General features: G+C 43.2%; 4 protein-coding genes across 18 annotated transcripts; 3 read left to right on the forward strand and 1 right to left on the reverse strand.

Annotated features, from left to right (window-relative positions):
* Window positions 1-10,532: 10,532 nt before the first annotated feature.
* On the forward strand, window positions 10,533-30,608 carry LOC139368183 (pleckstrin homology domain containing A4). Of its 12 annotated transcripts, none has more exons than XM_071106810.1 (24): window positions 10,589-10,884; window positions 13,632-13,704; window positions 13,862-13,960; window positions 14,135-14,207; window positions 14,324-14,424; window positions 14,555-14,673; window positions 14,862-15,059; window positions 15,213-15,528; window positions 15,773-15,832; window positions 17,446-17,595; window positions 18,709-18,780; window positions 19,074-19,154; window positions 19,460-19,612; window positions 19,780-19,878; window positions 21,187-21,295; window positions 21,480-21,565; window positions 21,784-21,888; window positions 22,019-22,109; window positions 22,554-22,600; window positions 23,578-23,712; window positions 25,966-26,547; window positions 27,059-27,171; window positions 27,809-27,928; window positions 28,194-30,608. In XM_071106810.1, the coding sequence occupies exons 1-23, from the start codon at window positions 10,844-10,846 to the stop codon at window positions 27,897-27,899; spliced, it is 2,994 nt and encodes a 997-aa protein (XP_070962911.1). In that variant the 5' UTR covers window positions 10,589-10,843; the 3' UTR covers window positions 27,900-27,928; window positions 28,194-30,608. The 12 variants fall into 12 exon arrangements, with proteins under 12 accessions (XP_070962914.1, XP_070962908.1, XP_070962911.1 ...); XM_071106803.1 differs by having other exon boundaries at window positions 10,610-10,884; window positions 27,804-27,928; XM_071106804.1 differs by having other exon boundaries at window positions 10,657-10,884; window positions 25,966-26,475; window positions 27,804-27,928.
* Window positions 30,609-38,572: 7,964 nt separating this feature from the next.
* LOC139368184 (liprin-alpha-3-like) lies at window positions 38,573-78,199 on the forward strand. Of its 2 annotated transcripts, XM_071106816.1 has the most exons (30): window positions 38,573-39,474; window positions 41,752-41,853; window positions 42,307-42,471; window positions 42,638-42,712; window positions 42,824-42,883; window positions 43,093-43,221; window positions 43,711-43,803; window positions 44,697-44,749; window positions 45,147-45,240; window positions 45,566-45,700; window positions 46,089-46,172; window positions 46,447-46,578; window positions 46,722-46,784; window positions 49,605-49,708; window positions 50,175-50,319; window positions 50,840-51,033; window positions 53,831-54,077; window positions 62,256-62,395; window positions 63,655-63,776; window positions 67,499-67,677; window positions 67,886-68,086; window positions 68,265-68,327; window positions 68,844-68,870; window positions 74,863-75,038; window positions 75,410-75,507; window positions 75,977-76,152; window positions 76,404-76,472; window positions 76,946-77,108; window positions 77,257-77,324; window positions 77,992-78,199. In XM_071106816.1, exons 1-29 carry the CDS (start codon window positions 39,142-39,144, stop codon window positions 77,307-77,309), a joined length of 3,675 nt encoding a protein of 1,224 aa, XP_070962917.1. In that variant the 5' UTR covers window positions 38,573-39,141; the 3' UTR covers window positions 77,310-77,324; window positions 77,992-78,199. The 2 variants fall into 2 exon arrangements, with proteins under 2 accessions (XP_070962917.1, XP_070962918.1); XM_071106817.1 differs by lacking the exons at window positions 74,863-75,038; window positions 75,410-75,507; window positions 75,977-76,152; ... (2 more) ...; window positions 77,257-77,324; window positions 77,992-78,199 and having other exon boundaries at window positions 68,600-68,864.
* A 2,888-nt stretch (window positions 78,200-81,087) lies between these two features.
* On the forward strand, window positions 81,088-83,717 carry LOC139368185 (fibroblast growth factor 21). The gene is made up of 4 exons (XM_071106818.1): window positions 81,088-81,226; window positions 81,423-81,500; window positions 83,207-83,310; window positions 83,418-83,717. The coding sequence occupies exons 1-4, from the start codon at window positions 81,088-81,090 to the stop codon at window positions 83,715-83,717; spliced, it is 621 nt and encodes a 206-aa protein (XP_070962919.1).
* A 10,325-nt stretch (window positions 83,718-94,042) lies between these two features.
* On the reverse strand, window positions 94,043-99,722 carry LOC139367518 (potassium voltage-gated channel subfamily A member 2-like). 3 transcript variants are annotated; one of them, XM_071105759.1, is made up of 3 exons: window positions 99,420-99,722; window positions 98,224-99,000; window positions 94,043-95,914 (listed from the first exon to the last, which is right to left on the reverse strand). In XM_071105759.1, the coding sequence occupies exons 2-3, from the start codon at window positions 98,911-98,913 to the stop codon at window positions 95,009-95,011; spliced, it is 1,596 nt and encodes a 531-aa protein (XP_070961860.1). In that variant the 5' UTR covers window positions 98,914-99,000; window positions 99,420-99,722; the 3' UTR covers window positions 94,043-95,008. The 3 variants fall into 3 exon arrangements, with proteins under 3 accessions (XP_070961860.1, XP_070961861.1, XP_070961862.1); XM_071105760.1 differs by having other exon boundaries at window positions 94,048-95,914; window positions 99,665-99,700; XM_071105761.1 differs by having other exon boundaries at window positions 94,088-95,914; window positions 99,470-99,684.
* Window positions 99,723-112,522: the final 12,800 nt, after the last annotated feature.

Here is a 112,522-nt window from a genome sequence, read left to right on the forward strand (position 1 = left end):
TACATTGAAGAAGGAAACAGAAAAGGAATTCAGTTGTGTAACATTTTGGCTGCTAATGGTCAATGATAATCCAAATCAAACAGCCATTTTGAATAATTGATCCATTTTCTTGATGTTACATGTAGTTGTAAATTGGCACAATGTCAATGTTTGCACCTTTCGTGCACTTGTTTTTTATGCAAACGAAGGCCTGTTTTTCAGTTAATACTGCTGGTTTGTTAGCCTTCTAGTTTTATGAGCTTGATATAGTGTTCAATGGTTGCCCCACATACTAGCATGCATGACCAAAAGTATGTGGACACCCGCCCGTTGAATATCTCATTCCAAAATCATGGGCATTAATATGGAGTTGGTCCCCCCTTTGCGGCTATAACAGCTTCCACTCTTCTGGGAAGGCTTTCCACTAAATGTAGGAACATTGCTGCAGGGACATGCTTCCATTCAGCCACAGTCTGCATTCCAATTCATCCCAAAGGTGTCTGAGGGGGTTGAGGTCAGGGCTCTGTGCAGGCCAGTCAAGTTCTTCCACACCGACCTAGACAAACCATATCTGTATGGACCTCACTTTGTGCACAGGGGTATTATCATGCTGAAACAGGGCCTTACCCAAACTGTTGCCACAAAGTTGGAAGCACAGACTCGTCAATTTTTTCATTGCATGCTGTACCGTTAAGATTTCCCTTCACTGGAACTAAGGGGCCTAGCCTGAACCATGAAACGCTACCTGCCCCAATGCACTATGCAGCGTTCTCCTGGCATCCGCCAAACCCAGATTCGTCCGTCGGACTGCCAGATGGTGAAGTGTGATTCATCACCCAAGAGAACATGTTTCTACTGCTCCAGAGTCCAATGGTGGTGAGCTTTACACCACTCCAGCTGACGCTTGGCATTACACATGGTGATATTAGGCTTGTGTGCAGCTGCTCGGCCATGGAAACTAATTTAATGATGCAAACAGTTCTTGTGCTGACGTTGCTTCCAGAGGCAGTTTGGAACTCGATAGTGAGTGTTGCAACTGAGGACAGACAGTGTTTACACGCTGCGTGCTTCAGCACTCGACGGTTCCATTCTGTGAGCTTGTTTTGCCTATCACTTCGTGTCTGAGCCGTTGTTGCTCCTAGACGTTTCCACTTCACAATAACAGCACTTACAGTTGACCGGGGCATCTCTAGCAGGGCTTTTTCCACATTTTGTGGATTCAATGGATTCAATAAAAATGTTTCCTCATCTCCACACAATACCCCATAATGACAAAGCAAAAACAGTTTTTTTTAGAAATACCTTATTTACATAAGTATTCAGACCCTTTGCTCTGAGACTCGAAATTGAGCTCAGATGCATCCTGTTTCCATTGACCATCCTTGAGATGTTTCTACAACTTGATTGGAGTCCACCTGTGGTAAATTAAATTGATTGGACATGATTTGGAAAGGCACACACCTGTCTATAGAAGGTCCCACAGTTGACACTGCATGTCAGAGCAAAAACCATTCCATCAGGTCAAAGGAATTGTCCGTAGAGCTCCGACAGAATTGTGACGAGGCACAGATCTGGGGAAGGGTCATTGAAGGTCCCCAAGAACACAGTGGCCTCCATCATACTTAAATGGGAAAATGTTGGAACCACCAAGACTCTTCTTAGTCCTTTGACTCATACGATCACGTATTTGTGATCATTGTTGAGTGGTCCCTGCAGCGTATGATCTCAAATACGTGATTGGAACAGTATCAACAGAACGTACGACGCAACAAACGGGTCTAAACACCATCGTTTTCTGAACAGCATCTAAATATTTTTGGGGTACTGATGGAAAATAAAGGTCTTAAACTTTATTCCTCAATTTGACCTTTTATTGTAAAAGATAAATGCAAACTTCATCATCCAAGCTTCACACGGAACACAGCCAAACTCATTCCATAAACCAGTCTAAATAATAGGTTGCGCTGACAACAAACAAAACATAAGTTAGCAATGTAACAGCTACACTAGTTCACAATGTACCACATCTGGTGAGCACAAGAGACTAATGTAATGCTGTTTAGAAAATAAACGAGTGTCAGCTAAGCTAACAGCAGCTAAATTCTTTATAACGGCAGCCATGGTGGTTTACATTTGACAAGCAAAAACTCCCTAATCCCAGAATGCAATTCACTATAAAAACAGATGACTGCGCTCATTGCCTGAAAAATATTAACTTAGTTTAGCCACTTTCCAGCATATTACAAATCATTGATGTACTTGTTACAGTGTATACAAAAACCGGAGCACATGACTTGACAAGTCGTTTACCGTTTTTGACAATCACAAAGCAAATAAAATGTTTTCACCTCACAGATCATCATATCAAATACAAGCCTTCTCTTGTTCTTTTGTATTTTGAATTCATTAAATAATTATGGATACATACCACGCTGCATTTTGGGCCGATCCTTGCTACTCCTCGTCAGAAGAGGAGGACGAAAACCCTTACAGAAACACCCAACACCAAAGGACCAAGCAGCGTGGTAACGGGCAGCAGCAGCGATCTCAGGGCTCCTGGTCATGGGAGGCGATTCTGGACGGCAAGGGACCCTGGGCACAGGCTGGGGAATATCGCCGCCCCAAGGCAGAGCTGGAGGCAGCGAAAGCTAAGAGGCGGCGGTATGAGGAGGCAGCGCGGCTGGAAGCCCGAGAGGCAGCCCCAAAAATGTATTGGGGGGTGGCACACGGGGAGTGTTGGGAAGTCATGTAGGAGACCTGCGCCAACTCCCCATGCTTACCGTGGAGAGAGAGGGACCGGGCAGGCACCGTGTTATGCCGTGAGGCGCACGGTGTCCCCGGTGCGCGTACATAGCTCGGTGCGGTACATTGCAGTGCCTCGTATTGACCGGGCTAGAGTGGGCATCGAGCAAGGTGCCATGAAGCCGGCTCAGCGCATCTGGTCTCCAGTGCGTCTCCTCGGGCCGGGGTACATGGCACCAGCCTTAGGCATGGTGTCCCCGGTTCGCCAGCACAGCCCAGTGCGGGCTATTCCAACTCGCCGCACTGGCCTGGCTACGGGGAGCATTCAACCAGGTAAGGTTGGGCAGGCTCGGTGCTCGAGACCTCCAGTGCGCCTTCACCGTCCGGTCTATCCGGTGCCACCTCCACGCACCAGCCCTCCGGTGGCAGCCTCCTGCACCAGGGTGTCTCCGTCTCCTCCCTACAGGTGCTCCCGCATGTCCAGTGCTGCCAAGCATTGCCGGAGTCTCCCGCCTGTCCGGCGCTGCCGTAATCTCCCACCTGTCCCGCGCTGCCGGAGTCTCCCGCCACTCTGGCGCTGAAGGAGTCTCCCTCCACTCTGGCGCTGAAGGAGTCTCCCTCCACTCCGGCACAGCTGGAGTCTCCCTCCACTCCGGCACAGCCGTAGTCTCCCGCCTGTCCGGTGCTGCCGGAATCTCCTGTTCATTCAGGACCCATTACTAGGGTCCCCAGTCTGAGGTCTGCGGCGAGGGTTGCCGCTCGAAGGAGGCCACGGAGGCGGTTGAGGAGGCGGAAAAAGACTATGGTGGAGTGGGGTCCACGCATGGTCTGGTATGGTTCTCAATCAGAGGCAGGTGTCGTTAGTTGTCTCTGATTGAGAATCATACTTAGGTAGCCTTTTCCCACTTGTGTTTCCTGGGTGTTTATTTTTCCGTTTCACTGTTTGCACCATTCGGGATTGTTTCGGTTTTCATTTTTGATTCTCTTGTTCTTTTGTATTTTGCATTCATTAAATCATTAAATCATTATGGATACATACCAAGCTGCATTCTTGTCCAATCCTTGCTACTCCTCGTCAGAAGAGGAGGACGAAAACCCTTACAAACGCGAATATACAGAAAATAAGCCACTTACTTTGACGCACACATGTCCAAAGTCCAATTTGCAAGTCAAAAAACCACGAAGGCAATGCGAGCGCCAGCCAGAAAATGTGCTGTCAGAAAACGTTTGTGCAAGGCCTGTTCTGACCAGAGATGCACAATGTCTTCATCCTTGATCTGGGGAAACACTTGGGAAGTGCTTGGGCTCACATTGAAGAGAGAAGTTTGTCCGCTCAGTAAAGCCCCAAACATAAATTGTCCACGAGTGAAATGGGCTACGTCATATGCGAATTAACGAGGAGATGGAACACACCTCAATCCAAACTGTTGTTAGAAAATACAACTTGTTAGAAAATAATTAGAATTTGACAGGTTTGAAACAGCCTATTGATAATTTGCAGGCAGCGCACCTTGGTTTGAGGGCTGCGCGGGTAACTGTCGTGTTAAGTAACAATCACATTTTGGAACAGTGAGAGCGTTCCGACGTCATGCGCATGAGAAAACTCACGCAGGGGCAACGGTTAGAGATATTTGAAACTCGCACGTGAAAAGGCTAGAGCTGGCCGCCTGGCCAAACTGAGCAATCGGGGGAGTAGGGCCTTGGTAGAGAGAATAATGGGAGAAACTCTCCAAATACAGGTGTGCCAAGCTTGTAGCGTCATACCCAAAAAGATTCTAGGCTGTATTCGCTGCCAAAGGTGCTTCATCAAAGTACTGAGTAAAGGGTCTGAATACTTCCACGTATGTAAATGTGATATTTCAGTTTTACATCTAAAAAAAGTTTTTTTTGCGTTGTCATTATGGGGTATGGTGTGTAGATTGACGAGGGGAAAAAACTATTTAATCCATTTTAGAATGTCCTCCGATGGGGCCACAGTGTCTCCTGACCCCTCCTGTCTCAGCCTCCAGTATTTATGCTGCAGTAGTTTGTGTCGGGGGGCTAGGGTCAGTTTGTTATATCTGGAGTACTTCTCCTGTCCTATTCGGTGTCCTGTGTGAATTTAAGTGTGCTCTCTCTAATTCTCTCTTTCTCTCTTTCTTTCTCTCTCTCGGAGGACCTGAGCCCTAGGACCATGCCTCAGGACTACCTGACATGATGACTCCTTGCTGTCCCCAGTCCACCTGGCCGTGCTGCTGCTCCAGTTTCAACTGTTCTGCCTTATTATTATTGGACCATGCTGGTCATTTATGAACATTTGAACATCTTGGCCATGTTCTGTTATAATCTCCCACCCGGCACAGCCAGAAGAGGACTGGCCACCCCACATAGCCTGGTTCCTCTCTAGGTTTCTTCCTAGGTTTAGGCCTTTCTAGGGAGTTTTTCCTAGCCACCGTGCTTCTACACCTGCATTGCTTGCTGTTTGGGGTTTTAGGCTGGGTTTCTGTACAGCACTTTGAGATATCAGCTGATGTACGAAGGGCTATACAGTGCCTTGCGAAAGTATTCGGCCCCCTTGAACTTTGCGACCTTTTGCCACATTTCAGGCTTCAAACATAAAGATATAAAACTGTATTTTTTTGTGAAGAATCAACAACAAGTGGGACACAATCATGAAGTGGAACGACATTTATTGGATATTTCAAACTTTTTTAACAAATCAAAAACTGAAAAATTGGGCGTGCAAAATTATTCAGCCCCCTTAAGTTAATACTTTGTAGCGCCACCTTTTGCTGCGATTACAGCTGTAAGTTGCTTGGGGTATGTCTCTATCAGTTTTGCACATCGAGAGACTGACATTTTTTCCCATTCCTCCTTGCAAAACAGCTCGAGCTCAGTGGGGTTGGATGGAGAGCATTTGTGAACAGCAGTTTTCAGTTCTTTCCACAGATTCTCGATTGGATTCAGGTCTGGACTTTGACTTGGCCATTCTAACACCTGGATATGTTTATTTTTGAACTATTCCATTGTAGATTTTGCTTTATGTTTTGGATCATTGTCTTGTTGGAAGACAAATCTCCGTCGCAGTCTCAGGTCTTTTGCAGACTCCATCAGGTTTTCTTCCAGAATGGTCCTGTATTTGGCTCCATCCATCTTCCCATCAATTTTAACCATCTTCCCTGTCCCTGCTGAAGAAAAGCAGGCCCAAACCATGATGCTGCCACCACCATGTTTGACAGTGGGTATCGTGTGTTCAGCTGTGTTGCTTTTACGCCAAACATAACGTTTTGCATTGTTGCCAAAAAGTTCAATTTTGGTTTCATCTGACCAGAGCACCTTCTTCCACATGTTTGGTGTGTCTCCCAGGTGGCTTGTGGCAAACTTTAAACAACACTTTTTATGGATATCTTTAAGAAATGGCTTTCTTCTTGCCACTCTTCCATAAAGGCCAGATTTGTGCAATATACGACTGATTGTTGTCCTATGGACAGAGTCTCCCACCTCAGCTGTAGATCTCTGCAGTTCATCCAGAGTGATCATGGGCCTCTTGGCTGCATCTCTGATCAGTCTTCTCCTTGTATGAGCTGAAAGTTTAGAGGGACGGCCAGGTCTTGGTAGATTTGCAGTGGTCTGATACTCCTTCCATTTCAATATTATCGCTTGCACAGTGCTCCTTTGGATGTTTAAAGCTTGGGAAATCTTTTTGTATCCAAATCCGGCTTTAAACTTCTTCACAACAGTATCTCGGACCTGCCTGGTGTGTTCCTTGTTCTTCATGATGCTCTCTGCGCTTTTGACGGACCTCTGAGACTATCACAGTGCAGGTGCATTTATACGGAGACTTGATTACACACAGGTGGATTGTATTTATCATCATTAGTCATTTAGGTCAACATTGGATCATTCAGAGATCCTCACTGAACTTCTGGAGAGAGTTTGCTGCAATGAAAGTAAAGGGGCTGAATAATTTTGCACGCCCAATTTTTCAGTTTTTGATTTGTTAAAAACGTTTGAAATATCCAATAAATGTCGTTCCACTTCATGATTGTGTCCCACTTGTTGTTGATTCTTCACAAAAAATACAGTTTTATATCTTTATGTTTGAAGCCTGAAATGTGGCAAAAGGTCGCAAAGTTCAAGGGGGCCGAATACTTTCGCAAGGCACTGTATAAATACATTTGATTTGATTTGAATAAGGCTGTAATGTAACAAAATGTGGAAAAAGACAAGGGGTCTGAATACTTTCTGAATGCACTGTATAGTGTATATGTTACAGCAAATAGCCACTGCCAATTTAGTTTGCTCTAGCCTACCACACCACATGTTATTGAATTGCACTTTTGACATTCATGCATATGCATTTGTCATACTTCTATTGATATATTTAATTATTGTACATATATTCATATGGCAATTTATTAATATTAAAGCAGCTCATAACTTAGTGATATAATAATAGTCATTTTTGTCTCCCTTCAGAAAAACATACATGCTAATTAACCCACATGCTGGCCAATCCTAACCAAAGATAATCAAGACAAGGATGACAGGCCAACTGAACTGTCAACTGTCAATCATATCATTGAACTGTACTGTGATTCAATCAATCAACAGTCAATCAAATGTATTTATTTATACAGCCCTTTTTACACCAGCCGATGTCACAAAGTGCTGTACAGAAACCCAGCCTAAAACCCCAAACAGCAAGCAAAGCAGAAGTAGAAGCACAGTGGCTAGGAAAAACTCCCTAGAAAGGTAGGAACCTAGGAAGAAACCTAGAGAGGAACCAGGCTCTGAGGGGTGGCCAGTGTAACCAGGAGGAGAGGCCTCATTTTGGGCTCCTGAGTGGCGCAGCGGTCTAAGGCACTGCATCTCAGTACTAGAGGCATCACTACATACCGTGGTTCAATTCTAGGCTGTATCGCAACAGGCTGTGATTGGGAGTCCCATACGGCGGCGCACAATTGGCCCAGCGTCGTCTGGGTTAGGGTTTGGCCGGTGTAGGCCATCATTGTAAATAAGAATTTATTCTTAACTGACTTGCCTAGTTAAATAAAAGTTTAGAAAATAAAATGTAAAGCAGTAAATTCATCAGGCTTAAGCCATGTTTCAGTCAGGCCAATCACATCAAGATTATGATCAGTTCATTGACTATAACTGCCTTGGAAGTGAGCGATCTAACATTAAGTAGCCCTATTTTGAGATGTGAGATATCACAATCTCTTTCAATAATGACAGGAACGGAGTAGGTCTTTATTCCAGTGAGATTGCTAAAGCGAGCGCCGCCATGTTTAGTTTTGCCCAACCTAGATCGAGGCACAGACAATGTCTCAATGGGGGATAGCTGAGCTGACTCCACTAAACTGGCAGAACAGCCTGCTGCCTGGCCTGCACCCTATCTCATTGTGGAGCTAGAGGAGTAAGAGCCCTGTCTATGTTCATAGATAAGATGAGAGCACCCCTCCAGCTAGGAATTAGTCCGTCACTCATCAGCAGGCCAGGCTGGGTCCTGTTTGTGGGTGAGTCTCAGAAAGCGGGCCAGTTATCTACAAATTCTATCTTTGGGATGGACAGAAAACAGTTTTCAACCAGCGATTGAGTTGTGAGACTGCTGTATAGCTCATCACTCCCCCTAACTGGGAGGGGGTCAGAGACAATTACTCGATGCCGACACATCTTTGTAGCTGATTTATACGCAGAAGCTATGTTGCGCTTGGTGACCTCTGACTGTTTCATCCTAACATCGTTGGTGCCGACGTGGATAACAATATCCCTATACTCTCTACACTCGTCAGTTTTAGCCTCAGCCAGCAGCATCTTCAGATTAGCCTTTATGTAGGTAGCCCTGACCCTGGTAAACAGTGTATGATCGCTGGATGATTCGTTTTAAGTCTAATACTGCAGGTAATGGAGTCGCCAATGACTAGGGTTTTCAATTTGTCAGAGCTAATGGTGGAAGGCTTCGGCGCTCAGACCCCGTAATGGGAGGAACGGGAGGAGTAGAGACAAGAGAAGACTTGGCTTCTAACTACGACTCGTTGCTTAATGGGGAGAACCTGTTGAAAGTTTCTATCGGTTGAATGAGCGACACCGGTTGAGCATTCCTACAGCATTTCCCTCCCGAAGCCATGAGAAAGTTGTCCGGCTGCTGGGACGATGCGAGGGGATATATACTACTATCCGTACTTACTGGTGGCACAGACGCTGTTCCATCCTTTCCTACACTTACATTACCCTTGCCTAACGATTGCGTCTGAAGCTGGGCTTGCAGCGCGGCTGTCCTCACCATTAGGCGATAGTCCTGTATATTATGAGTACAGCGACGGCAATTAGAAGGCATCATGTTCATGTTACTACTTTGCTTTGGCTGGTGGAGGTCCTTTGGAACCACGTCCAGATAAAGCGCCAAGGGTGAAAAAGTTGAATGAAAAAAAGTAGAGTGAGGGAAAAATTAAAATATAAAACGACTATTAAAAATGTAAAGTAAAAAAACGTCAAGTTGGCAGGTAGTAAAGTAGCAACAAACCGCACGGAAACAAGTCCGGAAGTTGTGCATCTGAACAACATCTGAACAACATCTGAACAACCTTCCGTGTACCAACGCATCGCATTGAACTCCGGGCTGAATGTTTGTACACGTTTTTTAAGAGTGCTACTGCTAACATTAGCAGTCATTGCCTGTATTTTGTTCCCCCAATGAATGTGAAATGTAATGCCATATTAAGGGTGGCAGGTAGCCTAGCAGTTAGGAGCCGGCTAGGTGAAACATCTGTGTATGTGCCCTTTAGCAAGGCACGCAACCCTAATTTCTCCAGGGTCGCTGTCAATAATGGTTGATCCCTGGCCATGAACCCACTCTCCGGGGGTGTCTCAGGGGGAAGTGGGATATGCAACAACAAAAAAGTCAAATTCACGCTTGTACATGTGTGAAATAGGACAAATGTAAGCACCCACCTAATTATTATTATGTGCCTAGATTTTGAATAATATGAATATGATAAATGCCTTACAGATTTTTGAACCGTCTGACTTTATCAATATAAAAATGGGAAAGCCCAGTTAATGTTTTGTTGTCATTTGATCATTTGCAAAGAAAATATAAAGTATTTGAAAAAGTGACTTTGTATTCATTCATTATTATGCTGGACAAAAGTATAATTTGTGTTTTTACAAAACTATATTTTCTCGTATCCTTTGTTTGAACATAATATTGTACATTTGAGCTTCTGTAATGACCAATGAGAAGTTTAACAGCACACAATATAAGAGCTTACAGTATTTACAGTATTTGCTTACAGTATTACTATACTTACAGTATTTACAGTATTTGCTTACAGTATTACTATACTTACAGTATTTACAGTATTTGCTTACAGTATTACAATACTTACAGTATTTGCAAACTCCAGAAGAAGGAGGTAAAAGGTAAAAATCTGTCCTTCTGCCCCTGAACAAGGCTCTTAACCCACTGTTCCCTGGTAGGCCATCATTGTAAATAAGAATGTGTTCTTTACTAACTTGCCTAGTTAAAATAAAGGTTAAATAAAATGTTTCAAAAAAATAGTGGTGTTACAACACACCATGTCATGTTTCAGAACACCTTGGTGGCAGCTCAGTTGCCACTAGTTTTACTGTTACAAAACACTTCATTGTAACAGTGTGCACATCAGTGTCCCCAGTTCCTTAGCACAAACCTAGATTCTGATCAACTGGGGAATAGCAATAAAATGTCACTGAGGGCAGAGAGGAAGAAAGAGAGAGAACAGCTGTTTAAAAAAAATGCCTAAGTCACAATCCCACACTCAGCGAAAGAGAGAGACTGCCAAGGGCAGGGAGGGAGGGAGGAAAGGAAGGAGGGAGGGAGGAAGAGGGAGCACACAGAGAGCCCACTGTTAGAAGGAAGAAAGGCAGATTGAGTGTCAATGGACAGCGTAGGTAGATTGCCGAACAAATTGTGCAGATAAACCCAGCACAGAAGAACATTTGGGATAGAGATAGAAAGAGAGATTACCACATTAGGATATTGAAGTACAGTAGAGTAGGATAGTGTTGTGACTGAAGGGGCAACAGGCGATTGTGATAGCCAGGACAGAGCAGCCAACCCTGGGAAGATGCTGTGAGGACTCAGGACTAGAGCCAAGTAATGGAGGTTGAGACAGCCAGCAGGCAGACACGATTGGTCAGGTACAGCAATATGGCATCTTTATGATTCATTGAGAAATTAATATGAGATGGTATGTTGAGAACTCTTTTGAGTCTTAATTTGACCAACAATCAAAAAAAACAGACTGGTCATATTTAATTCAGTTCAATTTCAAAAGCAGTTGTACGGTGCTTCTTTACTATAAAAAAAACAACTAAATTACAAACTTAAAATGTACCCAAATGAACTTTTATTATTATGAATTAACATATTGATATTTTGATCAAAAGTCACAGTGCACAATTCATTGTGGGAAATGAGTAGTTGTAATATCAATAGATAAATGACAAACAGTCGATTTAGACAGATAACACCTGTCCTTATTTATAGTGTTGACGAAACAGGTCCTCGGGATTTTTACCATTTTCTCAGTAAATCAAGTGATTCACTGGTTGATCTACAATGCCCTTATTGTATTGATATTGTGTTACAATACGTCTCCTACTTGTATTTTCATAAAGTAACTCATACTCTGTATGAATTCCAAGTAAGGTCATCTACGTTTTGAAACGTTATATTCTGTTTATGACCCATTGTTTGTGGTTGAAATTTGTGACCATGGTACCAAACTTATTTTGAGCTAAGCTGAAAAACACTTTATATGTAACAATTGTGTTTAGCCATAAACTAGTTTGTTTGATAGGCTTCAGAGTCATACTACGTTATGCTGCCGTCCAAAGCCATTTGTCCCCCCCCCCCCCCCCCCCCCTCTCATTACCGGTAATAAGGTCATTATAAGATCTTCATAAGTCAAGAGGGTCATCACTAGTGTGTTGAGTGTTGAAGGTCACGATTTTCAGACTTTGGTGAACACTGTCAGCATACAAGTGTCTCCGTTAGTGAGATATTGTGTTTAGATGGGAAAGAGATGATTTCCTTGTGTGATTTATTCAACATAATCGTTGTCGGCATTCTCATGATGCTCCCGGCTCCTTGAGCGCAAGGCCCACAAAGCCCACTCTGTGTGGCACACAAACACTCTGTTTGTCTTCGCTAGCGCTCTTTAGCATTTTCCGTTTCTGTTCCCCAAGCTAGCAAGCGACCCCCACCAGGTCAGAAGGAGATTCTCCAAATATTTCACCACACCCACATAAACCCTGGTTGGCAAGGGCCAACATCCCCTGACAATGGCTTCTTGTTGTCTTCTCTCACTCTACGTCTCGCTTATTTTCCAGTTTGTTGATAGTCGCGTAGATGAATAATGTTACCGTTCGGAATAACTGGGGTCTCCCACGACTGCGGCTATGGAGCTTTCTAGCCAGGAACAGGATTCAGTAACAGTGACATCACAAAACGCACACAGAACGGACGGATTTCCAATGACTTCCTGCTTCCTTGCCTTCAACATGTTACCCCATCCCCCATGTCCACCCTTTTCTTATATTCCCCTTTCCTGTCCTCCTCAGCAGTGCAGTCTAGTGCTGCCGTCTTGCGCTCCCCCGGCATGTCTCGCATACCATCTTTGCTTTCTGCGCCATATTGATTTTCACACACTACCCAGAACCCCACCTGCTACCATGGCTAAGCAGCTGTCACCTGTCAGTTTCGCCATGGGGCGGCAGGGCCTGTGAGGGCTCAGAATAGAACCCTGTGAGAGAGAGTTGGGGGAAAGGGTTGGGCAAGTACACTACGGTACCCCCCCCCCCCCCCTCTCATAAGGAACGGATAGCGGATAACAGTTCGGGTATGGATATGTGCTTGTTACATGTCACATTTTGTACTTGGTAGCAAATTACATTGTTTTTTTGATGGGAATTCATTTGTGGGAGTAACACACTGTTTGGTTTGTATAGTTGTTTAGTTGTATGCAGTAGTGTGTTGATAATGTTGGTTGTGTCTGGTGAGGCAAGGCCTGTTGAGTGCACTCGTTGTTATTGAGAATCAAGTTTAGGCCTACTTATCGCCATTGACTGTTGCTGTTGATTTGATACTTACCAGTGTTTGTGCTTGCTTTGTGTCTTCTGGTTGGTATTGCCACTGTCAGTTCTTCATAGAAAAGCTGTGTAGTACAAACCATTATGGGCCTGTTATGATCACAGTTTGCCTTTTTTTAGGTAGTGAAGAGAACCACATGTACATGTATTGACTATGTAAAATTAGGCATCAACCATATCATTCTTTCATGGCAAATCTTTCATACGGACACTGAAGTGCATAAAATTGTTAATCAATGTTTACCTTCCTAATCTCCTCTCCTGTCCCTCATCTCCTATTCCTCTTTTCTTCTCCTTCTCTCTCTCTCTCTCTCTCTCTCTCTCTCTCTCTCTGTCTCTCTCTCTCTATCTGTCTTTCTCTCTTTGTCTCTCACTCTCTCTCTCTCTCTCTCTCTCTCTCTCTCTCTCTCTCTCTCTCTCTCTGTGTCTCTCTCTCTGTCTCTCTGTCTCTGTCTCTCTTTCTCTATCTCTCTGTCTCTATCTATCTCTCTGTCTCTATCTGTCTCTGTCTCTCTCATTCTCTGTCTCTGGCTCTCTTTGTCTCTCTGTCTGTCCCTGGGTCTCTCTCTGTCGCTCTCTCTCTCTCTGTCTCTCTCATTCTCTGTCTCTGGCTCTCTTTGTCTCTCTGTCTGTCCCTGGCTCTCTCTGTCGCTCTCTCTCTCTCTGTCTCTCTCTCTGTCTCTGTCTCTCTCTCTCTCTCTCTCTCTGTCTCTCTCTCTCTCTCTCTCTCTCTCTCTCTCTCTCTCTGTATCTCTCTCTCTCTGTATCTCTCTCTCTCTGTATCTCTCTCACAGAATGGAGGACCAGGACAGAATGAGCCATGCCTCAAGTGTGGTCACAATCTCCTCTTTTCCTGTCAGAAGCAAGGTTTGTCTCTCCTGTCCTGAACCACCTCTACCTTTGCTTAGTTTTTGTTTCAACAAGCTCAACGCTCATTGACGCCACCGAACGCCACGAAGATCAACATTTACTGAGGTTATTTCATCAGCACAGTTATCACTGGTTCTCTCTCAAACTCTTACAGGACGGCGATGACAGGGTGCAAACGTTTGGGAAGAGATGTCGGGCGGCAAAGAGAGACCCCAACTGCCCCGTGGTGATAAGAGGTTGGCTCAATAAGAAGGTACTGTTCAGTAAACAGAACATCCATGATCATGTGTTGATCACTGCAAGGTAGCAATTAAACAGGCATTGTATTGAATTGTTAATGTTTAGTCACGCTCATAGCTGCGTCAGAATGTGTTTCTGCTTGTCATTGTAAATCGTATAATTCTTATAAATGTTTTGTCCCATGTAGGACAGCTCTGGGCTGAAACTGTGGAAGAGAAGATGGTTTGTCCTGTCTAACTACTGTTTATTCTACTACAAAGGCAAGCAAAGAATACCGTTGTCGTGTGTGTACCTGACATAAATAGTGCCGTTTTCGTCCAGCTTTTTTCTCCAGCTTCTCTCATCTCTTTTTCTCTCTCAACTCGTTCTCTTCCAGACAGCAGAGAAGAATCTGTTTTGGGTAGCATCCCACTACCCAGCTACAACATTCTCTTCTGCACACCGCGAGAATGCAAGAACAGAAAAAACACTTTCAAAGTAAGTAACCCCGTATACATTCCACTTTTCACTATGTCGACTGTAGGTTCAGTATCTGTGTGTGCTTATACTGTATACACAGTATATGTGTGTGTGTACACTGTAAAATAATATATTAATATGACATTAGGTGGTGCACCAGGGAATGCGCTCCTACTTCTTCAGTGCAGACACTCAGGAGGACATGCTGGGCTGGGTCAGAGCACTCAGTCAGTCCGCCTGTATGGAAGCAGACAGCTCCATCAACAGGTACCTGTATAGAGCTCTATTGGACACTTCTTCATCTTTGGATTTCCTTAAATAAAACTTTTATGTAATAATAACACAGGACTCAGTTAGAACTGTATTGTATTTCATTATAAAGAGGATATAATCCGATCATTATTTTTTTTTATTTTTTATAAATGTATTATCCTTCCTTTTCTGCGTTCTCTCAGGCGTTGCTCGAGTTATCAGGACTTCACGCAGATAGGTGGCAGCAGTGAGTCTGTGGATCTCCCTCATTCCCCCTCTCTCAGTGGTCCCCGTAATGCTGCGCACACCAACACATCACAGAGGAATCCAAGTCAGGTCACCAGGGGGAGAATAGGGGCACCCCATTCGGAGCCAAGAGGGAGGCGGAGCGTGCGACGAAGGTAGAACGGGAGGATTTGCAAGCAGCCTCAGTGTCTAGACACCTGTCACCTGCCACTGTCTCTGTCACCAAGCACATTTAGAAAGTCGCACGGTTATTCTGGGGGAATTGTCTGAGGGGGGGTGGTGACTTCTGTGCTATTTTGTGTACTTAGCCCATCGCCCAGAACACCCAGTCCAACAGAGTTTAGCAGCAGAAGGAGAGACCGGACAGATGAGGATTCCCTCCCCTTCCATTCTGGTCCTAACACACCACCCAAGCCCACAGAATTCATGGGGACAGGTTCTTTGACCCCCAGAGGTCAATTGGGATCGCGACCCCACACACCAGTCGGGCGAGTTGACATTCGACCCCAGGAGGATCCTCCCATGACGCCACAGACCCTGTGTTACACCCCTGCGTCTCCCAAGATGGAGTTTAAATCCGCCCCCCACACTCCAGGGACTGACAGATGGCACACAATCAACAGGGTGAGGAGGACATGATTCGTTGATTTGTGGTGTTATTCTACACCTGTAAAGGTTTAGATGCCGGGCAGAGACTCAAATAATAGAAGGATTCAATGAGCACGTGGCGTGTTATTGTGACAAGGTAAAGCTAAAGCGTAGACAAGACTACATAATTAAAGAAGAAGTTAGTTAAGGTTGGGATTAAGGTTGGGTTTTTCATTATTTAATTATCTCATTCTCCATGTTGACTTTTTTTCCCCCCTAGCCCACGCCTGTATATTCCTCCCTCCACCACACTCCAAGCGGACGAAGAGCTTTCGGAAAGGTACAAAACAGTGTGAATATACACAGAGCGTGCACAACAGATCTCCTTATGTACAGTTCACAGTGCATTTGAGAACGTATTCAAACCCCTTGACTTTTCCCACATGTTGTTACGTTACAGCCTTATTCTAAAATGGATTGAATCAAAAAATAAAATCCTCACCAGTCTACACACAATACCCCATAATGGCAAAGCGAAAACAGATTTTTAGAAATGTTTGCAAATGTAATTAAAAATTTTAAACAGAAATACCTAAGGAAGTCTTCAGACCCTTTGCTATGAGACTCGAAATTGAGCCCAGGTGCATCCTGCTTCCATTGATCATCCTTGAGATGTTGCTACAACTTGATTGAAGTCCACCTGTAGTAAATTCAATTGATTGGACATGATGTGAAAAGGCACACACTTGTCTATATTACGTCCCACAGTTGACTACCATGAGGTTGAAGGAATTGTCTGTAGAGCACCGAGACAGGATTGTGTTGAGGCACAGATCTGGGGAAGTGTACCAAAACATTTCTGCACCATTGAAGGTCCCCAAGAACCCAGTGGCCTCAATCATTCTTAAATGGAAGAAGTTTGGAACCACCAAGACTCTTCCTAGAGCGGGCCGCCCAGCCAAACTGAGAAATCAGGGGAGAAGGGCCTTGGTCAGGGAGGTGACCAAGAACCCGATGGTCACTCTGACAGAGCTCCAGAGTTCCACTGTGGAGATGGGATAATCTTTCAGAAGGACAACCATCTCTGCAGCACTCCACCAATCAGACCTTTGTGGTAGAGTGGCCAGACGGAAGCCAATCCTCAGTAAAAGGCACATGACAGCCCGCTTGGAAACAAGATTCTCTAGTCTGATGAAACCAAGATCGAACTCTTTGGCCTGAATGCCAAGCATCACGTCTGGCACCATCCCTATGGTGAAGCATGGTGGTGGCAGTGTCATGCTGTGGGGATGTTTTTCGGGGGCAGGGACTGGGAGACTAGTCAGGGTCGAGGGAAAGATGAATTGGAACAAAGTACTGAGAGATCCTTAATGAAAACCTGCTCCAGGGCGCTCAGGACCTCATACTGGAGAGAAGGTTCACCTTCCAACAGGACAATGACCCTAAGCACACAGTCAAGACAATGCAGGAGTGACTTCGGGAATACTTATGTAAATGTTGTATTTCAGTTTTTTACATTTTGAATACACTTGCAAAAATGTCTAAAACATGTTTTTCCTTTGTCATTATGGCGTATTGTGTGTACATTGATGAGAAATCAATTGTATTTCATCCATTTTAGAATAAGGCTGTAACGTAACAAAATTTGGAAAAAGTCAAGGGGTCAGAATACTTTCCCGAATGCGCTGTACATCAACAAAGAATATACACTGTCTGTACACAGAGAGTTAATACATACCTACAGTATGTAATTGTAATAACGTTATAATTCATCGTACTGCATTTATAGGTAAATAATTGTATAACTTGATTGTAAAACTTATTTTGTATAACCATCCATATTAGCATGTAGACATGGTATAATAAGCCATGTTGTTGTATATTGCCTGTATACCTCTATATTCTTAATTACGTATTGTATTCTATATATTTTTGCCCTGTTTCTCTATTCAGAGCTACTCCACAGGGGGGGAAACAGACTTATTGCCCCCTTTGCCCCCATCTTCAAGAGTTCCCCATGCTCCTCACCCCCCACACCACCACCATCACCACCACCATCACCATCGCAGCCATATGTCTGTCTGTCTGCTACCGCCACCTATGGTACAACCCGTCTGTCTGTGGTCTGTTTGTCTGTGGTCTGTGTTTGACTAGCTTTTTATGTTGTTACTTGTTAATGTTGTGTTTTGTCTGTAACACTTTAGATGACAATATACCATAGACTTGTAATTTAGTACCTGCACTGCTGATAAGTTATACCAATAATGACACTTGGCTTGCACACATTTAGGGGAACACTTTCATGTTCAGTACTATTCAAGAGATAGTTATATATCCTCCTAGAGTCAGATGAACTAGTGGATACCATTTCTGCGCAGTTGCTAGTTTACGTGAAATGACTGGAGGTCTATGGAACAGCCAGCGTCCTAGAGAGATGTTTGCCGTCTGTCCGCCCTGTCGTTGTCTAGCTACTGGCGAGTGAGTCCAATAACCGTAAAACTGTCTTGTCTAGTGATATCCTTTGTGTTCGGTATTTGTCTTTTTTTTTTCAATCTCTGTTCGTCACATACGTTATTTTGACAATTATGTGTTTTCTGTTCGTGCTAGCTGCAGTTTTGGCAAAACGAGGCTGTCATAGCTTCAGTGTGTTCAGATCAATGTGCTGTTGGTGATTGTGAAATGAATTGCCTACTACACTCTGTTGAGGTCAAACGTTATGTTTCAACACCATTGCATTTCTGCAAAGGAGAATAATGGCAGTAGCCATACAGCCTGTTTTGTCATGCACTATAAAGCATGTGTCAACGACTGTAGAGTTCATGGGCAAACTCATTTCATAATAATTGAACTTAGAGACATACTATATCTGAGCGTATATCTTGTCTCAAAAAATATTTCGATGTTTTGTGTAGCATTACGAGACGATGGCTCTACAAAACACAAAAAGAAAACACTCACTCAAGCAAACTTGATTCAAACCCAAACATGTCCACACAAACAAGGATATTCTTTACCCAAGGTTCCCTTTTATTCAAGCTGGGAGTAAGGGCATTTAGGGGTACACTTTCTAATGGTACACACATACATTCCATTATTCACAAGGAAGTCATACGTGATACCTTGTGTGATTTGGGATTTCATTCGAGTTATAGGAGGAAGTGTGTCAAAATCAGTCTGAAAAACGAATTGGTTAGGTCATGAACTCTCTGCTTACAGTCTTCCAAGTCCGAGCTGTTCAAAGAGAAAGAGACGCCGCCGCCCGTCAGGCCTCTTGAGAGTGAAACAGACGTAAGAATATTTGTATTTGTGCCCTTTAATGAAATGGAGTCAATATATCCTTCTTATTGTTTCAATGATTTCTATATTGTAGTTTTTCACTAATTGAACCATGGCCTCAGGGAGTAGAGGTGCCGACAAATCTTTAAACAATTATTTTTTTTTAATGGATGTCCGCAAAATGTGTAAACTAGGCCTTTATTACTCCTGTATTAGTGGAGAAAAATACTCCTCAGCACTCCCCCCCTCCATATTGAACTGTGTTTGATTGATGAACTGTTTTTTATTTTTTTTGATTGTGTTAGGCTGTGCTGACTAGACTGTGTGGGTGTGACAAGCTTCTCCAGTCTCTCTCTCTAGAGCTGGCCCATCTACAAGTTGACAAGGTCAGTACCTTCAGCTTACAGTTTCCTTTTCATGGCCCACACAATTGTTCTCGCTTTCCTACGATATGACAATAGTGCATATTGTTGTTATTCACTCGACACTTCACACACACTCTGTCTTGACTTGACTTTGACTTGACTGTGTAGTCGATGGTTTCATCTAGTGACATTTTCCATTGTAGCGCCTGTTGTCGCGCCGCAAACTTCGACCTTTGGAAGCTTCTACAATCCTTTCCTGCATTGCGGCGATGTAGCATGTATTGCGCAAACTTTTTCCACCCTTCCCATCTCTCCCTCTCTTCTAGGACAGTGTCCAGTGCGCCTTAGAGATGACCAGGCTGCAACTGGACGAGTGGAGGAACCAAGGACTCCGAGGACAGGAAGGAGCACTCACCCAGAAGGCTTTGCTCCAGGAAGAACTGGTCACTATCCGAGCAAGGATGTGCGACGTCTCATTGGTGATAGAACTGATACCTTTAAAAAAATAGGAATTGTTTATGATTTTTATAATGTGCCAGCGTTGAAGAAAAATGTTCATTGATCCACATCAGCAAGATCATATTATGAACCTAAACTTGATTTCTTAACCCCGAATTGAAGTACATTTGTTTACTTTTTGGTACAGGAAATGGATAGAGTGTGGAGCCAGTATGAGAGGATGGAGAGCGAGCTGTCTGTGTTCCGATCACACCTGCAGCACGTCTGTAATTTCGGGATGCCACAAGTATAGACTCCTCAGTTTTGTCACACTTTACAGATTCTCTCGTTCTCTTATAACATTCATATTATTGCAATGTTCTTGAATTGGACTTACAGTATGTACACTGCAACTCATAAAATGTTTCCCATACCCACAATGGTCGGTTTCACCCACATAAGGTCCCCACGACATTCTGAAATTCTATTTTTGTCCCCGTCCAGTTTTATTATTTCACAGTAATACAAAAAGCACCGCCAGCATGCTTTTTAAACCAAACATTTTGGGAAAGATGAAATACACAATGATTGCCTGAGGATTCCCCCCCCCCCCCCCCCCCCCTCCCCGATGTGTCCTAAAATAGACAATAGTGTGACGGTCCATGTTATCACCATCATAAAAACAAATATGTGCTAATAGGGTACTAACATAATACAGAAAATGCGTAGTATTCAGAGGAATGTACTGTACTGCAGCATTGGAAAGATCTGCCACATCTGGCTCTCACCATCCCTTAAAGGTTGTTATCAATCAAAGCCCTAATAAAGGTGCTCGTTGAACCTGATAGACTGACGTCATCACAAAATGCAGGCTAAATCACACGAATCAGCCAAGAACTCCTCCTTCTGAGCACATTATTTGATGATATGCTGAGGGTATGAAACTAGCCTAAAATGTTGTTCCAGGGATAAGGCGTTTCAATGGGTGTTTTTTATTTATTTGACCTTTATTTAACTAGGCAAGTCAGTTAAGAACAAATTCTTATTTTCAATGACGGCCTAGGAACAATGGGTGTTTTTGAAGGGACCAAATAAAATGTCATCGTCACTTTTTTGTTGTTGAAACTTCTAATTTTCCATGTACCCTGAAAGAAGTCTATGGGGCCAGAAAATAAGTCTATGGGGCCATCCACCAAAGACTTGGTTTGAAGTTACTTAGAATTGAGTTGGCCTTTGAATGACCTTTGACCTAGTTCGGTCTTTCGTCGATCAACAACATTGTTAATATTATCAAATTTCAATCAATCAAATGTATTTATGAAGCCCTTACATCAGCCAATGTCACAAAGTGCTGTACAGAAACCCAGCCTAAAACCCCAAACAGCAAGCAATGCAGGTGTAGAAGCACAGGGGCTAGGAAAAACTCCCTAGAAAGGCCAAAACCTAGGAAGAAATCTTAATTATTATAAACATGTTTAATAATTATATCTTACCCTGCTTGATGAATGTGGCCATGTTTGTTTATTTATGTTGTTCTAAAAAGAACTGGTTAGAAAGGCCATGGGTCATGTTAAATTTTGTAGAAAAACCTAAAGTTGTTCTCACCCCTCCTCAGGAGCAGTCCCAGGCCCAGAGAGAGCTGTGGATGATGGACGACATCCTCTCTGGACTCAGGGTCAACAGGGATAACTTCCGGGTCCTGCTGGGCTTCCAGAGGCACACAGGTAACTGTCAGAAACACTCCTACTTTGTCTGAACATTTCCTCATATTGCTCATGCTTAGGAACGAATAGGGTATGTACACATTGGAAGAGGGAGCAATCAGATGCAGGTATGTAGAGATACAGTGTACAGTATGGCTCTTGATTCAACTTATTCTCTTCACATTGTGTGTGTGTCTTTTCTCAGTTCCCACAGGAGTATTCCAGAAGTCATCCTCCCACCCGGGGACTCCTGGATCTCCAACAGAGAGGATGCCGAGTGGACTGCCAACGGTACAGTACGACTACCATACCACAATACCAGTGCCCTAGTAGGTTACTATAGTGCTGTGGAATGATATCAAGTCAGAGTGGGGTCTCTGCACTCTGTCAATATATCCAAAGGAATATTGGATAAGGCATATGATTCAATGTTCTTATAAGGGCGCTGTTGGTGTAATGATACCAAACAATGAGCTTTGATTGGTTAATGATGTTTATGATTTTGTCAGGGGGTGGAATCAGAGCCTCCGGCCCGCCCCCCTTTACCCCAGGAGCTCCAAGACACCAATCAGGGAAGAGACCAGGGGCATGTGTGGGTGAATCCGAACTACGAGGTGAGTATAGAGAGAGACATAGGTTGCATCCTGATTTTCTACCCTTGTCCCAAATTGGGAACTTGCACTCCATTTTGTAGATCTAGCAATAGTGGAAACTCCCTCCGTGATCTCTGTGTATGTACTCCAGGGCATTTACGGTGGCCCAGGAGATCCATTGGACAGAAGAGGAAACAGCCAATCTGATCTCCATGGTGACAGGACACAGAGAGAGACATCAGGTAGCTAGTATGATATGGGGTTTATGACTATGTCTATGACTATCAAGTACTTGAACTACCTATCTACACTCTTAGGGGAAAAACGGGTGCCATCTTGAACCTAAAAAGGGTTCTTCGGCTGTCCCCAATAGGAGAACACCTTTGAAGAACCCTTTTTTGATTCCACGTAGAACCCTTTTCGGTTCTATGTAGAACCATTTCCACAGAGGGGTGCTACCTGGAACCAAAAAGGACTAGCCGAAGAACACTTTTTTTATCGTTATGGTATAACTATGGCAAACAGCAGCATAGACTTAATGGTTATTTAATTGCCTTGGAGACAATCGTCCCTTCTGATGGTGGTACATTGTACTGTACTTTCTTGGTCAGGTTTTCTTCATGTTATCAATGACTATTTCTTATACACTCCTTTTCCCTCACTCCCTCGATCTCTGTCACCCACAGAATCTCAGTCTAGTTCAAGATGGTCCACACCAGACACCACAAATAAAGTAAGATGGTCTAATTAATCTACGTCTCCACCATCTGCACCTTTTTCAAATGCAAATCACTTGATGGAATACGAATACAGTAACTGACAGGTTAAAAAATATATATATTCAAAGCCAAATTCCAAAACAAGGTTGACTCTTATTGTCATGAGTTTTGCCCTGGGGGTAGGACTGGGTGGTTTACGCTTGATGGGCCAGCTGCAAAGTCAAAATGGGCTACATCGACAAATTCACGAAAACAAAAATGATCTTTTTAGTCGTAATATAAGGTTAGACATTATGGTTAGCAATGTGGTTAAGGTTTACATTTACATGTTTAGTCATTTAGCAGACGCTTTTATCCAGAACGACTTACAGTAGCGAGTGCATACATTTTTCATACTATTTCATGCTGGTCCCCTGTTGGATTCAAACCCTCAATCCTGGCGTTGCATGCGCCATGATTTTAAACCTTGTGGTTAGGGTTAGGTTTAAACTAGGATTGTATGACTTTGCGGCTGTGCCAGCTAGTGACAACTCTGCAGAGCTTCCTTCAGTACGTGAGTCATCTCAGTAAATGCCAAACTGCATTTTTTTATTGTCTTGATCAGGTTCCTTACAATTAGGGCATGTTGCAATACCCCTGACAGTCAACAGAGGGAAGCAGAGACACGTGGCTCTGTGGTTCTCGCTGTAGTTTTCTTCTCTTGCTCTCTCTCTCTCTCTCTCCCTCTCTCTCTCTCTCTCTCTCTCCCTCTCTCTCTCTCTCCCTCTCTCTCTCTCCCTCTCTCCCTCTCTCTCTCTCTCCCTCTCTCTCTCCCTCCCTCTCTCCCTCTCTCCCCCTCTCCCTCACACAAACACACAGTATCACAGATTTTCTATTAGCACTATTACCAATGCATGCTCGGGCATTCTCAGTCGTTCGCGACAACCAGTCATGACTTCTGTGTATTGGAGTCGTACACGTTGTGCTAGAGCCTCCTTTTTTTTCCCCTCAGAAGGGAAGGATGAGTGAAGAGGAGCAGATTGAGAGGATGAGGAGACATCAGGAAAGGGTAGCCAGTCGGAGGAAACCGCCTATGTCCGGTCCCACCAGCCAAACCCAGTATCAAAGTTCAGAACCGAAAGAAGAGGTTGGTTCTATGAGGATTAGTGTGTAATGGATTTATGTATGATCCAATATGTATGTGAACCTATGATCCAACATTGTATGGATATATACAGTGCGCTGAGTATACCAAACATTAAGGAACACCTTCCTAATATTGAGTTGTACCCCCCCTCCCCCATTTTGTCCTCAAAACAGCCTCAATTCACTCTACAAGGTGTCGAAAGTGTTCCACAGGGATGCTGGCCCATGTTGACTCCAATACTTCCCACAGTTGTGTGAAGTTGGCTGGATGTCCTTTGAGTGGCGGACCATTCTTGACACACACAGGAAAACTGTTGAGTGGGGGAAAACCCAGCAGCGTTGTAGTTCTTGACACAAACCGGTGTGCCATCCTATCAGACGTCCTTTTCAAAGGCACTACCGTTTTGTCGTGCCCATTCTCCCTCTGAATGGCGCATATACACAGTCCATGTCTTTATTGTCTCAACGCTTAAAATCCTTCTTTAACCTGCCCCCCCCCCCCCCCCCCCCTTCATTTACACTGACTGAGGTGGATTTAACAAGGGACATCAATAAGGGATCATAGCTTTCACCTGAATTCACCTGGTCAGTCTGTCATGGAAAGAGTGTTCTTAATGTTTTGTATACTCAGTGTACACACTACTGTATGTTAATATGAAGTTTCATTCCAAGACACTATATATCCATAGAATTCAAATCAAATCAAATGATCAATAATATGAGATCTGTGTGTAAAACATTTGACATTTTTGTTATTTTGCAAGACTCTCTCTATCCGAAGCGACTTACAGATAGTGCATTGATTTTGAGATAGCTAGGTGAGACAACCACATACAGTGCCTTCAGAAAGTATTCACACCCCTTGACTTTTTTTCTTCACATTTTGTCGTGTCATTTACAACTGCGACCTGGCCAAGATAAAGCATAGCAGTGTAAACAGACAACAACACAGAGTTACACATGGAGTAAACAATGTGGCAAGCCTAAATAAATTCAGGAGTAAAAATGTGCTTAATTAACAAGTCACATACGTTGCATGGACTGCATTATCCCTCAGTCAAGCAGTGAATTTCAAACACAGATTCAACCACAAAGACCAGGGAGGTTTTCCAATGCCTCGCAAAGAAGGGCACCTATTGGTAGATGGGTAAAAATTTAAAAAAGCAGACATTTGATATCTCTTTGAGCATGGTGAAGTTATTAATTACACTTTGGATGGTGTATCAACACACCCAGTCACTAAAAATATACAGGCGTCCTTCCTAACTCAGTTGCCGGAGAGGAAGGAAACCCCTCTACGATTTCACCATGAGGCCAATGGTGACGTTTAAAACAGTTACAGAGTTTAATTGTTGTGATAGGAGAACTGAGGATGGATCAACAACACTGTAGTTACTCCACAATACCAACCTAAATGACTGAGTGAAAAGAAGGATGCCTGTACAGAATAATACTACTCCAAAACATGCATCCTGTTTGCAATAAGGCACTAATGGAAAACTGCAAAAAATGTGGCAAAGAAATTGGCTTTATTTCCTGAATATAAAGCGTTATGTTTGGGGCAAATCCAACACAACACATCACTGAGTACCACTCTCCATATTTTCAAGCATGGTGGTGGCTGCATCCTGTTATGGGTATGCTTGTCATCGGCTTGGACTAGGGATTTTTGGGGGGGGTATATAAAAAAAAAAAGAATGGCCTCCCGAGTGGCGCAGCGGTCTACCAATTTGACAGAGGTTGAACAATATTGTACAATCCTGGTATGCAAAGCTTTTAGAGACTTACCTAAAAAGAGTCACAGCTGTAATCGCTGCCAAAGATGATTCTAACACGTATTGACTCAGTGATGTGAATGCTTATGTAAATGAGATATTTCATTTTCAATTCAATTTAAAACAATTCAAAAAATATGTTTTCCCTTTGTCGTTATGGGGTGTTGTGTATAGATTGGGGCGGGAAAAGATGGATTCAATCAATGTTGAATTCAGGCTGTAATAAGTCCAGGTGTATGAACACTTTCTGAAGGCACCGTGTCCAATATACAGTATACAAACATTCCATTCCAGCTAAACAATGGATGTGTAGAGTTTTGCAAAAAAAAATAATGTTTTAATCTAAGAATAAAAAAATCTTAGAACAGTAATATTTTACACACACATGAAGAAAAACTTGTGAATATTATTTGGAAATAAACTTCATATATGCATATATGCAGGCCTAAACATGTGAATGAGTAATTTTTTTGTTTTAGGCCCCCTTTCCTCTGAGGGTGACTAGAGTCCTCACAGCCGTCTTGCCGTCCTCTCTGGTTGCCCGACGCGTTTCTGTCGAGGACCCCCCTCCCGAGTTGGCCACTCCGCTGCCTGAGCAGATTCCTCCAGGAAGATTGACAGAGCAAAGCAAGCAAATACCCCAGAAAGCACCTAGAAGGCAGTTATTTGAGATGCCTGATAAAAATTCCAATTGGTCCCAGACAGAGATGAGAGAGATGAGCCAGGAGCAGCCGCCGGCCAAACGGTTGGCTAGGGCTCTACAGGAGCTAGCTTCAGCGAGGCAAGAGCAGAACTCCTATGGGCTCAATGCAACTAGGGCCCAGCAGAGCCACAATGTCACCACCAGATCCTCCAGAGAGGACCCCTGGAAAGAGGCGTCCAACACAGAGTCTGCTGTGGAGGCCCTGAGGCCCCAGCAGGGTCAAGACTGGGCCGTTGTGGGCAATGGGGGTGTGGCCTCTAATGGAGGCGGGGCATCTGATCCCAGGGTAAGAAAGGAGGATAAGGGTCATGACACTACAAGAGAAGTGTTGGGAGGATGTCAGAGGGAGGAAGAGAAGGTGAGATGAGTACAGTTCATTTCATCTCATCTCTTATTTCGGTTATGAAACACGAGTCACATTCTAATAAAGGCTTTTTACAAACTAATTAGCCAGTGATCGCCAAACAACTGTGACACCACAGGAGGCTGGTGGCACCTTAATTGGAGAGGACGGGCTCGTGGTAATGGCTGGAGCAGAATGGTATCAAATACATCAAACACATGGTTTCCATGGTTTCCAGGTGTTTGATGCCATCCCATTCGCTCCGTTCCGGGTCGTTATTATGAGCCGTCCTCCCCTCAGCAGCCTCCTGTGTGTGACATTAGGTCATCCCTAATGACAGTTTCACCTTTTACTATTGTACAGCTAAGCATGCCACAAAGCTCAAAGTCACAATTTGGAAGATTTCCTTCTGTTCAACTGCAATTTCAAGTAATGATATACACCCATTGATTCCCGAAAGAATATAACTTATGAATGCCACATGAAATACAGACTAAGACTCAGGATTGTGGCTTTCATGTCACAGGTTGAGGGACACGCCACTCTCCTAACATCTGCCCCGGACCCTGACCTCACCCCTGAGCAGAGAGAGGCCAAACTGAGACGTGTGGAGAGGATCAGGGAGAGAGTCATCCGGAGGTGGGGTTCATTGTGTGTGTGTGTGTGTGTGTGTGTGTGTGTGTGTGTGTGTGTGTGTGTGTGTGTGTGTGTGTGTGTGCGTGTGTGTTTATGCTAGGTCATGATGAATCCCTTCTGTGACAGCTCAGTGTGTTTCACTATGTAGAGAGACACTAATTAGAAGGGATATCAATTACTCTATATATTATACTGTACATAGATAGATTGCAGTGGAGGCTGGTGGGGGGAGCTATGGGAGGACGGGGGTCATTGATGACTGGCTGGAATTGAATAAATGTAACGGTATTAAACACATTAAACACATGGAAGCCGCGTTTGACTCTGTTCCATTTACTCCAATCCAGCCATTACAGTGAGCCGGTCCTCCTATAGCTCCTCCCACCAGCCTCCACCGATAGATTGTGTATACCTGTCTCTGTGTTGCTATACGTTCTTGTCATGTGTTTTCTTTATGAGTTTGCATGCATCTACGAATCTAGCTTTAATCTCAGGGGCTTTCCTTCCACCTCCTATTTTTGTCCCTCCGCCTCCCTGTGCCTCTCTCTCTCTCTTCCCCCCCCCCCCCCCCTCTCTCTCTCTCTCTCTCTCTCTCTCTCTCTCTCCCTCTGAATCTCCTCCCCTCTCTCACTTAGTGCAGTCAGAGAGAGTGCCGTGGTGCCCGGACACCCACTGACCAGGATGGAGAGACAGGAGCTCCACAACACCCCTTCTACACAGAAGACCTATGACAAGGCCAGAAAGAGCCGGGAGATGCCAGGTAAGAGAAAGGGGGATAGGTAGTCAGTTGTACAACTGAATGCATTCAGCTGAAATGTGTCTTCAGCATTCAACCCAACCCCTCTGAATCACTCATAATGCCTAAGTACAAACACTCACGCTGGCTTGATGTGATAAGAGTTATTTTGATAAATGTATGCTGAAAGTTTGCGCTTTCTGCTTTCGTTGCTCTCTGTAATTATACAGTCTACGTTCTTCTACTATCAGAGAATCACACCAATTCCAGAAATGTTTGTACTTTTCAGTTTCTGGGCCTTATGAGGATGTCTGCGGAGGCTGGTGTCATAGTGACGGGAGGGCTCTACGTAGTAACAGGACAGTAGAACCTCCGACCCCTGGAGAGAAACCTCTTTATGAAGATGAGGGGAAGGGGCACATTAAAGGTCATGAGGGTCATATTGGGAACAAAACACTGCACAAAGGTCACGGTGACAGAAAGGGTATCATGAAATGTAAAAAAGAAAAGGAACCATCCACTTCCTCCAATAAGATCTCCTCGATGACTGTATACCAAACTGATGGAGGCCTGCAATTCAAGAGGTGTGAAGACAAAGAACAGGAAGAAGACCAAAAGGAACTCTCATCCTATCACGTTGAAAGCAGTTCTCTGTCCACCAATCTGAAAGCAGAATGGTTCCTCTCAACCAATCAGTGGCGAGAGTTCATACCTTTACGAGACCACGGAATAGAGTCATTGTGCCAAAAGGAAACCTTGAATGTGGACAATGATCCAACATCTCATGATGCAGGAACTGATTCCAATGGTGACACATTTTCTGTAAGTGAAAGTTTTGAGAAAATGTTGGAAAATCATTCACTCTTCTATAAAATCACAAGTGACATCAATCTGTCAGACACGGACATTACAATGACTGATGGACAATCAGTATCCAATCAGGGAGAAGAGATTGAAGGGACAACCAATGACATTTCAACAGCAGATGAAGTGACCTATAGGGTGGCGAGACCAACAGACCAACAAATCGAAAGTTGCCACCATTCAGAATCGTCCACAAGTCATAGTATAGCCACAGACGATAGTGGAGACATCACTACAACCAATGAGCAGCCAGATTTAACATCTGAGGACCGGAACGCACCACTATATGCTAATCAAACATTGTGCGTCTCATCCAAACCAGGACATGACCTATGCATCTATGAAGAGATATCGGACAATGACGCTTTGCCCAAAGCAACAGAGGAACCCGCTCAGGAGAGTCAAGGGGAAATCATGCAAAGTCAGGAATGGAAGAGACCTAATCCCGAATCGTGGAATCATCCTGAATCAGAACAGGACCCCTTTATGTATATGTGTGGAAGGGCAGAAACAGGACAAGAGAATTGTGGAACAGTGGATATGAAGGTAGAACAGGAGGGAACTGGAGAGTTGAAGGTGGCCAATAGCAGTGTAAGTGGAGAGAGAAACCACGCGGTCCAAAATAGACGGAGCCCATCCAAAACCAACTCGCTAGGCCTGTACGAGGAGGAAAGGGCGGATCGAAGTGCCTCCTTTGGAAGAGGCAGAGTAACAGTACTGCGGACAAGTTTATAGAGGGACTACAAAAATGGAGGATGACAAGGAAGATGTAGTACAATAGAGACTGGAGTGAGCTAGATGGGGGGGGGGGGTGAAAGTGATAGAGAGAAATAGTGTATTGAGGAGAAGAGAAGGGAGATATCTGGGAAAGGAGAATGATGATGATGTTTCCCAATGAAAACAGTTCAACATCTAAAGTTATTTTAAAGGTTATGTCCGGGAAAAGTGTGTGATCGGAAAAGAAATCGATAATCAGGATATGCTACCAACAGAAAATGGAATTCACCACAAGACCTGCATGTGCGTATATACTGTGATCATATGCCGTGTGAATACAATGTAGGGTACAGTACTAGCAATAAACGCATGCACAGTACATGTCAAACAGCCGAGGTTACACAATTATTCCACCCGGTTTACATATCTAACACTGAGCAAATACACCCCTATGTATCACAGTTGGATGGTTGTTCATTGTTCACCAATAACACGTATTATTGTTCTCACTATATAACATGAATTGTGCTCGCGTTTTGTATCTCAAATGTCCTAATTAATAAACATATGTCTGGCATTACCATATGTTGCACTAAGGCTGTGTTATTATAACATTACGAATATATATGACATATTTCCTCTCGTTTCATCAATAGCGCTTTCTTTCCTCAACACTGGTCCTTTAGACTGCTACTCCTCTGATTAACTCTTCTCTGACCAGGCCTAACGCAGAATGGAACTGGGTTTTTAATAACGCCTTTGTCACTTTAAATCCTTGCTGTGTCTCAGTCGATGACATCATTGTCTGAGAACACATTACATCACCTCTTGCCGGGCTTCCTCGCTCTTAAAGACAGCCCTACCTTCTGTTTTCCGACTCAACCCGGCTCATCTGTTTACCTGAGATATGCTATCAATGTCTTCATAAACCTACATATCAAACAATGTCTTGTTTGTTTATTTATTTTACAGGAACATGCAATGAAATTGAACATAGGCTAGTATACTGTATACACATGGTATATGGTTCTACTCACACGTCAACATATCCATAAAATAACATGGTAACTAAATGTACAAACTGCTCACTTGATGTAATAAACATATAATAGCATTCTTGTCATATTGTATTGTCTGTATTGGTTTTCTTACCATGCTCAGCACGGAATGGATAGTTTCACATACTTTTGTGTCGTGTATGTCTTCAAATGAAAAAAAACTCTTACTCCTGCATAATATTAGCAACATAAATACGTGTCATCTAATTTCATTGCTATGCAAAGAACTGGCCGGGTCAGATCAAGGCACAAACAACTATTTAGAAATGTACATTCTGTTTATATATTCACTCTTGATTGGTGTCGTGAGTGAAAATACAAATATCATGGCCTATGTTCAAAACTAAAAGTGTTGTTTGGACAAGTAGCGTGTAGCTTTTGATGTTTGCACCGCATCTCCTCATTCCTGCGGCCTAATTCTGATGTGGTTACACCATCACAAAAATGACTTATCTGGTGCAGTCAAATCGCGCACATTTGTGACACCAGAACATAGGTGATATGTGTCTAAGAAGGGCTATAAACTATGTGCCAACTGGCCTAATGCACACCTTGTTCACTTTCATTCGTTCCGTTCGTATCATATTGAGGATGTCACAAGTCTCCATTATGCATGGTGTGGTCCATGTACGATGGTTAAGTTTGTCTGTCTGTCAACATGGCCTAGCTGTCTCTCATAGCCATTTACTGTAGACTATAATTAATCAGGTGTTTGTTTGGCCTGTGTGTGTGTGTGTACGTGCGTGTGCGCGCGCGCGCGCGTAAATCACAGAGAGATGCGGAGAATGCTGAGAGAATGTTTCTTTAAGACCCATTACCTTCCAATCCGACAGAGGGGGATGCTATGGTAAGGTGGTGTAGTGTTGCTCCCCGCTCCCTTATGCCGTTTGTGGAAAGGAGAGAGACGGGGGGAACCATATATCCGGGTTTTTGAAAGAGGCAAAATCAGCGGAGATGGATCCGAAGAATATTTAACGTCAGATTTGAACAATATGGATGTCGCGTGATGAATGTGGTAAGGATGGAACTTCCACCACTCCTCGCAACCCAATTTTTTTATGGCATGAATTGAGAAAATATGCACGCGTTATTGTAACGGTCCAAATGAGTCCGTGAAAATGTGTGCGCGTTTGTGTGTAGCCGATAACCAGTTATGTTTATTTTATTGTCGGAAGGGAGGGGGAAAGCGTTTTGGAGGGAGGGAAATAAATCAAATAAATGATTCAATGCTCGGAATGTCAGGCATTGACAGGTGCGTTAGCAACACACACCGCGATTTATTTAGGGCGCGCGCGCTCGCTCCCTTTTGCGTTTGCATACAGTTAGGTGAGGTGATACCTAGAGAGAGAGAGATAAATATAATGTTGTCTACATTTAACAGCATATGTAGCCGTTATATGCATTACCTAGTTTATTATAAGCCTATAATAAACGAAAAATCGTAGCCTATATGCTACCTTTAGGAAGCAACCAATTCCAAGAATATTCTTATCACCATTCTTGTCTCTTGTTTGTCTCTGGACTAAATTGTATCCAAAATGTGTGACATGCAATTTTCGAACCCGTTCTGTGTATTTCTGTTGTCCATACACCGAGTAGCCTATATCATATGCCATGATGAGAGTTAACCATCGAGATATCTTAATGCAAACTGCGGATGTTTTTATGAACATAGGCATGTCTCAAAATCATGGACAAATACAGGTAGTGCGTCGAGGCTATTCGTTTATACGAATGTAGTAGTAGTTGTCTGGGGCTGTTTGTGTTTTATCAAATCGTCTTTTTTCTTCCATACATTCAGAAATTGAGGTATATCTATGCCTAGCATGTCCAAACGCGTCATTTTCAGCACTGAAACACCGTCGGGGATGCGATTAAAGGCATGTTTGATTGGTTTCCGTTTCTTTCATTCTGTCTGCCTAGCTGCCAAAAATCAGTTATTGATTCCAATGATGCGTTTCGTGGTATGAGATGGATGGAAAGCGGCTATGTTGTATTCGCTCTTGTGGATAATGTGACACAGGACAAACAACTGCCATATCAGTCATCATTAATGCGTAAAAATGTAAAATATATCATTGTTCTGTGTGTGTGTAATTGCTGTGTATATAGACTAAAATGTATGTTGAACAGATCATGCCCCTCTTTCTTCCATTGTCGGCAATAGTGAAAGCCAGGAGCCACACTCCTCCCCGCCCCAATGTCTGGTGAACAGTGCTGTTTTTGCTGCCTTGCTCTTTCCTTCCTTCCTCATCTCACTCTCTCTCTCGATCATTTTATATTTCCCTTAACCCCCCATTGGTATACAGCTTATGTTTTAGTAACCTAATGCGGTTCAAGATTGGGGCCTGCTCCTAATTGGCCATATAGAGAGCAACCATGAGATACCTCACTATTCTCGACTGGGAACAACCACAACCAGCAACGTGAGAGCTGTGGGTTGTTGACAGAGATTATGAGGATGATGAGGATGATGACAATAATGATGATAAATAGTATACAGAGATAATTTAGTAACTCTTTGATGATATTAGTCCACGTGACATATTAGTCAGTGTGTCAGGCGCATAAAAGACAATGGTGCTAGATGACCAACTAGCTTTCATAAGCCGAGTATGCCTGAAAGCAGTTGGCCCTATTGTCCTTCTCTTGCTATACAAAATGATGGAAATATTATCAGAAGCCCAACTGTCTTTGACTCTATATAATAACGTGAGCTGGTTTGTCGCCTTTGTATCCTCGTGTCAGCTATTTGTATTGCCATTAGCATGTTTGAATAGCCTACCGCACAAATATAAGGAAAGTACCTCTACATTATTATTGGGATGATGTTTTGCGGAGGAGCCTGGCTTGGGACATGTCTAGTACTGGTCCTGAAGTGCAGAGGCTAAAGGGCAAAGGGCAATATGCCTGGTTGTCCAGTCTGTTTGTGCTTTGAGCTTATGGTAGTGTTCTACATTGCTTATCAATGTGTCACCGTAAATATCCATCTCTATAGTCTGTCTCTCTAGTCCCTTTTACAGGCAGTGCACTGGGCATCACTACGTTCCTCTACCTCAGAGCTGAATCATTGCTGGGCTGGAACAAAAGCCTGCACATCCAGTAGCTCTCCGGGACCAGGGTTGGAGACTACTGCATGACAGAGGGCCTTGGTGGTCCTCCTCAGCACTCCCGGATGAGATGGAAGAGGCTGATATAGCAGCAGCAGTAACTCAGGTGCAATAGGTGCTGGGTGGGTTACAGTTAGCCAGACATCACCCTCCTGGCAGGTCATGGAGGGAATGCTGGCTAAAGTGGATACCCAGACTGACTCATGGTTCTGATGGCCTGACTTGCCCTATCTCCAACTGGACAGGTGTGAGAAATAAGCTTGAAGTTGTAGTCTGGGAGTTGTAGTCTTCCCGGACAGCCCATTGTTGTTACTGTACCAGTACTAGTTTCTCTCAAAAAGGCTACTGAACCAGCATGTGCCGGCGTGCTCCCCGGTCTGGAGAGGCGAGGTTCTGGAACTGCCTTTAGATTACGTTACATACAGTGCATGCATGTCGGCCCCCTTGAACTTTGCGACCTTTTGCCACATTTCAGGCTTCAAACATAAAGATATAAAACTGTATTTTTTTGTGAAGAATCAACAACAAGTGGGACACAATCGTGAAGTGGGGTGACATTTATTGGATATTTCAAACTTTTTTAACAAATCAAAAACTGAAAAATTGGGCGTGCAAAATTATTCAGCCCCCTTAAGTTAATACTTTGTAGCGCCACCTTTTGCTGCGATTACAGCTGTAAGTCGCTTGGGGTATGTCTCTATCAGTTTTGCACATTGAGAGACTGAATTTTTTTCCCATTCCTCCTTGCAAAACAGCTCGAGCTCAGTGAGGTTGGATGGAGAGCATTTGTGAACAGCAGTTTTCAGTTCTTTCCACAGATTCTCGATTGGATTCAGGTCTGGACTTTGACTTGGCCATTCTAACACCTGGATATGTTTATTTTTGAACCATTCCATTGTAGATTTTGCTTTATGTTTTGGATCATTGTCTTGTTGGAAGACAAATCTCCGTCCCAGTCTCAGGTCTTTTGCAGACTCCATCAGGTTTTCTTCCAGAATGGTCCTGTATTTGGCTCCATCCATCTTCCCATCAATTTTAACCATCTTCCCTGTCCCTGCTGAAGAAAAGCAGGCCCAAACCATGATGCTGCCACCACCATGTTTGACAGTGGGGGTGGTGTGTTCAGAGTGATGAGCTGTGTTGCTTTTACGCCAAACGTAATGTTTTGCATTGTTGCCAAAAAGTTCAATTTTGGTTTCATCTGACCAGAGCACCTTCTTCCACATGTTTGGTGTGTCTCCCAGGTGGCTTGTGGCAAACTTTAAACAACACTTTTTATGGATATCTTTAAGAAATGGCTTTCTTCTTGCCACTCTTCCATAAAGGCCAGATTTGTGCAATATACGACTGATTGTTGTCCTATGGACAGAGTCTCCCACTTCAGCTGTAGATCTCTGCAGTTCATCCAGAGTGATCATGGGCCTCTTGGCTGCATCTCTGATCAGTCTTCTCCTTGTATGAGCTGAAAGTTTAGAGGGACGGCCAGGTCTTGGTAGATTTGCAGTGGTCTGATACTCCTTCCATTTCAATATTATCGCTTGCACAGTGCTCCTTGGGATGTTTAAAGCTTGTGAAATCTTTTTGTATCCAAATCCGGCTTTAAACTTCTTCACAACAGTATCTCGGACCTGCCTGGTGTGTTCCTTGTTCTTCATGATGCTCTCTGCGCTTTTAACGGACCTCTGAGACTATCACAGTGCAGATGCATTTATACGGAGACTTGATTACACACAGGTGGATTGTATTTATCATCATTAGTCATTTAGGTCAACATTGGATCATTCAGAGATCCTCACTGAACATCTGGAGAGAGTTTGCTGCACTGAAAGTAAAGGGGCTGAATAATTTTGCACGCCCAATTGTTCAGTTTTTGATTTGTTAAAAAAGTTTGACATATCCAATAAATGTCGTTCCACTTCATGATTGTGTCCCACTTGTTGTTGATTCTTCACAAAAAATACAGTTTTATATCTTTATGTTTGAAGCCTGAAATGTGGCAAAAGGTCGCAAAGTTCAAGGGGGCCGAATACTTTCGCAAGGCACAGTTCGTGTGGTCACAAAAAGCCTGAACACTCATTTATTTCATATTTAATGGACTATATTTGATTATTTATTTATTTAAAATCTTAATTTAGATCATTTTGGGATAAAAAAAACGGTGGATTAACATCAATACAATACCTTACATCACATTTACATTTCATAATACAGAAAGATTGAGAATAAATTTAAGGGAATCAAAAGTCAAGAACGTTCAACGGTTCACCCCCTACCACATTTAGTTTCAATGGCTCTTCTCCCTTTCAGTTCCATTCAAATTTGTTGAAAGACTATCTCGCTGGAAACCAAAATATTTTTCATTGTCATTTGGCACCTGGTTTTCCATACTTGTGTGTTTATTATATATACGATGAAACAGAGAAAAAAAACTTTGCAGCTTTCCAGGACCAGGCTTGGTGACTTCCGGTCTTGTTTTGGCTCAGTTCATCACAGAGAATACACTAACACGTATAACACGCACTTCCTTGAGCCTGAGGTGTTTGGGCCATTCCTGCATGTTGTCAATAACAGGGCCATGTTCAGTAGGAAGAAAACATTTTGAAATGGGGAGGTGCCACCTGAACTTGTCCAATAAGAACACCGTTTGTTTTGTTTTCCATTGCAAATCATTTAAAACATTTGCCCTTGTCACGTCCTGACCTTAGTTCCTTTTTTATGTCTCTGTTTTAGTTTGGTCAGGGCGTGAGCTGGGGTTGGCATTCTATCTTGTATTTTCTATGTTTGTATCTCTGTGTTTGGCCTGGTATGGTTCCCAATCAGAGGCAGCTGTCGATCGTTGTCTCTGATTGAGAACCATACTTAGGTAGCCTGTTTTTCCCATTTTGAGTTGTGGGTGATTGTTTTCTGTTTAGTGTATGTCACCTTACAGAACTGTTTAGTTTCTTCCATTTCACTTTGTTATTTTGTTTTGTGCGTTCAGTCAAATAAATTATGAGGAACACTTACCACGCTGCATATTGGTCCGATATTTCCTACTCCTCCTCAGACCACGAAGAGATTCGTTACAGACTCACCCACCAAAAAGGACCAAGCAGCGTGGTAACCTGGAGCAGAGGGTTCTGGACTCCTGGATTTGGGAGGAGATTTTGGACGGTACGGGACCCTGGGCACAGGCTGGGGAATATCGCCGCCCCAGGGAAGAGCTGGAGGCAGCTAAAGCCGAGCGGCGGCGATATGAGAAGTTAGCATGGCAGCGCAACAGGCACGAGGGGCACACGGGGAGTGTGGTAGAGTCAGGTTGGACACCTGAGCCAACTCCCCGTGCTTACCGTGGCGGGCGTAGTACTGGTCAGGCACCGTGTTATGCGGTCAAGCGCACAGTGTCTCCAGTGCGCGTTCTTAGCCCGGTGCGCTACATCCCAGCCCCTCGCAAGTGCCATGCGAGAGTGGGCATCCAGCCAGGGAGTATTGTGCCGGCCCAGCGTGTTTGTTCTCCGGTACGCCATTTCGGCCCAGGGTATCCTGCGCCGGCGCTGCGTGCTGTGTCCCCGGGGCGCTGGGAGGGTGCAGTGCGCCCTATGCCTGACCTCCGCCCGTGCCGGGCGAATGTGGGCATTGAGCCTAAGGGAGAGGTGCAAGTGGTAAGCACCAGATCTCCAGTGCTCACCCACAGCCCGGTTCAACCTGTGCCTGCACTCTGGAGGGTCCGGGCTAAAGTGGTCATCCAGCCTGGAGGAGTGGTGCCAAGGCTGCGCACCAGATCTCCAGTGCTCCTCCCCAGCCCGGTCCATCCGGTGCCTCCTCCACGCACCAGGCCTCCTGTAGGTCTCCCCAGCCTGGTGGGTCCTGTGGCAGCCCCACGCACCAGGCTGTCTCTCCGTCTCCTCCCTCCAGGTTCTCCAGTCTGTCAGGAGCTGCCAGAGCCGCCCGTCAGTCAGGAGCTGCCAGAGCCGCCCTTCACTCCGGAGCTGCCAAAGCCGCCCTTCAGTCAGGAGCTGCCAGAGCCGCCCTTCACTCCAGAGCTGCCAAAGCCGCCCTTCACTCCGGCACCGCCAGAGTCGCCCTTCACTCCGGCACAGCCGGAGTCTCCCGCCTGTCCGGCACTGCCGGAGTCTCCCGTCTATTCGGGGCCCGCTGCAAGGGTCCCCCGTCCGAGGTCGAGGGTCGCCGCTCCAAAGGCGCCACTTCAGTGGGCCAAGACTATGGTGGAGTGCGGTCCACGTCCCGCGCAAGAGCCGCCCCCGCGGACAGATGCCCACCCAGACCCTCCCCTATGGGTTTAGGTTTTGCGGCCGGAGTCCGCACCTTTGGGGGGAGGGTACTGTCACGTCCTGACCTTAGTACCTTTTTTATGTCTCTGTTTTAGTTTGGTCAGAGCGTGAGTTGGGGTGGGCATTCTATGTTGTGATTTCTATGTTTGTATCTCTGTGTTTGGCCTGGTATGGTTCCCAATCAGAGGCAGCTGTCAATCGTTGTCTCGGATTGAGAACCATACTTAGGTAGCCTGTTTTTCCCATTTTGAGTTGTGGGTGATTGTTTTCTGTTTAGTGTATGTCACCTTACAGAACTGTTTAGTTTCTTCCATTTCACTTTGTTATTTTGTTTTGTGCGTTCAGTCAAATAAATGATGAGGAACACTTACCACGCTGCATATTGGTCCGATATTTCCTACTCCTCCTCAGACCACGAAGAGATTTGTTACAGCCCTGCTGAACACGACCCATGCCCTGTACATTAAATTGCATATTTCGGGTTATTATCTGTCTACACTTACAAAGAGTTGCAGTACAATGTTTCTGTTTGTGCCATTGTCTTACAGTAGTAGTATTGGCCTAACTTCTATGTTGTTGTATACAGTGTGTTAACTAAGGTGGGCCTAGTGTGACACTTCGTCTATCTTCATTTCTTTCAGCTATCTCTCCCGGTGCTGTGAAGACCCAACCAGTGGACCGAGTCGGAAGGTGGGCCTTCCTCTCCTGTGGCCCCTCCCCTTCCTCACCTTCAGCCAATCCTAGATTCAAACCACAGCCCAGTTTCCCATAGATACTTTCTTACTGCTTTGGTCCTTCAAGATCACATAGTTCCATCATGGTAAACAAAACTCAGATTGTTGCATAGTAAGAAAAAGCTGTGAGAAAGAAAAATCCACTAGGCCTATTTGTTGGTGTTGTTTTGGAGAAAATAAGTAAGGCAATAGATAAAATTAGAGAGAGTGAAGAGGAAGCGTTGAACACGACTGGTTGAAAGCTATTTTTGACGAAGAAAAAAAGCAACGATTTCTCTTTTTAACACTGTCATCTCAGTGATGAGATTAACAGGCTCAAACAGAAGCTCGCATGCAAGTGAGGTAACAGATTGACATTCTGTCCACGAATCACACGTACACGCACTTTGACCTACGGAACCCCTGCACACAGGGCTTTTGCGTAAACAAGCACTCCTAACATAGACGTTTTCTCCTGGAGCCCACCACACTCTCTCCAGTCTCATGATGATGTGTGAGGTGATGCCCACCATTTCGGAGGACGGGCGAGGAGGAGGCCCCTCCTCTCCTGGGGTTGGGGCTGGGATTGGAGGCCCTGGTGGGGCCATGGGGGGAGGGGGCTACGGTGGCCGAGGGGAATCCAGGGGCGGGGGTGACGAGGGAGGCAGCACAGGGAACCTGGAATCCCTGATGGTCAACATGCTGACCGAGAGGGAGAGGCTGTTGGAGAGCCTGAGGGAGACCCAAGACAGCCTTGGGACGGCCCAGCTACGCCTCAGAGAGCTGGGCCACGAGAAGGACTCCCTCTCGAGACAGCTGTCCATCGCCCTGCCACAGGTACAGTATAGTGTGTGTGCTTGTGTGTGTGTGTGGTGCAGTTGTGTTTGGGTGTGTATGGGGTACAGTTGGGCGATATCCAGATTTTCATACCGTCATATCGTTTCTGTACCATGTATTACCGAATTTGCACACAAGGGGCGCTTTAAAAAAATAAAAAATAAAAAAAACATTAGGGATCTTGATCTAGGAGGAGATTGAATGTATCTGCTGTAACCAAGAAGCTTGATCTTGACATCTAGCCACTTAGCTAGCAAGTTAGCAAACCGAATGCATAGCTGGAGGCCTGAGCTGGATATCATTTATTACATCTTCGATTGCTTATAGGTATACTTAACTTATGGTTAGAAGCAGTGGCGTAGCACGCACCCACCAACCCCGTCAGTATTTTGAAATATCCCGGTATACGGTATAAACGGTATATCACCCAGGCCTAGTACAGGGGGTTGTGTATAGTACATCGGTGTATGAGTGTGGGTACTGTCAGTATATGTTCATGTGACAATGTGGGTGTGATGGGCATGTCTAGGTGTGATGGGCATGTCTAAGTGTGTGTGTGTGTGTGTGTGTGTGTGTGTGTGTGTGTGTGTGTGTTCTTATGTGTGTGTGTGTGTGCGCTGTGTGTGCGCGTGTGTGTGGTGCGTGCGTGTGTGCGACCGCATGTGTGTGTGAGTGTGTTCGTACGTGCGTGTGTATGTGTCAGTTGCAGAGCCAAGCTGGCTCGAAAGAAGTCCCTGTAGTGACAGATCAGTGTGCTACATCCACCACGTAGAGAAATAACTATAGGCTGTAGACAGGGACATCAATTCATTCTACTACTGCCTTTTTAGAATAGCCACACTAGTATTGTGCTTTCACATGGAGAGGATTTGTGCTTGTGTTCCCTTTTTGTCTTTTTGCTCCCTTGGTTGTTTCAGCATTTTCTTTTAGCAATTGTTCATCTCAGAGTGAGGGATTTTTTAGTTTTTTGTTTTTAGCACGGTCATAACCATACAGTTATTGGCAATAGCTTAATAGGGAATTAGACAGTAGTACTATATTCATATTTTCCATTAGATTGACCTTCATGGCCACCGTAGGTGGAGGGCTAATCTTCATCAGTGGGTATATGCTCCCTCAAAAAGATCAGATTTAAATCAGGTTCGATGAAACGTATCTTTGTTAACCCATCCCCTACCTGGGCACACACACAGCTGATTGTGAAAACTAGATTGTGGAACAGTACCCCAACACCGTTCTGTGATTTGAGATTGGAGCTAATACGTTTCATATATAAGTACACAGCACACATTCCGTACAATAAACAAACAAACGTATGTGAACTGTACAGTATACATGGCACACGACCAACCTACTTGGACCATGTGATAAAGGGTAAGTTTGTATGTTTACTCTTTCAATAGGAGTGCTAATGAATGGAGCCCATGGCCTATCCAATGACCATACAGTCAGAGAGCGAGAATAAGAGAGAGATGGAATGAAAAAAGAAATGAGAAGAGATGCCAAGTGAAATTCAGAGCTTTAACCCAAACAAGGACCAATCCCAGAAGGCCGAGCGCCAACGGTCCTACTGTGTCACCATCTGTATACTCCCCCTTCTCTTATCTCCGATTTGCATTTCGAATGCAACTGTTACTGTGGCTTTGCGTTGCAGTCCTCTAGTCTAAAGGTAGTCAAGTGGTTCTTGTGCCTCAACAACAAAGGTTCTAAACCTCGTGCCTACAAAATGAAGCTGAAGTTGTTGGTGTTTTTCTCCCCCTCCAAGTAATTGAGATCATGTTTTTTTACCGGGAAGGCTTGTGATCATAAGGAATAATTAAACAATGGTTGCATGTTATATTACCTTGTGATGGCAATGCTGTTGTTGACAGTGTGTTTCCAGTTTTGCACTGTAAGTGACACGTCAATGCTGTGAGTGTCTCTCGCCTCTCCATTGCATTTCAGTGCAGTATCATTGTGTAACACAGTGACATAATCCTTGAAGGCCAGTTCACAGAGGAGGTTACGAGCCTGAGACTGATTGTGCGCGCGCGTGTGTGTGTGCGTGTGTGTGTGTGTGTGTGTGTGTGTGTGTGTGTGTGTGTGTGTGTGTGTGTGTGTGTGTGTGTGTGTGTGTGTGTGTGTGTGTGTGAGTGAGTGTTAACAGAGTTGGTTGCACACCTTGCAAGTCAAAGTATATTTCCTGTCATTTTGCATCTACTTTGATTGTGTGCATGTGAGCATGTTACAGGTCACCCATATTGTTCATGAATGTTATGTTGCTTGGGGGCTGTGCAGGAGTTTGCTGTGCTGACTAAGGAGCTGAATGTTTGCCGGGAGCAGCTACTGGAGAGGGAAGAGGAGATTGCTGAGCTCAAGGCGGAGAGAAACAACACACGTGTAAGATGTTTATCGGCCATTTTACTGACTAGCACTCTCACAGCAGTTGTGTTTGTTCTTTCTCACACATCATAGTTGTGGCATCGACTTCGACATACTCGTTCTTCTCCTCCCTAGTACTCACCTTCACATTTTCTCCTTCCCTCCTTTTTTCTCCACATGTTTCTCCCCCTTCTCTTTCTGCTACCTTATGCTCTTCCAACCCTCTCTGCTTCCTCTAAACAATCTTACTCGGTCTTTCTGCCACCTTTCCTTGTCTCTCTCCCTCTCCTCCCCCACCTCTCTTACCTTCTCTCTCCTCCCTTTTCTTTCTTTTTCCTCTCCTTTCTCTTTCTCCCCTTTTACTTTGCCTCTCTCTCCATCTCCATCCTTGCATCTCTTACTCCTCTGCCTCTCTCTCTCTTTCTCTCTCTTCTTCTACCTCAATCACTTTATCTCTCTCTCCTCCCGCAGTTGCTACTAGAGCACCTGGAGTGTCTTGTGTCTCGTCACGAGCGCAGTCTGAGGATGACGGTGGTGAAAAGGCAGGCCCAGTCCCCGGCGGGGGTCTCCAGTGAAGTGGAGGTCCTCAAGGCCCTCAAGTCCCTGTTTGAGCACCACAAGGCTTTGGATGAGAAGGTGGGCGACCAGGCTGCCATTTTGGGGTCTCCATCCCAACTCATAAGCAGCTACTGTAGCTTTCTCTCAACAGTCGCTTTTTTTTGTTTGTTGCTTTGATGGAAAAGATCCATACAAACACGTTTCTCAGCGTTTCTCAGTCATTTCTTATTTTTCGGCCCATAAGGTTCGAGAGCGACTCCGTGTGGCCCTTGAGAGAGTGACCCTTTTGGAGGATCAACTACAAGCGTCTGCTCAAGAGGTAAAAGCCATACGGGATACACATGTTTTAGTAGAGCACGTTAATGCTCCATATCACGATAATAAGAAAATGCATTCAATATATTTTGCTCACCATTTACCTCTCTTGCAGGTGATCTCTTTAAGAGACCAAATTAAAAGACGACAACAAGGGTTGGACGGCGGGAAAGACGTAAGGGGGGGATTCATGCACGTCGTTTCCAGTGTTTGTGTTTGTTAGTGTCCTAAAGTTAACAGCAGCACGTTAGCAGATAATTGGCGTTATGATGCCGTTTTCTTCTTTAGTCTGTCTCTTTGATCGTCAACCGTCTGATGATGGGTCTAATTCATCTTGTTCCCCATCGCTCTCCTTTCTCGATGCCATCTCCCCGGCGACAACAGCGCCTACCCAATGGACCCTCCTCTGGATTGGACGACGGTGAGATCGACAGACAGAGAGAAACGGAGATAGAGCGGCAGAGAGCCGAGCTCTCCCAGCTGAAAGAAAGATTGGCCCTTATGTGTCGACAGGTTGGTTTGAGAGAGAGAGAGAGAGAGAGAGAGAGAGAGAGAGAGAGAGAGAGAGAGAGAGAGAGAGAGAGAGAGAGTAGCCTGCCCTACATGTAACGGTATATGTATGCATTGCCTAGTTTATAATGAACCATAATCTAGCCTATACCGTTATGAACCATTCCCAAGAATAGTGTGTGTGTGAGAGAGAGTGAGATAGAGAACAAGGGTGAAAGAGAGAGAAGAGCGATAAAGAAAAATAGATTTGGGTTGGGGGTTGTATGAAGATTGTTAAAACCAGTTCTCCTCTTCCCTCTTGTGGACAGTCATAGCATTGCATCTGTTCTGCAAAAACCACACAGTGCATGACAGTCTTTTTCTATGTAGCTAACATAAACCTGCCTCTGCCCAAACCAGTGCTTCACGTCTTCACTCATGAAGGCCCTCTGTTCTGTTACGGTCCCTTATTGTCCCTTAACCATCGTATTGCTCTTCCTCGTGTCACGTCAGGTTGGGGAAATAGAGGAACAGCTTGCAGCCGCCAGGAGGGAAGTGACGAAGTCGGAGGAGGCCAATCAGAAGCTCCAGAGGGATGTGAAGGAGGTATGTCAGGCCAATCTGTTCTTGGCCAAGGCCTTAGATCAGGGGTGGGCAAACCTTTTGGCTAGAGGGCCACATCGGGATTATGAAATTCTACTAAGGGAGGGAGGGGGCAGGTTTCTTTGTCAAAATTGATTTACAGGCCAGAAATAAGGAAGTTATTTACAAAGTAAATATGCCCATTATCATGTCTACATACTCTCTACTTAGTTTGTTTGTTGTACTTAGATGTTCAAATGTAGCCTGGAGCATTTATTTCACACAAAATAATCATTTCCCCCCCAAAAAACAAAATAACAAAAATTGGCTGGCGGGCCAGATGCGATCCGCGGGCAGTAGTTTGCCCACACCTGACTTAGATTCTATCAGCTCCCGGGCCTCTCTGTTCCAGCGACTGTTCCATCCCACTATGTTCATCCAAAGCAAATATCTCAAAGCACAGAGCATTGGAATGCCTCGTATGAATTTGGGGAAATAAGGCATTTATGAGTCTATTCATGGCTATTCATTTCAGTCCAAACAAATGGCTGTACCAATCCCAGATTGCTACTTTAATAGTAAATGGTTTATAATACATAATAAAGGCCTATTTAGCTACTTATATTACACATGCGTGCCTATATTGTGATCTATACTAAAGTTGTACCTCTTGGATAGAAAACCAAAGAAGAACCGTAAGTGACAAGATAGACAAGAGGACCTGTGCACGTATACAATGACGGAACACATGTGATAATGAATAGTCAATCAGTAGTCAATTCTGAATGTGCACATTCCCCTGTTAGATGTTTAGGTTGCCATTTGATGCTGTTCGGAGTGGTACAGTGTGCCATGTATAATTGATGTGTTTCTTTGGATGTTTTAAACATGCTTCGCTATGTCTCTGCATCATTCAGGCTCTGTGCCAAAGGGAGGATATGGAGGAGAGGATCACTACATTAGAGCGCAGGTAACCCTCTTTTTAACACGATTTCTAACACCCGGGACTATGGTGCCAAACCACCAGGTGTTTTCCTCGTTATCGGAAAAGTTGTCACCAAGGTGTCACCAACACCTGTACCTCGCAGCTTACCTCTTTATCTCGCCGTTTCATCTCACTTGTTTGGGTATTTTCAATTGTCACAGCGCACTGCAAGAGTTGGCTTGTGTCTCTCCATGCTGTGAGGAGTGGAAGTTCATAACTAATGGTCAGGGATGTAGTGGAGCATAAATGCACTTAAACATCATTTAGGTGCCTTTATATTGGTGAAAAGCGTTTACGTTCCTTTCGTGCCAAATAGCTTTTGCGTTTACAATGCTGCATTACCCCCCCCCCCCTGCTAACAATGTGTCCATGTCGTTTGCAGGTACCTCAGTGCTCAGAGGGAAGCAACCTCTCTACATGACGTCAAAGACAAGCTGGAGAATGAGCTGGCCAGCAAGGAGTCACTGCACAGACAGGTAATTGGTTAACGAACGACTACGAGCGTGGCTTACATAGATGTACAGTAACCCTGTACAAATGGATAGGTTATATCCAGAGTAACGTCTTTTAATACTTAGAGCCTGATTCGTATGGCCAATTTCCTGGATCTAGATGTATCTTGGACAGGTAAATCATTCTGAAAGGAGAATCTCCATTGAAAGCGTGTGTTAGTCCAGGGCAAGGCTTAATCCGGGTGCCGAAAAATGGCCCTCGGACTCAGACTTGGATTTTAGTACAGCGTATCAGAATATCTCAGACTTCATCCGCTCTCTTCCCTCCTCTCTTCCTGTGTGTTGTCAGAGTGAGGAGAAGAACAGGCAGCTCCAGGAGCGTCTGGATGACGCCAAGCAGAAGCTCCAGCAGACCCTGCAGAGGGCCGAGACACTGCCCGAGATCGAGGCCCAGCTCGCCCAGAGAGTGGCTGCCCTCAACAAGGTACTGTCGTGTGCGTTCGCGGTCTCGATCCTGTTTTCAAGTGTGGATCGGAACTGTCTGTTTGATTTGTCCATCCGTCTCTTTTCCACATTCTACCTGAACGCGTCCGTCTCTGTTTCAGTTTCTGTCGGTCTCCCGTGTTTCTCCCGTGTTTCTCCCGTGTTTCTCCCGTGTTTCTCCCGTGTTTCTCCCGTGTTTCTCCCGTGTTTCTCCCGTGTTTCTCCCGTGTTTCTCCCGTGTTTCTCCCGTGTTTCTCCCGTGTTTCCGTCTCTCCGTCTGTATGACCTGAGTTGTCCTCTTATTGGCAGCCAATCTATCTTTCAATGTGTTAGTCTGAGTTTATGTTTGATCCCATGTACAGACACTTCCTCTCGCTTCTCTTTTATAGGCAGAGGAGCGCCATGGGAACTTTGAGGAGCGACTACGACAGATGGAGGCACAACTTGAAGAGAAAAATCAGGCATTGCAGAGGGTAATAATGCTCTGTTTGTTTGTACACTTGCCTTTTACTAAGTCTCATGCGGGATTCTGACAAGTTGCGACGCATTATGCCGGCTATAAGTGGTGAAGTGTTACATTGTGTTCTGTACCCTCCGTTTTGGCCAGTTGAAACCAAATCCTGTCTTTGTCAACTGTTTGAACTCTTATTGCTACCCGAAACCAAACAGTTGGTTCTGCTTTTTTTATTATTTTTCTCCTTCACATCTGTTTTCTACCTTGACTGTGTCCTTTTGTCTATGTTTCAGGCAAGGCAGAGAGAGAAAATGAACGACGAACACAACAAACGCCTCTCGGACACGGTGGACAAGCTACTGTCCGAGTCCAACGAGAGACTGCAGCTTCACCTCAAAGAGAGAATGGCTGCCCTCGAGGAGAAGGTGCTCTAAAAGCTTTGTTAACCATACGCTAAGTTAAGCTAAAATTACCATTAATGCTCAGTAAGTCTTTTTTTTCATTTAAATCAACGTAATCAACAGCAAACATGAGTCAACTTGGCACAATCACTCCTCCCCTCATTTAGAATTCCCTGTCAGAGGAGCTCGCAAACATGAAGAAAATCCAAGATGATCTGCTAGCGAACAAGGTACATGTCTTCCCCTTATTGTATCCAGTCGGGTCAGGTTTCATTATGTATGTTTTTTCTGTACTTTACATCTGTGTATACATGTGATGAGCACATCAGCTGTACTTTATACCGACTTAAAACTGTCAGGAAGACTTTGGACTGCCTTTTTTACGGCTATACACTGACTTTTGCAAACCCTTTTTGGAATAATAGGGTAGGTAGTTTATGCTCACTCTAAAAAGAAAACGGTTCCTGGAGTATCCTTTGGGAGTTGTTCAAATTGAAACTGTGGGGGGGACCCCTATAAGTTCTTCCTTTTAATGGATACTCAATGAACCTTTTGAGGAATCTTTTTGGGGTTAATATTTGAACTACCCCTTTGAACTATTATAAATAATAACAATACGCACAACAATAACACAATGTTTTAGTTCTCAGCGTTTATTTTGATTTTAGTGGCAAAGCGGAATTCAAATATGAAATATGAGGTAAACTCCCAGCAGAGCCCCAAGTCCAATGGGTATTTAATCTGGCGTGTTGACGCTAATGTGTTGATGTTCTCCGTATCCATAGCCAGAATGAATTTGCAGTGCATGTTGATCGAACAGGTTTCCTGTTATATTCATCGGAGGTTTAGGGAGGGTGAAGTCTGTGAATCCAAAAATGTTGTAATTATACAGATTAACCAAAACATGCACTCGACAGCGTTCGTAACTTGGTGTTTGTGGTGAATGTGAACGATGAAAACTGTTCTGATAATGGGTTTTCATACCCACACCGTGTCCATAATGTAAAGGCCGATGGGATATTCATTGAAGAGGCAAGGGAGGAGGATGGTAAAGGGGATCTACATGACGTACCAATACCAATTGACATACCTATGTATGCCGCCTCTTCTACCTGCAGACACAGACACAAAAGTGAGCAGTTAGCCACCCAACACAGCTAGCCTTCAACATATTGTTATAGCCTACATATTCATACCTTTTTGCTTGATTGATATCCACTGGATTCTGTCCATTTTAGAAAGATTTGCACAAATATGAAAAGATAAATGGTATCATAAAACAGTATGAATTTAGATCATACAAGGGACAAAACGTACCTTAAATTGAGGCGATCTTTAACATTTTTTAGTTGAGTGTCTGCACCTGCTGTCTTTCAAATCCAAATGTTTCAGTTGGGCAGTTACAGTGCCTTGCGAAAGTATTCGGCCCCCTTGAACTTTGCGACCTTTTGCCACATTTCAGGCTTCAAACATAAAGATGTAAAACTGTATTTTTTGTGAAGAATCAACAACAAGTGGGACACAATCATGAAGTGGAACGACATTTATTGGATATTTCAAACTTTTTTAACAAATCAAAAACTGAAAAATTGGGCGTGCAAAATTATTCAGCCCCCTTAAGTTAATACTTTGTAGCGCAACCTTTTGCTGCGATTACAGCTGTAAGTCGCTTGGGGTATGTCTCTATCAGTTTTGCACATCGAGAGACTGACATTTTTTCCCATTCCTCCTTGCAAAACAGCTCGAGCTCAGTGAGGTTGGATGGAGAGCATTTGTGAACAGCAGTTTTCAGTTCTTTCCACAGATTCTCGATTGGATTCAGGTCTGGACTTTGACTTGGCCATTCTAACACCTGGATATGTTTATTTTTGAACCATTCCATTGTAGATTTTGCTTTATGTTTTGGATCATTGTCTTGTTGGAAGACAAATCTCCGTCCCAGTCTCAGGTCTTTTGCAGACTCCATCAGGTTTTCTTCCAGAATGGTCCTGTATTTGGCTCCATCCATCTTCCCATCAATTTTAACCATCTTCCCTGTCCCTGCTGAAGAAAAGCAGGCCCAAACCATGATGCTGCCACCACCATGTTTGACAGTGGGGATGATGTGTTCAGGGTGATGAGCTGTGTTGCTTTTACGCCAAACATAACGTTTTGCATTGTTGCCAAAAAGTTCAATTTTGGTTTCATCTGACCAGAGCACCTTCTTCCACATGTTTTGTGTGTCTCCCAGGTGGCTTGTGGCAAATTTTAAACGACACTTTTTATGGATATCTTTAAGAAATGGCTTTCTTCTTGCCACTCTTCCATAAAGGCCAGATTTGTGCAATATGCGACTGATTGTTGTCCTATGGACAGAGTCTCCCACCTCAGCTGTAGATCTCTGCAGTTCATCCAGAGTGATCATGGGCCTCTTGGCTGCATCTCTGATCAGTCTTCTCCTTGTATGAGCTGAAAGTTTAGAGGGACGGCCAGGTCTTGGTAGATTTGCAGTGGTCTGATACTCCTTCCATTTCAATATTATTGCTTGCACAGTGCTGCTTGGGATGTTTAAAGCTTGGGAAAGCTTGTAGTTTCCTGCAAGAACCCCCACCAACTAAGGAGGTCCCTCGAGGAACCCCGCCTCCTATGGGGTTCATGGAAGAACCTTTTGGGGGCAATCGTCAGTGCCAAAAACCCTAAGGTTGAGTGGAAATGGAGTAAGAACGTTGAGGATCTTCGAAGAACCCTTGTTGAACCACCTCATTTTTCTGAGTACTCCCTAGTCTCGATATGCAACTTCCTCTTTATCATCGCAAGGGTTTATGTGTTTCGCTGCAAGAACCGGAGACCAGTCACACTGCTCTGCACTGACAACAGTGTTTTGAGACCTAGACTTTTGTGATCAATTAGTTCTGTCTGTTCTTTTAGTTATTCTTGCCTGCTTCTGTATCCGGGCTTTGTTGTGTTCTTTTAATAGGGCAATTGATGCATGTAAAAAAAAGTTGAAACTTTTCTTTACTGTGATATTATGTAATCCTGTACTGTACTCTGCTCCTGTCTCTCTCTCCTAGGACCAGCTCATAGCTGAGCTGGAGAGGATTCAGCTGGAGCTGGATCAACTGAGGGGCAGGCCTGGCTCTTCCTATTCCAGGTTAGCCACAATGGAGCTTCAAGGGTATTTATAAATACATAATTTTTTTTATAAACGCATCTAATTAACACATTTGTTCTATCTTTCGAGGGAAAACTAACACTTTACTCTTCGTAAAATAGACTTTCTAAATGTTTTTTCAAAAATATTTAGCAAAGAGACGAACAGGACAAAGAGTTGATTTTAAGTTTACGTTGTTATTCTCACTTTCTGCCAGTTGATGTAGAATTAGATTTTTTTCTAATGTAGTGAATGTAACGAATAAACCATTGTTGTGATTAAGGATCAAATGTCACAATAACTCAATTTGTTTGAATATTTGAAATATTTTTTCATTCAAAAAGTTAATTTTATTCAGGAAATGGCGGCAATACATTTTAAAAAAAAGTGCTATAACGAATAAAGCAATTTTATTTTCTCATCTCATAAAATCTCACAAACTCTGTAGGACGAGCAACGTGAGCTCACTTCCCTCCACCCTTTTTCGAAGATCTCTTCCAGGGAGTGCCTCAGAGCTCCGTTACCCCCAGGGTGGTGGCTCCCTCCCAGCCGGCTACGGCAGCTCCTCCAGTGGCGTGGTGGTCCGGAGGGCACACCGCGGCCGATGGGCTCCCCCCAGGGATGACAACAACAAGGTGAGGATCTCATTGACTACCTACAGGACTGTAGCTCCCTGGTGGCCTGGTTCCATACTGTAAGGGCTATAGCCAACCTGCGAAAAGAAAACAAAAGAAATGGTGCACACTTATGGCTCCAATGCAAAAAATATATATAAATACCAACGTTTCGACAGCTATGCTGTCTTCATCAGGGTTTCAACTCCTAACTCCTGTCCCACAACGTACAGTATAGAACCAGGCTAGCTCCCTGGGTGGTGCCTAATGTGTTTTCATTATTTGTGATTGACTGAGTGACCTGTCACTCCTACACATGGGGGCCATTTTGTTTGTGCTGTGACTTTATACGCGAGGATTAAAGTAGCTAACAGCATTCCAAGTCATGTTGGACTGCCTGTAGGAAAAACAAGACGAGGCAACCTTTCATTTAATCATCTCTACTTTTTCCCCTTTCCCTTAATTCTTTCATACTTCCTTTCTTTCTGTCTCCCTCCTCTCTCTTGTTTCTCTCTCTCTCTCCTCCCCGGTCTCTCGACAGTATGGAGAGTGGGACAGTGGCAACATGCTGGGTCCCGGGTTCGAGGGGGGAGTCGACGGGGGCTGCTCAGATGACGAGGACGACAGGGAGACCCTGTTTGGCTCGGAGCTGCTCTCGCCCAGCGGACAGACGGACGTGCAGACTCTTGCCATCATGCTGCAAGAGCAACTGGAGGCCATCAACAAGGAGATCAAGTAAGTATTCAGCTACACCGCGAACAGGAATAATGGGTTTTTGAGGTCTTAACACACCTACAAATGCCTCAGAAATACCAAAGAAGATTTGTGAGGCGGTAAAGAAAAGTAGTGTACGCCACTCCAGGTTCAAACCAGAGCCTGGGGAGCTCTGCCTAACCAGTCAATCACACTACTCTCTCACTTGAGTATCTTAACAAGTTATTTTCTGATGATCTCATTTTGTAGCTTTGGCAAGGATGTGTGTGTTTCCCATCCCAGTTCACTCCTCACCCTGCAGGTTTTTACAGACGTCTCCCCACCCTATTCCTGCAACCCTTCTAGTTTAGTGTACCTGCACGCACAACCCATATGGAATTCTGGGTCGCTGGTAGCGTCTGGAACTGCCGATCTACGGCCAATAAGGCTGAGTTCATCTCGGCCCACGTTGCCCTTCAGTCCCGACACTTTTTGTCCCCGACTGTGACATGGGTTTCCCCAGAGAACACTGCGACTCCAGCTGCTCTCTCGTCGTTAACGTGTTCTCTCATAGTTCGAGGGCATCTGGTCGTCAGGGTGGTGGCACAGGGCTACTCATTTCTCCTAAGTGGAGATTTTCTCTTCCTCTCTCATCTGTCCATCCTCTCATTTGAATTCCATGCTGTCACTGTCACTTGTCCACTCAAGCTTAACATTGTTGTCATCTATCGCCCACCAGGTGCCCTTGGAGAGTTCCTCAATGAGATTGACACCTTGATAAGCTCCTTTCCCGATGATGGCTCACAACTCATTGTAATGGGTGACATTAACCTCCCGACGCCTCACTTCAGTTTATTTCTTTCCACTCCTGTCCTCTTTTGACCTCACCCTTTCCAGCCACCTCTCACTCACAAGGCAGGCAATACGCTTGACCTCATCTTCACTAGAAGCTGTTCTCTTACTGATCTCGCTGTAACCCCCCCCCCCCCCCATATCTCTGATCACGACTTTATTTCCTCCAACCCTACCCACTCAGCCCTTACCCAGATGGTCATCACTGCGTGCTTACAGAACAGGGCTTCGGGCAGCTGAGTGGAAATGGAGTAAAATTAAACTTCCGAAGGACCTATCATCCTCCCAACTCCCTCCTCTCTACCTTCTCTTCCTCTGTATCCGCTGCTAAAGCCACTTTCTAACACTCTACATTTCAAGCATCTGCACCCAAGCCTGGGAAACTCTTCTCCACTTTCTCCTCCCTCCTCAATCTTCCACCTCCTTGCCCTCCACTTTCTCCCCACTCCTTCATCTTCCACCTCCTTGCCCACCCTCCTGCTTCTCTGCGAACGACTTTGAAAAATAGGCTGACGACATCCGTTCTCATAAGAACTGCAAGACATAACTGGCGACAGTTTGACGTCTGAATCACTGAATAACTCTGTCTGTCAGTCTATGTTAAATCATCAGGAACAATAGCGAAGTGAAGGACTAAACCAAATCAAAATAGGGGGTGCCAAAACGACGGGACATAATTACAATAATAACTCAATCTAGAGCCCAAACTCGATCCACTAGTCAAGAACACACAAGCACACACACACCAGTAATTCCACCACCATCTACTAGTAAGCTACCACAGCAATTCCTGGCCTCGTCTTCCTCAATTATGTTCGCCTCCACACTTCAACACACACAATGTTTGGACAAGCTCACCAGATTCCCAGTAGTCGATGGACCCTGTCGAACTCCCAGTGAGCGTGGTACACGTGCCCACCATCTGCTTCTTTCCATCTGCTTCTTTCCGTCTGCCTCTCGTCCGTGCTTGCTTCGTCACTGGTTCTGTTAGACTGGTAGCTAACAGGCTGTGGCTGTTGCGGTAGCGTTTGATGCTGTAACGAGTGCGGGAGGAGAGAGAGAGAAAGGTGTATCCTTCCCTCGTTACAAGGGGATCCAAGCAGGTGCGCCCGTTCAGATAATCAGAGGCAACCTAACATGAGTTAGGTTCACACAGCAAAGGGGCCGGTTAACAGCAAATCACAATAAAAACCCTTTTGCCACATATGAAATATCTTCTGTTCCCATTCAATGGGTGATCCTGAGGTCAATTCCACATACAAAAACACATATCTAAAATTTACCTCTGCCTTTGCTTTGTCCAAACCAGGAGTGAATACCGCAGATACAGAAAGAAAGACTCACACCTCCTATGCTTTACTCAATCCAGAGGTTTATTCCACAAGCACATTATTAAGGTGTCCACATCACCAACGAACTATCATGGTCCAAACACACCAAGACAGTTGTGAAGAGGGCACGACAAAACTTTACAAATGACCTCAACTAACCCTGCACATTGACTCGGTACCGGTACCCCCTGTATGTATATAGCCTCGTTATTGTTATGTAATTTTTATTGTGTTACATTTTGGTTAGATTATTATACATTTTTTCACTTGGTTTATTTAGTAAATATTTTCTTACCTCTATATATTGAACTGCATTATTGGTTAAGGGCTTGTAAGTAAGCATTTCACAGTAAGGTCTACACATGTTGTATTCGGCGCATGTGACAAATACAATTTGATTTGATTTGATTTTGATACCACAAACATTTATTCCTCATCTCATTGCGGCTATCCTCAGTTTAGGAGTAAAATGATAAACGTGAGTTATGTTCACTCTTTTTGTACCCTCTCCTCTCCTTAACTCCTCTCGCTCTGTTTTCTCCCTCTCTCTTCTCCTTTCCTTACTTTTCCACTGACCTCCACTTGCTTCCTCCGTCTCATCTCTCTTCCTCTCCTCCCCTTTCTCTTTTACTCTCTCTTTCCCCATCTCCTCTCAGGCTGATCCAGGAGGAGAAGGAGAGCACTGAGCTGAGGGCGGAGGAGATCGAGAGCCGGGTGAGCAGCGTGGCCCTGGACTCCTCTCTTCTCCCCCCCTCCTCACTGGGTGGGGGCAGGGACAGCGTGGGGAGGGGCTACATGACCCCCTCCCTCACCTCCTCCACCCTGGCCTCCCCTTCACCCCCCAGCTCTGGACATTCCACCCCCCGACTGCCACATTCCCCTGCCAGAGAATCAGACAGACAGGTACAGTACCTTACGGCTGTGGCTATCTGTGATTAGAAGCATCTTGCATTTCAATGTATGTCTTCGTGGTTGTGGCAACCCAACGGGTAAGGCTAATTGAAATTACATCATAATGTCAGTTTACAATAAGAACTGGTTGAGATGGTGCTGACGGAGATGGTCGACTTGAGAACAAGATGGATGAGCTTCGTTTTTTGAGTTTCCTACCAATGGGACGTGAATAGTTGCAATATTCTATCCTTTTCAGAAATTTGGCTGACGGGTGATATGGACATAAAATTCAAGTGTTTCTCCATGCCTCGTTGCGCCTAGACAGCAGACTCAGGCAAAACCAAAGGGGGAGGGGTGTTCCTCCTTGTAAACAACAACTGTTGTGCTGCTTCAAGCTTTTGCTCACCTGAATTAGAATACCTTATGGTAAATTGCGTACCTTTTTATCTACCAAGAGAGTTTTCATCTCTAATCATCACTGCTGTCGACATTCCACCACAAAATGAGAATGGCACTAAGCAGGCACTCAACGAGCATACAAGACCCTCCCTTGCCCTCTCTTTGGAGGCTCCATCCTCCTGCTTCCTGTTTACAAGCAAAAACTCAAACAGGAAGTACCAGTGACATGCTCAGTACAGAAGTGGTTCGACGAATCAAATGCTAAGCTACAAGACGGCTTCACTAGCACAGACTGGAATATGTTCAGTGATTCATCCGATAGCATTGAGGAGTTTACCACATCAGTCAAGGGCTTCATCAATAAGTGCATCAACGACATCGTCCCCACAGCAACCGTACATACATATCCTAACCAGAATCCATGAATTACAGGCAGTATCCTCGCCGGGCTAAATGCTAGAGCAATACATTTTCAAAGGAACAGTATACAGACATGAACACTCTCTCTCAAACATGGAAAAAAAATCAATATAGGACTAAGATAGAATCCTACTACACCGGCTAAGATGCTTGTCGGATCTGGAAGGGTTTGCGGACTATTGTGGACAACAAAGGGAATTCCAGCCGTGAGTTGCCCAGTGACGCAAACCTCCCATTCGAGCTGAATGCCTTCTATACTCGCTTTGAGGCAAACAACACTGAGCCAAGAATGAGCACCCGTGCTGTACCGGACAACTGTGTGATCTTTCTCTCCTTGGCAGATGTGTGTAAGACTTTTAAACAGATTAACACTCGCAAGGCTGGTAGGCCAGACGGAATACCAGGGCTCATTCTCAGAGCATACATAGACCAGCTGGCAAGTGTCTTCACGGACATTTTTAAAACATCTCCTTGTCCCAGTCTGTAATCCCAACATGTTTCAAACAGACCACCATTGTCTCTGTTCCTAAGAACTCAAAGGCAACCCACCTAAATGACTATTGTCCTGTAGCACTCACATCTGTAACCATGAAATGCTTTGAAAGGCTGGTCACATCAACACCATCATCCCAGATACCTCCTGTACTCCCTGTTCACCCACGACTGTGTGGCCACGCATGCCTGCAACACCATCATCAAGTTTTCTGAAGACACAACGGTAGTAGGCCTGATCCCCGTCGACGATGAGACAGCCTATAGGAAGAAGGTCAGAGACCTGGCAGTGTGGTGCCAGGACAACAACCTCTCCCTCAACATCGACAAGACAAAAGAGCTGATTGTGGACTACAGGAAACAGAGGGGTGAGCACACCCCTTCCACATTGACAGGGCTGTGGTGGAGCGGGTCGAGAGCTTCAAGTTCCTCGGTGTCCATATCACTAAGGACTTAACATGGTCCTGTCCCACCAGCACAGTCATGAAAAATGCACAACAGCGCCTTTTGGCAGTCCCCTCAGACCCTCAAAAAGTTTTACAGATGCACCATTGAGAGCATCTTGACTGGCTGCATCACCACTTGGTATGAAAACGACACCGCCCTCAATCACAAGGCGCTACAAAGGTTGGTGCGGACATCTCAGTACATCACTGGGGTAGAGGTCTTCACAGATCCACTGGTAACGGAGTGGGTCCAGATGCAGAATTCGAAATAATGTCACAGGTCTGGGTTGGATTTGATATGATTGTTACGGGTCTCGGGTATGTGTAATTTTAATTGACTTGCCTGGAAGGGCCTATACAGATCCAAATGTGACTGCTGCAGTAGAGAGAGAGAAATGTTATTATTTATGCTGCTACTCTTGCTTTTCACGAGAGTGGAGCATGGCGCGTGTAGCTTGTGGTTGGCCAATCATGAGTCATCAAAGCAGTAATAGGCTACAGTCATAGAGCCTTCCTCCGTGTGTGGTAAAAGTTGGATATCTAATCAATGGAAGCTGGAATTAAAATGAATTAAAATGACGTCTATACAGAATGGATCTGGATGTCCTCGGGTCCATTTGGAACAGGTCGAATTTATGCATATTGGGTTCAAGTGGGAAAGCCCCAGGTCCATTTCGGAATGGGACCCATTAAAACCTCTACACTGGGGTCGAGCTCCCTGCCATCCAGGACCTCTATGCCAGGTGGTTTCAGAGGAAGGCCCCAAAAATGTTTGAAGACCTTAGCCACCCAAGCCATACAATGTACATTCTGCTACTGCACGGCAAGCATTAGCGGAACGCCAAGTCTGGGACAAAAAGGCACCTGAACAGCATCTACCCCCAAGCCATAAGACTGCTGAACAGTTAATCAAATGGCTACCCGGACTATTGCGTTGACCGTTTTTTGCAAACTTATACAAATGAAAAAACGGAAATATTACATTTTCATAAGTATTCAGACCATTTACTCGGTACTTTGTTTAAGTACCTTTGGCAGCAATTACAGCCCTTGAGTCTTCTTCTGTATGGCGCTATATGCTTGGCACACCTGTATTTGGGGAGTTTCCATTCTTCTCTGTAGATCCTCTCAAGATCTGCCAGGTTGGATGGGGAGCATTGCTGCACAGATATTTTCAGGTTTCTACAGAGATGTTAGATCGGGTTCAAGTCTGGACTCTGGGTAGGCCACTCAAGGGCATTCAGAGACTTGTCCCAAAGCCATTCCTGTGTTGTTTTGACTGTGCTTAGGGTCGTTGTCCTGTTGGAAGGTGAACCTTCGCCCCAGTCTGAGGATCTGAGCACTCTGGAGCAGATTTTCAAGGATCTCTCTTAATTCTGCTCCGTTCAACTTTCCCTTGATCCTGACTAGTCTCCCAGTCCCTGCCGCAGCATGATGCTGCCTTCAAAACCATGCTTCACAATAGGGATGGTGCCAGGTTTCCTCCAAATGTGATGCTTGGCATACAAGCAAAGAGTTCTATCTTGGTTTCATCAGACCAGAGAATCTTGTTTCTCATGGTCTGAGAGTCTTTAAGTGCCGTTTGGCAAAGTCCAATCGGGCTGTCATGTGCCTTTTACTAAGGAGTGGCTTCCGTCTGGCCATTCTACCACAAAGGCCTGATTGGTGGAGTGCTGCCGAGAAGGTTGTCCTTCTGGAAGATTCTCCCATCTCCACAGAGGAACTCTGGAGCTCTGTCAGAAAGACCATCAGGTTCTTGGTCACCTGCCTGACCAAGGCCCTTCTCCATTGCTCAATTTGGCCTGGCGGCCATCCCTAGGAAGAGTGTTGGTGGTTCCAAACTACTTAAATTTAAGAATGATGGAGGCCGCTGTGTTCTTGGGGACCTTCAATGTAGCAAAAAAAATGTGGTACCTTTCTCCAGATCTGTTCCTCGATACAATCCTGTCTCTACGGACAATTCCTTCGACCTCAGGGTTTGTTTTTTTCTCTGACATGCACTTTCAACTGTGGGACCTTATATAGACAAGTGTGTACCTCGGGCCTATTGAGTGGCACAGGCACTAAGGCACTGCATCGCAGTGCTTGAAGCGTCACTACAGCCCCGGGTTCAATCCCAGGCTGATTCACAGCCGGGCATGACCGGGAAACCCATGAGGTGGCACACAATTGGCTCAGCGTCGTCCAGGTTAGGGGAGGGTTTGGCCGGCCGGGATTTCCTTGTCCTAATACGCTCTAGCAACTACTTGTGGTGGTCCGGGCGCCTGCAAGCTGACTTCGGTCGCCAGTTGGATGATGTTTCCCCCGACACATTGGTGCGGCTGGCTTCCGGGTTAAGCGAGCAGTGTGTCAAGAAGCAGTGCAGCTTGGTAGGGTCGTGTTTCAGAGAACACATTGCTCTCGACATTCGCCTATCCTGAGTCAGTACGGGAGTTGCAGTGATGGGACAAGTGTTACGCGGAGCAACACAGGGGAACCCAAGAGCAGACTCAGACCAGGAAACAAGAATGAATGAACCAAGATATTTACTGCAACACAGGGAGAGAGGAGTGCAGGTCAGACGAAGCTTGGGTGGGTTGTAGGAAAGCAGATGTGGAGGCTGAGGTTGGAGTGAGCTGGGTTGAGACAGGGTTAACAGGTCCGAAGTGATATCCAAGGAAGTGATGGTGAGCTGAATTCAAAACAGGGTAGCAGGGTGGTGAGAGGAGACGGGTACCAGAGTCAGAGCGGCAAAACTGCAGTGAGAGGATAACAGCGTCCGGCAGGGAAACAGGCACAGCAGGGAAACTGGAGCTTGAATAATCATAAAAGGCTAGAAGCATAATACTGACTGAGCAGAGATTATGATCTAGCAGAGTGGAAGTGGCAGGACTGAGTATTTGTGGAGGTCTTGATTATGGAACGGGTTGCAGCTGGTGGGGAACTGCTCTGACTCCAGCACACCTGTCTCCAAACACACACACACACAGAGAAAGGGAGAGGGAGATGGAACTGGGGGGAATGGCTGCAGGTCAATGAGACACTGGATGTCCACTAGGGGGTGTGGCAGGGGCAGATGTGACAACAAGACTTTAACTACCAATTGTATATCATGAAAAAGGGGTAAATAATACCAAATAATAATAATAATAATAATATATACACTGTGCCTTGCAAAAGTATTCATCCCCTTGGTGTTTTTCCTATTTTGTTGAATTACAACCTATAATTTAAATAGATTTTTGGGGGGATTTCATGTAATGGACATACACATAATAGTCCAAATTGGTGAAGTCAAATGAAAAAATAACTTGTTTAAATAAATTCTAAAAAATGAAAAACTGAAAAGTTGTGTGTGCATATGTATTCATCCCTTTGCTATGAAGCCCCTAAATAAGATCTGGTGCAACCAATTACCTTCAGAAGTCACATCATTTGTTAAATAAAGTCCACCTGTGTGCAATCTAAGTGCCACATGATCTGTCACATGATCTCAGTATATCTACACCTGTTCTGAAAGGTCCCAGGGTCTGCAATATAAGGGTTGGGTTATAAAAAATATCTGAAACATCCCACGGACCACCATTAAATCCATTATAAAAAAAATGGAAAGAATATGGCACCAGAACAAACCTGCCAAGAGAGGGCCGCCCACCAAAACTCACTGACCAGGCAAGGAGGGCATTAATCAGAGAGACACTCGACCACTGCTACTCTAACTTCCACGATGCATACAAGGCCCTCCCCCGCCCTCCTTTTGGCAAATCTTACCATGACTCCATCTTGTTGCTCCCCTCCTATAGGCAGAAACTAAAAACAGGAAGCGCTCGTGCTTAGGGCTATCTGACGCTGGTCTGACCAATCGGATTCCATGCTTCAAGATGCTTCGATCACGTGGACTGAGATATGTTCCAGGTAGCCTCAGACAATAACATTGATGTATACGTGGACTCTGACTATTAAAATCTTCCCTAACCAGAAATTGTGGATTGATGGCAGCGTTTGCGCAAAACTGAAAGCACGTACCACCACATTTAATCATGGCAAGGCGACTGGAAACATGACCAAATACAAACAGTGTAGTTATTCCCTCCGTAAGGCAATCAAACAAGCAAAGTGTCAGTATAGAGACAAAGTGGAGTCGCAATTCAACGGCTCAAACACAAGATGCATGTGGCAGGGTCTACAGACAATCACTGATTACAAAAAAAAAACTGCCCCGTCTCGGACATCGACGTCTTGCTCCTAGACAAATTAAACAACTTCTTTGCGTGCTTTGAGGACAATACAGTGCCACTGACACGGCCTGCTACCAAATACTGTGGTAGCTCTTCTTCTCCGTGGCCGACGTGAGTAAAACTTTTAAACGTGTTAACCCTCGCAAGGCTGCAGCCTCAGACGGCATCCCTAGCGGCATCCTCAGAGCATGCGCAGGAGGAGTGTTTACGGACATATTCAATCAATCCCTATCCCAGTCTGCTGTCCACACATGCTTAAAGATGGCAACCATTTTTCCTGTTCCCAAGAAAGCTAAGGTAACTGAACTAAATGACTAAACGACGAGACAGCCTACAGGGAGGAAGTGAGGGCCCTCGGAGTGTGATAAAAAAGAACCTCTCACTCAATGTCAGCAAAACAAAAAAGATGATCGTGGGCTTCAGGAAACAGCAAAGGGAGCACACCCCTATCCACATCGACAGGACAGCAGTGAAGAAGGTGGAAAGATTTAAGATCCTCGGTGTACATATCACCGACAAACTGAAATGGTCCACGCACACAGACAGTGTGGTGAAGATGGCGAAAAAATGTGGCTTGTCACCGAAAACCCTCACTAACTTTTACAGGTGCACAATTGAGAGCATCCTGTTGGGCTGTATCACCGCCTGGTACGGCAACGGCACCGCCCACAACCACAGTGCTCTCCAGAGGGTGGTGCGGTCTGCACAACACATCACCGGGGGCAAACTACCTGCCCTCCAGGACACCTATAACACCTGATGTCACGCGCTCCAGCAGGTATATCTATCTGGTCACCCCCAAAACCAATTCTTCCTTTGGCCGCCTCTCCTTCCAGTTCTCTGCTGCCAATGACTGGAACGAACTACAAAAATCTCTGAAACTGGAAACCCTTATCTCCCTCACTAGCTTTAAGCACCAGCTGTCAGAGCAGCTCACAGATTACTGCACCTGTACATAGCCCATCTATAATTTAGGCCAAACAACTACCTCTTCCCCTACTGTATTTATTTATTTATTTATTTTGCTCCTTTGCACCCCATTATTTTTATTTCTTCTTTGCACATTATTCCACTGCAAATCTACCATTCCAGTGTTTTACTTGCTATATTGTATTTACTTGCTATATTGTATTTACTTCGCCACCATGGCTTTTTTTTGCCTTTACCTCCCTTATCTCACCTCATTTGCTCATGTAACGGATGTGAAACGGCTAGCTTAGTTAGTGGTGCACGCTAAATAGTGTTTCAATCGGTGACGTCACTTGCTCTGAGACTTTGAAGTAGTAGTTCCCCTTGCTCTGCAAGGGCCGTGGCTTTTGTGGAGCGATGGGTAACGATGCTTCGTGGGTGACTTTTGTTGATGTGTGCAGAGGGTCCCTGGTTCGCGCCCGGGTATGGGCGAGGGGACGGTCTAAAGTTATACTGTTACACTCACATCGTATATATACTTATTTTTCGACTGTATGTTTGTTTTACTCCACGTGTAACTCTGTGTTGTTGTATGTGTCGAACTACTTTGCTTTATCTTGGCCAGGTCGCAATTGTAAATGAGAACTTGTCTACCTGGTGAAAAAAAAAAAAAAAAAATGTTACAGGATGGCAAAAAAAGATAATTAAGGACAACAACCACCCGAGCCACTACCTGTTCTCCCCGCTTCCATCCAGACGGCGAGATCAGTACAGGTGCATCAAAGCTGGGACAGAGAGATTGAAAAACAATCTCAATGCCATCAGATTGTTAAACAGCCAGCACTTGCACAGAAAGGCAGCTGCCTACCTACAGACTTGATATCATAAGCCACTTTAATAGGTGGAACACTAGTCACTTGAATTATGCCACTTTAAGAATGTCATATGTATATACTGTATACTGTATCCTTCACTATCTATTCTTTACTATCTATTGCATCTTAGCCACTCTCTCACTGCTCAACCATATATTTTATACTTATATATTCTCATCCCATTCCTTTACTAGATTGTGTGTATTAGGTTTTGTGGAACTTGTTAGGTTTTGTTGTGGAATTGTTAGATATTACCTGTTAGATACTGCTGCACTGTCAGATCTAGAAGCATAAGCATTTCGCCACACTCGCAATAACATCTGCCAGCCATGTGTATGTCACCAAGACTATTTTATTTTATTTTATTTGGGATTTGATTAAAATAGTTGTCTACAGTGACTCACTTGAGCTGATTGTCTGTCAATACAGAACAGCAAAGAGGGCGACGACTGCCGGGCGCTAGCCTTGATTGACTCCACCCCTCCTCCGGTTCCTCGTGCTCTGCGATTGGATAGAATGACTCACACACACCCAGGGGCTGGGCTGGATGATCACCGCGAATTCCGCAGGTACAGTTGTTACTTTAGTCAACATTGAGACAATGTGTGTTTGCTGGGAAGCTAGGTAATGGAAAGTATATCACTCCGTATTGAAATGAAGGTTGAATAAAATAAAAAATAAAATATATTAATGCCAATAGAATGGATATAAAGTAGGCTGGATAACCAACTATTTCAGTGACCATCATGTATAATGATCAAAAATATAAACTCAACATGTAAAGTATTAGTAAGTGTTAGTGAGCATTTCTCCTTTGACAAGATACTCCATCCACCTGACAGGTGTCACATATCAAGAAGCTGATTAAACAGCGTGATCATTACACAGATGCACCTTGTGCTAGGGACAATAAAAGTCCACTTTAAAATGTGCAGTTTTGTCACAAAATGCCACTGATGTGTCACGTTTTGATGAAGTGTGCAATTGGCATGCTGACTGCAGGAATGTCCACCAGAGCTGTTGCCAGATAATTTAATGTTCATTTCTCTACCATAAGCCGCCTCCAACGTCGTTTTAGAGAATTTGCCAGTACGTCCAACTGGCCTCACAACTGCAGACCACGTTTATGCGTCGCGTGGGAGAGCGGTTTGCTGATGTCAACGTTGTCAACAGAGTGCCCAATCGTGGCGTTGGGGTTATGGTATGGGTAGGCATAAGTTACGGACAACCAACACAATTGCATTTTATCGATGGCAATTTGAATGCACAGAGATACCCTGATGAGATCCTGTGGCCCATTGTCGTGCGATTCATCCGCCCCCCTCACCTCACGTTTCAACATGATAATTTACAGCCCCAAGCCGCAAGGATCTGTACACATTTCCTGGAAGCTGAAAACGTCCCAGTTCTTCCATGGCCTGCATACTCACCAGAAATGTCACTAAATTGAGCTCTTTGGTATACTCCGGATCGACGTGTACGACAGAGTGTTCAAGTTCCCGCCAATATTCAGCAACTGCGTGCAGCCATTGAAGAGGAGTGGGACAACAGTCCACAGGCCACAATCAACAGCCTGATCAACTCTATGCGAAGGAGATGTGTTGCACTGCAAATGGTGGTCACACCAGATACTGACTGGTTTTTCTGATCCACGCCCCTACCTTTTTTTAAAGGTATCTGTGACCAACAGATGCATATCTCTATTCCCTGTCGTGAAATCCATAGATTAGTGCCTAATGAATTTATTTCAATTGTCTGATTTCCTTATTTGAAATGGTTGCATTTTTTGTTCACCAGTGATGTTCTGTGATTAATTTGTAACCACCAGTAGTCAGGACTCTCTCCACAAAGCCAGCAAGAAGAAGAGCATCAAGTCCTCCATTGGACGCCTGTTTGGGAAGAAGGAGAAGGGGAGGATCGGAGGACCTGGGAGTCAGTCTGCCTCTCTGGGTAAGTCAATATAGAGAGTTGACCACAGTGGTGGAAAAAATACTAAATTGTCATACTTGAGTAAAAGTAAAGATACCTTAACAGAAAATGACTCAAGTAAAACTAAAAGTCACTCAGTAAAATACTACTTGAGTAAAAGTCTAAAAGTATTTGTTTAAAAAAAAACTTAAGTACCAAAAGTAAATGGATTTGCTAAAATGTACTTAAGTATCAAATCATTTCAAATACCTTATATTAAGCAAACCAGACAGCATCATTTTTAAAATATTTTTTTAACACATAATTTCCAAATGAAGCATTTGTGTTTTGTGAGTCTGCCAGATCAGATGCAGTAGGGATGACCAGCGATGTTCTCTTGATAAGTGTGTGAATTGGACAATTTTCCTGTCAAAATGTATCTAGTACTTTTGGGTGTCAGGGAAAATGTATGGAGTAAAAAATACTAATTGTTATTTCGAAATGTTAATAGTTAAGTAAAGTACAGACACCCCCCAAAAATACCTAAGTAGAACTTTAAAGTATTTTTCCTTAAGTACTTTTCACCACCGGTTGACCGTGTGTGTGGGGTGTGAGGGTTAGAAACAATGTAAGGTCGCCTGTATTTTGCACACAAACTGTTTACTTATAAAGTATACACTAATATACACTAAGTATACAACACATTAAGGACACCTGCTCTTTCCACGACATATACTGACTATATCACGTTTTAGGGAAGACCCAGATGCAGACAGTGTCGAAGTAACAAAAGTTTATTACTAGAACAGGGGGTAGGCAAAACGACAAGTCAAGGGCAGGCAGAGGTCGGTAATCCAGATCAGAGTCCAAAAGGTACAGAATGGCAGGCAATCTCAGGATCAGGAAACAGGAGACAAAGGGCTGTGAGACATGGGTTTGATTCTAGACACATGAAAAGTGTGATGTATATGGAGGGTACAGGGCAACAGAAGACAAACAGCAGAGGGGCTAATGACCTTGGAGATGGGGAAAGGGCCGATATACCGGGGGGAAAGTTTAAGGGACTCCACACGGAGGGGCAGATCCCGGGTGGACAGCCATACCTTCTGCCCATGACAATGCCAGGGTCCGGTGGCAGTCCGCTTGTCGTCGATATGTGTAGGTGGTCTTGAGAAGGGCCGACCGGGCTCTCTTCCAGGTACGACAACAGCGGCAGACAAACATCTGAGCTGAATATATGCCGACCTCTTCCTCTTGCTCAGGGAAGACCGGAGTCTGAGAACCCAGGAAACGTTCAAAGGGCGAGAGACCAGTGGCAGAGCAAGGAAGGGTGTTGCAGGGGTATTTGACCCACACTAGTTGTTGGCTCCAGGTGGTGGGGTTGGCGGAGACCAGGCAGCGAAGAGTCATCTCCAGGTCTTGGTTGGCTCGCTCCGACTGGCCAGTGGACTGGGTATGGAACCTGGAGGACAGGCTGACCGATGACCCAATGAGTGTGCAGAACGCCTTCCAGAACCAGGACAAGAACTGAAGACCCCAATCGGAGACCATGTCCACTGGGAGTCCATAGATCCGGAAGACGTGCTGCACCATGAGCTGGGCCGTCTCTTTGGCAGAGGGTAGTTTGGGGAGAGGAATGACGTGAGCGGCTTTGGAAAACCGGTCCACTACTGTCGGGATGTTGGGATTGCCTTCAAACGGAGGGAGACCCGTGACAAAGTCCAGGGATATGTGAGACCAAGGACGGTGAGGGACAGGCAGAGGTTGAAGGAGACCAGCCGGTGCTTGCCGAGAAGTCTTGTTCGGTGCACAGATAGTACATGTGTCAACAAACATGGAGATGTCAGGAACGATGATGGGCGTCGCACAAAACCATTGTCGCACAAAGGCCAGGGTCCGATGGGAACCCGAGTGGCAGGCAAGCCTGGAGGAGTGGACCGCGTCAGGAAAAAGATCAGTTTATCCCGCAGTCATAGGGTCGGTGCGGTCGGTGGCCCGGGCCTTACTGAACACCTCCCTGAGGTCCTGGTGGAGAGGTCCGGGGCAACTTTCGAGCCCCCAGGAAGATGTCCTGGGTCAGGCTGCGCTGACTCCAGGAAATGAGCGTGGCAAAACAGGCTCCAGCCCATGATGGCACTAGCTGGAGCCAAGAGAATCCTAATACCACGGGAACCTGATAAGACTTAATGAGCAGGAATTGGATCGTCTTGCTGTGGTGCCCTGATACACGTAGGTTGATGGGGGTGGTATTGTGGATGACCCGGCCTATAGAGTGCCCGTCCAAATCAAATCAAATGTATTTATAAAGCCCTTCTTACATCAGCTGATGTCTCAAAGTGCTGTACAGAAACCCAGCCTAAAACCCCAAACAGCAAGCACTGCAGGTGTAGAAGCACGGTGGCTAGTAAAAACTCCCTAGAAAGGCCAGAACCTAGGAAGAAACTTAGAGAGGAACCAGGCTATGAGGGGTGGCCAGTCCTCTTCTGGCTGTGCCGGGTGGAGTTTATAACAGAACATGGCCAAGATGTTCAAATGTTCATAGATGACCAGCAGGGTGGGGATGCCCAGCTCGGACACCAGGGTATCTTCCATAAAGCTCTCATTGGCCCCAGAGTCGATGACTACCTGATGAGATTTCGACTGGCATGAAAAGGGGTGTGAGTCAGGGTAGAACAAAAGTTCTCCGTATGGCCCACCAGAGTACTCGCTCCTACTGGTGAGCCTGGTCTTTTAGTGGATAGGTGGAGGCAAAATTACCAGTCTTCCCACAATACAGACAACTCTTAGTGTGAAGCCTGTATAGCCATTCAGCTGGAGACAGCCTAGCTCTGCCTAGTTGCTTTGGCTCGGGAAGAGGTGAATCGGCAGACTTCGTAGACTCTCGTGGGAACTCGGGTAGCCTCGGGTTCTCTCGGTAACAGAGCCATTGGGGTCCTCAGGGATGCCTCGGAGGCGAGGTGGAATCCTTGGGCGGGCGAGTGAAATGGAATCTCCTCTCCTTCCTTCATTCCCGTAGTTGCCCATCGATCTGAATGGTCAAGGCGATGAGCGAGTCGTAAAGTATTGACTTTGGGGGGGGGGGGGGGGGGGGGGGGGGTGAATAGTTATGCACGCTCAAGTTTTCATTTTGTTGTTTGTTTCACAATAAAAAATATTTTGCATCTTCAAAGTGGTAGGCATGTTGTGTAAATCAAATGATACAAACCCCCCAAAAATCTATTTTAATTCCAGGTTGAAAGGCAACAGAATAGGAAAAAATCCAGGGGGGTGAATACTTTCGCAAGCCACTGTATGTGTGCCATTCAGAGGGTGAATGGGCAAAACAAAAGATTTAAGTGCCTTTGAATGGGGTATGGTAGTCGGTGCCAAGTGCACCGGTTTGTGTCAGGAACTGCAATGCTGCTGGGTTTTTCACACTCAACAGTTTCCTGTGTGTATCAAGAATGGTTCACTACCCAAAGGACATCCAGCCAACTTGACACAACTGTGGGAAGCATTGGAGTCAACATAGGCCAGCATCCCTGTGGAACGCTTTCAACACCTTGTAGAGTCCATGCCCCGACTAATTGAGGTTCAACTCAATATTAGGAATGTGTTCCTAATGTTTGGTATACTCAGTGTACACAGTTATACTCAATATTCTTTTAAATAATCAACCAGGGTAGCATTTTTCTGTGTTTTTAGAAGAAAAACAAATGATTTATGGCAAGAGAGATTGTCCAGTAATCATGGGGAGTAGTTTCTCACATGACCTTTGACCTCAGCCTCCACACCTTCCGATGACCTGGGCTCAGCTGACCCCCTGGGCCTGGCCAAGATGGGAACTGGCACCGTGGAGAAAGATCGCCGCAGCAAGAAGAAGCACGACCTGCTAGAAGAAGCTTGTCGCCAGGGTCTTCCCTTCGCTTCATGGGATGGCCCCACGGTGGTTACATGGCTTGAGGTATGAAGTCTCACTGGTTAACTATCTGGGAGGAAATCATGTGCATTGTTTTACCTGAAGGTGCTCCATCTTACTATGAATGAATCTGAATAATGTACTGTACATGATGAACATATTAAATGCATCCTTATTGGCAGGGAATATTTTTGTAAATATTCCCAAAGCAGATACATCTTCCCCCTCCTCTTCCTTTTCCTCTTCCTCTTAGTTGTGGGTGGGCATGCCCGCCTGGTATGTGGCAGCATGTCGTGCCAATGTGAAGAGCGGTGCCATCATGGCCAACCTGTCGGACACAGAGATCCAGCGGGAGATTGGCATCAGTAACCCCCTGCACCGCCTGAAACTGCGCCTGGCCATCCAGGAGATGGTGTCCCTCACCAGCCCCTCGGCACCGGCCAGCACACGCTCCGTAAGTGTTAAAGCATATACACTCACAAACACGCACACAAACATTAGCATATGTTCAGTAACATACTTGCTGCACATATAGAAGTTTGAATAAGTCTGAGTGAAAATGTATGCAAACTGTAAACATATCCTTATTATTTTTCCATCTGAATCTCAAATTGTCCTCGATGACATCACAGTCGACGAGTGATATATGGATGACTCATGCCGAAATGGAGTCACTGACCGCTGCCATAAAACCAGTAAGTTGTTTTGCCTATCTCTCTCTTTTTATATTTGCTTTTACTTCTCCCACACACTATCTTATTTCAAAAGTGATTTAATCTATGTTTGACGAATTAAGACATCCCAAAACTTTCGTGCAACTCAATTATCTAACAGTATTCTATTAATTCCTAACTGTATAAGAATTGATGGTACACATATAACTTGCTTGAAATCAACAAGCAACTTGAGACTATGCTGAATGAAATTCCATTTACAATTTGTTTTCCTTGTCTTTGTCTCTGATTAGGCATGTGTCGCTGCACCTTTTCCCCACTACTCCCCCAAATTCTCTTTGAGTGTAGTGTTTCTCCAACTAATTTTCATTCACTAACAAACTATTCCTCCTTCTGCCCTTCCTTCCTTACATCTTTTCTTCTCCATAACGCCTCCTGTCATTTACCGTAAAAACACGTCCTGGCAATCGTTCCTTTCCCTCTCCCTCCACCTCTATCCCTTTCTCTCTCTATCCCTTTCCTTTGCCTCCACTGAAGGAAGTGAAGGAGTTCAGCTGGGACCAGGTGAGATATTATTGTAGTTTTTGTCATGAATACTATTGTCATGAACAGGAAATTAAATCAATGATATCACATTGTAAACAGGCCATAAATCCGATACAGCAATTTGGGCATTTTCCTTAGATTTTGATCAATACTTTTTTACAGACTTTTTGTCCGCTTCAAAATAAAGTATAGACTATACTCAGGACTAGAATTGAAGTTAACTCTCTCTATCTATCTACAGTACCAGTCAAAAGTTTGGACACACCTACTCATTCAAGGGTTTTTCTTTATTTTTACTATTTTCTACATTGTAGAATATCACAACTATGAAATACCACATATGGAATCATGTAGTAACCAAAAAAGTGTTAAACAAATCAAAATATATGTTATATTTTAGATTCTTCAAAGTAGCCACCATTTGCCTTGATGACAGCTTTGCACACTCTTGGCATTCTCTCAACCAGCTTCACGAGGAATGATTTTCCAACAGTCTTGAAGGAGCTCCCACATATGCTGAGCACTTGTTGGCTGCTTTTCTTTCACACAGCAGTCCAACTCATCCCAAACCATCTCAATTGGGTTGAGGTTGGGTACACCTGCATTGCTTGCTGTTTGGGGTTTTAGGCTGGGTTTCTGTACAGCATTTTGAGATATCAGCTGATGTACGAAGGGCTATATAAATACATTTGATTTGATTTGTGGAGGCCAGGTCATCGGATGCAGCACTCCATCACTCTCCTTCTTGGTCAAATAGTGTTTTGGGTCATTGTCCTGTTGAAAATCAAATGATAGTCCCACTAAGCGCAAACCAGATGGGATGGCGTTTTGCTGCAGATTGCTGTGGTAGCCATGCTGGTTAAGTGTGCCTTGAATTCTAAATAAATCACTGACAGTGTCACCAGCAAAGCACCATCATACCTCGTCCTCCATGCTTCACGGTAGGAACAACACATGTGGATATCATCCGTTCACCTACTCTGCGTCTCACAAAGACACGACGGCTGGAACCAAAGATCTTAAATTTGGACTCCTCGGAATAAAGGACAGATTTCCGGTCTAATGTCCATTGCTTGTGTTTTTGGGCCCAAGCAAGTCTCTTCTTATTATTGGTGTCCTTTAGTAGTGGTTTCTTTGCAGCAATTTGACCACGAAGGTCTGATTCACGCAGTCTCCTCTGAACAGTTGATATTGAGATGTACAGTTGAAGTCGGAAGTTTACATACACTTAGGTTGGAGTCATTAAAACTTCTTATGGCTTAGATCCCACTACCGGGATCAGTATGACAACAGCCAGTGAAAGTGCAGGGCGCCAAATTCAAACAACAGAAATCTCATAATTAAAATAACTCAAACATACAAGTATTTTACACCATTTTAAAGATAAACCAATTTCAAAAAGGCTTTACGACGGAAGCATGCTAAACGATTATGTTAGGTGAGTCACAAAAAGCAGAAATAGAGATAAATGAATCACTAACCTTTGATGATCTTCATCAGATGACACTCATAGGACTTCATGTTACACAATACATGTATGTTTTGTTCGATAAAGTTCATATTTATATCCAAAAATCGCAGTTTACATTGGCGCGTTATGTTCAGTAGTTTCAAAACATCCAGTGATTTTGTAGAGCCACATCAATTTCCAAAAATACTCATAATAAACATTGATAAAAGATACAAGTGTTATACTTGGAATTATAGATCCAATTCTCCTTAAAAACTTCTTTCTCCTACTTGAGACGCAGATGTCTCAAGTAGGCACCTGGAAATGCAAATGCGCTACGCTAAATGCTAAATGTACTCGTTAAAACTCAAACGTTCATCAAAATGCACATGCAGGGTATTGAATTAAAGCTACACTCGTTGTGAATCTAGCCAACAAGTCAGATTTTTAAAATGCTTTTCGGCGAAAGCATGAGAAGCTATTATCTGATAGCATGCAACACCCCAAAATGCCTGAATGCGACGTAAACAAAGATTTAGCGTAGCCGGCGCTACACAAAACGCAGAAATAAAATATAAAACATTCATTACCTTTGACGAGCTTCTTTCTTGGCACTCCTATATGCCCCATAAACATCACTATTGGGTCTTTTTTTTCGATTAAATCGGTCCATATATACCCAAAATAGCTTTCTATGGAAGCTGTGTAATTCAGAAAAAAACATCGTTTTAAAACGCAGCGTCATTTTTTAAAATTAAAAAAGTCGACGATAAACTTTCACAAAACACTTCGAAATACTTTTGTAATCCAACTTTAGGTATTAGTAAACGTTTATAATCTATCAAAATGATTACAGGGCGATGTGTATTCAATAGCTCCTCGTCTTCAAATCAATGGCTGAAAATGTGCACTTCAAAACATCCTGGCGGAGACCGGAAGAAATTGAATCCAGTTAGTTGGATTTACCAACAAGAAACTCCCCGGAAAATGACGACAATGGCGACATTGTGTGGAATCTGTAGGAATTGCATGTAGGTCCATAATTAATTTTGTGCCCTTTTAACAACCCATGAAAGTGACGCATGGAAATTATTTTTAGCTTTCAGAGAGCAGTTTTTCTTGCGCTTTTCGATGAAACACACGATCTGTTATAGTCACAGCCGTGATTTAACCAGTTTTAGAAACTTCAGAGTGTTTTCTATCCACACATACTAATCATATGCATATACTATATTCCTGGCATGAGTAGCAGGACGCTGAAAAGTTGCGCGATTTTTAACAGAATGTTCGAAAAAGGAGGGGGTAGGATGAAGAGGTTAAAAACATCCTAAAGATTGATTCTATACATCGTTTGACATGTTTCTATGGAATGCAACGGAACTTTTTGACTTTTCGTCTGAACCTAGTGATTGCGCCTCATGAATTTGGATTTGTGAACAAAATGCGCGAACAACAAGGAGGTATTTGGACAAATTATGGACTTTATCGAACAAAACAAACTTTTATTGTGGAAATGGGATTCCTGGGTGTGCATTCTGATGAAGATCATCAAAGGTAAGTGAATATTTATAATGCTATTTCTGACTTCTGTTGACTCCACAACATGGCGGATATCTGTATGGCTTGTTTTGTGTCTGAGCGCTCTACTCAGATTATTTCATGGTGTGCTTTTTTCGCAAAGTAAAAAAAAAATCTGACACAGCGGTTGCATTAAATAAATCTTCAATAATGTTCCAACCCGGAGAATTCCTTTGTCTTTAGAAATGAAAAGGAACGCAGCAACCTCTCACGGGAGCGCGCGTGATCAGCTCATGGCAGACACCTGATTGAAAGAGCTCTCATTCCCTCTTCCTTCACAGTAGAATCCTGAAACAAGGTTCTAAAGACTGTTGACATCTAGTGGAAGCCTTAGGAAGTGCAATATGACCCCATAGACAATGTATATTCAATAGGCAATGGGTTGAAAAACGACAAACCTCAGATTTCCCACTTCCTGGTTGGGTTTTTCTCTCAGGTTTATGCCTGCCATATGAGTTCTGTTATACTCACAGACATCATTAAAGCAGTTTTAGAAACTTCAGAGTGTTTTCTATCCAGATCTACTAATAATATTAATATCTTAGCTTCTGCGCCTGAGTAGAGGGCAGTTTACTCTGGGCACCTTATTCATCCAAGCTACTCAATACATCCCCCCCAGCCATAAGAAGTTATAAAAACTTGTTTTTCAAACACTCCAAAATTTTCTTTTTAACAAACTACAGTTTTGGCAAGTCAGTTAGGACATCTACTTTTTGCATGACACATGTCATTTTTCCAACAATTGTTTACAGACAGATTATTTCACATATAATTCACTATATCACAATTCCAGTGGGTCAGAAGTTTACATACACTAATTTGACTGTGCCTTTAAAGAGCTTGGAAAATTCCCCCAAAATATGTCATGGCTTTAGAAGCTTCTGATAGGATAAATTACATCATTTGAGTCAATTGGAGGTGTACCTGTGGATGTATTTCAAGGCCTACCTTCAAACTCAGTGCCTCTTTGCTTGACATCATGGGAAAATTAAAAGAAATCATCCAAGACCTCAGACAAAACTATTGTAGACCTCCACAAGTCTGTTTCATCCTTGGGACCGATTTCCAAACACCTGAAGGTACCCCTTTCATCTGTACAAACAATAGTATGCAAGTATAAACACCATGGGACCACGCAGCCGTCATACCGCTCAGGATGGAGACGCATTCTGTCTCCTAGAGATGAACGTACTTTGGTGCGAAAAGTGCAAATCAATCCCAGAACAACAGCAAAGGACCTTGTGAAGATGCTGGAGGAAACAGGTATTAAAGTATCTATATCCACAGTAAAATGAGACCTATATCAACATAACCTGAAAGGCCGCTCAGCAAGGAAAAAGACACTGCTCCAAAACCGACATAAAAAAGCCAGACTACGGTTTGCAACTGCACATGGGGACGAAGATCGTACTTTTTGGAGAAATGTCCTCTGGTCTGATGAAACAAACATAGAACTGTTTGGCCATAATGACCATTGTTATGCTTGGAGGAAAAATGGGGAGGCTTTCAAGCCAAAGAACATCATCCCAACCGTGAAGAAAGGGGGTTGGCAGCATCATGTTGTGAGGGTGCTTTGCTGCAGGAGGACTGGTGCACTTCCCAAAGTAGATGGCATAATGAGGGAGGAAACTTATGTGGATATATTGAAGCAACATCTCAAGACATCAGTCAGGAAGTTAAAGCTTGGTCGCAAATGGGTCTTCCAAATGGACAATGACCCCAAGCATACTTCCAAAGTTGTGGTAAAATGGCTTAAGAACAACGAAGTCAAGGTATTGGAGTGGCCATCACAAAGCCCCGACCTCAATCCTATAGAAAATTTGTGGGCAGAACTGAAAAAGCATGTGCGAGCAAGGAGGCTACAAACCTGACTCAGTTACACCAGCTCTGTCAGGAGGAGTGGGACAAAATTCACCCAACTTATTGTGGGAAGCTTGTGGAAGGCTACCCAAAACATTTGATCCAAGTTAAACAATTTAAAGCCAATGCTACCAAATGCAAATTGAGTGTATGTAAACTTCTGACCCACTGGGAATGTGATGAAAGAAATTAAAGCTGAAATAAACCATTCTTTCTCCTATTATTCTGACATTTCACATTCTTAAAATAAAATGGTGATCCTAACTGACCTAAAACAGGGAATTTTTACTAGGATTATATGTCAGGAATTGTGAAAAACTGAGTTTAAATGGATTTGGCTAAGGTGTATGTAAACTTCCGACTTCAACTGTATCTGTTAATTGAATTCTGTGAAGCATTTATTTGGGCTGCATTCTAAGGTGCAGTTACAGTAACTCTAATGAATGTATCCTCTGCTGCAGAGGTAACTCTGGGTCTTCCTTTCCTGTGGTGGTCCTAATGAGAGACAGTTTCATCATAGTGCTTGATGGTTTTTGCGACTGCAATTAAAGAAACTTTCAAAGTTCTTGAAATTTTCCAGATTGCCTGACCTTCATGTCTTAAAGTAATGATGGACGGTCGTTTTATTTTATTCTTTTAGCTGTTTTTGCCATTATATGGACTTGGTCTTTTATCTTGTCACAACACAACTGATTACCTCATACGCATTAAGGAGGAAAGAAATTACACAAATTAACTTGTAACAAGGCACACCTGTTAATTAAAATGCATTCCAGGTGACTACCTCACGAAGCTGGTTGAGAGAATGCCAAGAGTGTGCAAGGCTGTCTTCAAGGCAAAGGGTGGCTACTTTGAAGAATCTCAAATGTATAATATATTTGATTTGTTTAACACTTTTTTTGCTTACTACATGATTATGTATGTGTTATTTCATAGTTTTGATGTCTTCACTATAATTCTATAATGAAAATAGTAAAAGTAAAGAAAAACCCTTGAATGAGTAGGTATGTCCAAACTTTTGACTGGTACTGTATCTCACATGAGATTTTGGAAGGATATTTTAAATATATTGTCTCTCAGTGGACATTGATTCTCTCTCTCTCTCTCTCTTCCCCTATTTAGATCCTTGCCTATGGGGACATGAACCATGAGTGGGTAGGGAATGAGTGGCTTCCCAGCCTGGGTCTGCCCCAGTACCGCTCCTACTTCATGGAGTCCCTGGTGGACGCTCGCATGCTGGACCACCTCACCAAGAAGGAGCTGAGGGGACAGCTCAAAATGGTGGACAGCTTCCACAGGTTGGATTCAAATAATTTCAATCCATGTTTAGTGTCATTGAAAGGCAATCTGTGTATGGAAGCAGATTCATGCCAAAAATGTTGGTATGGATTTGGCACAAATCTGTTTCCTTAATTTGTGTGCCGCATGAAAACACCAAAGCTAATACCGGATCGTCTAGTGTCCTCTGCTTAGTTACACATTTCTACCTATGGTTTTTCCAACATTTCTTTCATTCCTCTTTTCTGTTTCAGAGTAATTTTTTCTATTTTCTTCTCCACCTTAGTTTGTCTGCATCAGGATTTTACAGTGGTTGTGTCTTTGGTGTTGAGGACATTGACAGTAACACTATCTCTTTCTCTCACTTTCTCACCCTCTTTCTCTCTCTCAGGGTAAGTCTACATTATGGCATCATGTGCTTGAAGCGTTTGAACTACGACAGGAAGGAGCTTGAAAGGAGGAGGGATGAGAGCCAACATCAGAACCAAGGTGAGAATACTGCACACAGGTAACTTGAGCCGTAATATATTTCGGGGCTCGTCTGGGATTTGGATTTTGACATTGCAAAATAATGTTGTATGGCAAAATATTATATTATTTCTGTCTCTCAAATGCTCTTTTTCACTGTATTAGCTGTTTCGCTGTAGTAGCTGTTTTGCTGTAGTAGCTGTTTCACTGTATTAGCTGTTTCGCTGTAGTAGCTGTTTCGCTGTATTAGCTGTTTCACTGTAGTAGCTGTTTCGCTGTATTAGCTGTTTTGCTGTATTAGCTGTTTCACTGTATTAGCTGTTTCGCTGTATTAGCTGTTTCGCTGTATTAGCTGTTTCGCTGTATTAGCTGTTTCACTGTCATAGCTGTTTCGCTGTAGTAGCTGTTTCACTGTATTAGCTGTTTCGCTGTATTAGCTGTTTCGCTGTATTAGCTGTTTCACTGTATTAGCTTTCTGCCCCCTCCGTAGATGTGATGGTATGGTCCAATGAGCGAGTGATGTGTTGGGTCCAGGCCATTGGGCTAAAGGAGTTTGCAGATAACCTCACAGAGAGTGGGGTACATGGGGCCCTCCTAGCCCTGGACGACACGTTTGACTACACTGACCTTGCCCTGCTCCTCCAGATACCCAATCAGAACACACAGGTACCTGAACTTAGAAGTCCGGTCAGAACATGCGGGTACTCACCACTATGCTAGAAAGTCAGAGCACATGCGCTCAATTCTACTATTGTAGTCTAATCACAATAACCCTCATTCACCACAATCACCAACCTACTTAATTTCCCTTACCTGCAACTGTTTGGTCATTACATTTTAATCAAGATAATCTTAATCATGAAATCCACTTGATAATCTTAATTATAATCTTAAAACACTCATTATTTCTCTCCCAGGCGAGGCAGATGCTGGAGAAGGAGTACAATGCCCTCATCTCCATGGGAACTGAGAGAAGACCAGATGAGGTAAAACGCATTTTAAAAATGTAGTTGGTTACTTAAGACTATTGCTCATAAAGATAGGCCATTTTTTCAAGATAGGCAGTTTGCTTCAACCAACATTAACTGTTTGGGGGGAGGTGCTTATATTTGTCCTGTCACACACAAGATGTGTAATGAAAATGTTGTTTTTTTGCATATCCCAACTCCCCCTGAGAAACCTGCAGGGAGTGGGTTCAAGGCCAGGGTCGCCATTGTACAGCGACCCTGGAGTAATTAGGGTTAAGTGCCTTGCTCAAGGGTACTGCAATTTTTTTGTTTTTTTTGTTTTACCTTGTCAGCTCCAGTATTCAAACCAGCAACCTCAAGGCTACCTGCCCATGTGCATGTATTTTTTTCCACATGCTGTTCTTTAGTATACCTAACTAGCACTTGGGAAATCTAATGAATTGCATGGTACAATATTTTTTGTGTGTCAATCCTCTGCGTCTTGTTGACAGGACGGCACAAAGACGTTCACACGCTCGCCCTCGTGGAGGAAGATGTTCAGAGAGAAGGACCTCCGGGGCGTGACCTCTGACTCCTCAGAAACATTACCCGCCAACTTCCGTGCCTCCGCCATCTCCACGCCCTCCGTCACCCTGAGGAAAGTCCAGAGTGAAGGTGAGGGGGTCCTCTTCTTCATGTCTTTCCCACTGGAAACCTGCTCTATTAGTCATTGGTTCCATGCTGACCACTCATTTCAGTGTTATTGACTTAAGGTCTAGTGTCATTGACAGGTGTTTGAAAATCGTAATGCTGTCTGTTTCAGTGAACTCTGGGCCCAGGGGTGAGTCGGGGTCAGTGAGAACATATTCCTGCTAGAGATAAGCACATCAGGTGAGAAAAATACTTGATTGCCAAAGAATATCATTAACGTTTTCAAGTTTGCAAAGTAGTCCGAAATAATTCCTTAGGGTCTTGGCTCGACAAAGCATCAACTTCTAAAAAATCGGAATGGTTTCTTGTCACCTTCTGTAAGATTGTCTGAATTTCAGTCTCTCAAGCATGTCATCCAAGTACATTTAACTAATTTCAGTAATCTCATGCATCCAAACAGACTGTATTTCAGTCATTCATATCAGTTATTGAAACTCATTTAGCTCATTTCAGTGTTCTCAGTCATCCTAAAAACAATTCAGTCATTTCAGTAACCTTTCATCCAAACATATCTCAGTCCTTTCAGTAATCTCAGTTTTCCAAACACATTTCAGACAAGAACCGACCCATACTGAAATTGAGTTTTACTTTATGGTTGCATCATTATTTATCTATCCTGTCTTTGTTTTAGAGAGTCCCCCCCCCCCCCAAAAAAAAAAAAACGTTTTTGAAGAAAAAAAGATGAAGATCATCAACAAAATGGAGAATAGAACACAAACAAAAAATAATTCCTCTGGAATCCTTGAAGAAACAAGGGCAATGTGAGAGAATGAAAAGATACTAAAATAGAGTGAATGTCTGTCTGTCCATTTCTCTCTCTCTCTCTCTCTCTCTCCCTCCGTCTTAGTCCACAGTTGTGGCATGAAGCTGTTCGATGCTGTAAAAAATGACTCCATCGCCCAGTGTGAAGTTCTTCTTCCATGTGTGAAATGGGAAAATTGACACAATGACTCTTGTTTTTTTCATTGGGATGTAAAACTGCATTTCCATTTGGATCAACAGAACGATGACCCTGATAGACGTTTCTTTGATTGGAATTGTCGATAGAACATGCATACCCTATCTCAGTAACTGGTATTAGGATTTTGTTTCTCAACCTTTTTCTACCGTGGACAGGCGAGCTAAGGCATTTCCTTTACTCAGGACCCACAAGCTATGGTCCTTCTCTTTTGGGGAAGCACTTACATTAAAACTAGCATTTGAGTACTCACTAGGGTCAGGTACAGCTAAACATCTGAGGGATCGGTGAGAATCACCACAGGGACTGCTGTCGGTCCAGGGACCAGAGGTTGAGAAACAATGTGCTGTATGAGGACAGAGTCATAGGGGTTAAAAAGGTGTTATGAAGGGAGAGTATGCGAGGGAATGAGGGAATTGATTTGTATGTTCTTAAGCCATAACAGACACCATGAGATGAGAAGGACCATGGACAATTGGTGAAGTGCATTATGACAAAATCCTGTTAAACAAAGAGAAAATAATTGAACGTTTGTGTTAATATGCATGCCAAAACAAAAACATAGAGTAATGAAATCAATCATCTAATGACGTGACAACTTGGGTAAGGAATTTGTCAAATGGGTGTATTTTATTTTTTATCATTTTTTAAAATGATAATCTCTATTGTATGTAGGTAGGTAAGTGTGTGTGTGCGTGCGTGTGTGTGTGTGTGTGTGTGTGGGTGTGTGGTATGTATGTGTGTGTACAGTATGTATGTATTGGACTGTATTTTAATTTCATACTTAGTTAAGATTGACTGTAATTTCATTTTAGGTTGAAAAGTAAATACGTTTCAAATTATGGACATTAAGATATACTACTTGTATGTGTACATTTTGAAAACAAATTGTGTTATGATTTAAACTAATATCAATAATGAAGAGTAGTGAGGATAATTAAATATAATATGATAACAATAATGATAATGATTGTAAAAGCTGTAATTAAAAAAGACCTGTAAAATGGATGGGAACTGAGTGTTTGTTCATTTTGTTCAGCTTTATAGTTTCTATTCCAAATAAAGTCACGGGAGGTCAACAGGAAATTACAGGTTACTTGACGATTTCCTGATTTTCATCATTCTTCCCTCTTATGGTTGTGTGGATGTTTACACTGTATCGTGATGATATTTACACGTTTTCTCCCAAGTCCTCAGTTTGACTCACATTTCTAACATCAACTTGTTTTCTCTCAATTAAAGGCGCTCGATGTAACAATTCCACCTGAAAATAGCCCTTCGTGTCAATGACATACAGTATCCGTTGTTTGAAGCTATAGAGTAAGTTGTTTACTGGCAGGTGGCCACGTTCGTTGCATCAAAACAGCAGCTTCTTCCCGTTTCTGAGGCTGAAGACAATAACACTACTTTGTGTTCGTGTGTTACATGGGCTTTCTCTGGAAACTAGAGGCTGGGAAATTCCCCCTTATTCCTCCTCATGCTCTGTACATGCCGAACTGTGAGGAAAACAAAATTATCTGTAAATTGTTTCATGGAGCACATTTAAGTCAACATTTTATACAGCTTTTAACCGAATGTTTCATAGTTTAACCAAGTGTCTTGGCAGAGAATCTAAACAAAACGGCCAGTTCTCTAACCCCAATAAACTTGTCTTAGGGCATCAGTGTGGAAAACATCCTTACGTAGGTACACTTTCTCTGGGTGAATCTGCAGTGACTATAGGACTTTGTTGGTGGGACTCCATCCTTCATTCGTCATCATGAAGACACGTCGATAGAGATGTCTTCAACTGCTCGGCGTCAATTAGTCTAGCCTACAGTAATGTGTAATACTTCTGCAAGGAAGCAATGTCACTTTGAGCGAGTTCAGAACAGTGAAGTGTGACTGCATCGGAAAATGTCAAAGGGCAAATTCACCCGTCATTCTACAATGACGTACATTCCATGACACTCGTATCTGAGAACATCAGATTCAGTCAAAGTTCACGCCTAGTTATTACGAGAATGGTGGAAGGTGTCATCCACGCTAACTGGATCCCCGTCCAACAAGACTGCGTGTGCACGTTCATTCAGGAGAATACAGCGCAGTGGTCATGTCCTACATTGTTCAGAAGTGTGCTAATGCATGTGTGACTGTTGCAGGCTGACTGTCCTGGACCCTGTTAAAGTGTCTTACTGCAGCTGGAGTTCAGTAAACACATGCTCAACGACGGTTGTAAATCCCACAGCATACTGTCTTATACACACTCAAAATAATACAAACATTGTCATCAGTACCTGACATTTCCCCGTCTTCAACTAACACAGCCGTCATGACGTTGAGCAATCGGTATGGAAGAAAAACAACGAGGATGTGTTTATTTGAAGACTCGTGAAAATGGTAAATGATTGAATCCAACCGAAACACTTTAAAATAAGTGTTTAGCTGTTTCACAATTGAACACTTGTTTTTTTAACACTTGAAAAGAGCATTAAACATATAGGAAAGTTGGAAACCATAAGCTCTAATTTGTTACCAATTTTGCTGTTTGACACTGCTCACAGTTTTCTAGTAAACACCAAGTTGCTTACCATGAGCATAACATGCTGGAAAGAAATGTCACTGTAGTAAAAAGTAATTCTATTCATCTTAGAAGGGGCCGACAAGGAGGAAGCCCTTATATAGCCACTGTGCATTTCCTACCATGGGCTTTTCACATTCTCCAGTTCCTGACAATTTTATGTTATTATAAACTTCTTAGAATCGACCTGACTCATCCTTATACCGTCAATCCCTGTGACCTCCCCCTGACGTTCTCCATTACCTCCTTTATAAGGATGCACACTGTGCTACATTTTAGAATTTGGGGTGAAGACAGCTTTGTAGTTATTTCTCTATTTATTTGTTATTTATTTAATTTATTCTGTTGATATATCCAGAAACATTGCAGAACCAGATTTATTTTTATTTTTTTGCAAGATCTCTCTCGTCAATTTCATCTCGCAAATGTCCTTGTGTGCACACATCTCCCTGTTCTCCTGCTCCCTTCTGGGCCTCCTATCTCTCTCTATATCATCATATATTCCTGACTCCAACCCACTCCTGCTCTTCAATGATCAAGTCAGAGAAAGACATCTCTACACAGGTATTAAGCTCACTTCTCTTCTGTCTTATGTTCATTCACTTAAAAAAAAGAACTTATTTCAGGTGTGTACTTATCGATCCTTCGGTTTATGCTCGTGGTATGTAGGCCATCTTTTTTTCCTAGTAGTAATAGTTTTTGTCGTTGTTGTTGTTGTTGTTGTCATGTTTACATGTAATGTCCCCCCCCCCCCCCCCAGATAATCAAAGAAAAGAACTGTTTCTGGAGATGACCCCAGATGGAAAAGTGACAGGAAGCCCTGCTCAGACCTCTCACAGTAAGTCAGTGGCGGTCGGTGCCGTTTAAGATTAGGGAGGACTTTTTTTTATGAGCATGGGCTTATTTCTATTACAAGGTAGGTGCACAGGTCGAGAGAAAATATGTATTAATCAAGTTAACAGACAATGACACATTCAATATCGCCTTGCACACTCTTGCCTGCATCTAGCTAATCTAGGGTGTAATCATTACTCCAAACGTTGAGAGAGTTTCTATTGGACAAATTCAGGTACGTTTATCCCTGTTTTGTTCCATTTGCTTCCGTTTAAGAAACAGTGGAATTAAAACACCTCTGATAACCCGCACACACAGTTCACTTTCATAGCAGCCACATACAAACAGCATGATCACTTTGCCGGTTGTATAACTATTTTTCGCATCTCCACGCTGTCCTCCTTTCACCTTTTCCCTTCGCTTGTGGACTTCAGTGCACAACAAAACAGCTGTCTGTGACCAGGCAGAAAAACCTTTCCAAGCCAAACCTTCATACCATAACCGCTAACAGCTACACACAGCCTACATCATTGTCACCATATTAGCTAACGTCATAGTCAAAATAGCTACAACAACTTACGCGTTAGTAAACTACAATCATGCAGTACTGTGTACAGCAAGCAGCTTAATAGTTACACTGGCGGGCCCCAATGGCAATAAATTAATAAAACGAAAAGATTACCTTGGCTTGGAAGAGTTCCAGTGTTGGATAGCCTAGCCAGCTAGCTAACACAGCATAGCTCTCTGTTTGAGCCAGGTGTTTGAGTAGGCTAAATTAGATAGCTGCATTTTCTAGCTAAGTAAGTGAATGTGAAAAAATACTATGAAATATAGCTAGCTCTCTATCTTTCTCTCTCTTGCTTTTCCTTTATTTTGGAAGAAATTAATTTGTTTAAAACTGTTCAACTATTGTCTTTCTCTCTCTTTGAGCCAACTACTCATCACATTTTATGCATTGCAGTGCTAGGTAGCTGTAGCGTATGCTTTTGGTACTAGATTCATTCTCTGATCCTTTGATTGGGTGGACAACATGTCAGTTTATGCTGCAAGAGCTCTGATAGGTTGGAGGAAGTCCTCCTGAAGTCGTCATATTTACTGTGTAAGTCTACGGAATGGGGTAAAAATGATGAGCCTTCTAGGTTTTGTATTGAAGGGGACGGAAACTAGCTGTGCTCCGGCTATACTATTTATTTTATTGAACTAGGCAAGTCAGTTAAGAACAAATTGTTATTTACAATGACGGCCTACCCCGGCCAAACTCTAACCTGGATGACACTGGGCCAATTGTGCGCCGCCCTATGGGACTCCCAATCATGGCCGGTTGTGACACAGCCTAGAATTGAACCAGTGTCTGTAGTGATGCCTTTAGCACTGAGATGCAGTGCCTTAGACCGCTGCGTCACTCGGGAGCCCACCAGAAAGTGCTGATGAGGCTACTCCAGACCTTTATTGCAAAACAGTGTGTTTTAATAAAGTATTCATTGACATGAATATATTTAGTATAGTTGAATCTAAAAGGGATCACTTTTTTATGTTTCACTATTTATTTTTCTGAAATTCACCGAGGAGCCTCCACTGCAGTGAGTGTTTGACAGACAGATAGACCTTACAGCATTTAGTATTATGAAGTTTATACTTTTATAAGTCATCTCCCAAACATCTGAATAATAGATGACATTTGTATTGGATGTGTTTACTGTGTGTTCTCAGGTGTGTTGGAGATGAGGTCAGTTCGAGAAGGTGAGACAGTTATCAAGGGTGTGTCCTCATCCCTTTTTCTCTGTGTGGACAGCATTGGCCAGTTGAGGGGACAGGTGGGCAGTGGACAAATATCATCTACTATAGCATGAAATATGGCACAGCTAAAGGCCTTGCTTCACTGCATCTAACACATTTCTTTCGATGTTATCCATTTCCTCAGAGCCACTACACAGAGGCTGACTGCACCTTCAGAGAGCTGCTGCTAGCTGATGGATACTCTCGTTTCTTCTCTTCACATCACAAACTTTATGTGTCCCTCACCTCAAAAGGCTCCACACCGCAACATGGGCTCCCGTTCCATCGGTTCCTACCCCTGAGAAACATTTTGGTATCTAGAAGTATGACGAATACAGCTGAAAATCAACAACAGAATCAGCAACAGCTTGACCTGGACTCAGATAACCCTTTCGGCAGGGGTCTCACTGGTGTTGTCAGTCCACAGTTCTCCAGGGATAAGTGAAGTTGAAAATTGAGTTTGTTGATGGAAGTATACAAGGAACCGAGTATATTTATTTAAAGGTATACTGGATTGTATAACCATGTTAATTCCTTAAGTGATTTTTTTTTCACTTGTGGTAGAAACACTGTTACTTTTATTGGCCCGTGGCAAATGTTTTGGTTCGAAGAGTTCAGTAAGTAGATGGTGAACTTTAGTTCCATAACTCTATGATGGGACTGACTGGTGTGTATATGGTCTCACTTTAAATGTCATGTTGAATAAGTTATATGCAGTATATTTCTCTCTTGTGTTTTGAATTCAAGTTTGAATCATTGTACTGTAGCTATAATTTATTTGCGTTATTTATATTTTTAAACCTTTTGAAGCCTAAATGCAACCTAGTCTCAGATCATTTTGCATTAATCTGTATGTATGTCCAAGACACACGTTTTATTATGATATGTTACATTTCGTATGAATGTAGTACTTTGTGGAGGTCCAGCATCCATTTCGTATTATATGTTACAAATTACAATTTGTATGATATGATACTAATTTGCAAACGTACAATATGTAACGTTTTTGCAAAAATGTATGATATGTTATCAATTCCAATTGTTTGGTTGCCAACGTTAGCTAGGTGGCTAAGTGGCTAACGCTAACATTAGCTAGCTGGCTAATGTTAGCTAGGCTAGGGATTAGGGTTAAGGATAGGGTTAAGGTTAGGAGTTAGGTTAATGGGTAGGGTTAAGGTTAGGAGTTAGATTAAAGGTTTAAGGTTAGGGGAAGGGTTAGCTAACATTCTTAGTAGTTGCAAAGCAACTAAAAAGTAGTAAGTAGCTGAAAAGTTGCTAATTAGCTAAAATTATGAAATTGTCCGTTTATGAAATTTGAACACGCAACCTTTGGGTTGCTACACATTCGCGTTATATGTCAACCCATACACCCATCCCTTCTTACATGATTGCTTTAAGTAACCTTCTGTCTTATGTAACCATAGCAACATATCATACTAATTTGAGTGTCCCGGATTTACTTTTACTATGTTACGTCTAGTCTATGAGACCATGTATGAACAATAGTTCTATCTGGCTTTTGACACCATGTCTAGGAGCTTATTGATATTAGAGTCCAAGAGAGTATTGCTAAACAAATAAAGAGTACTTTTGTAACACTTAGCTTTATATATGCTCATGTTTTCTAGTGAAGTATGACTAGGCTGTCTGCAGATATCCAGTGAAAATACCAGCTAGATCATGTTATTAATTTAATTCTAAAACACTGAATAGCAATACAATGAAAATACCAAAAGCAGCAAGGATGCTCAAGTAGAGATACTAAAATGGAGGAATAGGCCAGACAAACCAGGGCAGTTCTTCTGGAGAAATGCTTAAACACATCACACCATAAATAGATAATAAGTGCTGAGTGTTTGGAAGGTTGTAGCCAACATAATGAACCCTTTGATTAATTAGGATCCCCATTAGCCTGACACCAATGGCGACAGCTAGTCTTACTGGGGTCCCGATATACAGTGCCTTGCGAAAGTATTCGGCCCCCTTGAACTTTGCGACCTTTTGCCACATTTCAGGCTTCAAACACAAAGATATAAAACTGTATTTTTTTTGTGAAGAATCAACAACAAGTGGGACACAATCATGAAGTGGAACGACATTTATTGGATATTTCAAACCTTTTTAACAAATCAAAAACTTAAAAATTGGGCGTGCAAAATTATTCAGCCCCTTTACTTTCAGTGCAGCAAACTCTCTCCAGAAGTTCAGTGATCCGAGGTCCGAGATACTGTTGTGAAGAAGTTTAAAGCCGGATTTGGATACAAAAATATTTCCCAAGCTTTAAACATCCCAAGGAGCACTGTGCAAGCGATAATATTGAAATGGAAGGAGTATCAGACCACTGCAAATCTACCAAGACCTGGCCGTCCCTCTAAACTTTCAGCTCATACAAGGTGAAGACTGATCAGAGATGCAGCCAAGAAGCCCATGATCACTCTGGATGAACTGCAGAGATCTACAGCTGAGGTGGGAGACTCTGTCCATAGGACAACAATCAGTCGTATATTGCACAAATCTGGCCTTTTTGGAAGAGTGGCAAGAAAGCCATTTCTTAAAGATATCCATAAAAAGTGTTGTTTAAAGTTTGCCACAAGCCACCTGGGAGACACACCAAACATGTGGAAGAAGGTGCTCTGGTCAGATGAAAACAAAATTGAACTTTTTGGCAACAATGCAAAACGTTATGTTTGTCGTAAAAGCAACACAGCTGAACACACCATCCCCACTGTCAAACATGGTGGTGGCAGCATCATGGTTTGGGCCTGCTTTTCTTCAGCAGGAACAGGGAAGATGGTTAAAATTGATGGGAAGATGGATGGAGCCAAATACAGGACCATTCTGGAAGAAAACCTGATGGAGTCTGCAAAAGACCTGAGACTGGGACGGAGATTTGTCTTCCAACAAGACAATGATCCAAAACATAAAGCAAAATCTACAATGGAATGGTTCAAAAATATACATATCCAGGTGTTAGAATGGCCAAGTCAAAGTCCAGACCTGAATCCAATCGAGAATCTGTGGAAAGAACTGAAAACTGCTGTTCACAAATGCTCTCCATCCAACCTCACTGAGCTCGAGCTGTTTTGCAAGGAGGAATGGGAAAAAAATTCAGTCTCTCGATGTGCAAAACTGATAGAGACATACCCCAAGCGACTTACAGCTTTAATCGCAGCAAAAGGTGGCGCTACAAAGTATTAACTTAAGGGGGCTGAATAATTTTGCACGCCCAATTTTTCAGTTTTTGATTTGTTAAAAAAGTTTGAAATATCCAATAAATGTCGTTCCACTTCATGATTATGTCCCACTTGTTGTTGATTCTTCACAAAAAAATACAGTTTTATATCTTTATGTTTGAAGCCTGAAATGTGGCAAAAGGTCGCAAAGTTCAAAGGGGGGCGAATACTTTCGCAAGGCACTGTATAACGAAAAATACATTACAAAAGACTTTACAATTTACATACACTTAAAAACATAAACATGTAGTGTGTGTGTGTGTGTGTGTGTGAATCTATCAGTTATGCATGGAGTACTAGGGGGTAACTAGCCCCCCCCCCCCTAAGAACAATGTGTAATTGTTGACACAAAAAAGCAACATTTGGAAGAAAGAAACGGTATGTGGATGAAGATCATGCTTAGGCAAATAAACTATAAAGGGAAATAAATGGCTACAGTTTACACTGGGTGTTTTTTTAAGTACCCAGGTACCTTGACATTCAGGAGCAAAAGGTATTTAATCGTTTTTAATTCATTAAAAAAATATTAATTGGAATATAATATTGGAATGGAATATAACTAATAACAGTAAATAACATTGGAATGTAACATTTAGTAACAATAACTGAACTAATTAACTCAGTGTAACATTGATGTGGCAACTTTCATGCTCTGCTTATGCACTATTATAATTTGTTCATACAGTTGAAGTCTGAAGTTAACATACACCTTAGCCAAATAAATTTAAACTCCGTTTTTCACAATTCCTGATATTTAATCCTAGTAAAAAGTACCTGTCTTAGGTCAGTTAGGATCACCACTTTATTTTAAGAATGTGAAATGTCAGAATAATAATCGAGATAATTATTTCAGCTTTTGTTTCTTTCATCAAATTCCCAGTGAGCCAGAAGTTTACATACACTCAATTAGTATTTGGTAGCATTGCTTTTAAATGGTTAAATTTGAGTCAAACGTTTAGGGTGGCCTTCCACAAGCTTCCCACAATAAATTGGATGAATTTTGGCCCATTCCTCCTGACAGAGCTGGTGTAACTGAGTCAGGTTTGTAGGCCTCCTTGCTCGCACACGCTTTTTCAGTTCCGCCCACAATTTTCCTATAGGTTTGAGGTCAGGGCTTTGTAATGGCCACTCCAATACCTTGACTTCGTTGTCCTTAAGCCGTTTTGCCACAACTTTGGAAGAATGCTTGGGGTCATTGTCCATTTGGAAGACCCATTTGCGACCAAGCTTTAACTTCCTGACTGATGTCTTGAGATGTTGCTTCAAAATGCCCACATAATTTTCCTGCCTCATGTTGCCATCTATTTTGTGAAGTGCACTAGTCCCTCCTGCAGCAAAGCACCCACACAACATGATGCTGCCACCCCCGTGCTTCACGTTGGGATGGTGTTCTTCAGCTTTTTTTACCCCACCAAACATAACGATGGTCATTATGGCCAAACAGTTCTATTTTTGTGTCATCAGACCAGAGGACATTTCTCCAAAAAGTATGATTTTTGTCCCCATGTGCAGTTGCAAACCGTAGTCTGGCTTTTTTATGGCGGTTTGGAGCAGTGGCGTCTTCCTTGCTGAGTGGCCTTTCAGGTTATGTCGATATAGGACTTGTTTTACTGTGGATATAGATACTTTTGTACCTGTTTCCTCCAGCATCTTCACAAGGTCCTTTGCTGTTGTTCTGAGATTGATTTGCACTTTTTGCACCAAAGTACATTCATCTCTAGGAGACAGAACGCATCTCCTTCCTGAGCGGTATGACGGCTGCGTGGTCCCATGGTGTTTATACTTGTATACTATCGTTTGTACAGATGAACATGATACCTTCAGGCATTTGGAAATTGCTCCCAAGGATGAACCAGGCTTGTGAAGGTCTACAATTTTTTCTGAGGTTTTGGCTGATTTCTTTTGATATTCCCATGATGTTAAGCAAAGAGGCACTGAGTTTGAAGGTAGGCCTTGAAATACATCCACAGGTACACCTCCAATTGACTCAAATGATGTCAATTAGCCTAGCTTCTAAAGCCATGATGTCATTTTGGGGAATTTTCCAAGTTGTTTAAAGCACAATTAACTTAGCATACAGTGCCTTGCGAAAGTATTCGGCCCCCTTGAACTTTGCGACCTTTTGCCACATTTCAGGCTTCAAACATAAAGATATAAAACTGTATTTTTTTGTGAAGAATCAACAACAAGTGGGACACAATCATGAAGTGGAACGACATTTATTGGATATTTCAAACTTTTTTAACAAATCAAAAACTGAAAAATTGGGCGTGCAAAATTATTCAGCCCCCTTAAGTTAATACTTTGTAGCGCCACCTTTTGCTGCGATTACAGCTGTAAGTCGCTTGGGGTATGTCTCTATCAGTTTTGCACATCGAGAGACTGAAATTTTTCCCATTCCTCCTTGCAAAACAGCTCGAGCTCAGTGAGGTTGGATGGAGAGCATTTGTGAACAGCAGTTTTCAGTTCTTTCCACAGATTCTCGATTGGATTCAGGTCTGGACTTTGACTTGGCCATTCTAACACCTGGATATGTTTATTTTTGAACCATTCCATTGTAGATTTTGCTTTATGTTTTGGATCATTGTCTTGTTGGAAGACAAATCTCCGTCCCAGTCTCAGGTCTTTTGCAGACTCCATCAGGTTTTCTTCCAGAATGGTCCTGTATTTGGCTCCATCCATCTTCCCATCAATTTTAACCATCTTCCCTGTCCCTGCTGAAGAAAAGCAGGCCCAAACCATGATGCTGCCACCACCATGTTTGACAGTGGGGATGGTGTGTTCAGAGTGATGAGCTGTGTTGCTTTTACGCCAAACATAACGTTTTGCATTGTTGCCAAAAAGTTCAATTTTGGTTTCATCTGACCAGAGCACCTTCTTCCACATGTTTGGTGTGTCTCCCAGGTGGCTTGTGGCAAACTTTAAACAACACTTTTTATGGATATCTTTAAGAAATGGCTTTCTTCTTGCCACTCATCCATAAAGTCCAGATTTGTGCAATATACGACTGATTGTTGTCCTATAGACAGAGTCTCCCACCTCAGCTGTAGATCTCTGCAGTTCATCCAGAGTGATCATGGGCCTCTTGGCTGCATCTCTGATCAGTCTTCTCCTTGTATGAGCTGAAAGTTTAGAGCAGGGGTGTCAAAGTCAAATGGACGGAGGGCCAAATAAAAAAATCAGCTACAAGACGAGGGCCGGACTGTTCGAATGTTCATTGAAAAATTTTTAAATGACGCATATAGTCTAGTGAACCTAATTGAACCTACTGAAAACCTAACAAATATATTACAATATGATCAGATAAATAAAGCAATATTTTCTTATGGCTCTGTCAGTAATCTTTAATTTTCAACAGACACAAAAGACAAATTTCCTTTATATAAATATCCCCATAACATGAACATTAAATGAAAGAAACCGGTATTCAAGGCACCATCAGTAGACTATATTTTCTATTTTAGCAAAAGTGGGCTAAATTTACTTCAAAGAAAAAACAATAATAGCAATTTTCTATCATCCACTCAACTGAAATATTTTTAAAATATAATTGGATTGAAATACAAAAAAATAAAGTGCAAAAATCTATTAATCAAAAACAACACTTTGTTTAAGGAGAAGTAACATGCAGTGAAAACAAATATTAAATTTTAACTTTTAAACTTGAACTGAGTAAAAACTCTAAATATGTGATTGCACAGTAATGTTCACTTGTTTGAGGTTGAGGGTGATACTTGGTGGTGTCCCATCTTTTCCACAAGTTCATCAATGTTCGGGGTAAGGCTCTGAGCTGAAGAAATCCTCAGAATTGAGTGGAGGTGTTCAGCAGTAAGTCGACTTCTGTGTGATGTTTTGTTCAGGTTCATCAAAGAAAACAGTTGTTCACACAGGTATGTGCTGCCAAACATAGACAACGTTTGAGCAGCCTGGATGCGCAGCTGGGGCATTGTGCCGGGGAGGAAACGGGCGAACTCCGCAGCACCCACTGCCGCATATTTTGCCCTCAGTGCATCATTGCATTGGAGGTCAATCAACTCCATTTGGAGGTTTGGTGGTGAGCTTTCCACGTCAACAGCAAATGGGTTACCGAGCAGTTCCAACCTGCTTTTTTGTGCTTCAAAGTCAGCAAATCGGCGTCGAAAGTCAGCGGCAAGCATACCTATTTTATCAGCCAACTGTGTGCTCGGGAACGCACTGGTAGAGAGCTTCTCTTTCATGGTCTGGCAGCTGGGAAAGTGGCTCAAATTTTCTTTCCGCATCTGCGTCTCCCACAGAGTCAGTTTGGTTTTAATGTGTGGTCCGCTCCTGTGTCCACACATCGCAGGTGCTCCGTCGGTTGTCAAACCCACGAGTTTTTCCCAAGGCAGCTCCATCTCATTTACACATCTTGACACCTCTTCATACAAATCATGCCCCGTAGTTGTGCCATGCATAGGACGTAAAGCCAAAAACTCCTCTGTCACGCTTAGGTTGGAGTCCACTCCGCGGATGAAAATTGACAACTGGGCAATGTCAGAAATGTCGGTGCTCTCATCCACAGCCAAGGAATATGCAATAAAATCTTTTCCCTTTTTCACAAGCTGCTCTTTTAGATTGATGGACAACTGGTCTACTCTCTCGGCAATGGTGTTTCTGCTCAGACTCACATTTAAAAAGAGTTGCCTTTTTTCTGGGCAAACTTCGTCACAAACTTTAATCATGCAGTTTTTGATGAAATCCCCCTCCGTAAATGGCCGGGCTGATTTAGCGATCTCTTCTGCCAAAATAAAACTGGCCTTGACAGCAGCCTGGCCTTGTGATTTGGCTTTTTTGAACAGAGCCTGTCGAGATTTGAGGCCTCGTTTTAATTCCTCTGCCTTTTGTAGCCTTTGTTCCATGTCCATATTCTTGTTTTTGTCCGCGTGTTTCGTTTCATAATGTCGTCTCAGATTATACTCTTTCAGTACCGCCACACTTTCTCCACACAGAAGACACACAGGTTTTCCAGCTACCTTCGTGAACATATACTCCGACTCCCACCTTGTTTGAAACCCCCGGTTCTCAGTATCCACCTTCCGTTTTGCCATTTTTGATGGGTATCTGAAAGTTAATTTTACTGTGATGCTGACGACTGCTGTGCCAATAAATATTGAAATGAAGCAGCCTACTGCTCGGTGCGTCACCTTTGCATTGTGGGAAATGTAGTATTGGTGCGTGTAAAAGATCTGCGGGCTGCCGGCTTGCTGCGGGCCGGTTCTAATAATAAATCAAGATCATCCCAGGGGCCGTAAAAAACCTTCTTGCGGGCCGGATGTGGCCCGCGGGCCTTGACTCTGACATATGTGGTTTAGAGGGACGGCCAGGTCTTGGTAGATTTGCAGTGGTCTGATACTCCTTCCATTTCAATATTATCGCTTGCACAGTGCTCCTTGGGATGTTTAAAGCTTGGGAAATCTTTTTGTATCCAAATCCGGCTTTAAACTTCTTCACAACAGTATCTCGGACCTGCCTGGTGTGTTCCTTAGTCTTCATGATGCTCTCTGCGCTTTTAACGGACCTCTGAGACTATCACAGTGCAGGTGCATTTATACGGAGACTTGATTACACACAGGTGGATTGTATTTATCATCATTAGTCATTTAGGTCAACATTGGATCATTCAGAGATCCTCACTGAACTTCTGGAGAGAGTTTGCTGCACTGAAAGTAAAGGGGCTGAATAATTTTGCACGCCCAATTTTTCAGTTTTGGATTTGTTAAAAAAGTTTGAAATATCCAATAAATGTCGTTCCACTTCATGATTGTGTCCCACTTGTTGTTGATTCTTCAAAAAAAATACAGTTTTATATCTTTATGTTTGAAGCCTGAAATGTGGCAAAAGGTCGCAAAGTTCAAGGGGGACGAATACTTTCGCAAGGCACTGTATGTAAACTTCTGACCCACTGGAATTGTGATACAGTGAATTATAAGTGAAATAATCTGTCTGTAAACAATCGTTGGAAAAATTACTTGTGTCATGCACAAAGTAGATGTACTAACCAACTTGCCAAAACTATAGGGCGAGTTGTCCCCAACACACTCAGCCAATATATTACTACTACTCATATTAAGGCTTTCCTACTTGTATATTTAAATATTATAAATATTTTAAAAACAATTATAGATCTAACTTCATTGGAATATATATATATATATATACGTATATATGACTTTTATAACATTTCCAGAAAATTGATAAATTTACCACAAAATGGTTTTGTTGAAATATGTCCAAAAGTTGTGATGACACAGGAATTATTTGTCTTTGAGCAAGAGCAGTGGCAGCCTGGGAAAGTGTTCGGGAAATCATTTGGTGACATCTTGTGGTCTCAATGTGGTACAACATGTAGGTCAAATGGAGAGGCATTGTGCCATGGTGTTGCTTTGTTTGTTTTTTGAAACCAGGTTTGCTGTTCACTTGCGCTATATGAGATGGAATGGAGTTCCATGCACTCATGGCTCTGCATAAGACTGTAGTTTCCTTGAATTTGTTCTGGACCTGGGTACTGTGAAAATAATGGTTGGGTAAGTGTGTGTGTCAGTTGACTATGCAAACCGTTTGTAATTTCCAACACATTAATGTTTCTTATAAAAACAAGAAGTGGCACAGTCAATCTTTCCACAACCAACTCCTAGCCAAGAGAGACTGCATTCATAGTATTAATATTAGCCCTCTGATTACAATGAAGAGCAAGACGTGCCGCTCTGTTCTGGGCCAGCTGCAGCTTAACTAGGTCTTTCTTCGCAGCACTTAAGCATATGACAGAGCAATAATCAAGATATGATAAAACTAGAGCCTGCATAACTTGCTTTGTGGAGTGTGGTGTCAAAAAAACAGAGCATTTCTTTGTTACAGACTTTAGAGCACTCCCTCATGGTGGATGTACGATTGATGTTGGTTTGGACTGCCCTCTAGTGGACATAAAAGCACATCATTCACCAAGACAGTATGTTGCTTCTAGAAAAGGCCCTGGGATTTTTATTTTTAATTTAACTTTGATTTAACTAGGCAAGTCAGTTAAGAACAAATTCTTATTTACAATGACGGCCTACCCCGGTCAAACACCGGACGACGCTGGGCCAATTGTGCGCCGCCCTGTGGGGCTCCCAATCATCGGCCGGATGTGATACAGCCTGGATTCGAACCTGAGATCCAGTGCCTTAGACCGCTGTGCCACTCGGATGCTCAGAGAGAGATGCTGTACAGCAATTCAGCTCGACTCCGAAGGTAGATTGTGGGGGCTCATCCTGGATCTGAGATTTTACAGAAATGTCTTTAAAAAATTATAATAATTGCATGTGTAATTGTCCTCTACCATCTGTTCAACAGTCTCTTTTCCCAAAGCTTCAACCGAAGGGCTGTCCACAGAATAAAATGAATTATCCAGAAAATAAACATTTCATTAATGTCTCTAGCTCTAGCTAGAGTTTCACCTGTTCTCTGAAGAAGGGAACGCGGCGAGAATTCCATTAAATGTAGCATTTCTGATTATCAACAGCAATGGACGGCACACGGCATCTTAAGAAAATTTACAAAATATAATCTTTATTAAAAACAACACATACACAAATATAGGCCTTTCGCACCAAGTTACCCTGAGAATAAACGACCTCCACGCTCCTTCCCTCTAAATTGGTAACAATACGTTCGGTGATCTGATCAGAGATCAGATGATACAGTAATAGGAACCAGAATGTTGCTACATGTATGTAGCTCCAGCCATCAGGAAATATTGGCTCTGAAGTATAAACTTGAGAAGAAGTCACACATCATCATAAGCATGCTGTAGCTGTAGTCCGATTGAGAATGTTAAAGTGGCATGTAAAACCTGTTATCTATAAGCATTAGCACATGCGTCATTGGGATGGCGAAGCTGTGACTGAGTAACATTGTGCTCTATGTCTATCTCATAGTTGCTCCTTGTCTGTGTTGACCAACATTTGCTTATTCACTCTGAAAGCGCTCTTTCATAGTACATCTGAATAAATAAATAAAAATACATTTTACAAACTGTATAATCTAGATCAGATTAAAGAGGAGAAGACGCCATGGTTTTATATTGACGGCACTAAAACGACAAGGAAGATTCAACTCTTTAAAAGAACACACAAGCTCATACTACAATGAATCGTTTACAACTCATAGTTTAAATAATAAATAGCATGACCATGGAAAGCGATAAGCATGTCACTCAATCTCCTTTATTTTTTTCTGGCAAGCAATTTACGGTAGTGTAGTTCTATGTTCCTACACCAGTCAATCGTTTAATGCCTCCCCTGGTGAGTGTAGTGTTAAACAGGCATATATGTTTTTCTACTACACGTATTGCTGCTTTCACACTTTAGGCCAGTGACAGTTTGCCATTCAGCTGTCTTAAACATCTGTAATCCCTGTTTTTCAATCTCTATTTTTTTCACTCTTTTGTTTCTCTCTCTTTTTGTGACAGGATCACAACTGAGGGTCATCCTGTTATCACATCCTGTTGTCACACCTGAGTTACCAGGGGTTCCCTGAGGTACATCTTTGCCCCACTCGACTCCCTGCTCTGCCCAGTGCACAGCCCCCCCAACAGAGTCCTATTCAGAGGGTTGCAGATGCCCTCTATGGCATTGTAATCTCCTTCTCCGTCCCCTTCTTCCTCCCCTTCCTCGCCCTTCTCATGCTCCTCGTCCCCCCACAGCGAGGTCCTGACGTGTGTGTACTGGGTTTGGTCCTCGCACTCCGTCTCGCGGTGATAGAAGTAGCTGAAGTTGGACACGATGACGGGCACGGGCAGCGAGATGGTAAGCACGCCGGCGATGGCGCACATGGAGCCAACCAGCTTGCCCCACACCGTCTCTGGGTACATGTCACCGTAGCCCACGGTGGTCATGGTAACCACAGCCCACCAGAAGGCGCCGGGGATGCTGACAAACGCGGTGTCCTTGTGGTCGGCCTCTGCGAAGAAGACGGCGCTGGCGAAGATGATGACGCCAATGAAGAGGAAAAAGATGAGTAGGCCTAGCTCACGCATGCTGGCCCTCAGCGTCTGGCCCAGGATCTGCAGGCCCTTGGAGTGGCGGGACAGCTTGAAGATCCTGAACACTCTGACTAACCGGATTACACGGATGATGGCCAGTGACATTCCCGGTGCGTTCTCCGTGTCCTTGGAGAGCTCGGTGATCAGTGTCACGAAGAAGGGCAGGATGGCGGTAAAGTCGATGACGTTCATCACGTCCTTGAAAAAGTGCATCTTGCTGGGCGAGCAGATGAAACGCATGAACAGCTCAAAAGAGAACCAGCAGATACATATAGTCTCCACCAGGAAGAAGGGATCCTGGAAGACACTGGCAGGGGGAAGCATGTGCATGGAGATGTTCTTGTGGTGGGCGTGGTACTTGTAGAAGTACTCCTGGACAAGGGAGAGGAGAAGACAGGGAGGCAGGGAGGAAGAGGGGAAAATGAGTAAGAAAAAAATGCAAATTTAACTTCTAATCTGTCAGAGGATGAAGATGAGACGTTATGGGCCTACTGTGATTTGTAGAGCATTTTTCTGTGTTATGTATTGCAACATTTTCGGTATATTTGGGTTTGGTATCTTGGAGCGAAAACTGAGCAGATAATGTGACTTGAAATAAACTTTCCTTTCGATTTACAGATTTCACTTCCTAAAAACAGAATTATACTTACCCCTCTGCTTATTATTGGTTGATGCCTTACTAATCATCTAGTACTTATTGCCAATGAAAAATACTGTTTTGTTGGTCCAGGCTGATCACACAGTGTTCTCGTCAGTTAGTTATAAACAATTTATATTTTTATGATGATGAAGTAACAAAATGTACTACAAGCAAATACAAAATGTTGTGCCATTTCTTGGGGGTTCATTTGTTCCCTTACGGAAAAAGCACCTCAAATTTGCAGATCCACATTTTCACATGTGAAATAGCTGTTTTCACACTTTGAGCTCAAATTATTTCTGGCTTTGAGTTTCAATCTGTCCGGTGACAGTCTATCAGACTGTCCAACTGTCTGTCTATTTTCCCCTGTCAGAGTGCCAGACTGTCCACCGATTATTTATTTCAGCCTCTCATATTTAATGTCGAGTGATCAAAACGCCTCGAGGGGAAAAAGTCACCACAACAACCAGGAGTGCAATGTGTGAAATATTACTGTGTGTCTGGAGATACAATACAAGTCAAACGTATAATCTAGTGGGACCTATTCACGATTTCTCTCTGGTAGGAGGTCGCAGTCGACGTGTTTATTAATAAAGGCAGATATCTACGTGTTGATGTACTCTTAGGAGTGTCCCGGCACTATATATAGCCCCCTGAGATCGCCAAGGAGAAACATGAGTGTTCACGCTACTCCCCATCCATCTCCACCGTCCGCTATATCCCGTCTTCCTCCCAGCATAGCCAACACGCTTCAAGTCAGCCAGCCGCTCCTCACTGGGGTTACTGCGTTTCTTGGCTGTCGGCCCTCGCGCAAAAAGGCAGCCGCCATCAGCCTAGCACAGCTCTCCTGAAGGAATGTGTTAACATGACACAACATATGTCGCTTTATCTCCCAAGGTCTTCCCATCTCATCTTCGTAACTGAAGTATATTGTAGAGGTCTTGGGCCACCAGCTGACTAAAATAATCACACGTCAGCCTTACTCTTATCTCTCCTTGATTTGTCTCCCTGTCAATATTTCTCCACATAATTCACTGTAGTCAGCTATGCACACCGGTAGTGTGTTTACCTAAACACCTGCTGGTTAGTGGTATCCGGTTGCCGTTTGACACATGTGACAACACACATCCCATTCAAGGCACACAGACCATGTGAGGTAGGTTTTTGCTTGATGAGTTGACTGTACGACACAAAACACGTGTCACCCTACTCATTCAATCCAATATCTGAAGTAAATATCCAATATCCGATTTGAACGGTTCCAATTATTATTATGATTTAAAAAATGACACATGGCTCTCATTTATCTTTCCCTCCATCCATCTTGTTCTCGTGACGCGTTTCAAAATTCTATTAAATATTCAAAAGCAGATAAGTGGGAGCTAGACCAAAATGTAGTATTTCATTTGATTGTTTCAATGACATTGTTTTTATGACATAATTGTTTTATTGACGTCATTACCTCGCTTCTTATATGCTTGTTATGCATCTTTCACAAAATATAATATTTACCCTCTCCCTTTCCAATACATGTCCAGTATGTCACAATGTTCTGTAACACTTTCCTTCTACTGAATGTTCACTCCAAAAGCCTTTGCCCACTCAATCTCCTTCTATAGCATCAGTGCTTGATTTGGGCAGGAGCTCACCAGAGCTGAGTACCGGCACCTCACATTTTCTACTGCTTGAGCTCCAGTTCGTTCCTCTTATAGAATATTAGCGTATTGCTCCTGCACCTAACTATAAACAATACCGGCACCCAAAATGAGTACCAGCACTTATTTCAGTCCAAGTTGAACACTGAATTTGAAGAATCAAACAAGAATAAGTGAGTCCTCCAGTTGGCCACTAACATATTCTATCTGACTTCCAGTTATACAGAGATCTCAGATTAGTGCCGATGAAGATGAGGAAACAAGTGGAGGATGCCAGTTTGGACTATTGAAAAATTCCCCCACACACACAAAACATCAACTTGTTCCATTGTCCTTGCCTCCTATTTATCCCACCTCACTCCTCCCTTGCCCTCTTGCTGCCTTACCTCACGAAGCTCCTTCTCGCTCCTGAAGTCAGGCAGCGTCTCTAGGCAGAAGATGAGGATGGACACCACGATCACCATGACGCTGACGATGGCGATGATGCGCGCGCCCGATGACGACTCCGGGTGCTCGAAAAGCATCCACAGACTCCGCTGGACCTCGTTGACGGGCAGCGATGGGGCTTCCTCCTTGGGGAAACCCTCATCCTCCTTGAAGCGTGCCATGATCTCCTCGCCCAGCTCATAGAAATACAGCTCGTCAATGAAAATGTCCAGGGGCACGTTGGCGGGCCGCCGGAGCCGTCCGCCCGACTGGTAGAAGTAGAGGATGGCGTCAAAACAGGCCCGGTTGCGGTCCAAGAAGAGCTCCTTGCGCAATGGGTCGAAGTAGCGAAGCCGCCGCCTGGGGTCGCCCAGCATAGAGTCTGGGAACTGGGCCAAGGTGCGGAGCTGGGTCTCGTAGCGCATCCCTGAGACGTTGATCGCAAGACGTTCGCTCGGTGCCCAGCCGCTCCTCCACAGTGATCCGGACCGCCGGCTCACCCGCTTCCTCTCCTTCTCACCGCCCACTTGGTTCTCTTTCTCGCCCTTCTCCTCACTGTTGAGTTGGTTCTTCAGCCGTTTGTCTTTCTCTCCTTCTTCTATGTCTCTCCTTCCTCCTTCTCCACCTCCTTCTGGGTCGTTGTTTTCCATCCCTGCCTTTATTGGCCTAGTCCACAATCTGGGCCCTTTCTCCTTTGTGTGTAGTAAGGACAGTTTGGACTTAAAGAGGATGTGGGTCTGAAACCAGAGTGGAATTGGATCAGTGTGGGAATAGAGGCATTATCACTACACATATGATACAGTCATTATTAGTTGCAGGATGTAAGCTGTAAATATGCAAAAGGAAGCAGTCATGTCGAACGTCTTTGTTACTGTTGAGTTCTCTGTGAGACATGTAAATGTACAAAGGCCTGTACTGTACAAAATTATCTTCAAACTATGTGTAATTATGTCTAAGGTACGCTATGTCCACATAATCCAAATATGTTTGTACGGGATACTCTTCATTTATTTCACACATTTCATTGGTAAGGGTTATGCAACACCTTTCATCCATAAAATAATTGTTTGAGACAGAACAGTAACGACAATGCACTATAAACGTGAGGTATAATGACTAACGAGCAATTGATAGCCAGATGTAGCGAGTCACTCACTGAGTGACTGGCAGCCACTAACGGAGACTAATTGCGGGATGGAAAGTCACATTGTTTTTCTCCCATGAATCTTTCGGTCTGTCACCATGTCCGCCTGTCCGTCCAACACGTGGTCTTCTACGGTTGTCTCCAACCCTGAGACACTCCTTGATGGACACTCCTCCAGTACTCGTCCACTCTTGTCTCTCACCTCCCTGACCTGTTCACGAATGATCGTTTCTACCTGTTTGCTGTTCAATACTCACAATTCTGTCCTTCCCTCTTCTCTCTCTTATGTTGTCTGTCTTAAATTTTTTTGGGAATGCTGTCCTGTTGAAATTCAATCTGCGCCTGGCCCCTCCCGTCCTTTCGCTCCCTTTTGCTCCAGGGCCGGGAACAACCTTCACCCTCCCTCTCAAATGTCACCGCCTCTGCACTGGTACTTGGTGTGTTACAGTAAGCTCCCTAACTGAAATGGGGCCCGCTCCATGAGACGGACAACTGAGATGGCTGACTGTCATTTGTTGGACCGACTGCCCTTTGAATGCCATGATTGACTTCAGTGATGGACTGTATAGAGTTCTAATGTATAATGATAAACATCATGTCAGTCCACAAATCTAAATGATCTGTGATGTGCTGCTTAGGTAGATGTGATGTTCATCAGGTTCTCAACTTATGATGATCTGAAAATTCCAAATCTAGCAGGTTAGAAAATGTATTGGCAATGGAATACAGAAATATCTTATTTACATAAGTATTCACACCCCTGAGTCAATACTATCTAGAAGAACCTTTGGCAGCAATGACATTTGTGAGTCTTTCTGGTTAAGTCTCTAAGAGATATCCATTCCTGGATTGTGCAACATTCGCCCATTATTCTTTTCAAAATTCTTCAAGCTCTGTCAAATTGGTGGTTGATCATTGATAAACAACCATTTTCAGGTCTTGCCGTAGACTTTCAAGTAGATTTAAGTCAAAACCTTAACCCGGCCTCTCAGGAACATTCACTGTCTTCTCAGTAAGAAACTACAGTGTAGATTTGGCCTTGTGTTTTAGGTTCATGTTCTGCTGAAAGGAGAATTTATCTCCCAGTGTCTGGAGGAAAGTAGACTGAATTTGCGATTTCCAACTTGTTGTGTAATGTTTTTGCCCAATGGCTGATGAGCACCGATACATTTTATCTTTGATTTCTTTTCATTATTTATTTTCATATAACAAATGTTAAAAAGGATTTGCCAGTAGATTGTCGACTTGATTCATGACGATGACTGCTAGCTTAGATTTTGAAAGTATGATGTTGACATGATCAGTCCAATAAAAGCTACTGTAGATTTAACGTGATTTGACGTCATTTTATCTGTGGCCAATAACCTTGAGCCTTCTTGGATGGGCAATTCTAATGTAACTCTATGGCAGTACCCAAGGGGCTTGAATTTTCGAGCTCTCCCCTTAGATTTGGCGGTGACGTAGTGTCCTCACGAGTGACAGAACACTGAGCCAATCACAGTGCAACTAGAGAACATTACCAACCCCTACGCTCCATATTTTCCACTGGTTGCCCCACCACCACAGAAAGCACTGAGCTAGGCTGAAACACCTGCATTTTGGAGCTGCCTTACTCAAGAATACACTATTTTTGTATGGGGCTTTATGACCTCAATTATATACAGTGGGGCAAAAAAGTATTTAGTCAGCCACCAATTGTGCAAGTTCTCCCACTTAAAAAGATGAGAGAGGTAATTTTCATCATAGGTACACTTCAACTATGACAGACAAAATGAGAAAGAAATATCCAGAAAATCACATTGTAGGATTTTTTATGAATTTATTTGCAAATTATGGTGGGAAATAAGTATTTGGTCAATAACAAAAGTTTATCTAAATACTTTGTTATATACGCTTTGTTGGCAATGACAGAGGTCAAACGTTTTCTGTAAGTCTTCACAAGGTTTTCACACACTGTTGCTGGTATTTTGGCCAATTCCTCCATGCAGATCTCCTCTATCTCCTCCTCGTTTTCAAGTCTTGCCATAGATTTTGAAGCTGAACTGTAACTAGGCCACTCAGGAACATTCAATGTCATCTTGGTAACTCAGGAACATTCAATATCATCTTGGTAAGCAATTCCATTGTATATTAGGCCTTCTTCGAAGAAGGCACAGTGATGCCGAAACGTGATTTACCCAATAAATCACTGGGAGTTTATACATAGAGTGTGCAATTCTCTTTATGATTTTAAATACATTCAAGTGATTGGGCATGATTTGGAAAGGCACACACCTGTCTAAGGTCCCACAGTTGACAGTGCATGTCAGAGCAAAAACCAAGCCATGAGGTTGAAGGAATTGTCCATAGAGATCTGAGACAAGATTGTGTCGAGGCACAGATCTGGGGAAGGGTACTTAAACATGTCTGCAGTTTTGAATGTCCCCAAGAACACGGTGGTCTCCATCATTCTTAAATGGAAGAAGCTTGGAACCACCAAGACTCTTCCAAGAGCTGGCCGCCCGGCGAAACCGAGCAATAGGGGGAGAAGGGCCTTGGTCAGGGAGGTGACCAAGAACCCGATGGTCACTCTGACATAGCTCCAGAGTTCCTCTGTGGAGATGGGAGAACCTTCCAGAAGGACAACCATCTATGCAGCACTCCACTAATCAGGCCTTTATGGTAGAGTTGCCAGAAGGAAGCCACTCCTCAGTAAAAGGCACATGACAGCCCGCTTGGAGTTTGCCAAAAGACACCGAAAGGACTCAGACCATGAGAAATAAGATTCTCTGGTCTGATGAAACCAAGATTGAACTATTTGGCCTGAATGCCAAGTGTCACATCTGGAGGAAACCTGGCATCATCCCTACGGTGAAGCATGGTGGTGGCAGCATCATGCTGTGGGGATGTTTTTCAGGAGCAGGGACTGGGAGACTAATCAGGATCAAGGGAAAGATGAACAAAGCAAAGTACAGAGAGATCCTTGATGAAAACCTGCTCCAGAGCGCTCAGGACCTCAGACTGGGCTGAAGGTTCACCTTCCAACAGGACAAGAACCCTAAGCACACAGCCAAGACAACGCAGAGCTCGGACTTGAATCTGATCTAACATCTCTGGAGAGATCTGAAAATAGCAACGACGCTCCCCATCCAGTCTGACAAAGCTTGAGAGGATCTGTAGAGAATAATAGGAGAAACTCCCCAAATACAAGTGTGCCAAGCTTGTAGCGTCATACCCAAGAAGACTCGAGGCTGTAATCGCTGCCAAAGGTGCTTCAACAAAGTACTGAGTAAAGTGTCTGAATACTTATGTAAATGTAATATTTCCGTTTTTTATTTTTAATGAAGTTGCAAAAATTTCTAAAACCCTGTTTTTGCTTTGTCATGTTGGGGTATTGTGTGTAGATTGAATCCATTTTAGAATAAGGCTGTAAAGTAAATTATTTTGGGGAAAAGTGAAGGGGTATGAATACTTCTCAAATGCACTGTAATAGTAAAAGTCAAACATTGCCTCAACTGAACTGAAACCCAACGGATAAACACGGAACTACATGTGGTCATCTTGTTTTGAGAGAAATTCCCAGGGAGGGGTGTCCCAGGCTTGTGCCAGGGGTGTGTCCTGAAGGTCAACTGGTGTCACGATGAAAGGGTTTCATTTCTTGCAGTGCTTTGGTACTGTACTAAATGTTTTCCATCTCCATTACTAGTCAGACTTCACGGCCAAAACTAAATCTCACCACCTGAGGGGGGTGGTGTATTGGCACATTGCATTAAAGCTGAAAAAGGCCCCTGCTGACATTTGCTCAGGCGGCCTGCACACACAAACACACACCGACTGCTTTTTAGTCCTTAACGTTGTCTAGTAATATTGAACAAGCACTCAATTTATCCCACTTAATGTGTGCGATTTATTGTATTGGCACACTAAAATGATGAATCATGAGAGCCATCAAGAGCATCCTGACCAGTTGCATCAACACCTGGCATGGCAACTGCTCGGTAAGACGCTACTGAGGGTAGTGCGAACGGCCCAGTACATCACTGGGGCCAAGCTTCCTCCCATCCAGGATCTATATAATAGCTGGTGTCAGAGGAATGCCCATAAAATTGTCACAGACTCCAGTCACCCAAGTTATAGACTGTTTTCTCTTCTACCGCACGGCAAGCGGTACCGGAGGGCCAAGTCTAGGACCAAAAGGCTCCTCAACAGCTTCTACCCCCTCCCTCTTGTACACTGCTGGTACTCGCTGTTTGTTTATTATCTATGCATAGTCACTTTGCCCCCACCTACATGTACAGATTACCTCAACTAGCCTGTACCCCCGCACACTGACTCGGTACTGGTGCCCCCTGTATATAGCCTCGTTATTGTTATTCTTATTGTGTTACTTTTTATTATTACTTTTTATTTTAGTCTACATGGTAAATATTTTCTTATTATTGAACTGCACTGTTGGTTAAGGGCTTGTAAGTAAGCATTTCACGGTAAAGTCCGCACTTGTTGTATTCGGCGCGTGTGGCAAAGTTTGATTTGATTGGACGATTCTCTCATGGAATGGACATCCTATGTGTTGTTTTTGTCCTTGATTGGTCATTCATCTTTCTGTGGATTGTCAATTGCGGTAACACACATAGGCATAATGTTACAAAACCATTTTATATGGCTTCAGTGTACTATATGTCTATTTGCAATGACACATTAGTCCATGTGATGTCAGCTGCAGCCATTTGATAGTGAGTATTCTGCCACACCAGAGTTATATATAGAGATACATGGCTCTGAGCCACACTATGATGAAATGTCATGTGACATTATACAGTAAACACTGGTGTATAGATTTTGGATTGTGATTTTAGAACGTGTCCATTTTGTGTTATTTGGCAAAGGCCTACCTACATATTCACTTGACACAATGTCACAAAAAAAACATTTATCTGCTGTATGAAGAATGTAATGGCCTGAAATATCTACTTTAAGCACCTTCTCTTATATCTTATGAGTGCCCAAAATTTCAATTGATATTACAGATTTAGTGTATTTTCATGAATAAGGTCAAAGCCATGCTATTTTTTTGCAAACTAAATTGTGCATCATCAAATATCTCCAGCCCCATGTCTTCAACATTAAAACGAAGTCAACATAAAACTCATTTATGTTTTGAAATGTTTCTGTTTCTCATGGAATGGGCAACACACAAGTTTAAATGAAACAGACACTGATCATACAGTGCCTTCAGAAAGTATTCATACCCCTTGACTTATTCCACATTTTGGATGTTTTACAGCCTGAATTAAAAATGGGTTGAATTAAAAGAAAATCTCACCCAATACCCCATAATGACGAAGTGAAAATGTGTTTTTAGAAATCTTTGCAAATGTATTGAAAATTAAACACAGAAATATGTCATTCGGAAAGTATTGACTTGACTTTTTCCACATTTTGTGGACCCTTTGCCATGGGACTCGAAATTTAGTTCAGGTGCATCCTGTTTCCATTGATCATCGTTGAAATGTTTCTACAACTGGATTGGAGTCCATCTGTGGTACATTCAATTGATTGGACATGATTTGGAAAGACACACACATCTATAGAAGGTCCCACAGGTGAAAGTGCATGTCAGAGCAAAAACCAAGCCATGCAGTCAAAGGAATTTTTCGTGGAGCTCCGAGAGAGGATTGGGTCAAGGCACAGATCTGGGGAAGGGTACCAAACATTTCTGCAGCATTGAAGGTCCCCAAGAACACAGTGGCCTCCATCATTCTTAAATTGAAGAAATCTGGAACCACCTAGACTCTTCCTAGAGCTGACCGCCTGGCCAAACTGAGAAATGTGGGGAGGTAAGCAAGCTTTGGTCAGGGAGGTGACCAAGAACCTGATGGTCACTCTGACAGAGCACCAGAGTTCCTCTGTGGAGATGGGAAAACTTTTCAGAAGGACAACCATGTCTGCAGCACTCCACCAATCAGACCTTTATGGCAAAGTGGCCAGACGGAAGCCACTAGTCAGGATCAAGGGAAAAATGAACGGAGCAAAGTACAGAGAGATCCTTGATTTTGTTTAACTGCTCCAGAGAGCTCAGGACCTCAGACTGGGGTGGAGGTTCACTTTCCAACAGGACAACGACTCTAAGTACACAGCCAAGACAACGCAGGAGTGACTTCGGGACAAGTCTCTGAATGTCCTTGAGTGGCCCAGCCAGAGGCCGGACTTGAACCCGATGGAACATCTCTTGAGAGACCTGAAATTAGCCGTGCAGCGACACTGCCCATCCAACCTGACAGAGCTTGAGAGGATTTGTAGAGAAGAATGGGAGAAACTCCTCAAATATTGGTATGCCAAGCTTGTAGCGTCATACCGAAGAAGACTCTAGACTGTAATCGCTGCCAAAGGTGATTCAACAAAATACTTAGTAAAGGATCTGAATACTTATGTAAATGTAATATTTCAGTTTTTTATTTTTAATAAATTTGCAAACATTTCTAAAAACCTGTTTTTCTTTGTCATTGTGGGGTATTGTGTGCAGGTTGATGAGGGGGGAAAAAACATGTGATCCATTTTAGAATAACAAATGTAACAAAATGTGTAAAAAGTCAAGGGGTCTGAATACTTTCAGAAAGCACTGTAAGCATTCACACCCCTGAGTCAATACTTCTTCAAGCTGGTTGTTGGTCAAATTGATTGTTGGTCATTACTAAACAACCATTTTCAGGTCTTGTCATAGATTTTCAAGTACAATAGATTTAAGTCAAAACTGTACCTCCGCCATTCCGGGACATTCCGTGTATTTTTGGTAAGCGACTCCGGTGTAGAAGGTGAATTAATCTCCCAGTGTCTGGTGAAAAGTAGACTGAACCAGGATTTTTCCTGTGCTGAGCTTCATTCCAGTTATTTTTTTATCCTGAAGAACTCCCCAGTCCTTAATGATTACAAGCATACCCATAACATGATGCAGCCACCACTATGCTTGAAAATATGGAAAGTGTCATTCAATACTGTGTTGTATTGGATTTGCCACAAACATAACACTTTGTATTCAGGACAAAACGTGAATTGCTTTGCCATATTCTTTGCAGTATTACTTTAGTGCCTTGTTTCAAACAGGATACATGTTTTGTAATATCTGTAATCTGTACAGGCTTCCTTCTTTTCACTCTGTCATTTAGTTTAGTATTGTGTAGTAACTAATATGTTGTTGCTCCATCCTCAGTGTTCTCCTATCACGCCCATTAAACTCTGTAACTGATTTAAAGTCACCATTGGCCTCGTGATGAAATCCCTGAGCAGTTTCCTTTCTCTTCAGCAACTGAGTTAGGAAGGACTGGGTGTATTGATACATCATCCAAAGTTTAATTAACAACTTCACCAATCTCAAAGGGATATTCAATGTCTGCTTTTTTTTTTTACCCATATACCAATAGCTGCCCTTTGCAAAGCATTGGAAAACCTTACTGGTCTTTGTGGTTGAATCAGTGTTTTGAAATTCATTGCTCGACTGAGGGACCTTACAGATAATTGTATGTGAAGGACACAAAGATGAGGTAGTTAAAAAATCATATTTAACACTATTATTGGTCACAGAGTTATCTGACTTGTTAAGCACATTTTTATTTAGACTTGCCATAACTAAAGAGTTGAATACTTATTGACTCAAGACATTTCAGATTTTCATTTTTAATTCATTTGTAAACATCTTGAAAAACAATTCCACTTTGACATGATGGGGTATTGTGTGTAGGCCAGTGACAAACAAATCTCAATTTAATTCATTTTAAATTCAGGCTGTAAAAGAACAAAATGTGGAAAAGTCAAGGGGTGTGAATATTTTCTGAAAGCGTTGTAGTTATGATGATCGATACAATATTAAAGTGTTGACGCAGACATAATGCAAACAACACTATTGATTTGAAATGTTTTTCATTTATTTGAAGTTCATTTCAATGATTTGACGCAATTGAGTGTCTTTGAAAAAGCAGTTCATGACTTTAATCATTTATTCGTTCAAGCTGCTAAGGAGATTTCTGTTCACATTAGATCGCATTGACATTCATACATTTTAAGTCTCAATAGTTGAAATGATGTGCAATTATGATACTTTATTGATATGTTTCTATTTTTTTCTTCAAAATATAAAAAGATAGATCATGAACATTCCATCGAAATAAATATACTTTATACAGTTTCTTGATGAATAATACTTTTGTGTTTCCAACATTTCAAAAATAAAATACAGCATTAGTCTCAACCATGTGTTCCAGTGACCACTTCTTTTCTCCTATTCGTTCTCCTACCATGGCAGCAAACAATAACACCTAAGTCTGTTTTTACAAAGTGTTGTGAAAAAAATGAGATACATTTTGTCTTTGGAATGCTGATGACTAGGTTTACATGTGTCTGTCGATATTTCAACTCAAGGCCATGCGTGAACTGAGGGTCCACAGGTAATAATATGTCTTTAATGAGTTTGTGGTGACCCTTAATAACAACTTTCAAGTATACGCATTCAACTATGTAAGTAGTATACATACTATTAATAAACACGTTTTTTAATTATTTTTTATTTGCAAGCATTTCAGTAACATGTATCATCATTTCTAATGGCTTGTTCATGAGTTATTATAAAGTGTTACTGTATTTGCCTATGAGTACTGTCTGTATATATCCATATGGGTATGATACAGTAGGTTCAATAGGTATATCTGTGTTTCTCTGTCTGTCATTATACTATGTGTTGAGATAATACAACTGCATTAGGGTAAGAGTTAGTTGTTTGTTTTCTTAGGGACAACTTACAACTCTAAACTAGCTTGGCAATGTATTTATCCTTACCCATAGTATACCCATACAAGTAGTTAAACCGCATAGTTGTCTCTGGTTTCTATCACACAAAAAAATTGTTGATAGTACATAAGTAGTACCAGTGGTATTTACGGTGAACCTTCAATTCAAAATGAGAACAAACGGAAATCAGAGAATGCATTGACTGTAGATAGATCACCCAGGTATACAAAAGGGGTCGGTGAGGGTAAATAAGGACTTCATAATACCATGAGTGGATATGTTAAAGTCACTTAACTCGTTGCAGGGTGTGGGTGATTCTCACATAATGTGTCATCTACAGTAGCTGTTGTTGAGGATTGGTTATGAAGTCCATATCTACGTATATCCCTTGGTTATTAAAAAAAAAAGGCATTTTGTAAATGGAACATAAAACAGACTTAGCACTCTTAACACTGTAACCCATTGTGTTCAACATTGTTAAATCAAATAGCAGTATTGTGCAATAGAAAACGAGAAAAAAAAAAGACATCTTGTTTTTAGCCTGAAGTGGGCAGTCACATGTATTTTTTTATATATAAGAATAATAATAAAGGAAGGTAATACTCATCAGTCAATAACAGAGAAAGTATTAACAATACTGTGCTATATTAAAACATAACCACCCCAAAAATACCTCAAATTCTTGGGAATTTGCGAGTGTGTTCAGTTCACGAATCGTGGTTACTGGAAGTTTACCCCTGGAATATTTATCAACACTACAGTTCGCGACCCCCAGAGCCTAAGTGGCTTAATGCCTTCTAAAAAAAATCCTGAAATCTTGGTTTGAAAGGAGAAAGTGAACAAAACACATTGAGGAAGAAGAAAAATATCATGGACCAATTTTCGCTGGAAAGTGGACAACTTTGTAGACCCTGTAAAAACCAACATAGATTGAACTAAATAAGTGAGTAGCCTCTGTAGTTCATTCATTTAAGTCTAGTCTAGTGGTCATAGTCCAATTAGATTGCATGATTAGGGATGGACAGAGATACTTTTTTTTTTTTTTTACAGCTGCCTGGGCTGATCCTGGACCTGCCAGGGCTTACACCCTTAAGAGAAAGCCACTGTTATTAAAGATAGTGTCTGGAAAACCAACATTCACCCAACCTGTTCAACAGTGGGGAACTCTAGTGAAATACACATTTCTACACTTACCCAACTTGCACAGTAGTGGCCACTGGTTCTTTCAATCTCACCCCTCCATTTTAAAGTACTTCAATGACATCAGTTTGGAAGCTCTGGGTCTTTGTATGAAGTGTGATATAACATGTTATAACGTGTATGAAGCGTGTTATAACGTTACGTATGCTACCGTGAGCTGCTGCCCGTCGACGACTATCAGCTGGATGGTTCTCGAATGGATGACGAACGAATGCAAGACCTGACCACCTAACAACAAGGACAAGCTACCTCTACACACCCATGCTGACACTGAGAGTGTGTGTAGTGTTCAGTTGTCTCTCCGAGGAAGACGTTGCTGCTCTACGACACGGCACAGTGTTCATAACATCAGGACTGGTTTCATGACACACAACAAAGGAGCTTGGGATATGGCGAGACCGCGTTCCCTCAGGAGATCGACAATCAAGTCACAATGCATGCGTTTCACGTCACTGTAAGGTGTTCACATTATTTTATCTATATACTAGAATTTATTATATACGGAAAATAGCAAACCACCTAAATCCACACAAACCACCGACACACCTGAGTCTCTTTTAAAACAGACACAACTTTGGAATGGCAGTTTGTTTCATGCAAACCTGAAATCTCTCGACTAGTAACAAATCTCTCTTGACGGACCTCTCTCTCTCTCATGAACAGATATTGCACTTTATTGGATAACTAACTAAGGCCCTGGATTCAATCCAGCACAGCAATTGACTTCAAAAGACACGGATAATGTTCGCTGCAAAAGCCGCAGATGTCGACTCAAACAGTTTAAATCGCCTTTAAAAATCAATCGCAGTGCACAGGTCATTCATCTGCATTCGTTTGAACCCCGGGCCAAAGTCTGTGATTCAATCCAATCGCACTTTGTCAGCTATGCACCTTTTAAAGGCAACGTTCCCACGTTCGCGGAGACCGCGTTCACGGCTCAATTGGAAATGACCTTTAAATCTCAAGCAGACTATAACACGGATCTACCGCTGATCAGATTAAATCCCGGCCTAACCCCCTTTTCACCATCTCTCCCCTGAGGACTGATGGAAGAAGACTGCCTTCCCCAGAACATAACCACCCAGCCACTTCCAATAACAACCTGTTACAAACTTCTCCAAACGGGCATAGAAGGTAACCATCCATGGTATCAATTTGCCCTGCTACAATCATATGACAAATTGTCTATTATTCTCAACAACAACTAAAAGCAAACATTTATAAGTTGTAATGTATACACCCTTCAAACATACAGTATGGAGCGCTATCGATTTAAAATGGCTGCTACAGTGGTGGTGAAAATGATTCAAGGAAGGGAAACGTTGAGTTTTTGAATCGATGAAAGGGCTAAGATCACTTCTCAAAAATGAAGAGTGAAATTAACCCTTAAATGCTAATTTTAGATAGAATTATAACTGGCTAGAATGAAAAACAAAAATGAAACAAGAAGCAACAAACACTTAAGTACGGCTTAATAAAAGCAGACAGTACTGCAGAGGTCAATAAAATTGAATGAATGAATGTGGGGCAGTAGTAGCAGAGAGATTTCATCTAACAAAACATTGTTCAGTGTGTATTTTGCAAACATACATGTTTCAATTTTCACATTTTTTACTTTTTCAAAACAAAATATAGCTCTTCTCTTTCATTATAATCTTTTTTTCATATATATTAATTGCATATAACATTTTTTTAATAATTCCTTTTATATATGTGTTTTTTTGTTGTATCTCTAGCACCCTTGTCTTCAACAAAGGGCTTGCAGAAAAGACAGTCATGCAGGGTAGTCATGCTGGTAAACAAAGTTACAAAAATGCATTTTCTTTTTTTTCCTTCTTCATTGTTTAGTACAGCGTCCACCTACTCCGGGCCCCACCCACTCCGGGCCCCACCCACTCCGGGCCGTCCCCACTCCGGGCCCCACCCACTCCGGGCCTTCCCCACTCCGGGCCGTCCCCACTCCGGGCACCACCCACTCCGGGCCTTCCCCACTCCGGGCCCCACCCACTTCGGGCCCCACCCACACCGGGCCGTCCCCACTCCGGGCCCCACCCACTCCGGGCCATCCCCATAGCTTTCTCTCACTCATGTGACTCTCTCCATTATTCTCTTTATTGTTGTAACACAGTCGCTCATGTCAAACCACCACACCAACCTTCCAAAAACGTCATTCTCATATGTTATTATTCCTCTACTTTTCTCTTTCTTTTTTTGCCAAACCAGTTCCGATATAGGTTTTCATGATATTCACAGACGTTTGCAACTGCTTTTCCCAATGGCATTTTTGACCCTGTTTTCAGTTGGTGCTCCTTCTCCGTCTGAAGCCATGGATAGCTGATTTGTTTATCAAAATATAGATTTGTTCTCTTTGTACACGTCCCCCCTTTTTACTTCCTTGGTCCATTTCTCCTCCGTTTTACTTTATTAATGGTCTCATTTGGAGGGCATCGCTATCTTGTTGGAGGCTTGACTTAACCCTGAAGCAGTCATTGGTCATTGCTTGGCAGCAAGGGAAACAAGAGAGAGATGAGGGAAGTATATGCGTCTGGGGAGGGGGGGGGGGGGCAGTATAAGCATAAGGGGACGTATTTTCCTCATTGGCAGTATATATGCATCTGATATAATAATAATAGTATTATGTGCATGTTTGTAAAAACCACAGCAGAGAACTTTTTCCCCCACCGAATACACTTTGATGTGACTTCAAGGTATCCTTATTATGGAGGCCTCCTCTGTGCTGTATTTAAGTTAGAACCTTGTTCCTCCTGTTGGCAGGTCTGTGCATGGGACTTGACCTTTAGTCAGTCTGTGCTCTACTCATGATTGATTTGAGCAGCAGGTAAGTTAGTCAATTTATAGTGACCGATACCAGTGTCTGTCATACTCATACGTTCATGAAGTCTTTTTTTTTTGTTCAAGAGGAATGTAATTGTAATAAATATAATTCAATTAAATATGTTTTAAAATATACTCAGGAATTACCTCTGTTATATACACACACACGAGTGGCAGTTCCAGTTTGCACGTTTGTACCAAAGCGAGGCGATAATGAAGGTGTCAAGGGCAGTTCAAAGCTTTGCACTAGATATATGGAATGTTCATCCCATAGCAGCCCGTACTGTTGTTACTTTATAGGCAAGTCATACAGCAAGTGCATG

The sequence above is a fragment of the Oncorhynchus clarkii genome, chromosome 16 (assembly GCF_045791955.1).
Source record: "Oncorhynchus clarkii lewisi isolate Uvic-CL-2024 chromosome 16, UVic_Ocla_1.0, whole genome shotgun sequence".
Taxonomy (NCBI): domain Eukaryota; kingdom Metazoa; phylum Chordata; class Actinopteri; order Salmoniformes; family Salmonidae; genus Oncorhynchus; species Oncorhynchus clarkii.

Bases quoted from the DNA above. Each gene is read 5' to 3' on its own strand.
- LOC139368183 (XM_071106803.1), top strand. From the start codon at position 10,844: ATGGAGGTTGAGACAGCCAGCAGGCAGACACGATTGGTCAG. The intron at 17,596-18,708 runs GTACAACCCGTC...CTCTGCTTACAG, and splicing joins GTCTGCTACCGCCACCTATG to TCTTCCAAGTCCGAGCTGTT. The intron at 19,613-19,779 runs GTGATAGAACTG...TTTTTGGTACAG, and splicing joins GGATGTGCGACGTCTCATTG to GAAATGGATAGAGTGTGGAG.
- LOC139368184 (XM_071106816.1), top strand. From the start codon at position 39,142: ATGATGATGTGTGAGGTGATGCCCACCATTTCGGAGGACGGGCGAGGA. The intron at 68,871-74,862 runs GTGAGATATTAT...TCCCCTATTTAG, and splicing joins AGGAGTTCAGCTGGGACCAG to ATCCTTGCCTATGGGGACAT. The intron at 75,508-75,976 runs GTGAGAATACTG...CCCCCTCCGTAG, and splicing joins GAGCCAACATCAGAACCAAG to ATGTGATGGTATGGTCCAAT.
- LOC139368185 (XM_071106818.1), top strand. From the start codon at position 81,088: ATGTCCTTGTGTGCACACATCTCCCTGTTCTCCTGCTCCCTTCTGGGC. The intron at 81,227-81,422 runs GTATTAAGCTCA...CCCCCCCCCCAG, and splicing joins AGAAAGACATCTCTACACAG to ATAATCAAAGAAAAGAACTG. The intron at 81,501-83,206 runs GTAAGTCAGTGG...GTGTGTTCTCAG, and splicing joins CCCTGCTCAGACCTCTCACA to GTGTGTTGGAGATGAGGTCA.
- LOC139367518 (XM_071105759.1), bottom strand. From the start codon at position 98,913: ATGGAAAACAACGACCCAGAAGGAGGTGGAGAAGGAGGAAGGAGAGAC. The intron at 95,915-98,223 runs GTAAGGCAGCAA...TCCCTTGTCCAG, and splicing joins GCGAGAAGGAGCTTCGTGAG to GAGTACTTCTACAAGTACCA.